General features: G+C 39.5%; 1 protein-coding gene and 1 long non-coding RNA gene across 5 annotated transcripts; one reads left to right on the plus strand and one right to left on the minus strand.

The window, feature by feature from the left end:
* Positions 1–3768: 3768 nt before the first annotated feature.
* MTX2 (metaxin 2) lies at positions 3769–45908 on the plus strand. 4 transcript variants are annotated; one of them, XM_062578949.1, is made up of 11 exons: positions 16923–17000; positions 17462–17619; positions 22140–22187; positions 23146–23192; positions 37040–37112; positions 40083–40159; positions 40916–41008; positions 41753–41791; positions 42210–42335; positions 42957–43033; positions 45405–45908. In XM_062578949.1, the coding sequence occupies exons 2-11, from the start codon at positions 17580–17582 to the stop codon at positions 45613–45615; spliced, it is 831 nt and encodes a 276-aa protein (XP_062434933.1). In that variant the 5' UTR covers positions 16923–17000; positions 17462–17579; the 3' UTR covers positions 45616–45908. The 4 variants fall into 4 exon arrangements, with proteins under 4 accessions (XP_062434935.1, XP_062434932.1, XP_062434934.1 ...); XM_062578951.1 differs by lacking the exons at positions 16923–17000; positions 17462–17619 and adding an exon at positions 3769–3948; XM_062578948.1 differs by lacking the exons at positions 16923–17000; positions 17462–17619 and adding an exon at positions 8390–8459.
* On the minus strand, positions 44395–108078 carry LOC134142162 (uncharacterized). Its single transcript, XR_009958792.1, has 5 exons — positions 108032–108078; positions 78669–78783; positions 46914–46983; positions 46317–46476; positions 44395–44546 (listed from the first exon to the last, which is right to left on the minus strand). It is a non-coding gene; the product is annotated as an uncharacterized LOC134142162 (long non-coding RNA).
* Between the last annotated feature and the right edge of the window lie 36101 nt (positions 108079–144179).

The raw sequence follows: 144179 nt of genomic DNA on the forward strand, positions 1-144179 counted from the left end.
TAGGACTGTCATACGCTCTCAGTGTCAGGTCTCCCTTGAGAAGCTGCCTACCTGGTTCTGGTGGCGGCTTTGTGAGTGTAGCACAGGGCCAAGCAGATTTGGCAATTGGATCGGAGACTTCACAGGTCTGAATCACTGTAGCAAGAGCCACAGGAAAAAGGACTATCACAACTCTGGGGCTACTCACAAATGAGCAAAGGAGGCCTGTCACCAGTGACAGAGGGTGTCACTGTCATCTCTGACGCTCTTGCGTTGCTGTGATCTGAGCCAGCAGCAGAGCTCACCCATGCTAGATGCTAACAGCCATGCTTTCTGCGGGCACCCACATATCAACATGTGAAAGAACATGGCTCTGGTCAGTTCTTCTGAATACTTTCCAAAATTTTAAAGTGTATTGCATTTAATAAAACAGTGATGCATCTCCAGATGTTGTCAGCAGCTGTACATTCAGACTGAGCAACTCAGACTGCAGTCACTACCAGCCTGCAATTTGTTTCCTCAGGGAGTAAAACCTTCACCAGCTGCAGGCTAGTGGTGCACAGTGCAGGCTGCTGAGCTGAGCCGGGGGCAGCTGAGCCCAAGTGGTTTGGCAGATGCAGCCCCATTGCTCCCCTTGGTTTGTGGCAGTGGATTTCAGATCATGTTGTGTGGAGGAGCACTGTGTGGGAGAGCTACGGGGCTGGTGCACAGGGGCCATGGCATGTGTTGTACAGCCTGGACAAAAACAAAGTGGATGCAGCCTCCCTGGTGATACTAACAAGGCTCTCAAAGGAGGATTGAGAAAATGCTCTAATCTTCTACAGTGCATAGCTCTGATCTAAAGAAAATCATAAGGCTCTACTTTGAGGTAGGCTCCGGATGCTTAAGACAGCAGCGGAGGTCCTGAGACAAGATAGTGATACATGTTTGTGTAACTGTGACTATGGACAGACTGCTTCTGCTGCTTAGAGGAGGAAACGGAGGTTACCCAAGTGTCATACTAGTCTTCTCTGCATGACATCATGGTGATGTAAACCGTGTATCCAAGCCTCTTAGAGGAAGACTGCATGGTCAGCGTCAAAACCGATATCCCACGTGGCAGAGAGATCATCATTCATGAATTATCATGCTTTTTTTTCCAGACTATATTAAACTATGTTGACAACTTTTGCCAACCTTTAGGGAACTAAAAGGAGATAATGGATTTGGGATGTGTCACAGTTACAGGTGGCTGTAGCTAGACTAGACTGGAATTTGGCAGGTCTGTGTTCTTTGCACATTCCTGGAAGTTGCATTTGGCTCATGTAGCTCAAAATATTTCTCAATCAGATATTCCTTTCTCATGTCCCAGTGCTCAAAGAGCTTCAAAGTACATATTCTTTGCAAAATGTTTTGAAATCATTGCTGCTGTACTCTCTAAGTGAGTGGTACTTCCTCACATGACATCTCAGCAGACATTTCTGTCTGCTTAATCTCAAAAAAGACCAAAGGAGACACCCGGTGCTTTTCTCAAATCCTTCTTCTGGTGCCAGTAAAAGGATGAATGTGATCTTCCAGATTTCTTTACAAATCCCTAGAGGTATCCACCCTCACCAACCCATACCCAGTGCTAAAAAGATCATATATTTTTAATAATATATACTCAAGTTATTTCAGTCACCATAATTTTTTTCTTTACCATGGTTGTACTCTGGGGAGAAGTAATGTCAAGTGTGAACTTCTACAACTATAATGAAGATAAGGCAAGCTTTTTTATTCCTTTTATAGTAGGAGAGTGATTTTAGATGGAGTAAGATTCAACTTCTGAAGCTTCTGCTACATCATAGCTAGTGAGTCAATACTGAGCCTCCCTCAGAAATACAGCAGGACACTCCTGTGCGGTCATTGTTACACACTTGCACTGGGAGTGTTGGAAAAAAAGAAAAAAAAAAAGGAAAAAAAAAAAGAGGAAAACTCCTTGTCTGGGAGACACATGGGCAAAATGACTCTGGAAACAAAAAATCGCTTCCCTGTAAGCTTTTTAAAATAAGGTTTCCCATCTGGAGGAGGAAAGCTTTATAAAACATCATTCAGCTCTGTAGCATTTTGCTGGAACAGAAAAGCCAGTATAAGCAATTTCTCTGAGGACAAAGTAATCCAGCAGACTCAATAACAAATCTTCTGTTGAAATGAAGTGGGCAGTGCTTCAGCACAAAAAATCAAGAGTTAAGCCCCATTCCATCCTAGCAGTGAGAGCACTCATGTGAGATGATTGAGGTTCATGTCTCTACTGCAGTGTGTTGGTCTGCACAGTTATCTTTCAACTAGGACAGACTGAGAAGTATCTAAGTATCCGTAACAACCCCAACCCTTCTTGCTAGAGCATCCTGTAGGGATGGTTTGGACCCCACGCAGTAAAGTTTTTTTAGGCGTTAAAAAATGTCTACTGTGCTTTCATCATGCAAAAGAGTTATATCCACAGAAGTATTCACGTTACTTTTGTAGGTGGGTCTTGCTCTCTCTCCACTATTTTTAATAAGATCTTTTAAAGGGATTTTGGTTTTATCCCAGTGTGGAATAGCAACACATTTTTAATCTCAAAAATCTTTTGGGACAAGGAAGCCATTTCCTGCCCAGCTCTACAATTAATCACAGCACATCCCTCTTACAGTGTGCTACAGATAAATAATTCATTGCAGCTGCCTCTTCCCTGCATGCAGTGTAGCAGTCGTGATCATTTCTACAGGAAGAAGGAGAAAGTTAATTCTTTCTATGTCGGCCTCCAGAGAAGGATTTAGACCCTTTCACAAGAAGCTTTGATGCATTAATAAACCTCTTCAGTATTTACCACACTTATCCAGAAACTGAGTTCAACTGCAGCTCCCTAATTTTCCAGATAACATCTTTAGAGTTTGAGACGACTTGCCTAACCAGTGCCTACAGTCAAACTGTGAACAATGACTCTTACTTTCATAAACAAGATGGTTCAGGATTTTGCTGCAATATGAGTTAAACAAATATCAGGATGGACCTTTATAGCTATTATTACTGCCTAAGTTAGAGTCATGGCTGCCACGAGTGGACGATGCTTTGACATTCCTGGAGTTGTGGCAATGTGGCCATGACCCATGCTTGAAAAAATAGATTTGTCTGTGTCTGGCCTATCAGGGATGTAAAAAAGGCGGATGAGAAAGGAAGCAATCTGTTATCAAAGGCTGGCCGCAAGTGAGCCAAGGACAGAGTCAGTACTTGGCAGGGTAGGGTTGGGGAAGACATTGCTGACCTGTGTGACAGCATGTGTAGGGAAACCAGGGCAAAGTCTCATTAAGGCTGTCATCTCCCCACTTGGGAGCTCCCGCTTACTACCACCTCTGATCTCAGCTTTCATTTAAAAGCCTCATCCCATGTAACATGAAGCTATGCAAAACCTATTGCTCTAAATCTACCACTTGCCCAGATGAGTGCACTCAGTGTGCAGCTGAAGAACTGCCAGGCCCTCCGGGCACTAATAGACCTTAACGGCCCTGAGTAGCCCCATCTGAGACCCCCCACCCACACCTGCCCTTAGCCCAGGGGCATTATTTAAGCTCAGCCTGGGGCCACCCCTTCCTTCCCTAGAGATACTGTAGCTGTGTTGGGCTCCAGCCTAGCTGGACCGTGTGACCTCTCAACTTACCGGCTGATGGCTTTGCTCTGCCACGTGAAAGCTCAGCTAATATTCAGGCAAAGCTGGGAAGGCTGAGCCCTGACCTCAGGATCCAGCTATTTATAGAGCCTGGGAAAAATATCCTCTGCAGTTACTTAAATGGCATAGATATGCAACAGTCCAGGGGCTGGTATGTCTCCAGCCAGTAAAACAGCAAAGTTAGGGTTTCTATGCAATTGCTTTGATGTTAGTTCAGTGCAGCTGTGAGGATGACAGATGTGCTGAAATAGATTTTGCACCCTTGAAGATCAGACCCTGCTGAATAAAAGAAGGCAAGAAAGGAGGTAAGTGAGAAAGGGAAAAGAAAATGATTCATCTAATGGCTTTTCTGCATACAGTCTGAGACCCCTGTTTGCTTTCAGAAATGCTATTTTTGTACCTCTTAAAACCTACATGAAAACTCTCTCTGCCCTCATGTGGGTTGTTGGAAATGCATCAGCATTAATTGATTTGTCAATTAAATATGTAGTATCTTCTGTAAGTGCAAAGTGGTTAGTGTTAATATTCCCTGACTACTGCATTTTTATAGAAGCATGTTCCTAGAAATCTTACTTTATGCTATGCATGCAAATTCCTTAGTCCAGAACTTGTACCTGCCTGATTATTAAAATGAAAAAAGAAGTTACCAAATTGCAATCACTATTGTTATATTGATCATTTGTGAAAATCTACTGTAAAGCATGTTGAATTTGCACAGGGATGTCTTCATTTCTGAATCTGTTCTGGCTGTTGCCACAAGGTGTGTTGACTTCCCAAAGAAGTGCATGGGGACTGCAGAGGTAAAAGCTGGGCCTCAGTTTCTTCAGGCTCTCACAGAACAGCACCTTCTTAGTAAACTCACAGGAGTGTACGTTGTGGCTGAGAAACTTAGCTCTCGTTTGGGTGCTTTGGGCACTATTCTTCATATTGAACAGTGGCTTACATGAAACAGCTGACAGGCAAACACTTTCACTAAATGCCCTGTGGAATCATTTGAACAAGTTAGCTCAGATTGTCCTGTCTGCTGCTCTGTGTTCTTTGCCAGAGCACTTAGGGTGCAGGCACGAAGTCCTTTTAAAAATACTTTGCTGCTGCCACTTAGCCCTGCTGTGTTGGCAGGGAAGAACAAGCTTGAGTTTGCTTCATTCTGGAGATTCCCAGCAGCAATAATAGTCCTTTAAGGACAGTGACAAGCAGCATAATTTAGAGCATCCCCCAGGATGCCTAAGCTGCACTAGAAGAGCAGTGTGACAGCAGGCCAGGCAGGGAGAAGGCATTTCAGTGCCAGCTCATTTGCCCTCTGAAGGAGAATAATCCCTTGCTGCCACTTGGCCTGCTCTCAAGCACCAGCAATGCTGCCTTTAAAATCTGTGAAAGCTGGGAAGCACTCCACGGCATGAAGCAAGAATTACCAGAAAAGTTCGTTAATAGTGTCACCAGCTGAAGAAAAGATTTGCGTGCAGGTCCTGCAGAAAGCTGGGCTCAGCAAGCCTGACTCATTTTCCTGAAGTGTGTGTGTGGGGGAGGCATATTAAATAGAAGTAAATATAGTGATGGAACCAAAATTTCATTTTTTTAATATCTAATATCACTAGATATCAAACCCACCAGGGAGATAAGATAATCCATTAAGGCAGCCCTTTAAGTGAGAGCAGGGAGGAGAGGGAATATGGGAGCAGAAAACACTACCTAGGTGCTCTGGTCCCCAGCAGGGAGCTGGAACCACTGCACCCTGCTGCACTTTGGAGGCAAACCCTGTTTGGGCCAACCGTTTGGATATCTGCTAGATTATTTCCTGAATTTAGTTCCCTTGTATAGTTTGTATGATGATACAAACTATTTCTAGAGATACTCTTTGCATTGAACAGTTCTATAGAGAAATCTTTGCTTTTAGTTAGGTGCTAATATATACTTTTGGCCTAGCTCATCTCTAATTCACACTCAGCCTTATCAGGGCAACCTTTGTGCAATATCTTGTGGGTTTTTTAGCCTTATCAGTATTGATGGTGGTGAAAGGATGAAACAATTAGGACACTATTTTAACTTAAAACTGTTATAATCTTCTAACACAAAGCTACTCAACTTCCCAAATCCATTCAGTTTCTGATCTGGGGGATATTCAAGTTACTACTGTAACTAGAAATGTAGCTTTCATCAGCATTTTAAAATAATCAGTCCTCTTCCAGGTCACTGATTTAGATCTTCAGCCTATTGTTCAAACACTTGCCAGTTCTTCTGCTTTTGTTATTTCTCTAATGGCATACTTCTGCTATCACATGAAGAACACATTCTTAATAACGTTTAGTGCTTCAGTAGTAATTGTCATCAGAGGACTTTCAAGTACTTTGCAAATATTAATACAGTTCAACATTAGTACAATTCATTCACATATATCCTCTAGTGCTTATCAGCATACAAAAATTAAGATCTTGCCCTGCAAGACTGAAATATATCATTCTGTTATCTAGCTTTGCCAGTAGTCTATTTGATCAAATGATATATTCTTAAAGTGTGGCAAAGTGAGTACCAAGAGGCATTCTAGAACAATGGAACAATCCTTTCACATCTCCATTATCTCATTTATCTACAAATTGATGCATAATTTAATATTATGGCATTTTTCCAAACTTTCTATAGTCTTTATAGTATAGAGTTAAGACTATGGAATGCATGGTTGTTTAAAGGGAAGATGTACATCTCAACACACAAAGCTTCTCTTCAACCCAAGTCAAGATTTCAGAAGACAGGAAGGCAATACACTTTGAGTCATTTTGATTATCTCATTGTGCATGAGATGCATGAAGAAGTATCTTTGGCCAGGATATAGAAAATAACATATCCAGTATGATCAGTAAAGCACTTAAAATTGTTGGAGTAGTCTCCTCTGGTTCACATCACAATATGCCTAGCTCACCTCTTCCTCTCCAAAAATCACTTTTTTCATTGTGCTTAAAAAAAGAAAGTCCAGCCAATGCTGTTCTGGACCAGTCAAGGGGAGCAATATAATCCAAAAGACCCTCAGCCGTATTTAACACTTCTGTTCTTACAACAGGGAAGGAGTCTGACTTTCAGTTACTGTGGCCCTCTGAGGCGATGTTTGGCCTTTCTGCTTTCAGCACACCTCTAAAACACATTCAGCAACTTATCTCCAGGCAACTAATGTGATCGTGTGGGGCTCCTACATCTCAAGCATGCTGCTTGAGTCTAGCCTAAGTGGAGCAAGAACTAAAGATGGCTTGAGACACTTTTCTTGTCAGATCCTAGAGCTGGTTATAGCATTCCCCAAAGTGCACTTTTTTTATTTAACACTGAATTGGGAAAAAAAATCCTTGTGGATCCCTTCATCAAAAAGAAGCAAAGTACTCTGAACCTGCACCATTCACCTCCTTAGATACCAGCTCTGCATGTCATGCAGAGCAAGTCAGTTGAGCAGACTTTCCATCAAGAGCAGGGATTCCTGGTGACCAGGCAGCTTGTATTGATCCATACACTTTTGAAGGTCCTTTGTCGTTCTGTGTGTCCACTGTGCTCTTGACTAATCTCTGCAGGATCATGATCCTAAGTTGCATGTATATATCATCAAGAAGAGCTGGAAAATGTCTTACCATACATACATACTTTTCTACTGGAGTAAAGCTGCAGTGTCTGCAGTATTTCAGAAGTCAGTCATGTTTACACTGCTGAAGGATTCTGCATCTGTCATGAGTCATATTACAAATGTCATCACTCCCTAAGCATACACTCTACTACTGCTTCCTGGATAGTGATGTGGCTAAGTCAGCCCAAGAATCCATCAAAATACAGAGAATTATGGTAAATATTCTCATCTATCATGACATTAGAGAGTGCTTTTTGCTACTATTTGACATATTGAAGTTTTGTTTCTACTCTCTCTTTATTTCCAAGTTAAGAGAATTAGTATACTGTGGGTAAAGTTGCAGTTATATCCCAGACAACTCTTCAATTAGATGTGAATTCAAGTCTTTTTTTTTTTTTTTCCTTCTACTGGATTAACTAAGGAGAACAGGGTATAACTCCCAAATTAGCTTGTTACAGTAATTTGTTCATGAATGTTTTTCAAAGTGTTCATCCACTACCAATTTAACCCTTAGTGAAAGCTCTATTTCAAGTGTATACAAGCAGAAGTGCTTAGAAATGGTGTCTAGTTTATCATAATGTAATTCTAGCGGAGCTTGTTAGAGAACCTAGTAGTGACTGATTATTAATAATATGTATAACTGAAAATGCAAGTCATAATGTGAAACTACTATATTCTATGTCTTAATCTTACAAAGTCTGAAATTCTTGTGGGTGTTATAGGGCTGCAAATAGGCTAGAGGCTTATACTACCATCACACACAACAGGAGAACACTTTTTGCACTTTCTGATGTGGCATAAGCACGAAACAGATCTGAAAACTGTTCCGCACCCCGAACTGGAAGTTTGGGTGATGAGACTAAGCCCGACAGAACAGTACATTTCTACACTTCGGAGCGTTTGCGCTCGACTGCTGGACTGCGTGGCTCGTTACAAGGCGCTCGGGAAGCGTCGGGCCGCGCAACAGGCGCCCGCGGGGGCGCAGCAAGCCCGGCCCCGGGCACCGCGCCGGGCCACCGGCCGCCGCCGCGCTCCTCGCTCGCCGCCCCCTCCCCCTCCGCTCCTCCCGGCCTAGGCAACATGGCGGCGGGGCGGGGCGGCGGCCCCGGATGCGGTCGCGGCGGCGGCGCGCACTTCCGGTGCCTGCGCGGGGCCTGGCGCGGCGCCGCGGCCCCACCATGGCGCTGGCGGCGGAGGCCTTCATGACTCAGCTGGCCGGTGAGGGGCGCGGGGGGCGGGCCGGGCCGGGCCGCGGGCGCTGGTTTCCTCCTCTTCCTCTCCTCGGAGAGGCTCCGCCGCACGTCGAGCGCGCGCGCGCCCGTGGCGGCCGGGGAGCCGTTAACGGCCGCCGCAGGCGGGGAGCCGTTGCCGGCCCGTGGCATCGCCGGCGGGGCCGTGCGGGTTTCCAGAGTATCGTGCAAAACTCAGCTCCTGGCAGATTTCCCCCAATAGAGCCCTGCTGACACCCAGTCATTAGCATCGTCTTCCCTGACCTACCGAGTTACACAGCTGCAGAGTCTCCTGAGGTTTATTCGTTTGCTGAGTGCATAACTCCTGCCTGTCTGCTTGGGTTGAGCAGCTTCTGTGTGCTCTGCAGCGTTCAAATTTGTGCGGATTGAGCAGGACAGCTGTTGGTTTGAGTCTGATTCCATGGGGGAGCTGGATACAAAACCTCCCTGTTCCCCCGTGGGGACAGGTTTGCCCTGTTTCTTGTGTTGCTGTTCTGAAGCTGGGAGATGTAACCGCAACTCCGGCAACTCGGTTGCTCGTTAGCGCTGTTGAGATTTGCTTTGGCTTGGCCATGTGCGCTGGATGCAAGCCTGGTCGTAAAAGCATGGTCATGTGCACCATTATAGAATTTATTAGTGAAAAGTGTTCTCAGTCTGCTTTCCAGGAAAAGCCTTCTCCTCTCAAATAATTCCTGGCCAAGAAGTTCAGAGTGTCCGTAGTATTTTGTACATTGAAAATGAGCACGTTAGATTTCCTCTTATTCGTTTATCTTGATTTCTGATTTCTTCTTGCTAAGTAAGTTTTCAAAGAATAAATGCCGTAAAGAACCAGCATTGCTACCAGCCTGTGGAGGAGAGGTCAGTGTTTTGTCCCATGAGTCAGGTCTTCTTCGACTTAGTAGAAGCTGTGATGTAGGAGGCTGAGTTGGATTTTCTAATATAAATTTACAGTTTCCAGAGCTGCCTTGCATCTAACTGGTGTTACCAGGCAGGGCAGAGGACCTTGAATCTGGATGTGCAGAGGTGCCCATAGAGATACTTGGAAACTTCCCTGGGAATTTTCAACTGGGATTCGTTAATGCCAGCCATAGGTACACTACAGTTACATGCCAAGAGCCTTGTCAGGATGTGAAGGTTATGGTCTCCATCACCATTGCTTCAAGCAATTTACTGGTATTTGTGATCTCTTTAGTGTATTTTATTGACATATATTGTTAAATGAGTATGATAAAATATGTGAGTAGATGTTGATGCTGTTGTGTGCTTCTGCTCTGTGGCCTTTATGATTGTTCTGGAGTCACAACGTGCTGATATTTACTTTTCTCTGAAATTAAAAATACAAACTCAAAACTCTAAAGAGAATGTAGGCAGCTAATTGCTTTCTTGTTGAAAATGTTGTTCTGGAACAAGATCTTTCTGCAAACCCAGAAGATCTTTGCACAGTACAGAAATGACAAATCCAAACTAAGACTAGTATAAGGAAGATGCTTGTGTCAGAAAATCTGGAAATGGTAAGACTAAGTTCTGCAACAACTGACTCTTTCCACTCCTTCCTAACTTAGTGATCTTTCCCTGCTCCTAGAGGGATTCTTGCCTCCTCTTCAGGGTAATTACATGCTGCTTGTATTAGTCTCACACTCTCATGATAACTTGTACTGTTAAAATGGTTCTCTGGGGACATCAGTGCTGCTTGTGAACTTCTGGACTCTTATCAAATTTAATACTTGAAACAGTAACCCATCATCTTTTAGCTGTCAGTCAGCCTATGTTAAATGATGCTCATTTCATAGTTACAGTAGTTTGTAGGTAGTTAATAAAAATACTGGCAGCGCTCCTCCCATTTTTAAGTGTATTTCTGCACAGCAGAACAATTGTGCTTATTGTACTAATCTTGTACTTCTGCTGGATACTGTGAGGCTACTTACTGTGATTCAAAGTACAGTACAAATCCTTGTTGCAGACCTGTCCAGTGAATCATTCTTTAGAACAATATTATTACATTGCCTTTGCTTTCCCAAAAGCAAATCAGTGTCAAAAGCAATTATCTGGCTTGAAAATAATAAATACTTTGCCAGTGAGTGTCTTGGCCTTCCTAGCTCATTTGTATTATGTACCAGTCACAGACTGAAACTAAATAAAGGCAAAATCACTCAATTTGTTCATATTGGAAGATTTTTCTAGAAAAATTAAGTTATCTGGAATCTTGGCCAATATCCACATCACTTCTAGATTTCCTGAGACATTGCACAGAGACACAGAGAATATTTCATTCTGGTGCCGCAAAGATATAAATGACCCACAAATGTAAGGATATTTTTGAGGAAGAAAAATGATGCATCAGAAGGAAAAAATACCACTTAACAATGATTGTTGTTTTAATATTGCCTTATCCCTATATCTTTTGATAGTGAATACTGTCTTCCTCTTATATATGCGTGGAAATGTAAGAATGATCAAGATTTTTTTTCACATCAGTAATAAAACTGAAACTTGATTGGTTTGTAATAGAGAGGTCTTTCAAGAAAACGATCACCTTGTTGTGGCAGTTCCAATTACCTCTAATTGCTATAGCTATATAGCAGCTATAAAGCATGATTCTTTGTACATACATTTGAATACAGTCATCCCAGCAGTTTGTTTTCTAGAAATGTTTTAAAATAGGGGAGGGTTTTACTAGAGGAGTGGATCAAAACTTTTTTTTGCACACGGTGACAGGTGTATTTTTTTTTTTTTGGTTAAGTACTACCTGTCTTCACATTTCTTGCAGTTACGCATTCATTTCAGACATACCACATTCACCGTCTTGGCTTAATCAGTTGTCAGCCTGCTTACATATGTGCAATAATTCAGCACCCACTCTGTGCAACTTGCATTCATTTGGGCATGCTGAGCATAGGCTGCTGCTGTAATGCATTAACGATTAAATGCAAAATGATGACCACATCACTTACGTGCAGTAAGATATTTTCTGTGCTAACGCTGATATAGCTACATCCAGCCATTCACTTTTTTATTCAGAAATACAAAGATGTTGATGCTGTGTTCCAGGGAATAATAAACAAATATTTCCATAACATCATAAATTGTAAATATGTCATGTCACATGTTCTAAATAATCTGTTTCTGAACTCTCGACTATATTAATTGCATAATATGGTAGACAATTTGTTCAGAGGAACTCAGCATCAATCACATATTAACAGGATAGGAAATGAGTGTTTATACTATAAGAAGAATTAGAATGTGAGCTTACAAGTGGTCCAGAAAATTAATCTCTAACACTCATAGTTTTGGGAGAAACTGACTCTTCAAACCATCTAGGAAAGATTGTTGAAAAATGTTTAATTGATCACTAAATTACCCAATATTTTCTACTTTTTTTTTAACCAAAACATTAGTTTTAGATGGATGATCAAAAAGCAGAGAAAATAATACCCTTATTTGTCCTTTGATCTCTGGAAAATTACTTTTGTTTATTGCAGTTGAGTTATGTCCAAGGATCTTAGACTACTTTTAGTACTAAGGAAAATGAATGCAGTTTGAAAAACAGATGCCCTTCTGCCTTTAGATATTTTATATTCTCAGTGAGTCTACCTCCAATGAGATATGTGAGAGCGAAAATAAATCTCTTATGTGCATGTTTATGTATTAAGACAAGCTGCAATTTTGGCTTAGAACAAATGTATAGGGAATGAAGACTGGCCACATAAATTGTTCCTGCAGTGAAGGCATACAATTTAAACAACCGAGTATGCATTTTGTGCGTCAAAATTTGCATATGTAAATAGTAACAGTTCTTGAGCTTGCATGGTGAAAAAATAGTCATGCTTGCTTAACAGTAGATTATCTACAGCGCAGATTATTTAAGCCTGCTGCAGAGATGCTTGCAGTCAAGAAAGGGCAATTTGGAAATACCAAATCTGTTAGATTACATGATGTTATCTGACAGTGTTCTTCGGGGTGGGGCATGTATGTGTGTTTTTTTCTCCCTAGAATCATGCTAAAAAGAACTCATTTAACTCTTGTTTAGTTTCAGTAAAAAAGTCTTTTTACTTAGGCTTCTATTGTCAATTTGTGCTCAAATGCATATGTTTTATGGCTTGACTTCAGCCAGTCCTTGGAGCAGATTGCCTATCTAAACTTTTCTTAGGTCAGAAGAAAAATTTCTTTCATAATTATGATATTACAGTATGCATTTTGTTTTGAAATAGTATTATTTCTTCTTTTTAAGAAGCAATATAATTACAGATCACAATAGAATATGCTTCTTCAGTTGTTTTTGCCTCCATTAAGCAGTCTTTCTCTAATCACTATTTTACTGTTACATATTTTCTGTTAAAGTAATATCTTGTTTTTCTCACGAGAGAAAACTGGATTGCTCTAGAAATATGATAACAAAATTAGTAAATGAAAAGGAACCCATATTTTGTTACTGTCCAATTTGATTTGGAAGTAAGCCTTCATTAGTTGTAATATGATTTGGGTAGGAATGCTGTTTAGGAGGCTAACTCTGTCTAGCTTGCAGGAGATTGTACAAGAATGACCTTGGAGAGGAACCAGATTTTTCTCCTTTTTCTTGCTACTTTTTTCATTCTGGTCCCGGACACGCTATTCTCTGACTGTCTCTGGGACCCTGTGAGCCTCCTCCTGTTCAAAACAAAAATGAGTGAAAGAACTTGCTTGTTGTCCTTCTTTGCTCTACCTGAACAGATGTCCCATGCGTTGCTGGGCATTTTCAGCTGTCTCTTTGAAAGTGTAGTGGGTGAGAAACTGCAGGTGCATTCCAGGAGTGTTTTTATTAATTTTAAGTTCTGATCTTCAGTTATTAGGAAGACCATAGTTGTCATATGAGTTGTATATAATAGTAAGACTATGAAATGCATCAGAAAGACTGCAGATATCAAAGGAAAAAAAATAATGATGTTTCAAAGAGCACAGGAAAAAGCTAAAAATAATACCAGTCCCATTTGGGGAAAGAAAGTGCACTGAAATGCCTGTATTGAATTGGAAGGTACAACCTCAAAAGTAGAAATACTGAAAGAGGTATGGGAATTCTTGACAGTTTTGCCTACCTAGTTGCTGTATAACAAAATTGAAGCCAGTGCAATGCTTGCATCCTCAGCAAGAACTTTCCAAGAGGTTTTGTCCTATTGCACTCATATTTTTTTGAATTTGAATGCTGTATTGGAGAAATTCTGGACCCATTGGAGAGTGTTCATCAAAGGTCTTAGAAAAAGAAATAGAGGAGAAAGTGAAGATTTGATTACAAGGAAGGGTTTAAAGGCTCTCAGATTTGAGCCAGGGAGTTTGCAATGTTTCCTAGAGGCAAGAAAGAACCTGGGAGATGCAGTTGCAAATAGCATTGTCTCTTTTCTGGGCTGACTTGAAGACTGCGAGCCCTAGAGCAGCGTAGGAGGCATTGGCATCTTTCCCCTTGCTAGGGGCAGAATGCTTTGCTGACTGCACCAGTGTTAACTCTGTTGGCATTTCTGTCCTGCAGAGCTTCCTGTCTAGAGACATCTGCTGTCCTCATCCCTTCACAAGACTCAGGCATGTGGGGTTTCTGCTGTCATTGCTTTGTGCCTCCTGGTGCTGCTGCACTCAGGGCCATGGGCAAGACAAGGAGGAGAAAATGAAAGGCCGGAGGGATTAAGGCTAGGTGGACAGGGATATCTGTCCATGGGGAGCAGCTTTTGGAGCAGGTAAGTCCTGTTTGGTGGGAGGATATAGAGGATTTCTGTCATGGATCAGAGTAGAATTGCTGTGGATGAAAAAGCAGGAAGCTGTTTGGGGCACGTTGGAGAAATGGTTTCCAGACTGCTGGCAAAACATGCTTGGGAGAGAAGAGTTCGGACTACTACAGAGAAGGAGAGGATCTCAATCTCAGAGAGCTTCCAAAGGACTGATTTAAAATACACAAATGTAAACAACTTGGCTAAGAAATGTCCCAGTCTTGTAAGGCATTTGAGGTACTCATGAGTATCATACCTCACTTTTAGCACCTACCTACTTTTTAGGACAGGTCCTAAGGTTGCTGTTTAACTTCCTGCTTTGGGCCAAGAGGACCAAGAGACTTAAGTCGCGTAAAGGAAAGTGATTGATTTAGAGAGCTATAAAAAGCTATAATTAAGAATTACAGAACTTCTTTGAGATGGAACATTTATGCTGAATGTCAGGAACAAGTAAAATAGATTCAGCTCTTCAGGACTATAAATAAATCTTGTTGAGAACATTTAGCTGGCACTTTCTCTGCTTTTCAAAAGAAATCCAGTTGTTGATTTAGGAGCAACTTTTGTTTATGAATTTGATTTGGATGGGGTTTTTCAGCCTTCTCTCCTCCCAAATGTGAGGTGTGATTCTGCAGGTGCTAAGTGAGCTCCCTGCTGTGGCCTCTTGCAGCTGTAAGTGTGCTGAGCGCCCTGGAGGACTGAACCACAGGTGTGTATGCTCTGGGCAGTCAGCTAAAAGATGGTGACAGAATTGGACAAATATATGTACAAATGTTTAAGTACATGCAATTCATAGCTTTCTTGGAGGGTGAAGAGGCAGATTCTGTCATTCTAAATGGCAGCTGCAATAGTGTGTCACAGGCAGACTCTCTTACTGTTCCAGCCACAGGAAACTCAAGTTTGAGCGTTGCTGCTGAGATTGAGTCTTTATGTTGAAAAGTCTGCTTGATCAATAATTACTGAACAGTCATGATTTATCTGAACTGCAGTCTCTCTAAGAAGAAGGACTGGGATGGGTTTAAACAAATGATGTAATTATTTGATACATGATTTAACGCATACTGTTTAACTTGTGTGAAAATTGGTTTTCATTTGGTGAGACAGTATGAAACACTTTTTGGCTCTGCTGACAAAGGACCAAAGAGTTGCTTATGCTTACTTTTTTTTTTTTTTTTTTTTTTTTTTTCCTCAGCCCTTGTAGTTTACAGAATCAGGCCAATTACACAAAATTGATCTGCACTCAGTGCGGGTATGTTCAAGTGGTTGGTCTTAAGGCAGCTAATTCACAACTTTCTCTTACTTCCTTTATTGATCACTGTTAATGTGTGAGATGTATATTTTTAATTGCTTTGGTTCCAAAGTGTGGCAGCTTCGCTGTATTAATCAAAATATATTCCTGCACTAATTTTCTGTAATAAGGATTTATGAATACATCAATTCATGGCATCTTCTTGTTAAGCAATATATTGCTATTTGCAAATGTGACCAAAACTTCTAGTAGGAAAAGGGAACGAAGTGATCATCTGATTCTGATGCATCTTGACATCAAATAATACATAATCCTCCCTCCTTCCTTCTGAAGAAGACTGTGGGAGAGCTTTCAGTGGGTTTTTCTTTGGGTTACTAAATGCAGAATACAGTGAGCAGCAGTTTCCCACTGTAGCATTGGTCTTGTGAAACCAAATAGGATAACTAACAATTTTCCTGCTGATTATTATGATATTTGTTATGTAGTGCTTGGAGACTTGTAAGTAATATTGCTGGATGTAGATGTTGTCCCCAAAACAAGACTCAATTTCTTTTTAGTATTTGCTCTTGTGAGAAAACAGTTTTGAAGTATCTCATTATAATTTAATCAAATTTGTACCTAGGGAGATGCTAAAGGAAATTGTGAGAATAATGTGTAAGTTAATTTATCCAGCTGAATATTGGAACACAGTGGTTCAGATGAATGGTTTGTTTTTGTTTTTCTTTCTTTTTTTTTTTTTCTTTTAGTGGACGATATCTTCTTACATCTTGGTGGTTTTAACAGGTCTTTAATGTCATATGAACCAAGCTGGTAAATAACGGGTGTTTTATCCTTCCTCTATTTTATTCAAGTTTAATATCAAATTTTAAGAAGTTTAAAGTCTAGAAAAATAGGAAAAAAAGAAATTGATCCATGCAAATGCCACAAGTTCAGAGAAGGTGCTTTTATTTGTTACAATCCATAAATTTCTACTCACTGTTTCAGAAAATTGCACTGGAAAGATTTGAAAAGATCAGATGATTCAGGGCCAGGCTGTGCTGGCCTCAGTTGCATAATACCAGGTAGTGAGCTGCTTGAAAGAGATTGCTAGTCCATTGAGTACTTTATTAACAGAAGTAGAAGATGCTGAGGAATAAATTTACTGAAAATTCAATACATGTTAGTTTGTAGGAGTTTGAAGTCAGAGATTGTCTTGGATTTCTTCTTGTTTGACTCACAGTATAGCTTCAATACTTGATGAATAATCAACAGTGTAGGAACATTCAGTGTTAGTTCTTTAGTCGTGATTCTTAGGCATGGGATAGTTTTATAACTGAAAATTATTTCCCATCTGCACTGCCTTACAGAAATGTTCTTGTATTGCCCACATTTTATGGTATTGATTGGAGCTGGAAGCAACTTATTTTCAAGTTGAATGTTTTCCTACATTTTTTTTTACCTGCTTATAACATCATTCCCATCATTTCCCTTGCAGGAGGGAACATCTTGATGCCTGGATCTACAAGTCTTTTTCTATGCATGATATTCAAGAATGCTGTAGCTTGACAAGAAGGTACTAAATGAGTGGCAGGCTAACAAGGCAATGCACTGTACTACTCGAGATGGGTTATTCACACTGAACTTCTGAAACTGCTAAATTGTTGTTTAGCATATTCCACAATTTAACATGCAAAGTATTTCTTGTCTTATCATTTTCACAATCTGAGTTTTATTCTTTTTTTTTTTAATGGAACAAGATTAAAGGCATAACTCTAAATCATTTATTTCATTATAGCTCTTCCATAAGCAGTTTCAGAATGATAAAAAGTGGATGAAAATGTCTGTTCCTCCATTCCCATCCAGGTTGCACTGACAGAGGATGAATCGTTCCCTGGCTATTCTGAGTGCAGGATTTGAAACCTTGTTGTGTACTCTAATAAAATGTACGAACAGCCTGAAGAAGGAATTGTTGGGGCTGAGACACTGACTGCACAGGGACTTGGGAATTTGATATAATGCCTTCCTCTTCCACAGATTTCTCTGTGGGACTTCTAGTGCAACCTCTCATTTTTGGAGCTGAAATTCACTTCTGTGCAAGGACTACTGAGAAGTATCATTATGTCCTGGTTTGAGAGCAGTAGTTGGAATTGAGATGTGCAAGGCCTCAGATGAGCTGCTCATCCCTGCTGGTGGTAAAGACAAGTGCTCTTAAGTATCTTTTCTTATGGCATATATGCATTCTTCTCTCTTGCTGTCCCAAAAGTATTCAAGTGCATAAACTCTGATGATTGAAATAACAGTCCAAAATGTCTGGAAATATTAAAGTCAAAACTCTAATTGAATATCTCTGGCCTTAATGTTTCTAGAGTAAAATATTTTCCTCCAAATTTGAAAAATACAGCTACTGTAATACACTTTTAGTGGCAAAGAATTTGACATTACTGTCGCGTGTCATTCTGGTTTTGGAAGCTTTATGTATAAGCAAAAATGATGTCTTTCATAAGTCATTCTCTGATGTGACAGATGAGAAGTCTAGGAATCTGTTTTAATAGATAGTTACAAACCAAAGTAATTAAAATGCTCTGGGAGCGTACAGCACACAATTCACAGAGTCTAAAAGTCTAATTTGACACCCGTGAAATCTGTTGACTCTTTGAAATCTGCATTCTCTGCTCTAAACTGCTAATAAGTAAAACACTTCGTGACTAACAAATACATTGAGCTTAGTGAATTTTTCATTTATTTGAAGTCATTTTCCAAAATCAAAGAAAATTTTTACGTAAGTGCGCTATTTGCCATTTAATGTCTCTGGTTGTGATGATGTTGCATCAGTTGAATTCTCAGCTTTTAGGACTGATGTCCTAGAAAAAGACAAGACTTATGCAGTGATACCCTGTGTCTGTTTGTGTCTCATTAATTCTTAATTTCCAGTAACTTCTGTCATTTCGGACGAATATAGCAGGAGGGACTGGTCTCCAAAACAGTTGTTTTCTATAACTGTCCAAAAAAAAAAAAAGGCAATGTATTACAGGAGAAATGATACTAGTGTCTCTGCTTGTGGAAAGACAGCGGTATGAGGTTTTTTGTCCTGAACACCGGAGAATCCACATGAAAGACTAAATGTTTGAATTTGTTAAGCATGGGAAAAGTTTCAGTAAGGTGGGAAGACAACCTTTACTGAAGATTCCAAGTGTGAGAGAGAGACCCACTGAAAACCACCCAGGATTAGCTCCTCTGATTGTGGAGGCAGAGGAGAGGAACCAAATAGTTCCTTATTCTTAAGCTATGTAGAGAAGCTATCCCCATAAGGCATACTTCCCTGCAGTTATTTCATCCTCTGAGCAGTTAATGACTGAAATGTCTGTGTCTGTTGTGTAGGATCTAACGCATAAATGTGATTGTGTTGAAAGCTTCTGAAACTGAGTCAACATCACATTTGTTAATTTTTTTCTTTATATACCTAATGCCTTGGTTAGCAGAAAACTAGCATCTACAGACCAGAATATAGTTGCCGAAGGATAAACTAGATTTGACTTTATTAGTGCACAAATGATAAGTTTGTGAGGAGTTATTATAGCATTAATCAACTTGATGGATTGGAAATATGACAGAACTGAAGCTGCATGTAATATTAGTGCCTATTATTCTACAAATTATGTCTTTACCTACATTCATAAGCCAAGAGTCATGCTGTACATTAAAGATGTTACACGGCTTCTCCTCTTATGGAAGCATATGGTATCCCTGTAGCAAGTCTTCCTCCTCCTCTGTCCCCCTGTATGGGACTCTGGTCTCCCTGAGCTGTGGGTTTTGGCCTTATGGCTGATTGAAGGCAGTTCTGGAAATGATATTTGAATTCAACCTATGCCTTTCAGAATTGAACATCTCATGAACAATGTGTATTTAAACTTCTTCCTCCATCAGAAGCAATTATTTTGTACTCTTAAGCAGGAAACAGAGTGAGTAGTAATTGGAAGATACAGGAAAGATAGTGGGTAGGTGTTTAATTACTGATTTCCAGAGAATTGTACAGGCTTTGTTCATTTACTTCTGGTTTTGTTACCACAATTACTGTTCCAGCACACCTTGGTCTGCTGCATCCAGTTCTGAAAGCATACTTCAAAATAAGTCATCTACAACTTGAGTAAAAGTATGTGAATCCTAAGTGAAATTGATTGTTTTAAAGTCCAGTCTGAGTAATACTAGCAAAGTCAATTATCTTTTGTCTGAGCTGTGTGAAAAAAAAAAAACTGAAGGTCTCAGTTCAGGGCTCATGAACATGTGTCTGCTTCATCCCAACACCATCAGAAATGTCATCTCCCTCTGGAGACTGTCAGGTGGTAAGTGCAGGGGGATATTATTCTTTCATTTTCTTTGAACTGCTGAAATTTGGAGGTTAAGGTGTACTGATAACCCAGCCTGAGATTTTTGTGTAGCTGTTTGTTTGTCCTGGTTTCTTTTACTTGTCATAACCCATACCTAGTACACAATTAGCCTGTGACTGAATGAATGCAAAAGTTTAAAACCACTCTTGTCCCTTCCTTCCCTTAAGTTTGGCATGTGCTCCTGCATATACTGAGATAAAAACTTCATATTGTGACTAACCAAATTAGAGTCAATTCCTGAGCGGATATGGTTCATGAATATCTGTATAGGATCAATGGGATGTGGAAGAAAGTTTTAAGCAGACAGGCTACAAAAAATATTATGCTTGTGTTTTGTTTTATAGGTTGGGTATGGCATGCCTTAGTAGTGGGGTTGTGTTGAATTCCATGAGCCAAGATGATGTTATTTATATCCAAGGTTGCATGTAGAGTAGTGCCAAGATCAGATGGATTAATATTTGAATTTGTTGAAATGTACTTAGCTCTTTTGCTGGAAAATGACAAGTTCATTTGATTTTTGTAGGGTTGAAATATTTCAACCACGTGTCTGTATAAAAACAGGCCACTCCCAGTTTAGGCCAGAATCCAAGAACTATGTAGAACCTGACGCCCTGGTCCGAAAAGGATCGGGCAAAAATTATCAGTAGAAATGGGCCTATTCGCTATGAAATTCTCTCTGTCATCCTGAGCTTGTGAAAAGGATATTTTTGCTGGATAGCTAAAGGATTGCCATGTAAAAGATCAATGTACCTTAGTTACTTAGGACTTAGTTACTTTTATAACTTTGTATCAGAGTTCAGCACTGGTCAGTTTGCTAAAGTACAGTAATAACATTTTTAATTTCCTCATTCCATTTACTCTTGCAAGACTTCAGTGGACTTGAAGAAATTTTAAATGGTGTTATCACAGATGCTATCTAGTCTCTTTTTATTTAAAGAAGTGAATATACTTCTACCGTAAGAATTTTTACTTCAGGGCAGAACTTTAATGGAGGGAGTGTAAAACGAGTAACTGCTACAATAAAACATAAAAACATTTTTTCCTGACACTTAAATGTGATTAGTTGCTTTCTCATGCACATACTAGTACAGCTTTGATAGGCTTTGTGCCTTAATGTTAAAGGCAGTGAGTGACCTTTGCAAAGTTGTGTGCAGTGTTATAAGCTTTATAATTCTGTGTAACTGCCATAAAAGCTGATACTTCTGGAGTATCAGAAAAGAATATTAGTTACAAAAGAGTGCGTTTTTTCTTGGAGTTCTGAAGGTAATGATACAATGAATGACCTTACCTAAGCCAGCTATTTAACTTTGATTAGGAGAAGAGTAATTGGCATATGTTTGATGTAAACATATTCATTTGTAGGCATAATTGCTGTAAAAACACCCAACACTTCATTTATGTAATTAGAGTATTAACTTTATTTACAATTAGCTCATCTGCATTGAATGCAAAGCTTGAATTGATATTTGAAAATAGATTTCTGAAATGAATTTAAGAAGGAGTGTAATAGAAACAAAATGATGCGAAAGACTTGTTGTTCTAACGTTACTGTTCACAGTGAATCAGTACTGATTAGTATTTGTATGTTCCCATAAATTCACAAGCTATCTGATTGATCAAATGCAAAGATTCTCAGCGGGAAAGTTACTTGTCTTTGCTATTTTTTGAACAACTGAGACTGCATTTTTTTTTTAAGAATATTGACATACCGATTTTAAATTTGACATCATTTAAGACAAAAAGTAGTCCCAGTCCTCCTGGTGGGTTGGTTTCTGACATGCCCAAGCACCTGGCTCTATTGGTGCTATTTATATACGACTGGTGAGGACATAACCTTAAAAGGCAAAAAGCTTTTCCTTTTCCCCAGAGCATTCTTTGCACTTGGTTTTGAGGTTTGTGCCTCTCTCCACTGTTTATTTGTTCCATTCTTTCCAGAGCCCTTTGTTTAGTACTCTGTAAATAATTGTTTTTGAGAATGGCTATAGTTGTGATGGGAATATGCACAATAATATCTTTATATTGGAGGGAGAATAAGCTGCTTTTGCTGTTTGAGAGCTGCGAGACCCATGACATAGCTTGAATTTTAGCTTATATTGTAGCATTTAGTTTTGAGATCTGTTTTTCTCCCTTGTGTTGGTCCTCTTTGCTTACTGGAAGGGAAAAGTTCAGGAGAAAAGAGTGACAGTGGGACATTTTTAGGGCAGGTCAAATCTTGCATTAGTATCTTTGCAATTCTGGTTTATGCTCTAGGTAATGTTCGTGTTCGGTTAGCATCTGCAAACACATTACTATTTGGCTTGCCTAATTAATTCCTCTTCTTTCCACAGCGGCAGAGCCTTGGCCTGAAAATGCTGCATTGTATCAGCAACTGAAGGGTGGGTACTCTGTTTTTTGCAATTAATAATTGCTTTATTTTTGAAAACACATTAAATATGCAGTAACGTAATTAACTGCAAGGAAGTGCAGAAACTGTTAAAAGATTCCTTTGTGTTGTTTGTCTGGTCAGAGGTTTTAGCTACGCTTGCATCTGCCAATATAAACCAGCTATTCATGGCCTATAAGGTCCTTGGTTTATTATTGACTCATTATATTGGCTGCTGTAGGCAGTGTAAAATGATGTGGTTGCAGGCACAGTTGGCAGATTTACTGCACCAATAGCTGAGGCAGCAGATTTTTGAAGTCTTGTGGTAAAGTGGGCTCTCAGTAAAAAGGAACTGTTAAAATGTATAGGCTAGGATGGTTCAGGCTCCCTTTAGCAGCTCTTCATATATCATCAGATCACATTATGGCCCCCATTTGGGGCTCAGCAGCCTGCTACAGTTGTCAGAAGACTGCAAAGTAATGAAGACTAATAGGTAGCAGCCCTAGTCTTCTAAGCATGGAATTTTTATTGCAGTGAACTTGTCATCTTTCTTTTGTGTGACAGACCTAGACACAGTGTGCAATATTAACTGCAAGCAGTTTTTATAGGTTTCTGAATGCTTTTACTTTGTAGCCAGAGGAGTTATGAAGATGCGGTTTTATTTAACTTTGATTAGGAGAGGAGTAATTGGCGTAAAGCTCAAGCATTTGTTTTGTAGTTTTGAGTGGTTTTTTATTGTATGTTGTCAGTAATGTATGATAAATATGATTGTGGGAGAAATATTGCTGATACTTTTTTTCCTTTTTAATATTCATATCACAGTTTTTCTAGTCCGGCTGAGTAATAATTACAGATGTACTCCCTGTTTTATGTGTAAGTGCTTACGTGTAGGAAATGCAGCTCTTTACAGACTTACAGGTCAGTAGCTGAATGTTTTTTGTAATTGTGTTTTTTGTTTCTTCTTTCAACAGAGGAACAAATTTTGCTTTCTGATAATGCATCCTCTCTTGCTGTTCAGGTAAAACATAATCTTTTCTAAACTAGAGATGTTAATTCCTTTATATTTTTTCAGTGATTATCGTCCAGCTAAAATAACTGTATTTACCTAAGTGAATTATTTAAAAACTCTCTCTGGCTTGTTTTCTTCCCTGCATCTGATGTTCTTTAAATTCACTGAAGTGCTAGAACCTAAAGTACACAGGATTTTTAGAGTGCTGCTACTTGTACTCATATTTATGTTGGTTTGTTTGTACAGTATCTGCTTTTCTAGCTGCTGTAGAAACTGTGCATGCTTCGCACCTTTTGTCAGTTGGTAGCAGTTTCATGTTGTAACGCCTTTCATGATGCTTGCTGCTTACTTCATTCTCAAAGCTAATACTGCCCCAGACTTAAGGAGTATTTGCTTCATATTGTGGGCGTTGAATCTCAGTATCACTCTGATGTTTTCTTTCAATTTCATCATGTACGCAGAGTTGAGATCCAATGTGGTTTTTAGAAATAGTCTATATAATTGGCAAGCTTGCATCTCTAATTGACTTCAAAGCACCTCTGTGGCTGTGAAGTCTGTGTAAACTCCATTAACCTGTTAGGTTCAGTAACCCCAGATCTCAGGGGGATGCTTTCCTCATTAGCAGGGAAGGCCTGGCTTGCAAAACTGGTGGTGAGCAGGATGTATATAAGGTTCCCACTCTTCGAAGCAATTTTGCTTCTAATCCCTGTAGTAGGGGGTTGCGCAGTTCCTCTGCTGCTTTTTTGTGTGAGGTCTAGCTCAGAGCAGCTAGACCAAGCAGTCTTGGGGCGCTCTCCAAAAAGGCCACATCATTTGGCTGAAGTGGGACACTTGGAGCCTGTAACTGACATTACCAGCAAAAAGGTTAGAATTATTTGATCATGCTGACTACTTCTAGGATCTCTAACTTCTTTTTTCTTTCCTGTCTGGCCATCTGGAAAGTACCTCTAAGTATAAGTTTTTTGGTAGCAAAAAGGTACCTTTATACTTTGCTAGAAAGATGAGTCATCTTTGATATACCCAAATAAATGGGTTAGTTCCTTTAGGCAGTGTATTTTATAACATGCCTCACAGTAAAGCAAATATGTGCCCTTGTGAATCACTTGGTATCAGTGTTCCCTTTCACTTCAGAAACATTACTTTTTGTGGTTGTCATGAATTTTCTTACCATCTAACAACACATATAGGTGTGGCTTGTATTTAAAACAAACAAATAAAAGAAACAACAACATAACTCCAAAATTTCCTTTTCTAATGCATCATTTTGCTTTGCTGTTTCCAGTCTGTTGTTATCCTGCAGATGTCACTTTGATGATGAATTAACTATAATATATTAAAAATGCTTGTTTTTCTTCAATATTCTCTGGCCTGATAGCTGATAGTAGCCATGACTATAAATATGGCTCTGGTAGATATCTGATTTTAAACTTTATAGAACAATTTTGTATTGAGGAATCATATCTGTTTAGAAAAATCTGTATGACATGGTTGTGACTGTGAAGGAGTACTATCCTGGGTATTTGATCTGTTTTAAAATACTGGGATCTATAATTATGTAATACTAGCTTAATGATCAGAAAGCTTTAAACATACCGGTTTATGTTCCATAAGGAAACTGCTGAGTTCCTCTGTTTTAGGATTCGCTTTTTATTTTGGTGAGAGCCTGTGGTTTATCTTTGTGCTGTGGGTTTGTTTGTTTGTTTGTTTTAGAAAGTGATGGGAGTTGGGGATGTAGGAGCTGTTACTTGCGACTTTCTTAGCATGACTGCCTTTCCTTTTCCCCCAGCACTGATTCTTGGTACATGTGTGTCACCTGAGCAAATGCATAGCTTGTTTAGGGCTTGTTGGGTTTCCATATGGTGAAAATGCATCAGTTTTCACTACCTCTGATCAAATACGGAGTCAGCCAGGAAACCTTTGAGGAATATGATTCACATCAAGACTGTAAATGTGCTGTAACTGGCCTTTCAGGTCTTTACTGAAATCTCCTTACAGCACTTCTTTATAATACTGCTCTTGGATACCTCTCAAAGAACAGGTATACAGATAACTGTACATAAAATAAAGTAAAATCCAATATCATAGCACATAAGTAGTCAGAATAAAAGTTGACCAATTGAAAATTGACAGCTCTGCGGTAAAGTTGGCATTTCATGTTCCTGTTGTCAACAGAACAGATGGAGCAGAAAGCAGAGCAAGAGCAAGTTACTCTTAGTGCAGGTGTAGCAACGGCACTGTTGCAGGTGTTTTGTTTGAATTAATGAGTAGTAAGGGCAGAAAGTGTGACATTGGAAATTGGTTGTAACTGTTTTTTTAGTAATGGAGTTATGACTTTGCACTGTGCAATGAAGTTTAGACTTCTGGCTCCATATAGCTCTCCATATAAAAGGAGAGAGTGAGTTTTTTTTAGGAACTGGTAAATAACCATATAAGTGATGTCTTTGGCAGTTTAAAACAAACAAACAAACACCTCCCCCCCAAAACTCACCATGTGAAACCTGTTTGCTGATTCCAGTAGGAATTTATTTATTTATATTTTAAACAGTCTTTCCACCCAATTTTGTTTCTGGAAACAGATTAAATTTGGATTTGTCTTCTACTGTGTTCAGATTCCTTATATTTGCTGAAAATGCAACATAACTTCAGATGAGCTAGTACATTATGTCTAATACATCTTAGTACTTGCATTCCTTTGTTAACTTAAAAGAGCGTATTATACAGCGTGGTTGAAAATGAAGCTCATTTGATCTTTGGCTGCAAAATCTTGATAGTGAGTGTAATTTTACCTTCACTGCAAAGGAGTTAAAATCAAGGGAAAATAGTAATTTCAGTAACGATTACCTTGCTAAAGGAAGGAGAATGTTATATGTAGAATGAAGGCTCTGTTCTTCCTCTGAGATGTTTAGCTTTGTTCCCATTAAAGTTAATGAAAATACATACACCTCCTCGTAACATGACTCATTCTTAAAATCATTCTCCCCTTATTTATTATACAGTACTACTCTTGCTTATCACTCTCATCGTACTAACCCTCCCCCCCAAAAAAGAATAAAATGCACAACTATGTTTCAATAACTAAACAACTCCATGTCTTCAAAGAGGAAGAAGTTGAGTTAATAATTAAAATCAGTAACACAATATTAAATGATGGCGTAAGAAAGTGAGATTTATTATGTTACACTCAGGTGATATAAAAACACTCCATACATGTAGATAATGCCATCAAACAAAGAGAGACTTTCTACTTTAAAAAACTGCTCGCTTTTTAATTTTTAGATCAGTATATCTTGGTCCTCCTTCGAAACAATACTAATATTTAATTCTGTGAATAATTACATAGGGTTTAGTTAACTGTTCTTGGAAATCTAGTAACACAGATGCAGAAGTTTGGGGAGTTTTATCCTTTGAATTATTTCTGAGGTTTTTAATTCAGACCTAAATGCTTTAAATTTCAGAATTTCTACCTGCTTTTTCTGTACTTGAACAGATTCTGATTTTGGAAGAGAACCTTATATATTTCGAAAAAGATGTTTTGTGGGAATTTTATGGGTTACTATTGTTAGACCATAGGTGGGGGAGAGGGGGTAATAGAAACTATTAATGCTTAATCTTGGTAATTTAAATGCAGTTTGTATTCATTGCCATTTATTTATTATTTATTTAATTTTGTCAGCAGTTCCTTCAAAGTACGGCTGTGTCTTTCTTTATGCTTGCATGGTGTGTAGGCCACCTCTTGCTGGTGTTTTCGGACACTGTTGCGATGTAGCACTAAACAAAGTTTTTGCATATACTTTCTTGCAAGACACTTTTTTATTGTGATGCTGTGTGCGAGGGTGTGTTTTAGAGAGAGAGAGAGGGACTTAAGTAATACTTGGTCTGATGGAAAAGAATTGTAAAATAAAAGAAAATGAATTAAAGTTGTTTCTGTAAAGATAGTCTTCAGACCCAATGAATTTTAGAAGCCAAATTATTCCTATCTTTATCTTGCAGACAGTAAGTTGGGTTGGGTTGCATATTAAAAACCTATTAAATTTTTTTTGAGATTTAGTTTCTTAAAGACATAGCCTTGTTCTTATGTAAATGGTTTATAATTTTTCATCTACTTTGAGCTGTGAAGTTGTATTAAAACAGGGTTACCATGACAGAGGACATTTCAGTCTGAAGCAGAGGACCTATCCAAGCCTTGTCTTGTTGTTTGATTCCTGGTGCAAGTAAAGCCTTTTTCTTCAATGGCTGGATGGGCTTTGGATTGCTGCAGAGGAGGCAGTGGGTTAATCCGTCTGCACTTTCCGCTGAGGCCTGTTGCCTCAAATGGCAGCAGGGAGCATCTCTGTGTGCTGCCCTGACTTGTCAGGAGGAGGAACGTGAGGCCTCTCAACAGTCTGTGTGGGAGATTAGTCTCCAAAATCCCCATATTTGGTTTTTGAAGCATATTAATTATTCAGGCGCTCTGCTGGAAGGAAATGTGAACTTGGGTCAATATAAACATTGAAGACTTACTTTTCGTAGCTAATCCTATGTTACAGAATCTTAAACAGTACTAAATAAAATGTAAACCTTCATACCTATGTTCTATAGCAATGATGCTATAGTTAGACTACTTTTGTTATTACAGATTCTTCTGAAATCCTTATGCAGGCAATACAGAGTCTTGCTTAAAAGGCTCTTTAAAATGCTCAGGACTATGGAAAATCTCACAACTATCATGAGGTCTTGAGCCTTGCATCTAATTACATTAAGATAAGTATTAATCGCTTGTGCAGTTAATGTCTTGTAAATGGTTTTCATATATTCCGGGAAAGTGCATTTAGAATTGTCTGTTCTTAGTCCTGAATGACAGAAGGATGTTTGGGCAATTTAAAATTGTGTTACACAGACTAACTGCTTATTTACTTCAACAAGTAATCAAATAGATGTATAAATCACCCATGATTAATAGTGCTCTACAGATTTGTGATTTTTTTATGTATGAATTGTGATTTGTTTTTTCTCTAGATGAAACATTAGGAGAAATTTGAACTTGCTGCTGAGCCTTAAACAAAGACTTAGTAGTGAAATGAAAATCTGACGTTTCTTATTTTTAAAGAGAATAAAAACTGGAATTCTTCATGATGAGAAATACAGTATCAGCATAATCAATCTAGCAGCATTATGTTGTAGCTGAAAACATGCTTAAATCTCAAGCCATTCTGGTACTGTTTGTGAGTGAAACATCTTTCATATAGTTCTAAGATGAAATTACCCCTGAATGAATAGCATCTTCATTTATCTTCAAAACCTCTGTGCTACCAGTGAATCTACACTTTCCACATTCTACAACAAGAATTACATTATACCATTAGAGCAGTGTTGTGCGGCGGTGTAAAATAGATCGTTTTGGGGAATGAACGTGGCTTTGCTATAAATTACGTTCACAGGTACAAAGGAATTTGTTATTTTCTTTAAAATAGTCACAAATGTAATTAAGCTCTTAATTTATGTTAAACTACAAATGTGGCCATTACCATAACTGGATTAGGAATTTAATCTGTCACTCAAAGAATGATACTGAACAGTTTTCATTTATAACCTTAGACACACTATTTCAGTTACAGGGTCTGCAACTGTTTGATATGAAAACTGAATTATTCTTTAGATGTATTCATGGGTTTTAATTTTAAAATGTGTTTCTTCAATAACATACTGAATAACTCCTTAGTTGTCATCACATATTGTCCTTTGTATGCTCGTGAAATCATGTAAGAATGAAAACATAAACCCCCTTACACTCTTTATTCACAACAGTATTGTGTGAGTGCTTCTAGAAGTGCTGTTGAGTGAGAGATGGCTTGGAATAGCTCGTTCCTTGTTAGAAAACTAATCATGTAGATCCCTTTGAAGGAAGCAGAGCATGCCATCTGCAAATAGTGGGGATGTAAGTTGTGAACTATTTGAGACTTGGCACAATTTCAGTCTTTCCTCTCATCTCAGATACTGCAATCTGGAAATGATTTACATCAAGTTGTAACTCATTTTTAATGAGTATATTTGTTTGCTTATATGTGTTATTCTCAGAGGGGGCTGGAGAGGAAGGGGAGAGTGTTATATGGAGCTTTGATGGGGTGGTTTGCTGCCTGATGTTTCCAATTGGCAGTGTCCAAACAGCTCCTTCTTAGTTGGGCAGGAGGAATAGGAGGGGAGGCCATCAGTAAAAATTACACCTAAAACAATTAACTGAAGGAATAAATACAAAATCACCCCTTCTCTCTTGCCCACTCCTATTTCTTAGTCCTTCCCACGGTATTTCACGCACAAATTGCTATCAAATGGATGCAGTCATTTTCCATTCTTCTTCTTGTAGTATGACACAAGGGCACCACTTTCTGGCATCATTTTGAGGGCAACAGAAATGAAAATATGGGTTGTGTGAGAAGGGGAGGAACAGAGAGGGCTGAGAAAAGCTGCATTGGGATTAGCTATGGTTTCTGGGCTCTGTGCTTTTGAACTCTGGTGAAGCAACAGGAAGGTGATTACTCTGATTACCTTTTCAGATTATTGAAATCTAACATACTGTCAACATCTTGGATTTGAAATTGGTCAAATGATAACAAAACAAAACTTAAGTTGATTCTGTCCTTTTAAGCCATAGGGTTGTAGTAAGTGTACGTACTCTGTAATTCTGGCAGGAGGTGTCACCTGTCATGATTGAAATGAATGATGGCCTTAAGATTGTTGATTAATTTTGTAACAAGTGTCATTTCAAAACTCCATATCAGCCCTTTTTGTGAACTGCTGATACTTCATTCTCTTACTGCAAAAATACAAGTCTGGTCTGCTCTGTGCTGACTTTCAAATCGGAGCAGTTTGCCTGGTCCTTGGGAAAAGGATGCAGTGCAGTGTGAATGACAGTCCTATGTGGGATCAGCAGGCAGGAGAGATCTGAGAGTCTAATCCTTGTTTTTTATTCAGTTTGCTCTCTCGCTTCCAGCCCTCCTTCTTCCCTCGTCTACAATGCTAAATATTGGGAGGGCAGGGAAGGACAGATGTAATTCATCTTGTGGCATTTTGTTTTCCTCCTCAATGATCCCCATGGATCTGCAGCAGATCTCTTTCCCCCCACCCTTCCCAGTCTGCATCAAAGCCTTCTGGTGAAAATAGAGGCGATAGCACCTTTGCTAGACTCAGTGCTTCCAGTCTGGAAGGAGAAAAGAAATGGCTTTTGCTAAAACAAATACTGTTCCACGTTTTTCTCTTCCCTAGCCAAGTACCAGAAGGGGAGGTGATGAGGGAGCTGATATGAGGCTGGAAGAACATGAGATGGGGAGTATTAGCCCACAAGGAAGAGGAAAGAGCAGGCATGGGAGAGAAGATGACAGACCCTATTAAGCTAAATCTGTACTTTATTTCTTCTTTAATACTTATTTCTCACATTAGCCTCATTCAAAGAAAGCAAATAACTTGCAGAAACATTTTTGCAGGTATTACATAGAGCATAAGTTATTAAACTGGGCTGTCATCTAGGCTTCTTGGTCTCCTTCAGCCATTGACCAATGCCAGTATTGAACAAGAAATCAGGTGCCCACTTTTGAAATTACAGAAATGCAGATAATTAGTGGTTCATATGGATAGAGGAGGGATTCCTGCTGATGCTAGGGGAAGTAACCTCAGTTCCTCACAACCTGAGGTTTCACTAGCCTTGTTTTATGATGCACGGATAAGTATGAGCCATAAAATTATTCATCCCTTCTAAAAGCCCGAACATTTTTGGCTTGATGCCCTTCACTAGCAGTGAATTCTGTATACTTATACTTGAATGAAGTTTCTTTTATCTGTGTAAAGTCTGTTGGACAGTCATCTCTGATCTTCTGTAAGGTGAGCAGGAGGAAGTAAGAATATTCATCCTTTCTCTCCTTTAACTGATCCTAACAGTTAGCTCTTTGGATAGATGTTAATCATTAAAAAAGACCCCCCAAACAAACAAACAAACAAAAAAATCCCTGACCTTTCCACAAGGGTCCTTTTTAATCTTCCTTTCCTTGTTTAGAGTTTCTTTGGAAGAGCTGCTTTTGCATTATCAATAAGCATTTTCAGTGAATGCTTTTATGGGTACTTCAGATAGGAAAACTTCAACTGAAGTATGTGAGCCAGTTTCACTATGAGACAGCTAAAATTTGTTCCTTATTCTGAAACCTGCCACTGCTGTACATTTCTTGCACGAGACTCCTAGATGTTGGAGGAGATCCAGCCTATGGCATACAACGTTCACCTGCTCATTCTACAGTAGTAGTATTTTCTTTTCAGAGGAGAAGACAACGGAGGGGAATTCAGTGCTTTTCTTTGAAATTACAAGTATGTTTGCAAGATAGGACAGTTAGGCTTGTGCTCAATTGTCTTGTTTCCACTTATATTGTTGTTACTGTTTTGCTTCCCATTTTATTTAGGTAAACTTTTAGAAGGGTTTAATAAGCTAGTTTGTGTCATTTGGTATTCTTTGGCTCCTTTCAGTTTCTTTTTAAGTTGCTCAGCCAAATTTATGACATTCACAGTGATCTCAGATGGACTAGGATAAGTCTGGACCCTTGATCTTTTAGATTGCTCAGCTTTTGATGTTGTGTCTTTGAAGGGGTGTTGGTAGTTGTGTAAATCCCAACAGAACTCTACTGGGGTGGTTTGAGCCTTCCCTCTCTTTCCCTTTGCTCCAAAAGGACGTGAGGTGCCGGGCTCACTCCCATTAATGGTTTCTCTCACAAGAGAAGCAAGGATCCACTTGCATGCTCCATGTATATAGGTGAGGTACCCAAGGGCAAATGAGGTGTTCTGAGCTGTAGGAATCAGTGTTCCACTACATCTTTTGTCAAAATTGGAAGCTGTAGCAGTGTGATGTCATCAGCACATAAGATGTGCTGTTGTTTAACATTCTACATGAATGGTCAAAAAAAGAATAAATCCTCCCTTGATAACCGAATTAAAATGTTAAGTAGAATAAAGCCTCACAAAAATTCCTACTTTGTCTTCTCTGTTCCATGTTCTTTCCAATGGACTTTAATCTGTGCTAATTTCAATCATTTTGTTAAAAATTTTTGCCCATTTATCAGTTACTGTCTAAAAGTGGTCTATCTAGTTGAATACATCAGAAAAAATGAGATTTTTCTAGCAACGGGTATTTATTAGAACACACAGATGACAATTCTAGTCCCTCTCATTTCTAAGAGAAATTATAATTTCCATAAACACGAAATGCATTCACTATGCTTAAAATGTAAAGAAATCTGTATTTTTCGTACTAATAATTTCCAAAGCTTGTCAGTCACATGAATGAATGCAAATACCATAGCAATGCAAATGGTAAGGTCACTTTCTTAGGCTGAGCCCTTGTGGCTGGGCATAGTACTGTTCCTTTTTGTCAGTTGACCTGTGGTTTTGATCAACATGCAGGTGTGTCCAGCAGACCAGCAGTTTAAGCTGAATCAAGGAGTGGGTGCTAGCACCCTTCTCTAGGCAGTGATTAACTTCAGCAGCGTAGGTTAGTAAGGATTAAATGTCTCTTATGATGCAGAGCCTTCTCTCTACCATTCATTTACCCACACAAGAATGTGTAAGGAGCAGTTAAAGTTGAATAGCTTGTACTCTGGGTTTATGTTACAGCTCAAGCATATTGGTCTGTTAATTTCCTGGCTTCTAACTTATTAATGACATAATAGCAGTTTTCCACTTTTGGATATTTAGGTATATTATAAAGCATTGAATGATTTTGATTTCAGCTTATTCACTGTTCTGTTTTCCCTGTTTTTGTATTTCATTACTATTTAACAACTCATATTAACACTGTTCTTAAATACAGACAAAGACGAGTTTGGGATAGGTGTTGGCATGCAGGTGCCTAAAGGGGTTGCTGGGGTGGCCTTGTAAGGCTTCTAGAGAGACAGCTCCAGAGTTCGGTGTTTCTGATCCTCATGCAAGGGCTGCTGGGGTGAGTGCAGAGCCAGATGGATTTGCCTCGTTTTAATCTTGACTCACTCTTCAGTTTCTCAGGCTCAGTTCTGGCCTCCCATCTAAAAAAGGCAAGTTAGAACTGGAGACAATTATCCTGAGAAAGTATTTTTAGGTTTTTGATTTAGTAGGGTTTTTGTTCATTTGTTTTTAGCCTCACTGAGGGTAGGCTGGCTTATTTCTAAGCTTACTAGAATCAGCTCTTTATTATACAGATTAGTAAAAATTTATATTTAGTTAAATCAAAATTTGTTCCCATATTAGGCCTCAATTCTAGTTCAGCGTCCTCCTCCACTCTTTTCTTTACCAAGTGCTAAAAAGGCACATGGATTCAGCATATTTGTATTTTTGGGGATACCCAAATGGCAACAGATTATCCATTCCGCTTTGAAGTAGGTTAGAGATGGTGGAAAAATTTCCCTGCCAAATGTAGTAATGGTCAATATTCCTTGGTCTGTGGGTGTTTATTGAGGAGAAGGAGAGAGAGAAAGGTCAGATTCAGATTTTTGATGGAAATTTGGCTGAACTTTTTACACGGAAAAGATTTTGTTTACAGTTTAGCCTTCGTATACAGAACTGCTTTTCACTGTCACAAACAATGTTTTTATATGAACCTTGAAATTTGTAGGAGTCAATGTACAATATGATGTACAATAGCCAATACACAGTTGATATTTGCTAAAGCAACTCATGTAATCTAAGTGTTTGTGCCAGAATATCTCATTTGTGACACACTGGTATGAAAGAATTGAAATAGTTCTTTGATTCTCCTTTTGCTTTAACGTGTCTCTGCACTTACAAGCTTGGCATTTATTCCTGTGTTGACTCTAACTCAAGTGTAATTTAGACATTTTTTTTTCTGAACTAGTGGTGAGAATAGTACATTGTAGTTAAAAAGAAAAAAAAATCACCTCTAGCTTTGCACAGAATTGCAAAGTTAATTTAGTGCCTTACTGCAAAGGAAATTCCTCTGGTAAGCCTAGACCAAATGCAACTTTGCATATTTTTTGAGGAGAAATTCAACAGCTAATAAGTATGGTTTAGAATTCAGTCCCCCTATACCATCTGTCTGTCCATCCCTCTCCCCCAATAAAATTCTTCTTGAAGCTGTGGTTTGATGTGCACTGTTTTCCTGCAGCACAGCACTGTAGCTGCTAGTAGAGTTTTTTAAAAAACAAATGAAATCCTTCTTCCAGTTTTGTTAGTGTATGTTTTTGGTGGGATTCCATGTCTAGTGGAGGCATATGAAGAAGTATTTAATCTAAACCAAAGTCAACAAATTCTTGTCTCTTAGCTGCTTCTGAAGAAGATGCATATCTTCTTCAGTTTGAGCAGAAAGACCCAGTTTGAGCAGAAAACACAATGCGTGTAGTGGTAGCTTCAACAGTGTGAATCACTGCTAGATCCTGAAGAGCCAGCAGGCATAGGAGGAAATCTGGGATTGATAAAACCTTTCACTCTTTCTTTCTGAGAATTACTCTTCTAGGTATTTTTATTATTCACATGGAGTTTGAGAAGCTAAGACTGCAAGAATCTAGAGATTTGGTGGAGTCTGGTGTGTTCGCAGACTTGTGAAGTGAGATGGTGTCAAATGAGGCCAGTGCCTTGTATTTCCTTTGGGTAATAGTTGGTCCCTTGGGCAATAATTGAGGTTCTGCTTGAGGTGAGGATTTGGAAATATGAACACCAGTTGCTGAGTAGCGCAAGACTTGCAATATTCGGCCGACGCTGACCATGACCAGTACCCTCTCTGTATACATCTGCATATGTATATGAAGTAGTTGGCTCCCAAGCAATGCTTTAAGTTAGGAGTAGGATTAGGAAATCAAAAGGTATAAAAGCCCAGACTATTGGTGGATTTTTGGAGAGCCCCAAAGCTTTGAAGAAGACTTTTGTCAGCCAGAATCAATGTCACATGTTGTAACTCATGACCGTACTTCCTAGTGTTGAATTGGAGTTTGGGTTTGAATTAGGTTATCTAAAGCTGCAAGATTAATAATGCAAATTTAATAATGGACTGTGCAGTTTCTGGACTGGTTGAAGGAGATACTGAGAGTGATCAAAGCCTTTTTTTCTCCCTTGCTGCCTCCCTCCCTCCCCTCCCTTTGATACAGTTAACATCAACTTAGGTTAGCATCTGGGAAACAGCAATGCGAGAGGGCAGAGGAGAAGAGAAGGGTTGGTTGGTAGGTAATGGTGGTTGTTTTGTTTGCTTCATGATTACTACAGAAGCTTCAAAGTTAGGAATGGGGTTGATGTCCATATTAATTAATGCCTTATGTTTTCATTTAGTGCAGATGACTGATCTCAGTGTAGTTAAGGTTTGGATTACTTCTATATCTAAGATTAGAGAGCACAGCTTACTGCTGGATACTGCAATTTGAAGAGCTAGGAGGAGGCTTGTGCAGAAAGTGGCCAGTGCTGCTTTTTGCTGTGGGGATTGATTTCTTGGATGTAATTATGGTTAGGTCAGGCTCTGGGAATCTGTGAGAGGGCTTTTGTTGGGTGCTATCTAGCTTATTTTTTTGCTTTTCTCTCTCCCCAGTGCCTTTATATTGTCTTCTTTAATTTCTGCCTCTCCTAATCTTACCAAGATCAGTGTTTCTCCCATTCTAAGTTCCTGGAGAAGACTGAATGAAATGGGAAAAAAAATCACTAGAATAGATGATTCCTGGGTCTGGCATCTGCTCACTGAGGCTAATTTGTAATCTGTCCTTCTCCTCATCCTCACTTAATGCCATAAAACATGGGAACAAAAGTTTCACAGAGTGGGATGAGGGTGGGAGACACCTTGAAAAAAAACAAAGAAAGAGTATGTATTCTTTCGTGTGTTTAGGAAAGTTATTTATTTTGTTTTTAATAAAAAAAAGTTTGTAATCAGGCTGGAGTGATGTCTTAAATCAGTTATTAAAATAATAACTATATTGCTTTATGTTTATACTTTCCACTTGAGTTTATCAGCCCCCAAGGGCCCCTGTGAGCAGGAAGGTGGGATCACCTCTGAATCTCTTATGTCCCAGTTTGGACCAAACCCAAGATTGAGTCTCATGTTGGTTTGCATTTTGGGAATTTAACGGACACACAGAGGTTCTGCAGAGTGAGAATCAAATGCAAACAGAGCACACATGGCTCAGGCTGAGATGGCAGTTTCCAAAATGTTTAAAAAGGATACTGTGCTGTTTGCCCTTCTCGAGAACCCAAAGCACTTAGTATTTTGGCTTTGATCTGCTCACTTGCAACAAATGCAGTGAACATGCCATCCCTCAAGTTAAACAGTATTTTTCATCCTGGCCCTCTTGGTCTTTTTAGCCTCAGACCACAGTAGATTAATAGTTGTAATTGTGAAATCTGGAATTCTGGCCTTTGTAATTGCAAAGACAAAATGGACAATAGGATTTTAGTTCAGCTATGAGAGGCTCTAGAGATTAAGAGGTTCCTTATTTGCCATGTTTTATCCAAATTGCAAGTACTTTTCTTGATATTTTACTATTTAAGCAGACACACGCTAAAGATTTCATGGTAATGACAGGTGATGACAAGAATCAGTATCCTGCTGAGAATGCTTTGAATCTAAGGTTATAGATAGGCAGTAACAGTAGATCGATCACTTAAACCCTCCATGATTCACATAATTTACAGATAATAAATACTTTCTCCCAAAGCAGACTTGTGTTCTGACTGTATCACACAACAAAACTTGTGGCAGTGTTTGCTAGGAAACCTGACAGCTATTGTAAATGTGAAGTGGGAAGGAATATGCAAGGAGCTATACTTCATAAGCGTGTGCTAAGTATTAGCTAACATTTAGCCAAATGTATCGAGAGCAATGCATTTGTTTGTCACAGGTGTATTAATATTTTTTTTTTAATGCTACTCTTTGTTTCCAGGCCTTTTTGCAAATGTGCAATCTGCCAGTCCGTGTGGTCTGTAGGGCAAACGCAGAGTATATGTCCCCATCTGGTAAGTGTGGCCTTCATTTACATTACTGTGTTGCACCTCCATTGCGATACCATGGCAACTGCGCCTTGTCTTGCTGATAACAGTCAGTCTGTGCTACCCTGTGTGTGTTGCCTTCCCCACCCCGCCACCCCTGTGCAATTTCTGTTCTGTAAACAATTAAAACAGTCAACTGCAAAGTAACATCAGTACAATATGTAGCCAAGCCTGTGAAGGCGGCAGCTATATACAGTGTTCATACAGTTCAGATGTCTGGTGGAAACCTTCTCTAAAATGCCTCAGAGTTGTGTCATAAAAGAGAAAGACATTTATTTCCAAAAATGTCTTTATTCTGCATCCATTCCTGTTGACCAGTGAATGCCATGTTTTCCCATTGCTGGAGTGAAACAAAACAGGACAAAGAGTGTCTTTTGTTACCTTGTCTGGGGATGGTTGTTGGTGTGTAGGTACTTGAGAAAATGAAGGGTACATTGTCAGTATTAAGGGTGACAGGCACATTTAAGTCCTTCTCTGATCCATGAGATTGTCCTCAAAAAATCCAAACAAACAACCCACCAACATCCATAAATTACATATTGGTAGTGTACAATGTTTGTAGTGTGCGGGGGGTGCTGGTTGCCTAAAAACTTACCCAAAGAAATTTTTTGAATGCAGGGCTCAAAATCCTTGCAATCCTTACCAAATTTTTGTGTTGGGACATATTTATTTGCCAGTTACCTGGCTCTGGCAATAGTATGTAACATGGAAATGCCTGTCTTTATATATTTGCAGACTATATGAATTGTACCGCTGCTACTTGCTATTTCAGTCAAAGCATCTAGGATTACTCTATTCAAAAAAAAAACCCCGTTGCTTGGCAGCAGTGAAAATCATAGCAAAATATGGAGATACATTCCTTAATGAATAAAGGTAGCTTTGGAATGCTGAATCCATGCACAGAGGAGTTTTTTACATGCTTAGGAACAAGACTTGTAATAGTTGCATTCTCTTTTTCCTCTGCAATCCACCTCCCATATTCATACTCAGTAGCATTTGATATTATAATATGGATCTGAACCCCTTTTATCTCTGCTGGCTGCAAAACACTGAGCAGAAGAGGGAAGCTTATACTGGTTCAGTTTTAAGTGTAGGTGAGAAAACAGATGTGAATCTCTCTGTCCTTATTTCTGGAATCCTCGTAAATTTTATTCATTTTCCCAATTTCCTTTCTTTGTAATGTTTTGGCTCTTTAATGATTCTTCACAGAAGGTTTATTTGCTCCCTTCTCCCTTCCCACCACTGCTGTCTCACAGCAGCGCTAGGCAGAGATCTGCATCTCAGTTGTCATAATGACAGAATCTTTTCCGAGGTAGTCAAAAGTGAAACACCAAAAGGTTGTCCTTCTGTGTGAAGTGCAGTCTGACTGAAACCATTGGATTCTGCAGCTCAGAAAGGCCTGCGTTTCCATCGTAATACACAGCGTACGGATTCAGATGAGGCTTTTGTTGGTATGGTGCACTTCATTTATTACCCTTATGCTGCGTAAGCCACTGAGAAGTGAATCTCAAGATAAAAACTGTGATTGAAACTGCTGTTAGAATGAACTCTGTTTGAACTAGACCTAACAGTAGGTTTTATGAGTTTTAGTGAAAAGAATGAATGTTTTTGCATTTGCTGAATGTAGTACTAATAACGCATTTGGAGTCAGGCAGGTATTGATCTTGCTCTTTGCATTCTCTATAGAGGGCAGAGTTTGCCCACAGAGGGATGGGAAAGTAAGTGCGTGCTGTCCCCCTTGCACCAGGCAGGCTCCTTCCCTCTCTGTGGTCATGAGGGCTTCTTCAGTAATATAAAGCCTCCAGCTTTTGTCTCCATTTTATGGGCAATTGCAATGATGCAAATAATCACAGAAGATTTACTCTTAAGCTGGCAGGGTGCTTGGGGGTGGTATTTGTCAGCTGCAGCAGGTGCGAGATGCAGCAGGTGAATGATGTGGACTGGGTGACTCCTGCGTGCAGGAGCCCTCGGCCTCACGAGTTCAGTACTGGGAGCGGGGAAAAAGGCAACTGCTGTCCTTCCTTGCAGCTCGCTGTGTGCAACAGGCCGCCGGCTGCTATCTCTGCCGGTCCTAAAGCTTCACCCCAATTCTGCATGAGAGAAAGAAGTTACCAAGCAGAAATACTTGGAAGCCTTCCTTTCCACAGCCCTGAGTTGTATCGGTGACACGCTCGTTTTCAATTTCCTTTTGAGGACTGGCCATTTCTAGCCATGCCCTGTGCTGGATGCTCAGGGCTCAGCTGCACAGACTGAACATTTGTCTTTGCTGATGTTAGGCTTTTAAGCCGGTTGCCTCCATGATGATGGAAATGCTTCCTTTCCTTGCCCTCTCTCCCTCCCTCCCACCCCAAGAGAGTGAAGGTATGGGTCTAACGTTGAAAATCTGTTCCTCACCACATCTTGAAAATGCCAGCTCACAGAGGATAAAGATGGAGGGCAACTACTAGGGGCCAGTTGGTCCATTGAGGGGGAATCTGAAGGAGAGAGAGTCAAGACTGGTCCTTGCTGCCCGTGCACTTGTGCTTCTCGCTGCTTGCTGTGCTGGGCACAGTGCCACGTCTGCTGTCATCCTTTCGGCAGCCCTCTCCTCAGCAGCGCATTAGGAGGAGGGTGGGAATGTGCTATGCCATAAAACTAGCCAAGGGCTCTGTTTGCTTTCCTAGCATTTCCCAGCTGTGCTTTGGAGAAATGCTGAATTAAGTCTTTCCAGCAAAGCAAGAGACATTATTAAAGTACAAATCGCTATAGTATTGTTATGATACTGTTTTTAAAAATGTAAGCTTGGTAAGCTAAGTATTGAAGAACTTTACCGATGCTTATTGAAGAAAAAAATGCTTGGGTATACCTGCAATATTTACTTGTTTCAAAAACTGGAAATTATATTTTTTTTTTGCATGTATAAAATGCTCTTACTAAAATACATTTCTCATGTTACAGGCAAAGTGCCCTTTATTCATGTGGGAAATCAAGTAGTATCTGAACTTGGGCCCATAGTCCAGTTTGTAAAAGCCAAGGTAACAATACATTTTCTTCATAAATTACTGAATGGCAAGTTAATCATGCTTGGCACCTGTGCTAATTTAGTGTGCTCTTCTGGAATGTTACCTTTTTTAAAAAAACACTGTGTAGAAATCTAGTGCCCTTTTAAAAGAAAGATATACTGGGAGTTGTTTTTGCTCAGATTCTGTCAATAAATTCTGTACAGGATTTCTGCCTACTAGTTTCAGTTCCTGAGCCCCCCCTTTTTTTGTTCTGCCCATGTGCCTTATCTTTGGGTCTCAGAAATAGAACTCTTAAATCCAGAGCTTACTGGTTTAAATCTTCAAGTGTCAGATGCTGTTTATGCTTGCTTGTGATTTTTTTTGTGTGTGTGCAGTTTTAAAAACAATGTCTGTTTACTGAGCAGTTGATAAAGCTTTATCACATGTAAACGTGTGTACTTTGTGACACAGAAATGCACTAACTGGAAAGCTGTGCATTAAACTGTGTTCATCTGTAACTGAAAATAGTTTACATTTCTTGCAATTAGCTAACTTATATTATGATGATTTGTGTTTAATACTAAAGGAAATTTTATATAAAAAAGTACTTATTTAATTTGCCGTTGTACTATATGAGAGCTCAAGATCTGAGCCAAAACTCATCGAAGCTCATTCAGCGGTCCCTGGGTTGGGCATTGCTGAATATTCCAATATCCTCTCTTGCACGTATGTATGGTTTGTTTTTTGGGTTTTTTTGAGTTTTGTCTGTTTTTTCTTTTTCCCCATTAGGGCCATTCTCTCAGTGATGGGTTGGATGAAGTCCAAAAAGCTGAGATGAAAGCCTACATGGAATTAGTCAATAATATGCTCTTGACAGCAGAGGTACGCAAAACAATAGTAGTTCCACACACTTTGCATATGCGATTTTAGACAAAAAAGCTTTAAGATTTTTTTTTCTCATAGTGGAAGTACTGCATATTTTATGATTAGGTCTTCAACTTTTGAGGTAAAAGCAGGCAGAAGTAAATTTTCTTGACCCAGTGGGCTGCTTGCTGAAATAGGTTAATAGACAGAAGGCACACACAAAATTCCCCTTAGCTCTTTGAAGTGTGTCATATAGCTATAAGAGTAGTCTGTTTCTGTGGATGGATGGATGGATGTGTCAGTGTTTCCTGGGATCCTACCCCATCCCATGGCTGTGCTGGGCAGCCCTGTTGTCAGCTTGCACAGTCCACGTGCTTGCGTGCCTAGTCCACGCTTAGCTTACTGTGCGCTCCGTATCTGTGGCCAGTTATGTAATGCGACCTCAACAGAGAAACTGTGTTGGAAACACTTGCAAGCAGATGTGGCTCAGGAGCCACAGGCTGGCCACCAGTGTGCAGATTCTGCATGGCATGTAGGCAACAAGAGAGTGTCTTCAGTCTCAGCTTGGTCCTGGTGCGGGTTAAGTAAGAGCTGGCAACTGGGCTTTTGCTTTCCAGTTTTAATTTCTTTTCTGCATTCAGAGGTCTAATAGAAGGAATTAAATGGAAACTTAATCTAATATAGAAAAGAAAATTCTAGTGAGAAATGATTGTCTATTTTCCTTTATTGGGAAGTTCTAGCAAGTGTTCTTTCTGTTCCTAGTTGTATCTCCAGTGGTGTGATGATGTTACAGTAGAGGAGGTGAGTGGTTCTGCAGCATTTATCTTAATTAAAATTTAATGAGAAAACACTTTTGCTCACAATTGCAAATCCCTACTCATAAATGAAACATTTAGGTTTATATGACTAATGATTCAGTCTTTTCACTTTAATTTTGCTTACATATACATTTTATGGAAGTTGTGTGTCATTACTGGAGGTAGCTGACTGCAAAATAGATGTTTTATATATATTTCTAAGGTAATAAACAGTCATGCTGCAAACTGCACATTCTGTGCAAATAATTACAGTATATCACACAACTCCCTTTCTCTTTTACAACTCCGTTTCTGACAAAGGTGTAACTTTGTCTGATACATGTTAACATTAGCTATTTTGTAAATAAATTACCTGGGTTTTTTGTTGTTATAAAAATGTAACTTTCTGTTTTTAAACAAAGATTACTCACCCGAGGTATGGCTCCCCTTACCCGTGGCCTCTTAACCGCATTTTGTCCTATCAGAAGCAATGGGAGATCAGGCGAAAGATGAAAGCCATTGGATGGGCTGGCAAGTCACTTGAACAGGTCAGTGTAAAAGGCAAAACTTACTTCTTTATGCTATTTTCTTCCTTTCTTTTTTTAAAACTTTAGAAAAGTAAAACTTTTATACAGCAGGGGTAGTAAAAAATATATTTTTAGTTATCTTAGTTATTTGCAGTCAGGTGTCCACCACCTTCAGCAACACGAAATTTTACATTTTATTCAGTCTGAGGGTGTGGGGAGAGAGATGTTTTCCCATACATTTCCCATGTATATCTCCTGTTAGTTTTAGTTTAGGCCATGGTCCTGAAAAAGGATTAGAAGTTATGGCCACCACTTCCTGCATGGTGTTAAGAGGTGCCCTTCGCAGAATTGTGGCTTCCCCTCTGAAGTCTAAGAAAAATACAAAGCAGTTTTGTGGTAGAAGTAGGTACCTTTAAGCTCCGTTATAAATATTAAGGAAAGCACTTCATCAGCATTGCTAAATGCCAAATGTATTAAGTACCTCTTAGCTATCTGCCTACTGTACAGGTCTGACTGTAACAGCTTTTGAGCTGTTCTGTATTCTGTGTTTCTGCTGTTGGCACAAGTACAATACGGAGGTTATTTCATAGTGTTGTTGTTTCCTGGCAATATAGATACTTTCTGTTTTGTGTGTTTTGATAGGTGCTTGAAGATGTAGATCAGTGTTGCCAGGCTCTCTCCCAGAGATTAGGAACACAACCATATTTCTTCAATAAGCAGTAAGTAACTCTTTATTGAAATGTTACATTCAAAAGTGTGATATATGTATACATGAAACACTCCTGTTTTACTGTAACACTACCTGATTATTTAAGGAGACTCAAATATGTGACTGGAATGTAAATACAAATGTAATATACTACATAATTTATAAATTACAAAATCATAATATTTACAAATTTATATAATTTGCAAATACAAAAAAAAGTGATCATCAGTTTTACAGAAACTTTCCTTATAAGATATGTGTATTTTTTTTTTCTCTTTTAGGTTTTGTTTTACTTCATTTTGTTTTTGTAGAATGCACCATAGCTTACACAAGCAGCAAACTTATACTTTTACACAGCTAATTTCTTATAAAAATGATACACCTAAAGCTTTGCTTGCATTTCTCAGGTAACATACCCCACTGGGTACAGGTCCGTAAACGCGCATCGTGCAGTTCTGACTAAGACAGCTTTTCTTGCCCTTGTTAACATCAGTGACAGCTCTGAATGAACTGAATTAGTGTGAGGACGTCTGCACACTGTATGAACTGTAGGAGAATAATAGCTTTTATTCAACAAAGGACCAATTACAGAGTGAAAGCTAAGGTTCGCATTATAAAGAAAAAAAATCTACCCTTCATGGGGTGTCCTTTGCTTTCATCAGTGTGTTCGAATTGCAAAATACTATTTTTCTTTTCCTACTTATAATTCAATATTAAAAAAAAATATCTGGGTTTGTATTACTTGCTGGGTTATATATAATGCTGGTAGGTGTGGTGCGCTAAACTTCTTCAGAAACCTTGGGGTTTCTTATGTCCTTGCTTTGGTATCCTCTGTAGCCAGTGCTAGAGGTTGTGTGTGTTGGTCGGTAATAGGGGAGATAATACTGAAAATGACAAAACAGCTCATGCCTTTGTGCACGAAAGAGGGCTGAGAGACAATTAACCAAGAGCAAACTCAAACTTCTGAGAAGAGTTAGTTCTCCTGGGATGGCTCACCTCTATATCCCGCTGGAAGTCTTTGTCCAGGTCACCCATGCCTCAGGGTCTTAAAAGGAGGCGGAACCAGGAAATTATCAAATTTGCTGACAGTGTAGCTCACATCAGTACCTCTCGTCTTCTGCATATAGATCAGACTGGGAATTGCTGAAGTCTGGACTTCAGATAACTACAGTTGGACAGAGGAATATCTTCAAAAGGCAGCATATGGACTTGGTTACTTTTCTCTGTGTCTTTACCCCTTATTTTTTTTCAAAGTTGAGGCTAGGTGGGTAGTATAAATTAAGTAGATATAGTATGCACTACAGAGTAACTTTGAATTGTACCTTATTAAATCATTATTAAGCACAATGAACTATGTTCTAAAATTTCTGTGTTTATTTCTAAAGAAAATAGGTTGAAGTTTTTGTTTTTAATTGTAAGCCAGGCTTCCTTGGTACATTTTCAGCCTTTGCCTTTGAACTGTCTGAAATATTACCAAAGTATGTTCTTAGTCCAGTGTTTTTCAGGCTGTGACCTCTGGGAGGCTGTAGGAGGTAAATAAGAAAAGTAGCCTGTTGCCAACAGATTTGAATTTGTTATACAAGGATACACATCTCCACTGGAGAATTCTTAGGGGCCCACAAATGGAAAGGCTAAAAACTTCTTAGAAAACCTTCCTGCTGTTTGCCTTTTGTACTAGTGAAGTTATTAATATATCTGAAAAAGTACTTATTGTTTGTCTACAGACTGCTTATATGCTAAGGTCTGACATTTCAGTACAGAAGGCTTATGCCTAAAATAAGGTAGGACTGAAAATATTCAATAAACTGTTCCTTTATGGAACAAAAATGAAATACCTGTTTTCTTCTGCTTAGTCCTTTTTCATAAAAGAGATGGTTCTAGCTGCTTTCATCATGGAGCTCATCTTCCCTATTGTGTAAATGATTCTTGAATGTTGATAAGCACAGGAAGGGACAGGAGGGTGCTTTATGCATTATTCTCCCCTCCTCTTTGGTTTTGCAAGATAAGGGTTGGGTTTACTGTTCACATCTGCAGGGGAACTGGGGGCAGGAGGACATAATCCAGACTTCTAAGCATTTTCCCTTGCTACAGAACTCAGAGGCTGGAACACAGCTGATACTGGATCAGTAACTGTGCCACTCCCTAAGTGCTGTTTCCACATTTCTAAGCTACCAGAAATGACTTTTAAATAGATACTGTACTGAGAGTTAGCAGTATAATAATATACTGAATACAAAGTTTAATGTGTTTCTGTAAGTTCAGAGTGTTGCTTGAGTACTTCCTATTTCTTAGATTATGTGGCTATCTAAAAGCTACTTAGAACAGCAGGGCTTTTCTTTATCAGGACTTGGCTTCCAAAATATATTTTTTTTTCTTTACAGACCAACTGAATTGGATGCTCTGGTATTTGGACATCTGTTCACAATCCTTACTACTCAGCTAACCACTGATGAACTCTCTGAAAAAGTGAAAAACTACAGTAATCTCATAGCCTTTTGTAGACGAATAGAGCAGCAGTACTTTGAGGGTCATGATAAAGACAGCTCTTCAAGTGCTACATCCAGGTCTGCTAAGAGGTCCTTACTAAGATAAGCATGTTGTTTGGTCGGGATGGATCTTGTCTGAGAAGTGACTATTGTTTTTGTTGTTCAATTAATTGGTTTTGAAAATTGAAAGATATGTTAGATTTTTGAAGCTGCCAATTCATTCTGGAGCAAGAAAAAGCTTTAAATGCAGTTGTTGTGTTGTAGAATATATTGTACACATCTAACCTGAAATGACTCTATGGGGCACTTCCATTTTAATAGCCTGTATGCCACTTTAAGATTAAGTGACCTTGGAAAAATCCTGTATCTATATTCAAAAATAAAATACTTTAAAAAGTTTTTCTTCCTAATTTTTATATTTATGTTATAAATAGATTCTGCTGATCCTCATAGCAAAAAGACAAAAGGAAAACAATTTGCATGAAATAGCAAAGAAGTCATTTGACTACATAGTAAGACTAATCGTAGGAAAATACTTCCTCTTCCTCGTGTCCCCCAGCTTTTCAAGTGCTTGCACTTCAAAACTTCATGTTTACAAAGGGACCAGTATTTATAAACTGGTGAGTGAAAAGTAAGGCTTTAAGTCTCTCTCTCTCTCTCTCTTGTTTCTTCCCCCTCCCACAATTCCTATGAGAGTAACACTTCAAGATTTTTTTTCATCTTTCCAGTGACTACTGCACTGGTGGAAGATGGGAAGTTGGCAGCTGAAAGTGAAGCCCTGTCACCACAAAGGCCAAGGTTACTTACGAGTTGAAGAACTGCAAGCTTCTCAACGGTGTCCCTGAAAGATGTTCTTTATGGTAGAGAAGGTGTTCTTGTCCTCTCCTTAGACTGCTAGCAGGTGCCTCAGAAGTGATGTCTGAGGTGACATGGTCACAGGCACGAGTTAGAAGAGACCAACAGGATTCTGGTGACAGGACATTTAGAGAACAGCTACTTGGTAAACTTGTGAGAATTACTAAGCTGGGAATGAAAGGACTCATTAGAAAAATCATGTTTTCCTGCCTGAGACAAAATACATTCAGGAATTTGGTGATACAGATGACCTGGAGCTGTGCAGCTCACAGCCAAGGCAGTTTTATTCAGACAGTTCTTGCTTTGTGTCAAACCAGCTGTTGGTTCTCATTATTTCTTAGTGTGTTCTGCCTCTCGTTTTATTTCTTGTTTTCCTTTAGTTTTTTAATTTACATGTTTTCTCCCAGCAACTTCCCAGTTTTCCTCCTCAGTTTGTCTTGCTCTTTGTCCAAGAGCTGGATTTGCTTTGTAAGCGTCTTTTCTACCTGTTCCCACCTACAGTACATTAACACTACTTCTGAACTTTGAAGTGCTTGCTGAGGTGCTTACCTTCGCAAAAGAGGTATTGAGGTATGAGTCTGTGGTTGGCATGCCTTGGTCCTTTTGCCTTCATCTTCTCCTGTGGTGCATATAGGCACAATAATACAGCAGTAAGCACAGAAATATCATTGTGGTACTCCACAAAATCCTGGCAATGCAGAACTTTGTAAGGGAGATTGCCTTTGTGTAGTGAAGGCCACTATCTGACTGGTATTTCTGTGAACCACGCTATAGCTCTGTGTTCCTCTCTATTCTGCTTTGTCGGTTGTATTTGATACTTTTCCAAAAGTGCTGAAAAAAACTTTTAGGAGAGGAGGCAATATGTTGATGGCAAAAACACTTTTCCCCAAGCACATCTGGGAACCAGGTAAAGCAGTTTGATTAATTGGAACCATTTCATTTTGTTAATATGAAATACGTTCTTTTGACTGTCCTTCTTAGTGTCAAAATGCTTAAAGGCTTAAACTGGTTATGCAGTGGTCGTGAGATTTTTCGCTGCCATTTCCTAATCTCTCCAAAACTCAGCAGAAAGCATCTGTGTACCTTGGATTGGCAGGGTACCTCTTGACTCCTTGTGGCTCACAAAGGATCACTTACTGCTACTACTTATTCATACTGTTGCCAGCTCAACTGGAAAATTAATCCTGCTCTCCAGGATTAATACTGGAGTCTTAAACTGGCCGTAGTACCAATGCTTAGATGGTTCTCTTGGCCTTCTATCAAATCACTCTTGCTAAGAGAGAAAAATTGCACTTTGTCCTCCATTTCAGTCTTAGAAAATTTCACAAGTGTGCATTTCATACCAATACCGTTTTCGAAATATAATTCCTATTTAGTGATAATTTCTGCCACCAAACAAGTGGTAGCTGAGAACCCAGACATCGCATATTCTGTTCAGTAACATCTAACAAGCTTTTAACTTCAGAGGGAAAGGGAAAGAAAAGCACTGAGGAAGCTATATGTCTCATCTAGAATATTTTGTAATGTTTGTGTAACTCTGTCTGAACTACTCAGCCTGCACTTACAGAGACAGGCAAATTACACAAAGTTTCCAATATTGAAGTGAGACGACATGCAGAGACTGAGATCTGAAAGCTAAATTAAATAGCTGAAAGTTTAACCATGCCTCTCCTTGCTCCTCGTGTGTGGCTTTACAATTTGCTTACTAATTAAGTTATCAAAAAGAAAAACATTCTTTACTTCCTTAACTAAAAAGCATACTTACATGTATGGCATGTTTGCCACAGAGCTGGCTATACCTGAGACTGCACGTCATTCTAGTCAATGAAGTATTACAGTATGTAGACTTAGAACTACAAGAAAAATCTCGGCTTTGTGACTAATGTCAAAAAATAGATATTAAAAATGTAGACAAAGGACATACTTTGTGCTTCATGAGTACAGGATACTTTCCGGACTTTTTCAAAGTTACATTGCTAACATGACCACAGAGCAGACTGATCTAAGCACTGAGGAACAAAGCTTCTAGACCACTCTGAAAAATTAGGAAGCCAGAATCTGGAGAAGGACGGACACCAATGCTAGAAGGTTGGACTGCTGCTACAATGCTGTGCATCAGTTTAAAGGAAAAAAAAAAAACAAAAAAACAGCAATAAAATGTTGATTAAAGGATGGAAGAAAAAAAGTACCCAACAACCTTTATAGCAAGGGAGTTGTGCAAGTCAGTCAACCTGCCTTATCCAAGGCAAAGTAAAGGGGGCTTTCTATTAGTCTGCATGTCCCGCTCATCTAGTAGACCAAGGCTGTGAAAGTCTATGAGTTACCTGGATATCTCTGCCTTTACACTTGGGTTTTCTGCTTCTCTAGAAGGTATGCCATGATCAAAGTATAATTGCTGGACTAGAGGCAGGAATCAGATCAGGAAGTCCTACAGACTGGCTCATGTAGGATGTCTGGGTGATAAGACTTATTTTCCTTTATAGCTTTTACAGCTTAAAAATCCCAAGTTCCCAGAGGCTATTTTGGGTGAAGCAAGCAGACAGCTGGAACTTCTTAAGTTTCCCAAATTAAGACAAAAACTAGATTTCTAACAGAAAGAATGCCAGTAACAGCTGCACTGTGGCTTAGCATATATCCTCCAAATATACCCCACCAGGAACTGCAGGAGTAACTCAAGTAACGTTGCACCCAAATCCATGAAAACATACATAACTGAGTAAACACTTACTGATTCTTAATAATGTATACAATATTACCCATGGTTATGTTTTCTCTTCCTTTTGGCTGCCTTTTTGTTTCATGAATTAATAGGTTCACATGGAGATGCACAAGTTTTGCTCAGTGCTAGTTAGAAAGTAGTGGATTCTCTTCTTGACTAATGGAGATAGAACAAACAGGAAAGTTTGCGAAAACAGAATGCTGCCTGCAGTGCTGAGGTGTGTGGGGGGGTGCGTGATTGTTTCAGACTGAAACAAAGTTCAGTTTTTAGTAGCTTTTTTTTTTTGTTCATATTATGCTACTTTGGGCATGAAAGGTGGCAGTGTTACTGGACGCTCAGAATTGTGTCCTGCGGGCAAAGGTTATTATTTAGTGCATTATAGCAAGAGAAGAGCTCACTACTGTCAGCTGTTCTGTTACTGCCTTAGATCTGCACAGCAAGGCCTTCTGCCTTGGCAGTATAGAAACCTTCATGAACTGTTCGAACAACACACAGCATGGGCTGAGTTTTTTGCGTGAAGTGAGCACAGGCCTATCTGAAAAACAAAAACTCAACTCTGAGCCTGAAATATCCTGTGTTTCTCCCAATATATTATTGCTTCAGCTATAGTTTTTTGAGGGTCTTGTTTTTTTTAAAAAAAGACCATTAAAGGGCACCAATTTTCCTTTATACCTTCTAACAAGCAAGAATAATTCTCCCAAGGAGGTAAACTAGCGTTCAACCTGCTTAATTTAGCAGTGTCTCTGGATGTGGGGGTACTGCATATCCCGGTTCACAGCACCCACAGCGGGGAAAATGGAGCAACAATTCTGCACCAGCAAGACAGCCATCAATTGCAAAGGGACCAGGATTTCAGCCACTGGCCCTACCGCATTGGATCTCTGTTTCCAGGTGAGAGCCTTTCCTGGGGCCCTAGTTTTACTGTCCCCCTATGAAGAGGGCTCTCCCTCCTGGGGAGCCTCCGAAGCCACATTTTGTGATGTGATGAAATTTTAAAAGGGACATTATGTACAGGAACTTTGGTGGTAGTAAGGCTTTTCCTAGGATCTAACAGTGTTCATTTATCAGATAGTAAAAATTACAGTATGGACTGGCATTAATGAGATATTCACCTGCTATTTTCTCTGCTCTTTTTTTAAAAAAATATTCCCCCCCACCCACCCCCGAGGAAAAAACCCAAACAACCTGGCAATCTCCTGCTCTCAACCATACTTAAAGCTCGGTGTTGTGGAAAAAAAGAGCCTAGCGCAGCCCTGTGCATGGAGAATGCTGCTGAGCCACACTTAATGATGCCTCTTAGGATCAGCTGTGCTGCTAGCAAACGCTTCATTTCCTGTGGCTTGCTTTCTTTACAAGCCCAGTGCAGCTCCAATGGCTCTCACAACAATTATCACCCACTTGTTCTGCAGGTTTGAAGTTTTTTGCATTAGTCAGGTTGAGAAATTCATGGTATTAATCATGACTGAAGTTGTTATTTATCACCTGCTGGGTGAGAAATAATAATTTTGGCACTACTGGGGCAGCAGGCCAGAAGTACCAAATTAAGTAAAACATCTAAACACTAGCAAGGATCATTTCTCTGATTAATGAATTGTTACAAAGAAAAAGTGCTACTCGTTATCTGATCTTAGGATAAAAGTGGGAGTTGGAAGTAAAAAGCATTAGCAGAGTCAGGCTATGCTGTGATGTAGTTTGAAACTTTCCTGGCCGATTTCTCTTCTGTCAGTCACTAACTGTTAACATGCAGTCATCTGCCTCAGAGGTTTGTAATGCTTGGCTCACGCCCCCATCATCATCATTTTTTAAAAGTAGCATTTGGCAGGGAACTCAACATCCATTGTGTAATTGCCTCAAAGAAACATTCAAACAACTTTAACCTTCAAGGGCTTGTTGAGGCTGGAAATTTTTGCCATAGGAACAGTTACCAGCCTGGCAAAACACCATTGTGTGAAGGCAATCGTAGGGCTTCAGGAAACAAAGCGAGCGACACCAACAGAAGTATGCTTATACCCAGGCAACTGTATCCATACGGGATAAAAATAAATAAGTAAATGGTAGCCACCTAACCAACATTCTTATGCATGTAAATATAGAAGGGATTGGCCCGCACAGAAGTGGTTACATTAAAAGGAGGGCTGTATATGCCATTATAGCTCTAAACCACCATGTCATGGTGACATACCACAGCTTCCCCCTGCAAGACCACTGCAGGGAGCCGAGGACCTGGCTCTGCAGCATTTCCCACAGGAACTGCATTTTCTGGGTTCATAAGCGAGATGTAAAAATTGACTCTCAGCGTTAAGTATGGTTGAGGAGATTGTCCCAGGAGAGAAGCACCACTACTGAAAGCAAACGTTAACTTTGTCTTCAATTTTGCTTATTGAGGCTTGCAAGAAAAAAAAAACGTGTGTGTGTGTGTGTACACACATACATACATATATACACAGAGAGAGAGAAAGAGCGAGTGTTTTAGCACCAAATTCGTTTGCTGAAAAGACAACACAGGCTTTTTGTATAGAGAACATCAAGGGTTCTCATCTATTGCTGCAGACTTTAAACTCAGTATTAGGTATGGTGAAGAACTTCCAGCTGTGCACACAGACTGGCTACCTCGCTAACCTCTGTGGTCAATGGTAGAGGCTGACTTGAAATCAGGAGCTGACATGAAATCATGCCTCTCTTATTTGGCTTAATGCTGCAAGTCTTCCAGTTTCTCAATAAAGATGTTTTTGTAAGTAAGTTTTACTTCACATAAATGCTCTCTAGTCCAGACTTTTTACCTAGAAGTCTAACTAAATTTAAAAGGAAACTGAAGGATCTCAAGAACATGGGATATGATAGTCATTCTCCCTGCAAGTACTGCTCAAACAATTAGTCTTCTGGGGTTTGAGACTTCAGTAGGATTTGAAACAAGAATGAAAAGGATAATCATTCACAGAAAATAAGAGTAACAGGTCTTGTTGCACGTGGAAGAGGATCTTCCTAAGCTAGCTCAGCAGCCAGGGTGTCTCTGCATTAGTCTTGTTGCCAGCATTACAGGGAGGAACAAGTGCAGGTTAGCCCTGAAAAATTCTGTGGAGCTGAAAAGACCACTAGCTAGCCCCCAGGTAGTTCAGTCAAATTCTGGCATAACCCAGTTTCTAGAGCATTCTCCTCTTCTGTGTTTGTCTTCCCTCAGCAGGTTCTTACACTTTTTACCACCCTTTCCTGCCAAAGACTGGCCACCAGCAAGTCTGTCTCCCTGGCAATACGTCTCAGGATGTCTCTGTCATCCTTGCATGGATGGCAACACCTCTTCTCTTGCCTTTACCTAAAAAAAATAAAATTTTGGCCAGATTTTCCAACCTTGAAACTATCTTTTGCTGGTCACACCATTCGGTCACTGTTGAGCTGGACAGTGTTGTCACCAATATACAGGATCATCGCCTGAAATTATTTTGTTTTCTTTCATGTCTCAAATGTTACCACTTGGACTTCTAGAAGATTAAGAGCTGTTCACTTTCCTTTTTCAAGTTTTCAAGTCAATAAAAATTTCCCTTTAGGTCCATTTCTGTTCCCACTTTAATGCCTGTAAATTCCTCTCTAAAATTGCTTTGCAGTTTCTGCTGGCTCCTTCCCTCACAAGTGTGTAGTATCTTGATCAGTGATGCCTTCTAGCCAAGAAGTATATAGGTAATATTACAGTCTCCAAGATCTCTTTCATTTGCAGCTTTAAGTCTGTGTTGTGGCATGTTTAAGGACTAGTTGATTAAGATCACTAGGTTGGGGATATGGGAAGGGTACATTGCTATCTACTTAAATAAACTTCTCTCCAACATATTTTGTCTTAGGTTATAGTGTTTTGGAAAAGGCAGGTAGGTCTATGCATGTGTGTAATGATCACCAGTGTTAGGCTAGTCCTGACTATTACTTCTATATTACATTTAAGCAGGAGTGCAAAGGTCTCTTTTCTATGCCAAAAGATACTTGCAGCAAAAGCCTAGAAACACTGCTTCGCTCTTTGTGACAATTGCTACCAGTCATCTGATGCTCCCTATGGCTGTAATGAGTCTAGTCAGCAACAAGATGTGTTTCTATAACCTACTACGATGCTCCAAATCTGCAATTAAGTGATTTAACTCATGAATCACAAACAATTGCAAAAATAATAATAAACCTCCCACACAAATTGCCCTATTAAATTTGACAAAATTCAACATTGGAAAGATTGGAAAGAGTAAAACTTACTTGGACAAAGCAGTTTTCTCAAAATTCTTTGGCATTCTTGTATTATAATAATAAAAGTGATCAATGTAGTCATAAACTGTGATTTACTGAGGAGCAGACTGAGAAAAGCTTGGAAGGGCAAGAAGCAGACTCCTCACTCCCAAGGGGGTTAAAAGTGCAAAATGCTTTCAGAAAGGAGGTTTTCAAAAGCAAGGAAAAACTGGTAGCACTAGGAAAGTGCTGTTCCCTTTCAATCCTTCAATCCAATCAGCGTGTTTCTCAGTATATAGCCCTCCTCACCGCAGCAAATTGGAGCCATCTCCTGCACTGAAGCCAGCAGAAGTTGTTTGATGCATCACTACACAACGCATTTGAAACGTCACTGATCCGCTATCAAAAGAGCGTTTTCCAGCCAAAGATTACGAAATGCTTGGCAAACTTACGCAAGAGGATGAGTCAGACAGAAAAACGTGTCTGATGGAAGAGTAAGTCAAGCCACAGCAGTTGCAAGTAATTTGTTCCAAATGTGAGCAGGGCAAAATCTAGGCCAGGAGGCTAGAGGCTGGTTTTCCAGCTCCATGCTCCATCCACTGCACAGCATTTTTTGCTTCTATTTTAACCACAACAACCTCTGAAAAGAATGCTTCAAAGGCATTTCGTGGTAGTTACAAATGAACCATCAAAAATAAACAAAGAACACAGTAACTGAGATGATGCAACCTAACAAATAGAAATAACTAAGATTGCCTTGTCATCTGCTTATTTCCAAAAGAATAAAGCCTAGGTCGTTTATAAAGGCTTCCCCCCTTCCTCACTCCTCTACAACCCCTAGGGAGTCACCCAGGAGACAGCACCACTTTCCTCTGCTTTCCCGTTTCTAAAATATATTCATTCCCATTTTCAAATTGCCATTTTGCAGTGCTAAAACTCTACCCCCACTAATTTCTCCAGGTCAGAATCTGACCCTGATTTGAACAAAATCTGGAGTCAAATATTCACACCAGAATGCCTTTGCCTTGCTGCATGTCAGATGCCATCTTCCAGCAAATGTTTCACACACCTTGGAGTGCAGCTTGTGGAACTGATGAGGTGAACAGCACTGCCGAGCAGCTCTGTGCTGGTAATCACAGGACTGAAGAAACACATACATCATCTGCCACATAGGTTGGCATTTCAAGTAAAAAACCTTCACAATGTGTAAGATGTTGGACAAATGATGGCCATATGCATGTTTGTCTCTGTGCAGATGTCTTTGCATTCTCAGCTTGGAAAAAGCTGAGGTAGGCTTTTTTGTCGACAGTTTAATATTAGTGACACAGTTTATGTCCTCTGCAAAAACAATAATGGAGGATAAGATGACATAAATTATTTGCAAATCGTTTGACATATGCAGGGCATTGTCCTTGCAATAATCACCATCAGTCTGTCAGTTTAAGATATGAACCGTGCCACTGCTATTTTATATCATTGTGTTAAGCCTTCACACGTCGTAATTTTACAGATTTGTTCTTTGGAGAACAGTGCAACACAAATCAAATTGTATTATGTTTAGTCATACGCTGTGTGGAGCACCTTGCAGCGACTGTGCGGCGGGGAGGGAGAGATGAGGAACAAACAAACAATTCTAGATAGGCGGCAGCTTCTCAGAAGTTCGGAAATTTGTTAGATACCATTACTCAACTTTTGTGGTCATTATTCAAGGGAAAAGGAATTATGTAAATTCATGCTAACCTCAGTTGCTGGCTGCATGAACAAAGTGAGCACTGGAAGGCACCATACTGACAGATCAATTTAAAACACCCTTGTCTTTTTTGTTTCTCCATAGCAGTCAAGCACAACATCTGATTCTGGCAAATACAGTTTGTTTTTTGTTTGTTTTTGTTCTGTTTAAGTAAATACACTGATTTCTTTCAACTCACAAAAGACCGCTTCAAGACCCTGTACGTGGGCAGTAGTATTAACTATGCCTTTCATAGACACACAGAATGTTTCTGGAAGAGCAATTAACTCAACATCATCTCTTTTAGTTAGTACAAATTAATTCCTATGGTATATTTTGCACCTTCCCCTACCCTATTTTTAAGTTTTCTTAAACTTTCTTAAAATTTTTTAAATTTGAATTATAGATTACCGTAATAGTCATTCAAAAGTGCTTTCTAAGTGTATTCAGTGCTGTATAGTTCATATAAACCATTTGAGAAACATATTAGTATTTAAATGCTTCTTAATTGGTAAAGGAGTCAGTAGAAAATACTGTAATATGCATTCTGGAGCACGACGTTTCAGTGAGTTTTTACTATATTTTGAATAGAGAAACGTGATTTGTTTTCCCTTGGGAAAGTTCCCTACATTCAGTTGTCAGCAGAACAGAATCCTTCTGCTTCCAGTGAGCCCTTAAACTAGAAAGATTTATTGCACTTACACCCTTGAAAGAACATATCTTTTTCTTTGAAGGCAGCCATTATCACCATCCCATTTTATATCTTTTCTGATAAGTGCAGGCAGTAAAGCAGATAAACTCCTTGCATACCAATTAAAGACACATACACACTAAGACACTGTATACTATCAGAGATGCTCAGAGTAATATTCTTCCTAACACAGTAGATATATCTAAGCAGTTTGACTTTTATTATTCTCAGCTTTACACCTCTGACATTTCTCAAAACATGGAGGAAATTAATGAATTCTCACCCAAGACTCTATTGTCTAATCTTGCCCCATTGCTCATGAATTATGGAAAATGACAGATCAGCTGATGACGTACAACAGGCTATGTAAAAATTACCCTTTTAGCAAAACCCTGGGCTATGAAAGGCTCGCCACTGAATTTTAGACAGTCACCTAACGAAATACTGGTCTCATGCTAATTGATACCTTAAACAACTGCCTCTTTCACTCACATCCAAGCTGCTGTGATCACTTTCATGCACAAAATGTATGAAAGTTAGACTGCTGAGCCTCAGGGAGCCTCCTTCTTTGTCTCCGATAAGATGCTGAAGAACAGCTCTCATTCTGAGCAACCTGCCTTGGATTTCTCCGTTACGAGATTTATACAGGCTAAACGTGGGCTGAGAAATGTTTTAAGGTTCATAAACACAACTTCCTCTGACTGCTCATGCAACTACTCCTTCTTCAAGTACCTTTTCCCAGATAGGAAGAAGGCCTTTGATCATACTAGACCATGAAACTGAAACCAAGAGGGTTTGTACCAAAAGGTTTTCCTGACTGAGATCGTTGTCCCAGGCTCCAACAACTGACAGTTGTATTAAGAGCTACAGCTCTTAACAGACAACAAGGACTGTTGTCTGACTGGACAAGGAGAGGCGATGCTGCCTCCGAAGCCTTCAACCCCAGCATCTCCCACATGCCTGCTACACGCCTGTCTAATGCTGGTGGGACTAACCCCACGCTCTGGGTTGCAGGCCCCTGCTCTACGTCACGAGCGCCTTCGCATCACCTCCTCGTGGATGATGTCAGCTGCATCCTCTATCAAGACTCAGAGATTCTCCACTTGCATACTAGTCCAAAGCAGAGAGTCCGTTAAATAACATCTCTCATGTTTCCTGGCATACTCCATGAGTAACACACATGTAACATACACATGCTTGGCAGAGCATCTTCAGAAGTACTTACATTTCAGTCCCACTTCCTGCCACTGAGAGTCCTATTTAGTGTGTAGATTCACTGGGGCAGAAGCTACTTTGCTGTATTCATTTCTAAACACGCAGCAGGCTTATATAAGCCCTTGAGCATTAGCGTATATAGACAGCGTCAATAATACTAACTGGCTTGGCTGAGCTGATCAGCGAAACCTCCTCCCCTTGTTAGCCAGCGGTCCAGCGAGGTGGTGTCCTGCCTCTCGTGGATACGACTGCTAGAAGTTCTGGACTGCTCCATAACAATCGCACATCCAAGGAAACATATCCAAGTGACTCCTTTTTCCGCTATCCTCTAATTTAAAATAAATTAATATATTTACTCATTATGTTATTTTTCACTGGACGATAATTATCTGCCTGCAGCATTAGCTGTGAACTTATTTTTATCTCCCCAGGAATCTCACTCCGGGTGTTCCCTGAACCACAGCGTTTGAACACATGAATGACTTCCTTGTGCACTGCGGTTGAGTTGCTCATTTTCTGCCAGGGTTCCCTTCAGATAAGAAACTAGAGAAAGCAATACATCTCATTCAAAACATCTGAGAGCGCTGAAGATATATAAAGAACTAATCAGTAATTAATACAAATAAAAGAAACAATCTTTCATGTAGGTGGTAATAATAATGCTCTGGAGTTTGCTCTAATCCATCTTTTTGTCAAATGAAGCACCAGGGAATTTGCCTGCAACAATCATTGTATTTTCAGAGTCTCTGATACGCAATATGGGTTTTAGAGCTGTTAACACAGGACTCAATATATAATCAAAGGCAATGATTTTAAAACTAATAAGCTAGGCTGTAATAAGCAGAGGAATTCTGTTAAGATCTTTATAATCAACTTACAAGCTTTCCCAAACCACTCTTTTTTACTTCATATAGGAATTCTAAGAGTATGACAATGTCCCATTGCACAAATCCTTACAGATCCACTTTCTTCTATATCAAACCACTGAAAGAAGCTGGAATACTGAGCTTCTACCCTTCAGCTCCAGAGAGATAATGTGTCCTTCATGCTACCAGACAATCCTGCAACACTTTAAATAGCACTGTATTCATTATATTTAGTGACAATTATGTGAGTGACTTCCTGACTGCTAATATGATTCATTGCTCTGCAGTAGAAGTAATACCTCTAATAGAGTATGCATTGAGTTGACCCAAAATAGCTACTGAAGAATAGTTACTCCTGAACAAGTCCATGGTAGACTTTTTGTAATGATTCTAACCACACATAAGAACAGAGCATCCTGCCATGTAATTACTTGGCACTACCCCGAGTTCTTTGTGTAAACTAAATTTCAAAGGTAGACAACAATAAGCAATGCTCTAGAAGTTCTTAGGTACTATTTGCCTGGACTTGCCAGGAGGTTATGAAGTCCTATTTTGAATTAAACAATTTGCATGCAATGTTTAGCTGCCCTTTAGCTCCACTGTTACCATCTGTTTTCAAGTCAGCCCTCCCCCAAACCAAAAATAATGCAAGAAAAAAGGGAGATACAAAAGTAATTCTTCCTTCTGGGCAGTGGGGGTAGAAAGCAAGATTTCCAGTGCTGCCAAACCTGAGGATAGAGCTCCAGCTCTCTCCACGCTCTGGAATAACACCGACTGCTAACCTGCTGAAGCCAGGGCTACACTGGCGCCTGAACGCTGCCTTTAAAGGGGTGCTGGTGCTTCCCTGCTATTGGTTTGGGAAGTCTACACATTGCTGAGGATCAGGGCCTCAGGGCTTATACAGATTAGGAGGACTGGAAATATCTTGAAAAATTACCCGCGCCCATTCCCCTGCTGGAGAGTCCTAAACCTCCAAGGAGACCTATTCTGCATTTGCACCGTCACGGGCTCTCTAGGAACAGATTACTCGCAGGCCCGTGCCGAGGGCCGCTCGGATCGCCCTCAGCGTTGACGACGGACGGCGGCACTTCCCCAGCGCCGTGCCAGCCCCGCCGCTCTCCCGCGCGGCGCCAAGCTGGTTTTTAACGCAGGCAGCCGGTATAGCCTTCTAGCCAACAACTGCTGCCAGAGGAGGAGGCTGAGAACTGAGCTGTATTTAATACTATATTATCCATGTGAAACTTGAAAGCTCAGTTCAGCTTTCAAATTTTTATTTTTTTTTTCACCTTCCTGTCCAAGTGTCCCTTGATCAGGGCAGCAGCAATTTAAACTAAATCTCACATCAAGCACTATCCGACGCTATCGCTGAAAAACCTCACTGGTGCAGTGATTTTAGTGTAATCCCAGTGCCCCAGCACATGTCTCTCTTTTCTGGCTTGTAAAATGGCATTCAAGAATGCTAGTATGAACTCTAAAAAATCATCATAAGTAATAATTAAATATTAACAGATTAATTCCAAGCTTGTTAATCCTTGATAATAATACTATTAATTCTACAGAGAGGAAAGTGAAACAACCACATGAAAACAAAGCACAGATAAAGTCCATAAAATGCATAGGGAATATTTCTAATATTAGTTTTGTAATACGGTAGTGAAATCAAATACGCAGCAGCAACAGAGGAAAGCTGATGGCCTGCCAAAGCTGTTTCTCCTCAACGTGGAGCAGCTAAGCTGAGGGAGCACTCAGTGCTGAGATAGGTCGGCCTACACAGGCATTTTCAAAGGGTTCTTCCAAGGCCCACAGCCGCTCTCAGATCTGACACAGGATCAAAATTCAAGCTGGGGATCATGTGAAAACCAGTCAGACAGTGTGGGACAGCCTCAGAGAGGAGGTAAAATTCATCTAAGGGCTTTATCTGTGGTCTCAAAGGGTGTTTCTATGCTCACTGTCTTCATATCAAAGACGCTCTGCTTATAGACAGTAATCTGTCGGTGCCAGGGAGCTACGGCTGTATGATATATGGCCTGGGCAAAATGATCCTGTCCATGGGTTATCACTGGTTCTAATTAAAGGAAGACGCAAGCTACTGAGTCGGGGCCCTTTCATTGGAGCTGAGGGGATGGCAATCTCCAGAAGAGCTGCAAAGGAGGACAGATTCATTTGACTGATTGCATGATGTCTGAATTAATGGTCAGGAAAAGAGCTATTATTATGCTCTTACTGGTAGGCTGCTTCAGAAAGCTTCTGCTGTGCTACCTACTTGAACGTGCAGGCAAAAGCAGTACGCTCCTCAATATGTGAGCATATTACAGATTCTGTTTTGTGTATGTGTGAATATTTCTGTGTTTGTACAAAAAAGGACTGCATTGCTTGCATGGAAAACTAAGTGTTATCTGTAACCCAGGTGAGCTATGCACCACTTCTTGCCTTGGTCAACACTGGTTAAGGACTACCAGGTTACTTCCAACCCTAAAAACAGAAATCTTTTAGGAAAGCTGGAAAAAAATCTTACCTCAGACTGACACACTCTGAGACAGGGTGAAGACGACCGCTGAGCTGCTGTGGAAGGCAAAGTAAGTCATTGCTCTCGGGGAGCACCCAGGCAAGACTGGCCCAACCTTGGCCCCCTGAACTCCCACTGCCACCAGCCCCAAAGGAAATGGGAGGAGAAAACAGGCTGTTGGTTCAGCCTCAGTGTTATCGCCTCGATTTCAACACCTGGGTAAAGCAGCTGCTCTGCTACTTTGCCCTGCTTCTGTGGCCGAAGCAAGGGGAGTTGGCTGGTGATCTCTGCCTTCAGAAATGACTGCCTGAGCTGCTGCATGCAGGCAAGGCAGGAGCCAGCGTGATACGGTGTTGCCTCTCCTGGATCAATTTCACAAGGCTGAGTGTCTAATACATAATGAATGTTCAATAAGCTGAAATACAAATGCTTTGCAGAGTGTAGGCTGTTAGCCAAACAAATGCTGCTCTAACTTTTAAAACAGTCTTACTGCTTTATTGACAATGCAGGTAGCAGAGGCAAGGCAAAGCATGGTGCGGTATAAAACACAGCAGCAAACAACTTCAGCTCCTGGACTTCTTGGTGCCTCCTTTTTCCTGGGGCTGGGAAAAGTTTGCTAATTAAATCCCTGTAGCCAAGCTGGAGCTGCTGGTAGGAAAGGGGTGGGGAGTAATTGTTATCAAATAGCAACAGCCAGGTGGCCCAGCATGTGTTTAACAGGTGGAAAAACCTGGTCCAGGTCCTTGCTGTTGGGGAGGGTATCTTTTTCTGGCTTAATTCTTAAGAAAACATTGTCACAATTACATGCATGTTCGTGCATGTAAGAAATCTGGCTTCTCTCAGGATTTCAGTAAACTTTTCAAAACTGGCCCAAGTTCCAGAGCTAAAATTAAATTCACAAGCTGTAGCAAGTTTACAGGCTGAAACAAACTTGCAAGCAACAACCTGCTTCCAACATATATTACATTTCTAAGCTCTTCAGGATCACAGCTGATTTCTAGCTAAACTGAATTAACTCCAAACTAGAATCAACACTACAGGGCTCACATAATCTCGTGCCAGGCACTGCTGGATCAAGCCTCAGAGGTTCTCCAGTGTGACCACATGTCATCAGTTCCACCTCATTTGAAGTGGAGTATCAAAGTTTGCTGCCGTGGCAAACTTTTCCAATTTTGGGAGACCTCCTCTAGTAAGTGAAAGCCTCAGGTAAGACAAACTGAGGGTAACAAAAGTGACAAGCCAGCCTCATGCCTGGTTTCTAATTTGCTACTTCTTTCTGGGAGTTGGTAGAAAATTCTAATATAAATAATAGTTTAACCATTTAATCACCTCACATTACCTCCTTGGGGCTTCCACTCTACCTGATAACATTACTGTAGAGTAATAGCAGCATTGCTGATACTTCCTTATGGCAATGCTTTGGGTGTGCCCCTTAAACTTCCGGCAAACTCTGCACTGGGCTACAAAAGGAGGAGAGGAGTCAGTAGTTGAGGAAAGTTTTTATCCTCCTCTACCTGGCAGCAGTGAGGCAGCATTTGGGCTGTTTTGGGCCTCAGAGTTCAAGAGATACTGAGAAACTAAAGAAGGTCCAGTGGAGAGCTACTGGACAGACAGGAGACTACAGTACAAGACCTTTAAGGAGAGGCTGAGGGAGCTGGGCTGTTTCATCTGACAAAGTGATCTGCAACTACTTGAAGGGGAGTTACAAGGATGGTGGAGTCAATCTGTTCTTGGTAGCCACAGACATTTTAAAAGAGGCAACAGCCGCAAAGGGCAGCTTGGGATATTCAGCCTAGATTTTAGAAAAAACCTTTTCTTCTGGAAGTGGTGCAGCACTGGAGCAGGTTACCCAGGAAAGCTGCTTAATCTCCATTCTTGGAGGCTTTCAAGACTTGGCTAGACCAAGCCACAGCTGACCTGTCCTGGAGGTGGCAACAGTCCAGCTCTGAATGAGAGCCTGGACTAGAGAAGCGCAATGGTCCCTTCCAGCCAGCAGGTCTGTGCAGCTGTGATTCTGTGTTGGTCCTTCTCTGCTTCAGCTACCTGGAAATTTAGATGGGAAACTTCTTTGTTATGCATCCCTTTAGAAATTCTCCCTCGGGCATACATGCACTTCCATACTTTCCCAAGAAGAAATATGGCTACTTATTCAACAAAAGAAACTCCTTATTGATATCCTGTTTTCAGGAGATGAAACTGCCCTTTTAGAGTTCAGATAATAGCCTTTGTAAGTGGATATATTAAAGCTGATACAGACAAGTACACTGAGGTACTTAATCATATCATATTTCTGTGTGATCAAGATAACCTATATTCAACTCTTAGCAGTCATTTAAACATTTAAACCAGTAGATCATACAAAGAAAAAGGAAAGATAAAGTTTAAACACGTAGCTCAGCTTTACTGAGTACATATCTAAAATGGTTATTTCTGGTTATTTGCGAGTAGAAGAGCATTTATTCACTAAACTGTTTCTCAGTTACAGTCATCATAAGATTAGGACTCAGCAACTTCTAAGGCCAAGAAATGTCATGATCATCTGATCTGATCATGTAACACATGCAGAGAATCTGAATCTCTAAACACTGTCTCAAGTCCATAGGGTATGTAAGGTTGGAAAGGACCTCTGGGGATCATCTAGTCCAATTCCCCTGCTCAAGCAGGGTCACCTAGAGCACATTGCACGGGATCCAGGCAGGTTTTGAGTATATCTCCAGAGAAGGAGACTCCACAACCTCTCTGGGTAGCCTTTTCCAGTGCTCTGTCACCCTCACAGTAAGAAGTTTTTCCTCATGTTCAGATGGACCTTCCTGTGTTTCAGTTTGTGTCTGTTGCTGGGCACTATTGAAAAGAATCCAGCCCCATCCTTTTGACACCTTCCCTTAAGATATTTATAGACATTGATAAGACCCCTGCTCAGTCTTCTCTTCTCCAGGCTAAACAGGCCCAGCTCTCGCAGCCTTTCCTCATAAGATAGATGCTCCAGTCCACTAACCATCTTTGTAGCCCTACGCTGGACTCTCTCCAGTAGCTCTACATCTCTTGTACTGGAGAGCCCAGATCTGGATGCAGTACTCCAGATGAGGCCTCACCAGGGCTGAGTAGAGGGGGGGATCCCCTCCCTTGACCTGCTGGCAACATTCCTCCTAATGCACCCCAGGACACCGTTGGCCTTCTTGGCCAATGGATCATTCATTGTAATGGATCATTACAGTTGCAGAAATGGTACTCCTATAAACAATTTTAAAGTAATTGCTTTGTTTACATTTAAGGTTTTGCAAGTAGACTTAACTGAAGGACTCTTTGTATGTCATTCATATTCGGCGAAACATTCAAAGTATGCTTTTTTAGTCCATTTAACTTCCATGGTATTTACTTAAACACTTAAAATTATGCACATACCACTGGGTTTTTTATTGTGCTTACATTGGGAGCCTCGCTGAGTGTGGTGGATTTTTCATCAGAATAGGGACAGACAGGCCAGAGTGGCACAACCAATATCCTGACGTTCCTGCGCCAGTGCAGGGAAAAGTTTCTCAACATCTATTTGTTTGTTTGTTTGTTTTAATAGGAACAAACCAATACATTTTTTTCTCAACTCATTATCAGAAATGATTAAACATTTTTAACTGATTAAAAAATCATTCTAAGTCACAGCAAATGATAGCTGTTCTGATTAAAGTTTCACAGAGTATTAAACAGTTCAAATCACAGTCTCACAGCAGCAAATGTGAGGTGATTTTAACCATGCCATCATTTATATGAGAAAAACAGAAATAAGATTATATATAATTTGTGTATTAGAAACACTACCAAAATACTACAATTTCACTACGTTCTTTTTTGAAATGTCCCCGCTTGTGAACTTCCTAAAAGAACGCAGAATTATTTAACACATAAGGAAACATTTAAGTAGATACTTCCTTTGTTTTCATAGCGTGCACTTCTGAGGAGTTCAGCCCTTCCAAGAAGAGATACTATTCGAGATCCCAAGTTATTCAAATAAGCTCAAGAATAGTATGTGTATGAGCATGCATATTTGTATATAAACTCCCTCAATCTATGAGGAGTTCATACTGTTGTGATAAACTGGAATGTCAAGGAGAAAATACAATGAGCAAAACTTCAAAACAAAGCGATAAATAGGGAGGAATTAGATACTGAAATACAGTTTAATGAATGTGCTACAAAAGGTATTTTCTCATTATTCAGCTAGTGCTAATACATTCTCATTAAATGATAAAATAAGCTTTGAAATCACTATTCAGCACCAATGTGTTACTACAGCTAAGTGCTACTTTACCAGTAACCTGTTATTATGGAATGAACTTAACTACTAGAATAGGTGCCTATTGATTTGAATTCTCCATGGACAAAAAACACCTTCCTAGCAAGCAGAGACACAATGTTACAGTGATGAAATCTTTAAAATGATCTATTTACAGCATTCATGTTAGTGGCTTCTGGAAAAAATATACATATTTAATCTGTCAGCATTAGGACACAAATTTAGTTTCCTTGCACCATTAAGAAGTCTTTTCTTTTTATGTCATGGCTCCAGGGCTCTTCACAGCAGGGCTCTGCAGTTTCAGAAGCAAATCATCATTTGCAGTCGGCGTATCCAGAGATCTTATCCCTGTCAATGCTGGCTGAAGAACAAGACCCAATTCTGGAGCTGTGTTTTGATCACCTTGTTCAGCTGGTGTTCCAAGACCATCTGAGACTCCCTATAATCGTCATATACTCCCCGATTCAGATTGTTTAGTTTTCATAATGATACCGAGCTGCTGCTGATCCTCCTTTCATTCCCAGACACCCTTACTACATGCTCCTGTGGCTACAAAAATTTTCATGCATACTTTCAAGCAGTCTGGGGCTGATTTATTCAGTGCACCTGCATGCAGCTGGAGGGAACGTGCTGCTCCTCCCATAGCCTTCCAGGCACACACATTCCCTCTCAGGCTTCGTGGTCATGACCCTGGCTCCTTCCCCCTCAGCCCTGCACCAGATACCTGAAACGTTCAGCCAAGAAACACGTCCAAAGGGTGTTGGTTAAACACTGGCGAGATGGGGCCAGGATGTGCTTCCCGAGGCTCGGGAAACCTGTGCTTTGCTGTGGCTGGGCACTGCACAGACAGGCCGAAAGTGCCTTATGACTTTTACAGCACATCCTGTCCCACTGATTTATGGCTGTCACTTTAGCAGGGAGTTGGTTGCCCATTCTTCTATCAGAAATAAAAAGCTTGCTTATGATGCACCTTCAAGGAGGAAGTATAGAAGGGGTAGCTTTGGGGAGAAGTAGGAATATAACAGTCATTAGTTCCCTGAAATGAAAGCTAGCTAGCTAGCGAGTTTCCTCCCTTCCTCCTTCTTTTCCTTCCTTTCCTTCCTTCCTTCCTTTCTCTTCCTCAGAAAAACTTTAAAAATACTTAAAAATAAAAGAAATGCCTGGGGAATTTTATAGGTCCAGCACCTGGCTCTTGGTGCACTCTGGGTGTGTTTGGATGAGTCAGAAAGGAAGTGCAAGTCTCCTTAAGCTACACAGCAAGACAGATAAAATGAGAAACAACATCCTGCCTGTACTGATAGCTCTTCAGCCAACCTCCACATGCAGAAGATCAGTGCTTTAACAAAAGGAGCCAGCAGCCTTGTCAAGCCTGCCTCAGACAACCTACTTGAGGAATTAATCATGCGAGTGTTTGCTCCATGAGAGCTGTGCGCATTTCAGGCACTGGACTTTCCTCCAACTCTTTAAACAAGGAAACACTTCTTTCTTAGGATTCTGTGGTCAAGTTTGGTCCCCTTTTGACACCTCAAATCCTTTCAATTTGCCTACTGCTGCTAGGCTAAATGGTGGCATGAGGTAATTTATTTGGGAACAGGGTTACAGTGTTAATGAGAACACTACGTTTTTCTTAAGGTCAGCAGACCTCAGAGCAGAATTCTCAGCTGAGAGAAAGAAAAAAAGAAGTCCTAAGTGTATACTGGAGCCAAGAAGCATATGGAGCCATTTTAGCTCACAGTCGCACAGCTTCTTCTCAAGTTTCAGTGAGTTAAATCTAAAGGGTAGTCTGAACCCTACTATACATGCAGGAAGTCCATGCATTCAGCATTACTATAAAAGTAGGCTAATTGGTGCCCTAGTCCGGCAAGGTGCTGAGAGCCTTCACCTCCACTCGAAGTTAAGAGGACCGGTATGTTTAGCACCTTGAAGGATTAAGCTTCTAAATGTTCCTACTGCCTATAGCACATTTGCTAAGAGGATTGATTTGACAAGGGTAGCGATGTATGGCCATTAAATTGTTTGCAGATTTGACCTATTTGTCCATAATAAGAAATAATACCTGAAGTGCTATAAGTCTGCCAAACATTTCAAAGGAGTACTTGTTTAAAGATGGAATGCATTATGTAATCTCATAATGTCAGATTAGGGCATAAAACTCTGGAACATGACACAGAGCAGCATTACAAGACATACTGTGTCGGAAATTTTATAAACAATTTCTTCTAGACCTCTCACATGTTATCAGTTTGAGTGGTGAGCAAGACGCATTTCAAATTTCTTTTGGCAGCTGGTGACAAAATGAAGTGGCAAAAATATGACTGGAAATATCATCCAGGGGATCTTGAAAAAGTATTATTCCATAACAAAACAAAATAGACCTGCAGATTCTGTCCTGGTGCGAGAAAACCTATGGAGGGAGTGGAAAGACAGAAAGGAGAGCAGAATGATCAAAATCAAGCAAAGTCACAGAGCCCAATTCCATGTGTCATTAAACTGAACCAGAGTTCTCAGTTAAAACTTCAAAAAGATACGGCTCCAGAATAATTCATAACAAAGTAAATGTAAAAATTTGTTACCTACAGCACAACAGTTTAGACTTATCTGATGATTATGCCTGTCATTTCATAAGCATCATTCCTCTCCACATGAATTTATTTTATTACATGTTATTTGCCTGCATCTAAAACTATCTAGGCAAGATAAATACCTTTTACCTTGCTAGGATCCACCTGTTTCCTGTATAAAGCACCTCAGGATTTGGGGAGGTAGAAAAGCAAAATAAATTCCCACAAACTAATCTAAATCTAAAATCAAGACTGGTATAAAGACCAGAGCTGATAGGAGAAAAGGAAATAAATCAGCAATGAAATAAACTGTGGTCATATTTTATGAGAATCATAACAAATAAAACTGATTTTAACTTTCCTTAAGTGACAACTAGTGGAAAAATAGGAAGCAGCTAAACATATTACATCAGGCATCCTAAGTTGATGAACATCAGCTTGAGTTGCCTTTGTGGTGATTTTCTTTTGTATTTAATCTTGGTTATCTTTTGGACCTTATTCAGCTCAAGCCAAAAGTATGTATAAGTGTATGTGTATGCATGAAAGTATGTATAAATGTTGTATGCAGCATTTTTGTGAATTGAAGCTTAATGGAGCAGAAGCATTTTGTGGGGCTCCTCAGCAGTATTAACGATGGCCAGTGCAGAATAACGGAGTTCACAGCTCAGTGCTCTGACTGGAGAGGTCGCGATTTCACTCCCATGTCCACTAACCTTCACCACTGCGACAGAACGAGGAAAATGAAGCTGCATTGAGGGGGCGCAGGCTGCAGCTCCCCTTCCTATCGTGTTCTCTCTGCACAGGTGAAAGACCTGCCACTCTGCAAAGGACCTCTGATCAAGTGAGAGAATAGTTCAGGCCTGTTAAATTAGCCTATAATTCTTTCTGGGACGTGCCATTCCTCCTTGGAGGAGCCTGCAGCACAGCAGCAAAGCGGCAGCCCCGGACACGGCCCCGCCGGCCTTTCCTTGACGCTGTGCCTCAGAGGAAGGGTGACGGAAGCAGGATGCCAAGAAACGATTCTGACAGGGACCCGTCAAGCACAGTCTCCGTGTTTGTCTTGCTTGTCTTGGCGCAGCTAGTGCCAAGCTGGTCCCGCACCCTAGGAGCTGCAGTTCTGGGGAGAAACGCGCAAGTGCTGCTCCACTTGGCACAGTGGATTTCGAATGAGTTTGTTTCCCTCTGTGAGCCATGTGGCCAAGCACAGCATGGGTGCACATAAAACCTATGTTGAGTAGAGAAGCCAGGAGCAGCTCTGTGCTGCTGTACTCACAGTGCAAGGCGAGTTTTCCCCCTTGGCTGCCCACTTCTCCAGGCTGCAGGTCCTGCACCCTTCCTCTTTGCACAGGAAGTGTCTTGTAGACTGAACTTTGCTTCTGTGCCAGGACAAACTACAGAGAGTTTTTCCCAGGCAGCTAAGCCGGCAATCTCTGCCTTTCTCAGTCCCCTTCTCTCCTTGCAGGAAGGGTGTGGAGCAGGGCTGTTGGGGAGCTGAGTCCGAGCAGCTGTTGAGCAGCGTTAGCCTTGGTAGCTACCCCTGCAAGACCGTCGTACACCAGAAACATCCACACTCAGCAACGATTCCCCATGGGTGGCTGCTCTCTGAAATCTGTCAGTTAGCCAGCACCTCTGCATTAGCGGACGCTAACTGGGTCAGTATTGCTTTGCATTAGGTATAATAATGCTTTGTTCCCTCCTCTCTCTCGTCAATAAGTGGCTGCTTCCTTACAGCCCTTCTGGTCAGCCCTGCCTGTCAAATGACATGTCTGTCAAAATATGCATTATTCAAGAATGGACCTGTTGCCAGCTATGCAAGGCTGGGGATGGGTTCATGTAGCATATCACTCTTCCCTTCCATACATCTCAATTTCCTCCTTCCTGCATGATTAATGTACATTTGCTTCCCTCTACATAACGTAGACAGCAAAGAATGAATTACGCTGCTTCATTACATTAACTGGTAACGTGTCTTTCCATGCCTATATTCTCTAATAGTTTAATGCAATAGAAATATAAGGAGGGACAGAAAACTGTTTCTCTTACTTCAGAGTGAGTTTTGTAGGTTTTCATAATTTTAACATCATCACTATCCTTATAATGCCTATATTTGATCTTTGAATATTAAATTTCTGTAATTTTTTACCAAATTCAAGGTATAGAAGATGTTTCTTTTGCGTTTGACAGAAAATGGATATAAGTAGTTAATGGAAAATAACTAACAGATATAGATATTAATAATGCAGACTAAAAAAATATTATTTATACTCTGAGTAGTTAGTCTTTGCCTAAACTTCATACTGAAAAAGCAAGCCAATATGGGCAATCTGAGATAAACCCCAGCACTGCATCTAACAATAACAATGTTATGCAGACTTAAAGATATTAGTAGCTTAAAAACAGAAAGCAATAGCAGGTTATATAAAACACACAGAATCAATCCTGCTTGGATAGACATTTATTGTATTAATACTATTTTCAATTTATTCAGCAACAAAGTGCTTTTACTACTGACTACTGACTATCTGGGTCAGTTTAATGACACACAATGTGAGCAGTGGTGCTGTACACACTAACAAGTGCATGTCAGCCACTCTGCCTGACGTAATCTCTAAGAGGACAGTGACATAATATTTTAACCGCGCACAGTAATCTCATACAAAAGAGACACAAAAGATTGTGTCAGAAAGTATTCTCCTGTTTGTGTCCAACTCCATGGATCCAGCTGGAGTTTAGGTACAGTGGATGAAGACATTATTAACCAAAGCTGAATGTGATTAGAAAATTAGCACTATGAGCTTATGCTTGAGAAATGCCATGGGATCTTTGAGAAGCAAGACAGGCAGCTGCTGGAAGTTGTTTTTCCTTTTTTTTTTCTTCCCCCTTTTACTTCCCAGAGCCTCCAGAAACTTATGTAAAAAGAAAATCAATTAAATAAAAATGGACAATGATGAAGAAGTCAAGAGAGCAATTTTAAAATCAATACATTGCTTCAGAAGAAGCTCACATTATGGTTGCAGAATATGGAACAGAAGTCTAACATATCAAGTAGAAATAATATTGAGCACTAAAGGAAGATCGTATGATACTTTCATATTTATCAGAAAGGATGGCATGAAGAGATTTGTAATAGTCCAAGGATGTGTTATGATGAAACCATCATACCAATCCTTTATTGCCTGCTCTGACTCCTGTGGGATATCTAGTGACACTAGTCTGTGTCCTCAAGGTACTAAACAGACAGTGTTTGGGTTTGAAGACTGTGGCACCTGGCCATAGTAAAGGAAAAGCTGAGCTATGTTCCTTCAAGAGTCAGCCAAGAATGAGCTCTTGCAATGATCAGCACAAACATCACCAACTTCTGTTCTATGTACTAGACATACTTCTTCAATTTGCCCCTTTCAAATAAACACACAGCACAGGCTTAAAAAATATAGCAACAATAAACAATAAAACTCTGCCAAAGCAAAATGTTCCATTATGCATGCAATTTTCTCCCCAAGGAGAGGAACAAACCACATGTGAAATGTTAGTCATGCTGTTTGACGCACTTCTCAGTGGTTCTCAGATAGCGTGGCAGTGACAGTACAAAAGTTTGTATAGACTAGTGGAGAAATCAAGGAAAAAAAAAAACTAAACAAATGAACTTCATCTTAATATTTTCTTACAAGCTGATGTGGGCAACTTAAAGAGTCATTCTGGAATTAAAGTCTCCTAAATCATAAGCAAGTATGGTAATTGCAAATAATCTCACAAGCAGTGTGACTGGCAGAAAAGGGTCTTCAAATAGTGAATAACGTGCTACAGTTAGCTATGTTATAATGTTACATTTAAAACTACAAACTGCAGAACTCAGCCCATCAAATTTCTTGACCTGCTTTTGTTGTGTCAAAATTAAGGCAGAATTACTATGACTCAAACGGTCAAGTACAGTATTGAGTCGAAAAAATCTTAGTCATATTCAGTTTTTGCTTCAAAATCATTTCTATTTTATTGCATGGCTGTGATTCTGAGAAGATAGTTTTAAAAAGGTCACTTTAAAGAAAACGTTTTTTGTGTGTGCAAAACATCTGTGTGATACACCACGATGAGCTTGAGGCGTGCAAATACAATTCACAGCAACTGGCATTTCTGTCAACACAGCACTGAAAACATTGATGTCATCTGGTATTTGTGGTAAGCCCCAAATATTCCTCTTGCAGCAGAATATTTGTTCTTTCCTTCCTATGGAATTTCTGGGCTGGAATTAGGACCAGCTATATCATGTTTTTTTCTTACACCAGCTTTTCATTTTTGAATTCTTTGGTATCAAATGCACAAAAGTTCACATGTGAACTTAAATATTTTGAAGTCCTATCTCTCGATGAAAACTGACTGGTTTTCCTTTCAGCTGTTATTATTTGCAGGTTATTTATCAATGCTCATGTTGATGAACCAGGACAGTGTTGTCATATCTTTCCTTCAATAAATACAGTATATGTCATTAGTTTTGGTCACAAAAACATTTAAAATGATATTTTAACTTAAATTCTTATTTTTCTTCAAGGTGTGCTTACAGAGCACCTGATACTGAATCTTTTATGCTATCACTATGCTTTTAAAAGTTGCCAACACCAACATCATTATTCTTTCCATAGGTATTATTTAGCCAAATGCTGTAGCTGTAGCCATGGCAGAGATAGCATCAGCAATACTGCAACACCAGCTCTTCCGTGGTTAATATCTTCAAGGACACTCATAATAGAAAACCAACAAACAAACAAAAAAAAACCCAAACAAACAGTGCCAGAAGGACAAATGTACTAACATGTGCTTTTCTCTGACTGCTACCCTGAGATTGAGAGACTGCTCAGGTCTATGCCAGCTGCCAGTAAAAGCTGAGTAAGAACATAAACTGGAAAACTGGAATGAAAAATTGTTGGAATGGTGCGTATGAAACGCCTTATGTTCAGAGGATGTATATGCTACTGCGTAGGCATTAATAGGTGTATTAAGCTGGCAGCACTAGGACTAGGAAAACTTCAGAGCATACCTGATGTTCTCTAGAGCAGCTTGCCAAGGCAGATGCGTCTCTTTAAGGAGACAATGTGCAGCCATTACAGGATAATCAAGTAAAAAATTTGTAATAATCTGCCTTTTTTGAAATAAATACTACTAGGATGGGGCAATACCATATAAAGCCTTAAGTCGTTACCTGCAAAGAGTGTGTTTCAGCTTTGAAGAGCCAACAATTTAAGAAAAAGAAGTCTGACGGCGCTGGAGAATGAACAAGGTTAAAACTTACAGAGCGCACTGGGTTACGATTCATCTCCACATGTGTCAGCTCACCTTCCCAACTCATTGTATCCCGACAACACTCCCAATTTCTAAGAAAGAACTCTGCCGCTGCGAACGAGGAGGCATACGCAGGATGAAGCTGGTGCAGTAGCAAAGTGCAGAATTTTGAAAAAGCAAAAAATCCCCAAAGATAAAATCTACATTTCAACTTGCACATTCTAGATATTTGAAAACAATATTCTCCGGCCCTTTGCATATGCACCTGTAACTCGCACACAGCGAATCTGGAAAATCAACAGAAGGAACCAGAACAAATTAATAATCCTCTCCTTCAGCAAATTAAACTTCACTCTGCTAAATTAGTTGACCTTCAAAGTTTGCCCCAGGGGAACGATGCAAGATTGGAGGGTTTATCTGAAGAAACAAAGATGAACATTAGGATGAAGAATGTGAGGTGGCTAGTGGAATGGATGGGCCCTGAAAGGTTTGTTTAGTTACCTTAATGAAAGTTCACTGGAAGTGGGAAACACAGCCACCCCTGCATAAAGGTAGATTTTGTCATGTCTTATTATTTACTGTAAGGGACTTAATTATCTCAGTAAGAAAGGGTATAGAGAGGAGCAAGAAATATTCCCCATAACTCAGCACATAGTATGCTACATCAGCTCTAAGAAGGAACTGAAAGGAGCTTTGCCTTAGAGAAGACAGTGCAGAAATCTGCTGTGTTTTTCTGAGAAGGTCCAAGTTCAGATAGAGGTGAGTGAGACTGTTACTAAGCTAACACAAGCTGTCTTTAGACGAGAACCACCCTAGACACATGAACTAAGAGGAAGTGAATGTCTAAGAACTGTAATTCAGCTACAGAGGATCTTCTCTTTGGCATTTCAAATATATTGAGTTTCTATCACATTGAGCTCTTAGAGATTTGTGTGTTTAATAAGAAAAGGCCTACAGCAATTAGAAAAGACAAATAATTATGTGGTTTTTTTTAATTCCTGTTAAACATAAAGTGCTAAGTTTAAATAAGAGGACAAATTGTCAAATGCTGGACTTTGCCTGCCCCAGCAGATTTACAGTCTTGCAGGTCTTAAAAGAAAGGATATAGTGCTACACTGCATGAACTCTGCTGTGAGAAACAACACATTTAATTTTGTTGGTTTTATTAATAGTTGTTATTATTAGCCAGTTTTCCAAAATATGTGATATGGGCTACATGTATGATGGTTGATGGTGACAACTGTATGTATGAGTAGACCAGCAGAGGTACATTAAAAAGACTCCTGCAATTCCTCAAATTTTGTAAGTGTATAGTTAGCCTCAAGTATTACGAAGACTTGAATATATCTTCTTAAAACAGCCATAACTTTGCTAACAGTTACAGGCAGATTCTCACTACATGGTTCTTGCAAAAAGGTGACCTGACTAATATCTGAAAACACTTACATGCCTGCTGCATTGATGGAGGGCAGGAAGCATAACCTTTGACCAGAAACATAGTAACAGTGTAAGCTTTTCTAAAAACAAAATTTAGAGGAATTAGTGTCCAGTATCAGTCACAAAGTGCATTTAGGGCTCTCTATATATCTCCCTGATGCATTTAGTGAAATGGTCATCTTCCTGTGTAATTTGAAACTGATTTAAGAGTTTTGCACTGAAAATGAGGCTGTTTAAACTACAGAACTAGGGCTAGAACCAAAGCAGCACATGGCACTGAGCAATGCAAGGTGGGCATAGGCTCTGATCCGGGACCTAGAACCAATATGCAGGACCATGATGTCTAGAGGTGCAAATGAGGGTTGGCCACTTCCACATCTCCGGCATCATAAAGGTGATGAGGGGCCATCTACTGCCTATTAGTTGGAAACACTGCAGAGGGCAGGCTTATGTAGTCTCTTTCAAAAATATACATATGTTGCTATTTTGTGTGTTTGTTTCTAACACTGGCCACTGGTCAAAAGATTTTTTCTGGGATGTGGAAAGTTTAGATTCACTTCCCTCTTCTCCTTCCCCATCTGAGTGATTCAAATCTATCTGCCCTGTTTCCAGCAGAATCTCTCCCAGGACCATCAGAGAAGGACTCCACACTAGCAACACTGTCCTCACTGGCCACTACATCAAATGGGAGTGGCTGGTCCTTTCTTTCACTCTATATACCAGTGCCAGGTCCCACATTACCTCATTAACAATCAACTCACAGGCTCTAGCCCATGAATATTAGCAAGTCCAGGATGGACCAACAAACACATTGTCAGTTGGCTTCCATTAACTAATTAAAGGTGATTTATTTTAATAAGGTATTTTATGTCTGCCAGGTTGTTTCTTTCAAATCTTCCTTACATCTGGGGAAAATTAATAGGCTTATTTTCTACTTATTTTTTTTCATTGTATTCAATTCTTATTGTGATTTTTTTTGGTCATGATTTTATCATGACTTTTTTTTTCCATGACATCTGAACATTCTTAATGTGAAGTTCTTTTTTATGACCTTGCTGAAGATTTCTTCCTCGTGTCAGAACTCCAGCATGAAAAGGTGCTGCATGTTTTGGCAGTGATAGAATTATTCTTCCATAGTCTAAAGAAGCTCTTAAGCTGCCTTCATCCCCACAACACCTAAACTCCGCTGAGTAGCACATTAACTGACAACACTAGCATCCATCATCTTTGCTTCATTCTCCTTTCTTGAGGAAGTGCATGCATGCGGGAACATTTAGTTTGGGTAGGGTTTTATTTTTAAATGTCCATGTTGCTAGGTGTCTCTCTTAGAAACACCTTCTGCACTCATTTGGTGCAGAAGCTGCAGAAATGTTTCTTGCTATTATTTACATGTGTCTCCAGACAGCCTCAATCTTGTACAGAAATGAGCTTTATCATGATGAATGCTCATTAAGTGTTAAAAAGAAGTATACTGCACAGATAGTAGAAAGAGCTCTTGAAAATGTTTAAGGATTATTATTACAGCTCCTGAGTAGACAGTAATACTTGTAGCTACAATTACTACAACCATGTGCGCGTATTTGCCAATAAAAAGACACTGAGTTGAAATTTTACTAGTAAGTAAAGGTAAATGACTGTGATTAAAAAACATCCTCAACTTTATGATTTACTTGTTGTTTTATCTGCCCAGTTTGATATTCTAGGAACATCTCCAGGATAGGGGGATCCTAATACTGCTGATAATGCAATATTCTAGTGCGAGGGTACTTAACCTTGGACAGCTGGACAGTTACTATGTTATTAAGAGATTGCATAAAATCAATATAGAACTGTAGAAGAACATCTTGGCAATGTTACTGTGTTGGCACCAAAACGCTGCCTTAGGTGCCACTGCCTTACCATGCTTCAAAGATGGATTATGAAAGCAGCATTACTATCCATCCAGGACATGATTATCCTGTGACTGTATCCCTTCACCTCGTTCCCCGTCTTTCTTCTGTGCCCTTCCTTCTCCATCTTGTCTTGCTGCCAGTTTTTCTCAGGGAGAGGAGCTGGTAAGTCCTCTGGTACTGTCAATTACCCTTGTAGCAAGATACAGCATCAGATTAAGTATGAAACAGGCCTGCTTCAGAGTGCCATCAAATATGTAGATGACAAAATGCTCCTGGCTTATAGGAGTTCCCACCTTATCTAATATGGTTATTATTAGTCATGGTCCAGTAAAGTATGTTGCAGTGCTACCAACTCATAGGATTTTGTTACCAGTTGTGACAAATTTATAAAGCCTCAGTTCTTGAACTCCTGTGATTTCTTGAAGATCGCAGATTATTTTTTAGCCCCACGAAAACAGGATTCAAGTATATAAGGCATCAAAAATACATGAAAGGAACCCAAAATATATTATTTTAAAGAAAATTTCATTATCTGGGGAGGTCTAGAGTTGTGATTTTTGAACTCTCAGGTTTGATAATGATGATGTCAAGTATGAAATAGTTATTGCTGACACATCTATTTGGAAAACTGGAACTTTGTGTGAAATTGCTGTACCTCCTGATTTTTCCCGCTTGTCTTGAGCAGGTCAGTTTTCCTCTCCAATTTCACGAGGAATTACCATTAATTATTCCTGTTACTCTTGCCACAAAGCCACTTATACAATTTCCTGTTGAATTTCACCCTCCATCTCCTGTGCAATTAGCAAAGGAGTTTTTATTCATGCACTGATTTCTTCCAACTAGTGCTTTTCTGTTCTAACAGCTCCTTCCCTTTCCAGGTAACCTTTCCTTTGCTGCCTGATTTTTCTTCATCCTTTCATTCTCAATAGGTTAGCCCTTCTCCTACAGCTTCTGATTTTTTCCTTTCTACCGTCATACCCCTCCATTTTGATTGCCTGTCAGACCAGCAGCAGAAATCATACTGACTAGCATCCCTGTCCCTTGCTGGTGCTTCAGAGCTCTGGAGCTAGATCAATTTTGCAGTGCTGCTAGCAGACCCAGAAGAGAAGTGGGACACAACTGCTGAAGGGAGTGGGAGCAGAGAAGCAGCACAAAAGGCATTGCAAGAAGGCAAGCAGAGGAAAGCTGCACAGTGAGTATGCAGGGACGCGGTTCCAAGCTCTGAAAGAAAGGAAGACACAATGGCTGCATCCTTCGCCCACCATGCTGCATCTTCCCCTACAAACGCTGCAAGCAAAAGGGAGAAATGGCTCCAGTGGTTGTGAGGGAATGCTTCCTCCGGCTGGAGCACTTACTGGACTGTGAGGGCTGCAGAGACAGATCTCCACAAATTCTCTTGAAGAGAGCAGAGAATAACCACAGGATCTTTCCCAGTAAGAACTTTCCTGGTTCTCAAAGGGATTAAAATTTGGGCCTGATCAATATTTCAGCTCCACAGGAGAGCTCACCTTCAGCTCCACCTGCTCTCTGGGCCCGGGGGATGCACAAGGAGCAATTCCTTTGTCTGTGAATGCACTATAGAGCTCACTACTTTGTATAAGATGTTGGGATAGCCAAAAGATTAAAGAAACAATATACAATACATTTCTACAGTCTTTTAATTACCATCTGGCACTAGAGAAACCATTAAAAAGCTATGACTTGACTGGGCAACAACTTACTAAAAGTACAAAGTAGCTTTTGTATATTATTGTCCCAATAAGAAAAACAAACCAAAAAAAAAAAAAAAAACAAAAAACAAAAAAAACAAAAAAAACCAAAAAACCCAATTGCTTTTAATTTCCCATTAGCTGCAACTGTGAAGTCACTGCTAACCTCTAGTGTGCGAGGAGTCTTTTAGTAGGGCCTATTTATCCTGGCCACAGGGATCAGTGCTATTGGTATTTCCTTATATTACGATATTTCCCCCTTTCTTTCTGTAAGGAGATCATATTATATTGAATAGCCTAGGTATGCAACAGCAAAAATACACATTCCTGAGAATGAATGTCTTATGTCCCACTATGGTGAATACTGGATACTTCACTGTCATGAAAACCCCATACTGTAGCTAACCATTCAACACACATCAAAGGACACAAATCCCCATGTCCCACCGTCTATAGTTATTTTGTACACTGACACATCTGCATCAATATCTCTGTTGTTTTTACACAATTCAGAATGATGATGAGCTGTTATTCCCAACCATGCACAGCCTTCCTAACACCCCATTCAGGTAACCCTGCCTACTGAATCACTATAGCAAAGGCACAGTAGGAAAAAGGCCTCGAAAAAGTATATGAGTAGGAAAAGTTAACCAAGTATTTCCATTTATATTTTTATTGCATTAGATGTATACAAAACTGAAACACAACAACCTCAATAAAAAAAATGCCTTTTGGCCAATACCAAATTAATCTGTAGCACTTGCTGTCACAAAGGCAATACAGTATATTCCACAATAATAGGATATTATGTGACCCTGGGAAAACTTGTATTCATTGAGTTAAGTTATAACATATTTTCTGTTTATATGTTATTTTCTGTAGAATACTCTGACTTCCTGTAGTCTGTAGGAAGCTTTTAGTAGCTATTCTAACCAGTTAAAAACATCAGTCTAAAGTCAGCTAACTAGGTCTAAAGATATACCTCTCAAACTGATTTTGAGCTACAAAATCGCTGGGCCAGACTTTCTGGAGACCAGCACAAAACCACCAGGGCCAAGATCAGTCCTATTTTACATAATCCCTCTGAACTGGTCCCTAGAATGAGCAAGGCAATCTGTCATGGAATTTCTGGACCATTTTTGTGCTCACAGTAGGCAAAGGAAGAACTACAGATTCCATTAGAAATTACCATATATTTCTACATAGGAAACAGTCCCTCCTACCTGGAAAGTTTGCCACAACCTGGAGGACTTAACGTGGCTCTCTCCTTCCTTCCATCCTGGCCACTGTCAGTATAAGCAGATCTTTCATCTGGCTCAGGGTTTTTGTAGGATCTTCCTATGTTTGGGAGGAAACAAAAGTCTTAATTGCATAGGAAAACTTGCAGAAATATTGTGCTCTGAATAGTTCTTTTTTAACATGTTACAAGAATCCAAATGACATAAGAAGGTCTTACCTTTCACTTCGTAAAAGAACTATAGAGTATTTATTTATTTTTAGCAAAAAATCCAGCAACTTTTAAGGGAAGTTATTTCAGAACAGCTACATTCCAGAAATGTTAAATTTATTCTGGTACCCCAGTGACCTTTTGATTTTATTGCTTATGCAGATGACAAATTTCACATTAAGAGGTTAAAAAAAAAAAAAAAAAGCCTCTCTAAGTATATAGAGAAATCTGGGGATATCAATGCATTTTCTGTCACAGTCATAGGGAAAGAAGGGTTTTTCTCTTTATCAAATCCTATTATGTCCCACTCTTAGGACATAATAAATTGTAGGGAGAATTTCCTGCTCAGCAGTCTGATACATATGGTCATCTATCTCTAATTCAAAGCAAGAGACAACAGCGTTTCTTCAGTATTATTGTATCGAAATTGATTCCTGATTCACTTCAGATGAAGCACGTTAACCCAAGAGGCAGAGGGGACCTATTAACTTGTATTTGTAATAGATTTGTTTCTACTTTCTAGTTGAAACCTTTAATCCTGGGGAAGTAAATCACCTTTTGCAGACAGAAATGCAGCACTGTGCTGTTTAGAAATAAACAAATACTAGTAAATAGGACCTTTTGCAATGTGCAAATGTCGTCACGTATCATCACTGTAACATCTCTACAGGGATATGGTACAAAGACATGAAGAAATGGGTGTCTGACACAATGCAAAGCTCACACAGAATATCACGCCGAGCTACAACACTCAGACTTCATCAAATAGATACTTCAAGGTCAGCTCTCAAATCATAATTGTGTTTTCAATTTGCAGGGTGGAAATCTCTATTCTGCTTCAATCAAAAAATCATTTCAGGTCCAGTTCATCAGGGAGACTCCAGAAAAATTAGCATGGTTACACTAGGGCTGCTCTTGGTCTGTATTTTCTTCTGTCCTCATTTTAATGAATATATTTTATTTTAGAAATAGTTACTTTCTCTTTAAAACATAGTTTGATAATGAAAACATCATTAATCTATAGCATGGAGACAGACAGATCTTTGACAAAACACCTTGTAATAGTTATAACAGAGTAATATTGACTGATCTTGTCAATACTTGGTAAGGAATTCGTTCTAATATCACCGAATCATAGAATAATTTAGGTTGGAAGGGACCTCTGGAGGTCATCTAGTCCAACCTTCTAATCAAAGCATGTCCAACTAGACTGGGCTGCTCAGGGCCTTGTACAGCTGAGTTTTGACTATTCCTCTGGGCCCCCTGTTTCAGTATTTAACCACTCTCATGGTGAATTTTTTTCTTATATCAAATTTTCCCATGCAGCAACTTGTGTCCCTTGGCTCTTGTTATATCTCTGTCTGCCTCCAAGAAGAATCTGCATTGTCCTCTTTGCAGCCTCTGAGCAGATAGTTACAGACAGTAATTAGATCTCCCCTTCACCACCTCTTCTTAAAGCCGAATAAATCCCGTTCCCTCAGCCTCTCCTCATACGTCAAATACTCCAGAGGCCATCTTGGTGGTCTCTGCTGGACTTGCTCCAGGATGTTGACATCCTTCTTGCACCAGCGAGCCCCAAACTAGACACAGTACTCTAGATGTGGTGGGAATAAGGACTGCCCTGACCTGCTGGCTACATTCTTGTTGTTATAGCTCAGTGTGTTGTTGGCCTTATTTACCACAAAAGCACATTGCTGACTCCTTTTCAACTTCTTGTCTACGAGGACCTTCAGGTCTTTTTCTTCAAAGCTACCTTCTATCCAGTCATTCCCCAGCCTGTACTGCTGCATGGGGTTATTTTGTCCCAGCTGCAGGACTTGGCACTTGCCTTCATTAAAATCCATGAAGTTCCTGTCAGTCTAATTCTCCAGTCTGTCAAGGTCCCTCAAAATAGTAGCCCTGCCCTCCAGTGTATCCAGCCCTCCACCTCCAGACTTACTACTCTTGACTATCGTACTTTTTGCATTTTGTATATTGTATTGTACTACTGACTTAAAATTTTGACTTGCAGAAGCTGCATTATGTTCTATTGTCCAAGCTTGTAATTTTTTACTGCTAATACGTTTATATAAATCTTTCCTGTTGCCCTTCACACTTCAACTTCAGCTGAGCTTTGGTTTCCCCAACTCTATCACTGCACACTCGAGTAATATTTCTCTATATTCCTTCTGATTAGCCCATAGCTGCTTCTACCCTCTGCGCATTACCATTTTGAGTTCAGTCAGGAGTACCTTGTTCATCTGAGCTGGCCTTCTGCCATGCCTGCTAGACTTTCTGCGCATCAGAATGACCATTCATGTGCTTTGAAGACGTTGTCCTTGACGATAAAATACTAATGTAAATTAAATATATGTGTATCCATGTATGTGTTTTGAACACTACTTGGAGTATACACTTTCATCTCTCATATTTAAAAAATTTGGAGTGAGGAAGCCTACCTTAAGGAAAGTTTGCTTGGTGCTGAGCATTTTATTGGTGTGGCTGGTGAGTTATAGATTGGTTTCTCACTCAGAAAACAGAGAAGTGGCCAAACAAAATTAATGCAAGCTTGTCACCAAAAATCTTCATACAGATTCATACTGTTTTAGCCAAAGGTAGTTTCTTTTGGAGACATTTCAGCAACATTACAGGCCATGACAGCCACTTGGAAAACAGAATGATTGTATAAGCTTTGAGCTGTATGAATTGCAACAAGAATGAACCGCAACAGGAATGAATTGGTAATCCTCAACTCTTGCCCACCAAAGGGGGACTACAAAGACAAGATTAGTCAAATGACAGGCACTGTAAACTACACCCAAATGCAGTTGGAGAGCACATTTCTTTTATCTCCTGCTCTTATGTAAATTACCTGCAAGGCCTTTCAGATGTCTGGCATCTTACTTGTGTCAAGATCTCATAATTTCAAAACATGTATTGGCGTGAATGTAAATTTTAGGGGAACCATTTTTATATAAGAAGTGTTTACATGGTATTATATAGAGAACTCCAAGGAAAAAAAAAAAGATGTTTTTAGGAAGTGAGATTCATGGTCAGTGCATAAATGCAGGTAAAGTATTTGGAATACCACATCCCACCTAGGGAGCAGCTCACTCTTTATCAGAATAGAGTGATGCTTTGGTACTTTTGTAGAGAATTCATTATTCCTGATTACAATAGAAAATTACAGAATGTTGCAGAAATGCCCACGTGAATTTGGGCTGTAAATGTGCTCTGAATCTTTCCCTTTTTGGCAGGACAGTGCCACTAATAAGACACTGACTCTCTAGGAGCTTCTGGCTGCCCGGGCAAAGCATGCAGAGTTAGGCCCTCGCAGCGCATGTGGTCTGACCTAGCTACTCATGTCTGTGACTAGCACGGAAGCCAGAGGCCCTATCTGAAAACTAGACTTCCAAATTCCTAACAAAGTACACTTGAGCATTTCACTTATGTACTGTACATATAAATAAAACATGAAGATGCTCCAACTAGGAGCAGCAGCACACTTGTGTAAAATAGAATCACATTACCATATGAATTTTCAGAAACATCCAAGAGAGAGTTTTCCAAATATTTGCAAAAAAACCCCAAAGAGACTAAACACAACATACTGTCAAAGAAGTAAAATGATATTCCTCCTCTTTTTTTCTAAGGGAAGAGAGGCTTGCAAAGAGATAGAGCTGTGATTACATGTAGAGGAAAATTCCAACAGTGGATGAATTATTAATTAATATTGATGCACTATCAATCAGCATAGTGCATTTATGGAACATTCAAAGTTAGAGAAAGACTAATTGGAAGTCTGGAGGGAAGACCATTTTAGAGAGCATGGGGAAACTTTGGCTGAGATTCACAGTGGTATTTATTATTAGATTTTATCAGCTGCATTGAATCTGTGCATTCAGTAGTTTCATAAAGTTAGCTACCAGATACTGAGTAGTGAAAAAGAAAACCTGGCTAAACATAACAATGAAAATGTATAGTTAGATTATTTAGCCAAGTAAATACTCAATTTTTATTAATCTCAGTAACATATACTCTGGGTACAATCTGAGTACTATAAAAGTACGCCTATTACAAAACTTTAGGATTGTACCAGTTTTGGATATTATGTGATCAAAGAGGCATGTGAATACCAAATTTCTCCTAAAATAACCATTATTGTACAGCAACACAGATTGATTAAAATAGCTTCAGGAGTTTTCCTACAGAATTTACAGTATTGGGATTAATCTTTATGCTTACTCAAAATTATTGTTTTTAGAATATTTAGAAAGGTAGTTCCCAACTTTCAAAACTGCATTTTTAGAGCTAGAAAACTCAGCCACAGAGGAAATTTTACTTATGATGCCATAATATCAAACAATATATCAATCATTTGTTTTTCTTGTTAGAACAATGCCAGATGACAGCCACAATCCTGCAATGTTTGATTCATATTGTTTTAAAACTCATTACGAAAACCAACTTCCCTCCTTTTCTTTAGCATTGCTAAGGGTCAATGCCTACATTATTCAGATTCATTCACATTTCTTCTTCAATCTCACTGAGAAGTAAAAAAAAAAGTAGATTTGAAATTGTAATTCAGGTTTCATTTTAAACTGCTTATCTCTGTTCGCCTTCTGATTAAACATAATTTTTTTGGACCCAAAATGTCACATTATCTTTATGACCATGCTTTCCATCAAAGCTGTAAAAGCTTGAAGGTTTACTGCAAAAAGGGTTCCCCTTACTGGTGACTCACTGTACTACAGCATTCAAATCTCCAATATGATTTTAAATCTCTCAAATGATTTAACCCAAAGCAGCTGCTGGTTGTATGTCTTGATTTGAGGACCCCTCATCCAGTCTTTCTTCAGGGCTAATGCGTATGTTTAGCAAACATATGACAAATCATCAGTAAACACTGGCGAGTGACTACTGGATTTGGAAGTGTCCTGACTATATTCAGATACTTTTCAATGGGATGGCTATATCTGTAAGTGTAAGCAAACACTATGTCATAGGATATTCATTTACAATATTTAGAGCTATAATGCATATATATTATATATGATGACTGGATGATTTTATTGGCATTTACTTGGAGTGACTACAGAAACAAGACAGTGATAATTGAGTTACATAAGTCATCCCAATAAGTACTGCTGAAACCATTATTCCCTGTCAGTATGTATGTATGTATGATGATACAGAAACCTCGTGGCTTCATATAGAGGGTGCTTAAAAGTGCAAAAGAGGTCAGTATTTTAGCAGTGCATTTTTACATTGCCACATGAAAAACCCCATAGTGCAGAGCTCAGGAAATAGAGATGTAAATCTGATCCTTCCAGATTAAGAGTGTCTTTACATGTTGCATAAAAAGTTCTACCAAAGATGAATGACAAATTATTTTAAGTCCTATATTTAAGTTGACATTTTCCATGGCTAGTCATACTCTACCTTGCCAGAATGAAAAATATCCCATTTCCAGTTTGCCAAAAGGCCAGGACAAACACTTCTACTTTTCAGTAATTAGGGATTTCAAATTAAAATTTCTTTTGCAAGGATGGCTGTATCTATAATACACAAACAACATAATATGGAAAGGTACAAACTGGCATTTTCTTATGTTGGAAGTAAAGAAGGAAACCTTCATCTAGAAGGCTGAATTAAATAAAAACAGCTGCTGCATCTGGTCAGTCGTTTAGGGAACATCTCAGGTGTTCAGGCTCGCCAGGCTCCAGTATTGTGTAGTTCTTACCACCACCACATTAGTCTTAGCGCTGACAGTGCCAAGGGCAGCCCTCCCATCATCTAACATGAAGTATGCCTACCACTAGTCAGTGTTGATGGACAGAACTACAGTTTTTCCCACATTTCCTTTAACAGTTATTGTTTGCATATGTCCTTACACTTATTCCGTGCTACACAGACACACTTCCAGTGGCTATCCGCAATCTGGTTTGGCAGAGAAGCTCTCTCCCAGAGGTGCTTTCCCGTGGCTGGGGTACAAAGAGCTTGTCTTAGGCACGCTCTCCTGTGTGACTGCTGGATTGTAAAAAGCAGTCCCAAAATCCCAGAACATACCTCTTCCCTGTCCCTCCCATACACTTCACACATGGGTATACACCCAAAGGCAGGCACAAGTCAACCTCCAGCATCATCCCAAGATAGAAAGCTCCCAGTATAATGCCTTAGCACAAGTCTTAGTCTTTCATGTTTCAGCTAGAAGGTCAAGGCTGTAAAAAGGCACGGCGGTGGTGAGCACCTACCGCCCAGGCCACTGGCATCGCAGCTAAGCTTCATTCCTGTCAAGCACTGAATGGTTGTTTGGATCTCATTTACTGCCCACGGCCACAGCCACAGAGGCCCCAAGACTTCCTGGGACTCTTTTTCAACTAACATATCAGGCAAAGCTAGGCAGATCCAGGCAACTCCTGCTCCTAGATCAGCCCCCGATAAACAAACACCAGTTCCGTGGCTTTGACTACAACTCTGCTCATTCTGTAATATCCCCTGCTGTGGTGGGATTCTCCCTTTTAAGTTTCACCTCCAGGCCTCTAAGATTCACAGCTGTGGTGGGTGGGTTCAGAGACTATTTCTTAACTCTTTCTTGTCAGAGTCAAGGAAAAACATTTAACAGAACATAAGTTTAGAGTATATTCTATTCTCATGCAGCAGAGGAAAATTTAATAAATACAGTCTGCCATTAGCTACCAAGCCAGGATCCAGAAACCACGTGAGCCGCTGAGCTCATGTGAGGTGGCTAAGGACTGCCCTGGAACTGCTCGGGTACACAACGTCCCAAAATCACATTCTTACGGGAAGTTACTGAAATGCAGGCTCTCCCCATCTTTGAGGATTTCTTCTGCATTGTATGAGGTATTGAAACCTAACAACAGCACTTGAAATTTATACTGGACTAATTCTGAGGCTAAAAGCTGTTAATGCAAATCAAAATATTGGAACACTTCTACAAAATAAAAGAAAGCACAACAGCCTGATATCTCCTCTTCAGTAGTCATTACTAGCATCACATTTGTGTTGTATTTCACTTTTTTCAGGCAAGAAGATTAAACTTCTAAAATTTCTTAAGTATCTCCTCTACTCCAAGCACTAATCTAAATGAGTGCTGAAAGCTGACATGAGAATCTCCACAAGAGAACCAAGCTCCATTAAAGTAATTTTTAATCTAAAGCTGCAAAATCTTAAATGATGGTTGGTAGTAAACCTTAAAGTGTTATTGCACTTCAGCTTGTTTTCAAAGGAAAGAAAATCTATCCTACAAATGGTCAAGCATCTGAAGCATCTGTCTGGCCAGGATGTATGTTGTAGCTAATTTAGGCATCTGCTTTTGATGATGTCTTTTTGGGCTGTTGTAAGGAAGCAGCTCACACTAATAGTCATGTATGCCATTTTTGGCAGTGGGCCTGTTTCCTTAATTAAAGTCATTTCATTCATACAATCAATAAACACACATTTCCTTCCAAAATATATCTTGAAAAAAATGTTAACTTAGATAAAGAATAATATAGTAGTTGGCCATGTTATAATAAAATTAAATTAATATTTGAAGGAGATTAGGGAACATCTTTGAGAATATCAATATCTTCACTAATGGATTAATAGTTTATCACATACTTACTAAACAATGCTTTAAAAATAGATATTTAAGTCACGTGAGAACAATTAACTAGAAAACTGCTAGTTTTCTAGCAGTTCTTCTGCTTCTTTTTGTTTCAAACTTAAAAAAAGCAAAATCCTGTAACAATAACAGAATTATATAAATTAAGATTATCTTGGTGCTTAGAATTTTTTAAGTCAACTTCCTAACACTGCTTAAAAGTGTATTTACACACTGAACAGCTTTTAAAAATAACTTACATTTGAAAAGTGTGCATTACTTAACTTTGTCACTTAACTAAGAAACTTAATTGCAGGTTGGACACCACAACACGTTCCTTTTGAGATGAGCTAAACTTCACAGTAAACTCCCATTCTGCTCCAAGGAGCACCTTTCTCTAGGCAGAGGCAATGAGGGTATTAGCTTGTTCCTAGTACCATGGAAGACTTCCTACCATTGCAATGCTGCAATGAAGGCCTGTGTGTTGGGAGGAGGGGAGGTTTACTACGGGTAACCAGTTTGCTACCTTTAGACACGCAGGTGGACAGAGCTGCCCTCTAAACCACTCTGCCTCCATTCTGCCAGCAGCACTATGAGAAAGTGATTTTCCCCTTCCCTGTGGGACAGTCATATATCTCGTCATCTCTAAGGTTTGAAGCCATAAAACCCAGACTGCTAATGTTGGGCTTTGCCAGCAGGTATGCCATTCACTCCTTCCTAGCAGATATACAGCTGTCAGCTTGGAGAAGCTTCTATTATTATTTCACACAAAGAAGGCACGGTGCTGGAGGAGAAGGGCCTGCCAGGACTGAGAGGTGAGAGAGGCTCTGCAAAGGAAAAAAAAGAAGCATCAGCCCCCAGTGGACTGGGGTGATGAGAAGTAAAGTCTCAAGCCCTGTGATGGTTGCCCTGAGACTGGAACTACTCAAAACTGAATAGAAATGATTACAAAATATCCATGATGATTTTTAAAATATCCAATCATGTTAGGTGATGCTTAAACAGACTCACCTTGAAGGTGGAGGTACAACTTATTATAGGGCTGAAAATACCTCAAAGAATTGTGCTAGAGCAGGTGATGACATAAGGCACGAAGGCAGCACAAGTAGAACAGATGCCCAAGGCATCTATTCTGTCAATGAGAGTGAAAGCTCAGTCATCATCTGTTCCTTAATTCTGTGAGAACTGAGAAGCTTAAATGGAGAGATCCGAACAATTAGTTTTGGTACGACTGTAGCATTAAAAGAGCAATGGGTTTCTAAAAACTATTGCTATATTAAGGAAGAGATGCAGCGTGTCGAGTGCTACACATACTGCAGGTATAAACCAAAGTAATAAAGCTTAGTAATCTCTAAATTCTTTATTTTTCCCTTTCATAGCAAAAATGTGCATTAAAGAACCACTACCTTTCCTTTAAATTCCTTCTTTTTTGAGTACATGGTTACAGTGCTCAATAATATGAAGGAAGCTAATAGAAATTTAGGTCAGCTAGTAGACATCTAACATCATAAGTTGTTTACATCTTTAAAACACATATATGCGCAAATCAAATCAGATGATTTCTAAGACCTTAGACACCTTATTCAATTGAAAATCAGGGAGGAAAAACAGAGTTAACATATCTACAGTGAGGAATGTGAAACCTGAAGTGCGGGATGAGGGGAGGGATATGGTTCCCTACATCTGGAATTCTTTCTTATCTTGCACACAACCAACTGCTTTTCTTTCCTCTCTTCATTAGCGATATGCTGCCTGCTCTTGGTCATTTTTCTATAGTTGCACTTTCTTCACACCATCATCTTTGGAAAGGGTGCAAACAGTTAGACTATGGTCTAATTATGGTCTAACCTAAGGCTGGAATATTGAAGTGTCTCACATAAAACAACAGAGTTGCAGGGAACAATATAATTTGACGTGAGGGAGGACAGTGCAAGAAGCCCCAGGAAAAATTACCACCCTTCGTCTTTCCCATCTCTTGCTCTCTTTTTCACAACGTGCTTCAAAGGGTCTTTCTTCTCACTGGCAGCAGCCACATAGACTGTAGAATTTGGGTTCAAAATGTGGAGCCCATTGGGACTGATGGAAAACGGTGAGTTCCAGCCACTAGGACAATGGACACTAATCATATAACAAGACATATTTTTTTTTTAAAAAAACCTCTAAAATAATACTTTTTTTCTAAGATCAATTTCCTAATTTCACCTATATCCTGGGATTTACTGGGAACTGACCGTTGCATGTGCATCCCAGGTGTTAGAATACTTTTGGCTTCATGGCTTAGAACACAGATAAAACAGAACTGTAAGTTTGAGGCCAGTGCTAAGTTCCTATTTAATTTTGAAATAAGGCATGGAGATAACACTGCTCCAAGCATCTTGATAACTTAGTTCTGTTTTGTATTATATGTTAGCCAGCTTTTAAGACCCTTCAGTAAAGCATTGTACTTTGAGAGCAGCCTCCCTCAAACCACCACATTTGTCTTGTAGGAGAAACTGCCCATCAGCAAGAAAAAGTCCAAAAAAAACCAGTTTTAGTGTGTAGAAAAAAAGCTCTTCGGCAAACAGTTTTAAACAAAAGGTCTCTCTCTGCCCTGACCTATCCTTTTTTCTTTTGCACTAGGTATTCATTTTCCTCTACTGTTTTCAAAAGTATTTTTGGATGTCCAGGTTTTTTTTTCAAATTGGTGTTGGAGGTGGGAAGGTGGTAACCTGGCTGGGCATCTGGGAGCCATTCTTTTCTTGCCTTGGCTGGAGGGGTGAATTTACAGAATGAGAATATAGATATGGGGACTTCACCACTGCGAGCAGTGGCCTTCCTTTCGAGATTCGCTCTGCTGTAGTATCGTAACTTGACAAAGAGTTAGTAAATGGCCAGGGACAAGCGGCAAAATTCTTGGAGCTGCGTTGTAGATTTATTGCATTTTTGGCTGACTGTAGAAAACACTCTATTTTAGAGTGTTTATAGGACGCTACCAGGATTTCTTGCTGTGTATATTTTACATTTATTTGAAAATTAATATAGTCCACAGTGTATATAAATTTCACAGACTTATAACTGGCAAATACATAGCCCATGCTGTTGAGAAATACTGTAGAAGTCTCCCAAGGTTTGTTTTTTCCTATCTAAAATCTGGACTGAATGAAGCATCTGGTTGCCATTCTTAATTCTCTGCACAATGGCTCAGAAATGACCCATTTCTCATTTCCAAAAGACCACTTAATTCTATCTGTGTGGTACTGCAAAGTGAGCATAAATTACTCTTTCTCTTCGTACTTATATTATTGCAAGTCAAGTGACTTCAGTGCAACTAATCCTGATTTACATCAGTGTAAGCCGGGAGAGACATAAGGGCTCTAAATTTCCCCAGTGTTTGTTTTCATACACTATTTTCTCCATCTGATGCTTATCCATTAGCATATAAATCTGAGTAGTCCTAAACTCATACAGCTCATTAATTTTTAAAGTAGTTTCATCTATTCTATGTGATATACTTGAGCTAACTATGGTAGTCATATCTGCTGATCCCATGAGAAGGGGATATTCCAAGGAATTTAGTCTTAGCTTTATAGCCATGTAAGAACATCAGTGTAATCTGTCCGGTCTCTGTGCATTTCTTAGGAGCTGCCATAGGAAGAGATACACCAAGTATGATATTTAAGTATTTGCATTCACCACTTCTGTCATTTACCAAAGGTACCAACTGAAAGTCTCCAGTCTTTAGCATCTGCAAACATAGTCACCAGTGACAGCATTGAGAGCTATAAATACTCCCAGGGGAAAGACGCGACCTCATATATTTCTGATGTATTTACAGCCTTCTTCACTGCTCTCTAGATAACATTTTGACACCTACTAAGTGGAATGTATATCAGATTGAATCTGGAGCAACAATATTTATCAGTGAAGAGGTTAGTTAGGACATTGTTAAATATACTAGAAAGAAAACAAGGAGTCTTGGCACTTTTCAACCAATCTGTCCATCAGGAAACCCAATGACATCCTCATGAAACAAAAGATTAGAAGCACAATATCATCAGAATGATCTTCCCTGTCTCATCAAGCCTTTAAGATATGACTTGTTTAAAAGGTTTCAGAAAGTGGTTAACCATCTCTTCAGTTCTTATAGAGCATCATCCTATAACTTCACTAAAGGCTGTTATCACTAGATGTGATGGTTTAAAAACATTTGTTACTCCTATCAGTAAATGAGCATAACAGCCCTCTTTGCTCTTCCCACACACGATTCTCCCTAAAGTGACAATTGCTGGAAATAAAACGCACAGGAAACAACCTATTGGATGGCAAAATATCAGGCTTGCAACCTCCTGCTTATAAGTTCTTAAATCATTTAATAATTTGTATTTACATAGGTTTTCCACTTGAATGACTTCAATTAATTTTACAAAGCATTTTTAGAGGTCTGTTACTTCAGTCTGCCCAAATGCTGAGATACAATTTCCATAAGCAGGAACAGCTTCACTACATCGGTTTTGGCTATCACCATAACACTGAAATTAGATAGCATTAATCCCTATCTGTAGTGAGGCATAAGAAATCAAGTGACTTGTCTCAGGGCATACAGCAAGGGGCAGTGCAGTTAGGGATGGAATGGATTCTAGAGTTCTTCATTCCCAGTTCTTCTAACACAAGCAACCTAACACGGTGAGGACACGTGCTTAAGCAGCTTACCTCTACCATGCCATTTCACTTGCAAAATTCTTCATTTTGCCTTTGTGCAGTGTTGGTATTGATGGAAGTCTGTTAGTTTTCTGCTCCAGAGACAGTTGTATACCAGCTGGTATGACACAAAGTTAAGACTGTACTTATAATTTGAAAATTGTTCTGTGGCTGCTGTGGATCAAGAGTACCATGGAAATGCAGAATACTTCATAATTCTAACTAAGCAGCTTAGCTTCGGAGTTGATTCTCTGTATGTAATAAATTAGCATTTCCTCTTCTAGTTGCTGTCTTTTGGTCTCTGCTATTTTTAATGTGAATGTGCAGCTGTCAAAATGAATAATATACAGCATCAATTTAAACCTGCTTTTCAATAAGTTCAGCTGTAATAATTTCACTTTGTCTTGATTCTGTTGATTGCTATTAAATTTGAGATTGTTTTAAATTTCTTGAGACTATCTTGGAAGTGTCAATTATAAACTGTAGGCATTTGTTAGAATTCAGCTTGAGACAGAGCACTCATTTGGCTGGAAAACATTTCTTTTCACTCTTCACACTTAAAACAGAAGAGGTCATGGAAATACAATTTGCCATTTGAGAAAGGGTGTTTAAGGAACAAATATTATTAATGATTGTAGAGATAAAAGAAAAAGAAAAGAACTTTCACGAAGTGCATGGATGGAGGCCAAGAACCACACACAACTTGCTTTTTATCCATCTACATGGTTCACGTTTTTAATGAGGCTCTGGTCAAAGTCATTGAAACAAAGCTGCCCTGAGAACATGAAGCTCAAAACTAATGATTCTCCCATTCTTGTAATATCATTCACAAAAAAACCCCTTTCCTCTAACTCCCAAATGCAATATGAAATCATCAATTTTTGCAGGTCAAAACATTTCTAGAGTAATATGGTTTACAACACACTCCCTAAGAAACCTGTTCCTGTATGACTATATGTTCTGGTGGATCAGAGCTATGTCCTTTGACAGTAAAGTGTTGCACTAATCTCACTTTTGGCTTTGTTTGTTTTTTTCACTAGTGTTTATTACTCCAAACATTTGCTGATACTCAGAACAGCAGCATCCACAGTTTTCCTCCACTGAACACAACTGACAAAGGCACTTCTGATAGCCTAGACTATTTGATAATATTGTATAAAAGATATCTTTGTCCCAAAGCTTTAAAGAAAAATAAAATATCCATATCACTGAGATTAGTATCAGAAATTGTCTGAGAATACAGTGCCTGAAAGCAAAATAGGGTGGGTTTAGAGCTTAAAATTGAAACTGGAGTTAAAATGAAGACAACGATACAGAAATCTTGTTGGCTGTTCTTTTGAATTTTTGTCCCAGAACATGGATGATTTCATAAGATCATCTCCAGGTTGTTTACAGCGTGCTTGACAAATATTCACAGTTCTTTACATCCTGTTACTTTACATATTCTGTATCTACAAATGATACAATATATGAATTTACAGCTGACCATTATATAAAGTGTTAGGCAATTATTATTTAGGCCAGACAAAGATACTTAGCCTTTTCTTTGTAATCTACACCCTGCTTTCAAACCCTTCTTTGACTTTTTACACTTAGCATAAACAACTTATTTTCTATTAATTATTCAGGCTGAAATCATCATTAACATCTATATACTGATTACTAAGCCTTCTTGATTAAAGTTTAGATTAGAACCAAATTGCTATCAAATGTGTACTGGTTTCTAGGTTTTGTTTTTTTTTTCTCTTTAAAAGATGCCGACAATTTAACTAGAAATATTTGCTAATAATGTGTTACTGCTGGTAGGAATTTTGGGTCTCTGGCTTCCCTGGAGCAATACTATTTATTTCCAATAGACCAATAAAATAGAAAGAGTACATCCTTGGCTCCTGGCCAGCTTCACCTTGGCCTTGGTTCTAGTTTTGCAGCTGAAACTTCATTATATGTGGACAGAGTTATTTGTGCTTGCAATTACATGTGTAAATTATTAGGTAGAATCACTGATTTAACCTTTGGCATGGGTACAATCCCAGCATGAATGTGAAAATTTACAGTCCTCCTTAATATGGTTATTAAAATACACATACCTGAACACTGAGAAGATTTTATTCTTAACATGTGGTATTGTTCCCAAATAACCAATGCATTTAGTAATGAGAGAAAAAACAAAATTTTCATGCCAATAAGCCAATTTAAGAAAATGAATAAACATACGAGGCTTTAAGCAGAAAACAAGTGGCAAGATTATTACCTTTCCACACCCTAAAAACCCATGAGATAAATGGCAAAAAATATATATATAAAATATTGAGAGAGAGAGATAGATAAAGATGGAAAGAGAGGGGGGGGATATGGAAAGTGATAGAGAAGAAATTAAAGGTACAAGATAGAATGTATTCTGTTGCACAAAGCAGATATAAGCATCTCTGCTCCATTTTTTTGTTTTTCCCTCTCTGTTATCTAAGGTCCCTTAGCTGCTTTTTCTACTGTTCATTATCTCTGTTTCCCCTTCTTTCTCTTTTCTAACATTTTTATCTTGTAGCCCTTGGCTACAGCATGTTAAGCCTAGTGTATCCCCTATCTTGTCTTTTCTGAGCCATTCCTGTCGAAAAAGATCTTTCGGAATACTGGCACTGGGAGTCTTCTCTTGGAACAATAAGTTGACTGAAAATAGGCTTCTAGAGAAGCTATTTTCTTATTAAACTGAGTCAACTACCTTAGATGGAAGTAGCTAAACAAAAAAGTATGATTCACAAATTGCTTTCCATACACTCAATTCAAATGTGGGGCATCCTGCAGTGATGGTATTTGTTGTTTTCAAATGTAGGCTTTCATGCAAATGGTGCAGAATCCAGGAAGTTGAATGAGCTTAAAAATCACTTTTTTAATTGTCCACCTTTTTGCCAAACAAAAAGCTGGAATTCTGTTTGGAAGCCTCTGTGCTTGGTGGTAAAAGGCAACAGCCTTCCTATTTGCTTTTCATCCCTCCAACCCCACCCTAAAGTAGCAAGTAATGTTAAGATATTGTATCTGTATGAATTCAGATCTAGACAAGTTATTGGAGAGAAAGTGGAATGGATAGAGTATGAGAATTTCCTGCATGGGCTGGGAAAAGACAGAACTTGTGGATTCTATTTTCCTTCCTTTTAAACTATACTCCAAAACCAGCACCAAATCTCAGCTCTTTGGGAAACCAATCTACGCTCTGCCCACAGCTGGTCCTCACCCTGAACCCAACCTCACCAACTTCAAGATACAGCCTACTCCTGTACTCGAGCTCATCCAGGACTGGCAACCTCCTTTTACCAGGAAGGGGACTGTGCCCATGCCTGGTTGCAATAAACATCAGAATATTCAAGATACTTCTGTTCTCCACACCGCTGAGAGGAAGATGGAAATATTGCATGTCCTCAGGACCATTCAGACATAGAAGAAATATCCTTTCTTATTCAGTGCCCAGAAATCCAGACTTATACTGATGTCAGAAGTGTAGCAAATCCCAGTATGCTACTGGAAGCTGCAAGGGCTTATAAAGCATCCCAAGACACACAGGAGCCAGGGCACAGACACAACTGGGGAAGCAGAGCAGAAGTCTCCTTACAGGGCTCCTGGCATGTGCATTCCCTCCCAGGTCTGATAAAGCTTTTATGCCACTGGGAATGCTTTGTGAGTAAAAGTTGGGATTACTGGGTTGACATGACACTGGCAGCTCCATTTTCTATAGAAAAGACTGGAAAATGAGGAGAGTATTACACAGAGTTGTAATGACTATGTACATGCACAACATTCATCATTGCTATTGAAGACTGACTGGGACCATAATAAATACATGACTATTTGATATATGTCCTCAAAAAGGTCACCCAGAAGCATATCCTGGGAAGCCCCTCCTGGCATGAAGTGCAAGTCCAGCCAAATTGCCTTAACTCACCAGTATATTTTTAGAGTTCACTTAAAACATTTTGTCATGTATATTCTCCTTTAAAGAATGATACATCACCACTGACAGTCAGCGCATTCTGTTTTTGTAGCCTAGCTTTCATAAGTATTATGAATAAATATCACAGTGGTATTGTTACAACGAATTACAGTGATGTGTTTCTTGAGAGAGTGCCAATGACTGGTTTATATCCTCTGTGATGTTAGTGTCATAAGAAACGTGGCACAAATCTTTTCCCAAGGTTTAGCAGTATCTTTAGGCCAATAATGCTACATTTTTTTTTTTTTTTTTTTTTTAACAGCTTCCTCTGATGTATAGCCTTTTAAAATTTTATTTTAATATGGTCAATGATCTAACAACACTTATTAAGTTTGAAGTTCCTTTATTGTAATCTGGAAATAATTTTCATCTGACTCTCACCAACAGCCAAACATAATAAAATATGTTTAAGCCAAATAACGTTACACAGAGGCTCTCAGGGCTACATGAGGTTCTCATACAGTTACAGAGTACTGCAATATCAGGGTTGGAGAGTACAGCAGCACAGAGAAAAGGTAATACTGAGCTCTTCCATCTCCTGGCAACTTATGCAAAAGGAAAAGAATATTTAGCACTGCTGTGGAGAACCCCTACCAGGTTCTCCTTTGCATACCTTCTTTGGTTAGAAGCTGGGGACAGGCTTTTAGTTTTCCCTAGGGCTGTATTGCTCCCAGTCACTGAATGTTGTCTCTGCATTGGGACTGGTGACTTGCCAGCACTAACAACCTTCCCACACGGACTGTTTCATTCAGGAATGATGTGCCAGCAAGCACCCTTACAAAGACATGGGTGGATGAATATGAAATCCATTTTTACAAGATCTGTGGGGAAAAGAAGTGTCATATGTTTGCCAGCTGCTTGTCTTGAGATAGGCTTGTAGTTGGAACCATTAAAAAACACAGGATGGTTAACTTTTTCATGGTTTTTACTCTAGCCTGCCCTGTGAGAACAATAGTTCATTTAACTCCAGCTGTGTTCATTCCAACTCCAACTGAATGTGTACATTCAGTTCAGTAACATTTCGTCTACTGAACATGCTGCTACTTGAATTAAGTACCTGTGTATTCTCAGGTGGCACAGATAGTGTGTTAGGTTCTTAGAAACAAAATAAAAAAACATCTTCTGCACAATAATATACTTAGGCAAAATTATACGTGGAAGTATAGCTAGTGGTCATAGCTGAAATACCAACATTTGCTAACAGATTACAGACAGGAAAAAAAAAATAGTAATTACCTTAGCAACTTTGCTACTCTGCCTAACATGTTAAATATTGACTTCACACTACACCTCCATAGAAAGTACTTCATATCTATAAGAACTTCTAAATTCCCTGACTCTTTCAGTATCACAAGGAATTTTTGGATTTCACAAGGCTCCTTCAGCTTTCCACATAAACAAAGGTATTTCCCTCATTAAAAAAAAAAGAAAAAAAAAAAAAAAAAAAGAAAAAAGCAATATCATTTCCAGAATAAGGAATACAAAAGTAGTACAGTGGGGTGGGGAGGAGGGAAGTCTTTGCCTAAAAGAAGGAAAAATCCTTGGGGGCCCAGGACTGCAGTTTTTTCAATGTGACAGGCATTTAGAATGGTAATTGATGGGGCAGTTAGCATTGCTCTTGACCAAAGCAGTTCATATGCAATAGCAATGTCACATTTATAACACACCAAAAATCATGTGAATATATATTCCATGAAAACACTACTACCTCATAAGATAGGAGGAAAAAAAGATCCCATACATGAATAAATAAATCTAATAAATGTAATCAAGGTTCACATTTTGCAGACATTAAAGATACATATAGACATATACTGACTACAGTTCATTTCTGCAGATAAACACACAATGAAGGTATTTTTAAAAGCTCCCTCCTGCTCTTGTATTAGGCTATGAAAGCTACCTTTGCTTACAAATACAAGAAAGCAAGTTTTCTGCAATCCAGGTTTACAGTGGAAACCAATTGCCTCCCACATTGAGGATAGGGAAGACCAGGTCATTTATCAAAAATCACTAATGCCTAAAGCCATGGGTCACTTTTCAACCCAAAGGATAATAGTTTTTCCTTTCAGCTACAAATTTGAGTCTAGACATGCTTTATGATACCTTTTGAAATGCCTTTTTGCCTAAAGTGTGCTCCAGTGTCAGTTACCATCAGCTGAGGCTTCTTTATATTAATCCAGAGCCACCTGCCTTCCACAAGCAGAGGCAAAACCTTAACTGTATTGGCAGAAGAGATGGGGAATGTGTGTGTTTTTTTTTTTTTTTTTTTTTTTTTTTTTACAGACTGTTTATTCACTACATTTCTGACACCTCCAGGGCTTATGAGTAAAATTTACACAGGTGTGTAATTTGACATTATTTTACTTTGTTTTTTCCTCTGTAAATATTGTTTACCGTAGGAAGCCTGATGTATAATGAAGCAGAGGAAGTCACATGCTCCTACTGAAAGCATGCCTCTGTAGGTTTCTCACTGTGCACTCATCGCATGTGGCAAGCTCTAGACAAGTGTATGGAAAGATGGTTGCTGTCACTAGGAACTTACAGTCTAAATCTGTGATCCAGTCAGACATGCTGTAACTTGATAGTCCCTCCTGACAACTAGAACTGGTTGCCTTATATTATACAAGGACTTGGGGCACACTAGAATGGAAATTAATCTTAGTATATCTGTAGCCCTCTGAGACAGCTTGCTACTAATTACAATACTTGCATTTATTACAGGTGCCTGGGGTCACTGTTGATGTTTCAACTCTTAATGGACTTCCTTCAAATACACACCAAAGCACAGCATGTCTCTTGTTTAGCACCACGCAGGTCCCAAACCAACAGTGGAGATAGCAATCAGCCTATCAAGTGACAAATATACTAAATGACAAGAACTTCTGAAATCTCTTCTGGAATTCTGGTTCATCAGTAGAACTAGAGTGCCCCTTAAACACCCTAGAAAGTGATTTTCCAGTGTTAACCCAGAAAAAAAAAACACGCTTAGGCAAATAGTTACATTTAAAGTTCCTAAATGGATCATAACAACTGTTAGAGAGAAAAAAGCCAGAAGTGAATACTCAGCATTATCCTTTACCAAATAACTTCAGAAAAGTTAGAAAGTCCCCATAGTTAAGCAGGGACTAGATGCTCTGTGGGAATAATAAAGCAATACAAAACCTTTGGGAAGTCAGTGCCTTATATTTACCACAGATCAGTCATAAAAAACCCAAAAACCTGCACCAATAGATTTGTTGCTCTCACTCTAGTTGCTTTGGGAAGATGAGTCAACCACAAAAAGCAGCACCACATTTCAGGCTACTTTAGTCACCTCAGACAGCTGCTATGTAGCTGGAGGAACACTGGCAACACACAGTGAAAGCTTCCTCTCCCTTGCTTTTCCACCTCTCTCCTATAGATAAAAAGCACTACCATCTCCAGGAGCTGTCAATTCTGCAATTTGCATGAAAAAATAATTTCAGAGAGACACAGCAATTGTAGCTTAGAGTGGGTAGTCTCTCCAAGCTACACAACAGTTAAACGAAACATCTATTACAAGCTGTTAGGGTTTTTTTTTTTTTTTTTTTTTTTTTTTTTTTGGGGGGGGGGGCGGCGGGGGAAGTTCCCAAATACCAGCATATAGTAACAGTAAATATTAATTTATGAATTGTGACTAACTTGGAAAACATGAATAAAGACGAAAGTAGTGAAAACAGTGACTGAAAATTTTATGACTTAACATGCTGAATTTGATTAGTTATGATTAATGGGTCAGGTTTTGTTCCTTGTAAATAGTTGAGTAATCACTGTAAATCCATAAAAATATTCACGAAAAGTGAAAGGTTTTAACAAAAACATCTAGCCATACAGGAAATGTGTAACAACTTACTATTGAGCTGCTCAAATCTCAAATTCTCTACAAGTTGTGATATTATAATTCACCTTCTCTTCAGGTTCTGGCAATGTCCACTCCTTCACTCAAACATAATCAAAAAACACTGCTGTGGCAACCAGATCAGCTACATAAAAACTATTATTGAAAAATACGCACATGTTATTAGCTAGTTTATATTTTTACTTAGAAAAACAAAATGTAATCACTATGTTCACAGACCTCACATCACTAACACATCAGCCAAAAATGGCTGGGGCCAAAAATAAGGACACATCTACAGGTAAATCTCAAAAATGGTCTTTAATGCATTAACAGTGATAAAACTGTACTGTCCCTAGTTTGGTTGGAGAAAGTAGGAGACAATATAGACACCTAAAGCACTTTTGTCACAGAAATATGGGCAGGGTTTGCCACTCGAAACGTGATCAGTCAGTAGAGTGAAGAAATGCAAGCTCCTGACCAGTCTGTGCCTAGGGCGCTCCTGCTCTGGAGACTGTTACTCTGCCTCTGCCACCCATCAAGCTGTCCAATGGTCCTTCCTGTCTTTAGTCAGGAAAACGCCTTGTGTTGTTTGTGGTAGATCCGGTGCCATGAAATCTATTCCTGTTAAGGCAGGAAAATTTGTTTCCTTTTCCAAAGCAGGAAATTTTCCGAATTCTAATCTCCTGCCACCTTAACTGTTGAAGACTCTTCATAAGCACTTCAGCCAGACTTTACACAGGTGAACTACAGTGGTGATTTAACACCTGCCCAGAAGTCCACACTTGAGTTCTTCAAACTTGAAACGTAACATTACTGCTGCTAAAAACTAAAGATGCAGCAAGGTGTATTTATCAAAGTCATTTCCGTATTTGATAAATATTGCCAAGCTGTGCAAGCAACATTATCGAACTCTACCTGCCTTAAGTTAAAAATACCAACCAGCAAATGCCAGACATAGGGTATAAGAATGTTCCTTGTTGCTGTACAATTTACTCAATCGGTTCTGCAGACAAGAGCATAAAGGACCCACAGGGAATGTCTTTCAGCTGTCAGGCAAAACTCAGTTTCATTTACTGTAGCACTTAAGGTGTTTAGGTTCTGAAAATCCTTTTGTCTATGGAGATTTTCTTCTCCAATGAAAATCTTTAACATTTTCATTGCTTTTAATCCTCCTTAGAGCTAGTTTTTTGTGTTTTTTGCTTCCAGTACTGCTAATGACATAAGTGCATGTATTTCCATTGCTAACACTGAAGTTTTTTATTTGGAAACTTATTTTCACTCCTAGTGAATTTTCATCTTTTTCCACTCAGCATCCAGTTTTATACCCTATGGCTTTTGTTTTTTTCATCTACTAGGAACAGACTTCCCAACATCTTATCAGTAATTCCCTTTTCCATACTGAAAAACAGGACAATCTCCCTTTCCTCTTACTCTTTCAAAGTTTAACCACTTTCTTTCCTCCTCAGTACTGAGTAATCTTAGACAGTGGTGAACCTCTGCATTTCTGTCCTTCCTTCAAAAGCCTGATATTATTGCTATTTTTATCAGCCAGGACAGGCTGGCTAGTAAGTAACTTAATACACTGTCTTCTCCCTGGGTCTGAGCGATTCCTTTGCAATGCTGTCAGTGAGGAGTCTGGTTTAATTGGAAAACACTGCCCAGGGCTAATGCCTGGCAACCTGGGCATTAGCCTCTCTAGAAAGTACAAACATAAACTACTCTTATTACTTACCAGTGTTGCAGTATCAGCTGAACTGAGAAGCTTACACAGGAGGTTTATCCAATTAATGCCTGCAAAATTAACTGTCCTTTCAGTCATGAAACTGATAGGAGGATTAGGTGTTATCTTTTGTAATCCACACTAAGTCTTTTCATTACACCTCTCACAGTCAGGATGCTCCTGCAGCAAGAGGCAATTGTCAAGGGTAAGAAGAGTTAGGTGGCAGTGGGAGATTATTTTATTAGACACAGATATCTGGCTTTTGATATCCAAGACGACTCTAGGCTAACCTGTCTGCCAGATACAAAAAAAGCCCTCACAAAATGTCAAGAATGTAGTGTAAAAGCCAGCAGTCACAATCCATTTTGGTATCATGATATAAGAAAGTTTTGGAGGATAAATTGAGGCTGCCACACAAAAGCTGTGTAGGATCTCCATGGTAATATCCTCTGAAGAGTCATGTGTAAGGCTTAAAAGACAAGAGAAGTGAGTGCATAGAGGAGATGATTATGTAGAAAGCAGGAATTTAGCTATGCTAGGAACCAGAGATCTTTCTGGGACAAAAGAAATTTATGCAAGAGGGATGGGCTGCCTGTTAATCATAAAAGCAGGCCTACTGGTATGGAAAACTAAGTCATTGAGAAGTATTGAATCTAGAAGCTGGGAAAAAGCTAACAGGTGCAGAAGAGTACTTATTTCAGACTGAAGCAACTTATTAAGTGATCATAACTAACATTCAATGCATTTCTGAAAAAGCCTGGAGAAGAATAAGCAGCACAATCTTGATAAATAAGGATGGGCAAAGTAGACTGCCTACTGTGCCAGCTTAATTGCACAGGCAATAGTAAGCAAGGCCAAGACTTACAAGTACTTCTTGTAGTGATGCTGCAAGCCTGAAAAATTTGAGGGGGAACTAAAATGCTTGGCACCAAATGATAACCCTGATATAACATGCTTCTCAGAGCAGAGGAATGAGGATAACTGATAAGATACAGTATCACTAGCTTTATAGGAATGATGGAACAGGACATGCTGGTCAAGGAGAGGCACTATGTATGAAGGATATTATACAGCATATATGTTGTGGGTGTTTTGTTTTGGTGGGGGCTTCCTTTTATGGGAAAAAAAAACATAGTAGAATCCCTGTGGGTGAAAAGCATGGACTCTAATAGCATAACAGTTTTACCACTGACCCCCTGACCAATACAATGCCAGTGAACAGGAAAAGTTTTATGGAATTCAAGCTGCTGCAAATTTAGGTCAGGTAAAAAATGGAAGAGATTACAACAACATATAGACTGAGTTAATGCTTCATTAAGACACAGAGATCTAACTTTCAGGTATGACAAATTCATTCTTAAAACAACAAGTCTTTAAACTCACAAGAAAAGATGTTGTTCTGGATTTGGTCTCAACTGCAGCACAGAACCTAGTTCAAGGCCTATTAATGGGAAAGGTACTCTTAATCAGTTACCACCATATGCTTAGGTTTAAAACTGTAGAGAAAGACAGCAGGCCAGATAAAGTTTATTAATATTCAATTTCAATAAAGAGTTATGTAAAAATGAAAGACTTAATAGGAAAAAAGAGCCCAACAAAAAACATTCCCCTGCCCAACTGTAACTCCAAAAAGTAAGATATCTACAGAAAGCCTGTTGACAATTAGAAACATTATATTAGAAGCTCACATAATATGTGCCACAGACCTCAAAGAAAATGAAGCAGACCAAAACCCCCTTTGCATGGATGGTTCAGTAGGAAAGCAAAGGAAGTTTGCAAAGGGAAAAGGTCAGCATAAAAAACAAAAACAACCCCAAGCCCCCACCAAAACAAAACACCCAAAACTCCAAACAAGCACAGCAAAGCCCATAAAATAAAGCAATTGAAACGTAAACAGGAAAGAGAGGCTAAAAAAGAATTTTTAGAGTGCCTTGCAAAGGATGCCCAAACTGGTAGTAAAATATTCTTTAAACACTTTCTTTAAACACATCAAAAGCAGGAAGCTATCTCATGATCAGTGGGATCACTTGATGACGAAGGTGTAAAAAGGACACTCATGAGCGATAAGGCCATAGCACAGATGCTCAGTGAACTCTCCGTCTTCACTGCCGAGATTCTCATGCTTGACGCACACTTCGTAGTGCATAGGTGAGAGAAGGTAACATCACTTTGAAGTACATATATACAGAAAATAGCAGTTCTGCTCCTATCATGTCGTGAATTTTGTAATGAATTACAGAACATTCAGAGAATACCAACTAAAATGGTCAAGGGGATAAAACAGCTATCTTATAAGGAGAGACTGAATAGTTGAGGACTCTTCAGTGTTGAGTAGAAAGCTAAAGAGGTGACCAGATCACAGAAAGAAAGTGGATGGCTGAATCTAAGCCAGATCATATAGGATAAAATCCTGCAATGCTAAAAGTATGGGACAATCTATGAAACTAGTAGGAGACTGATTTAAATCAGATGAAAGTACATTCCACAGTGAGTAGTGAACCTCTGGAACTTGTTGCCACAGGAGGCTGCTGAGGCAGACAATGTCAATAGGTTCAAATAGGAATGAGGTAAATTTATGGGAAATGGGCCCTCAAACTTTTAAAACACTACACAGGGATTATAGCCTCTTAATGCCCCTAACACAGCAATAGTGATGTCAAGAGAGTAGGAGGAGAACAGACCACAGAAGTGGGCAAGCTTGCACCCTCTCTCGAAATAGTCTCTCCTACTGCCTCTGCTGGAGATGGAATACAAAATTAGACAGATCATTTTTCTCACTGAGTCAGGGATTTTTTTTAAATGAACTTTTGCCCAACTGCTGCCTCTAGGCTTGTGTTGCTTTTTTTATTCTTCAGCTAAAAAGCCCATCCCATAATTGTATCATTCTTACCATTGCCAATAGCTTAGCTTTTACTCCTAGAACTCAAGCACGGAAGCTCTTCTGTGGCAGATATAGAAGAGAGGTTTAAGTGATTCATGAGTGAATATCCCAAATGAAAACAGATATATATCATTCAACAGCAGCAGCTATAGAGAAAAGTATGCCTTAGCACTTTGCAGATTTAATCGCTGATATCAAATACTTCTGTTTTTAATATAGGTGCTAGAAACTTACCTGGGAAACATGTTGAGAAAACTACATTAGTATTGATCAACTAGGATGTTGCAGAAGTAAGTATCCTAGTAAGATCTATCCTAAGAGGAATAAATAAAAACCATAAAGGAAACTCTTCCGCAGAGTTTTTTTTTTTTGCAACTTCTAACCTGCAGTGTTGCAGAACAGGTAACACCAGTAAGAACTATTGAAAAGATCAGCAGTCTACTCAAGAAGTAATGTCAATTGTAGTACATTAGCAGAAGTCATTTGGATATGGTCATTAAAAAAAGAAGAAAAAAAAAAAAGCAATAGCACTCCCACTGTCCTTCACTAACAATGAGAAGAAATACACACAGATCCATCAGTGCACATGTACCAGACTCCCATCTGGAATACCCTGTAATTCCTTTCTCCTCCGAGTTTGAGAGAAGGTGAGAACAGATGCTACAAATCACCAGCACAAAACCATTTATTGGCTCAACGGAAATTCTGAGCAAAAAGATGTTGACAACAGTATCCCAACCATCTCTTCTTCTGATTTGTTGGTGCAGTAGAACATACAATCATCAGAGAGAGAGTTTTACAACCACTGCAATAGTGTTTTCTATTTATAACTATTGGAATGTGAATTTATGGTCTGTGAAAGGCTTTAGAGTTCTGACTGACAGCCTGGGAGTCTTATTTTATAAACATTATATCACTTAATAAGCAAGAAATCAGGAAACTGATTCTAAGGAATGAACCTACAGAAAATATTTTTCAATCTGAAGACAACCTTATTAATAATGTGTGAGGTTATTTTCTGCATGCTGTTACACATAGATGCACATGTGTTACTGTACACAAACATAGTAAGCTGCAGGGTTTATACAAACTCCTAAAAGGGGGAAAATGTTAAAACAGTATGTTGGGGAGACAGTTGAATCAGAAACCTACATAGGAAAGAAATGACTTTTCAAAGGAAACATAATACATACTTTTATTAAGGACCACTTATGAGACACCAGCACATCATTTATTTTGAGAGCAGCTTTGGGGTGCGTGTGTGGGGGAAGACTTGCAGAGCTTTTATGGTTAAGACTGTGGATTAAATTACTAGTCTGGAATTTTTAAAACACTCTGTGCTAGTTTAACCTTGTTCCCCTTGAAGTCAAGAACAGATTTTTCCAATGACTTTAATGGGAGAAGAAACGAACCAAGCTCTAGCAATTTCAAAAGTACTGCTATATAGATAATTCAGCTTCCTTCTTTGCAGCAGTGTTAGCTATGTTTTTATGTGGTATCTGGGCTGAAAGAGCCAGCTGAAGAGAGTTCTTATTAACCCAACAGATCTAAGAGCTCAGGCCAAACTTAAATACTTTGCTGACTTAATTTCATACAAGAATTTAGTGAAACGTCATGTCTTTCTAAATGCAGAAGTTGTTGACAGAATTATATTGTTAACTTCAGAAATTCTTAATGGAACATTACAATAATGTCAAAGTTTATACTCACAGGCTAAGTGCCTTACAAACATTAACAATTTTAGTCTAAAAACAGCCATAATTCCCCCTTTACCAGAGAGGGAAGTGGGATAGAGCAAAGAACCACCTATATAGCTGACATAGTTACATAGCATGGAAGTCTGTTGCCTAAACAAGGTCTAGTGCCATTTTAGATGCCCCAAAGTATTCAGGAGATGCACACAGGACCGGCCACTATGATGTAGGACCTGAAGGAGGCTCCTGTCCTCCAGAGTGGTATCTCTGGGCCAAAAATGATTCCTTAGCCATTTAAAGTAGCAGCTGAATCCCAACAAGGCATTTTTTTTTAATCCGTCAGACATACATATAAAGAATCAACAGGGAAAGAACCTGCTTAACATACACATATGTGTGCATGTATATATGCAAACATACACACACATTTGCTACTGATCACTTACACATGAACACTCTAAACAATAAACATGGTATAAAGCAATCAAAGTATAGCTAAAATCCATCTTTTGTAAAAATAGAAGCTTCAGGCCATTCTCCTGAAGACAAAAAAAAATGAGGTGAGAAATTGCTGGTGAAGAAAATCTTGCGCAGTGCAGTCCCCAGCAGAAGATATACTCATGCCTGTAAACCCACTGGTTCCAGAAGGTTGGAAACTGAGCAGCAAGCCAGTCAAGTAACCATTAAAGTATTATGTGGGAAATGGAAAGCAATCAATCCTTGAAGGTAGAAAACGTCTGAAAGAAGTTGGAAACTCAGGAGGGAAAAAAAAAAAAAAAAAAAAAAAACACAGCACAAAGTAGTAAACTCCTGTTACCAAAATAGGGTAAGGTTCACCTAACTTCAGCTGTCTAAAAGGCACTGGTGCTGGCTGTCCATTCTCCCTTTAGCATTAACAGAGAGTGCGAGGCACCGTCAGGGCCTCCCACTTCATCCCTCCATTTCTGAACACATTCCCAAATCATTAACTGCAGGCAGCTGAAGTTGAGAACATGAATTCTACTTTGGAGTATCAGCTAGTAATTGTTTCAAGATGGGGCAAATTTTCAACAAACATTAGCTCTTCAGCTATCTCTACCTAGAAGTACCTGTGCTCCCAGACAGCAGAGAGCTGTACAGCCCCCACCCCCATTGCACCTGCACGCAGCCCTGACTATGAGTGTAACTTCTGCTTTTTGCCCCCTCTGCACAGGAACTAACATACTGACATCCCAATCTGTGATTTGGGCTCACAAACCATGGTAATACAGGAAATAATGAGGTTTTATGAAGTGCATACAAATCCAGGGTCAGAAATTGCAAAAGCATATTAGAATGCATTATTATAAATGGATTTAGTTCCTTAAGTGAATCACTTGAAAAGTTCACTATTTAGTGTTGCCAGATGTAAACTGTCCCTGAATTTGCATATACAATCCTTTTCTCTTTTCAAGTTTCTTCTTGTGTATGTCCTTAGAATATGAATATCCACCACTATTCATAATCAAATGAACACGTTGTTGCTTCCTTACCTTTAACTTTGCAGCTTTACTTGCAGGAGGCAGTTAAAGTTTGTTAAAGCAGACAGCTTTAACAAAAAAAAAAAAAAAAAAAGTTTTATTTGTTCTTCCAGAGGACAGTGCTACAATTTGCAATGGAAAAATAACTTCGAACATTTTCCAAAATAGCAAACAAGAATTACATCTGTCAGCAGTGAGAATAAGTCTTACTTCTTAGGCACTGCTTCCTTTTGATATCAGTGAGATGGAAGGGCTTGTTTTCTCAGTAGCAATTTAGAAATGTTATCTAGAAGTTGCAGAAAGATAACCCCTAAAGGTACTACATCCCACACCTCAAAAAGAAATCTATTTTAAATATCATCCCTAACCTACACTTCTCCCTCTGGGCACAGTATGCACCAGACTAACATCTGCACATCTGTTCTTCATACCTGAGAGACTCTCAAATGATGAAATACAGAAAATAAACTACTGTCTAAATCAAAAAGATATTGTATTACACTTTGTAGTTCCATAAACTTCTTAAAGCAATCAACCTCTTAGAAATGAAACCTTATCATTAATCATAAATATTTAACCTTCTCTATGTAAAATTACTGTCAAGAGCCACCTAAATGCAACTGATACATACCAAAAATCTGGAAATTTATTCAGATTGCTAATTCTGCAAACCTGGCTCAGAAAAACGTGCAAATATTCAAAATGGCTGCTACTGTATGTGCATTATGATTCTTGCACAGTTTTCTTACAAATCAGCTCCAAGTAACCCATTCTGCCTCCTTCTGAACTCCTCTTTATTCTACAAAATTCCCCTGTCTGTGGTTCTTTTGATCCCCTGGATGCTCAGCTTTCTTTCTAAATTAAGATTTTGAAAGTCATTCAATCACTTGCTATGTTTGGCTGCACACGAGTGTCACTACTGTTGCTTGGTTTTTTTTGATACAAAATAATATGCTATCTGTAACTGTGCCACAAAAGCTTCTCCAAAGACTAGCTAGTGATACGCATTAGGACAGATTTCACAAAAGCATAACTGACAGAACCAATATGCAACATGCGTGTTCCACAGGCTGTCACTAGACATGACCTCCACTAAGCTATGAAAGAAAACAGTAGAGGCAGAAAAATTCTAAGAAACAATGCAGAATAAATAATATTTCATTGAGTAACTAAATGCATAATAAGCACTGGACTATTCCATGCTGAATCAACTCCCATTTAGTGGGGGGTCATTGTTCCTACCTCTCAATGGTGTCAATACATTCTTCGCTTGTCATGCAAGCATCACTTCAAGTTGAGAGACAGTGATCTTTCAAACTCGTATCTTAAAACAGAAGCTTGACGAAATTCTCTGGTGCTAGCTCCCTAGGAAAAGAGAGGAAAAGATAATACACTATCTAAGGAAAACAATTCCATAAAATATTATCACACACCAGAATCAAGCATCTCCTCCAAATCCTTAACACAGACTAAGGCAAACAAAGGCATCCAAGAGTGTTTGCCTCTCTCTCTGCACCGTGCTGCCTGTAAGCAAACTGTTTTTTACGGAGTGATATTACTACCTGGATGGCATAAGCAATGTGGGCTTGAGGACTGTTTCAACAGAAATAAATAGTAAAAATAAAAAAGAACTATTAGAATTTATTTTGATAATTCAGTCAAGGAATCAAAGGACAGAAAGAAGAGCTATCACCATCACAATATAAATTATCCACATAATATCTTTAGAAAATTGTTGCTGAAATATTTCAGTTTGAAGACCTGATTTCAAAGCATACATTTAAATATTTTAATGAATTGGATTCTCAGCAAGATAAGTGGTAATGTTTAGCTATTACTAAGAATAGAAGTTTGTCAAAAATGTTTGGAATCTGTCATCCCAGTTCCCCAAACTTTCCATTTACAATATATAACCCACAATAGTCCTGTGTTAAGAAGTTACGTGAGATAGTAATGGAGTAGATATGGGTCTTAATTCAAATTTCTCCAGAAAAATACCTCATGAAACATGTCTAGAGCTGATTCTGCCTTTCTCACTCTGAGACCTTAATTCAGACTAAGATACACCATTTAAGTCAACTTTCACAGCCAAATTCCTACCATTTCTTAAACTGTCCACCATAAAAACCATCATGTGAGGTATTTTTTTTTGAAGTACTTCTAGAAATGGCTCTTACACAACCAAACTCTAACACATTACACACAATGTAAGATGATTTTTTTCAGCACTCACTGAAACACAGCCACTATCACTTGTTCATATTGACTAAAAATGCAGAGTTTTTGGCATGACATTCTCTTCACTGACACATCAGACAAGATGGCATTACTGCTCTGCACGTGCTAGGCATGGTCCTAGCAGGTAAAGGCACAGCGAAAGACAAGCACTCCAGACACCATTACACACTTCACAGAATGCCATTCAACACTCCTACATCTCTTCTTAGTTTCCCTGGGCAGTTTGAACATTGTTTCAAACCACCAAACACCTGCACATAGATGAATAGTGGGACGCTACAAAATACCAACACAACAGCTGACAAAAGGGAGAGGAAGTATCCTCTCCAGTCAAACCAATTGCATAAGTTCACCAGTCAACACTACATAAAGTATTTAAAAAAAATATTACTTGAATTCCAACTTCCTTTCAACATATTTAATGATGCTGTTTACAGTATTCTAGCATGTTACCAGGTTTTAGGGCGATAAATGTGCTCAGCTACTGCTGTAGCTGCTACCCTCGGAGTTTAACCCTAAAATACCCCCAGCCCAGCACACATAACTGATGCCAACAGATTGCATGCTCAGGGAGTTTAAATCACAACAATGAACACATCTGAACATTTCCTTTCTCAGTACTGCAAACACTTGCAATAAATTACTTACAAAATATGGGTCTACTTACAAAATATAGGCCTGATTCACAACTGCATTACACCATTTGTACACAGCTGACTTCAGAGGAGTTACACTAGTGTAAAGAAGAGTAGGGGAGGGATGAAGCAAGCCCTGCATACAGATAATTAACCATCTTTTTCATTGAATCGTAATATACTTTCTCCATAAATTGGCAACAGAACCAATCAGTGTACACATTTCATTTCAAATACAAAGTAATTTTAGGAACTAGCGTTATTGTACCATTTGAAATATTCTCTGTTCTCATCAAATGATTCTCCCTGTAATTGATGTCATAAAGAATATCTGTGTTAAGCTGTCTTCATTTCCACAGTTTTCAATCCTTATGATGATCAATTATTTATATACAGACTAGACAAAAGGCAAGATTGTAATGACTCCAAGAGATTTAAGAGTGATATAATAAATCTTGAAAGCGGAACTCAAGTGGGTGATGGTAACAAAAGCCAGTACTGGACGATCATATTTTACTATTTTTAGAAGTTAAAAAAAAATCACCAAGGCAGCATCACTTTCTGCAGTCTTTCTCCTTTTGTTCTAACAACAGAGCTTCTACTTCCTCTGCAAGTTCCCTGCCACTCATCCCTCGCATCCTTTTTCCTTAAAAAAGGAAAAATGTGTTTTTATGGCTGTCCTTATTAGGCCCATCACTCTGGCTCTGGGGTGACCTCGCTGCCTGGCAGGACAAATTCCTTAATTTTTTTAAGAAGTCCTCCTTGTAATGAAGTAGGTTAACTCACCTTTGTGAGGCTTCAAAGTTTAAAACTGTATCTGACCTTTCCAAAAGCATCTGTTTGGGTTTGGTTTGAGGCCCCAATATTCTCACAAGCATGGTTACTAGTCATTATCCACGTCGTATATAATTTAAAAAGAACATACATTTCTTCACATAAACCCCATCAGACTTTAAAAAGAAATGTGACAAAAATGACAAATCTAAGATTTGAACTCTTGCTTCCATCTGCCTCCTTCCCCCCCCTCCAATTTTCTATAGAGAAGAATTAACAGCTAAGAAGGGAAAACATGCTATTTTCTGTGATCATATTGAGCCATCAGATATGTCTAAGCATGTGGATTATGGCTGGTTTCCAAGTGTAGCTTCCAGCCACATTTAGAGCCATATATCCCTATTAATCATCCAAACAACAAACCTACACGAAATGATGGCATTCAGATACCTCTCAAAATGTAATAGAGGCACAGTCCTTGTCCTATGCATCTCCTTTATGCTTGCAGTATGAAAATCAACTGCCAGACACAAATTCATGATTAATTTTTTTCGTAGTAAGTTGGATACATGCTTTTTATTTATTTATATATTCTAAATATTTGTCACAATATTGAGTAAGAATTTGGGGAATCATTTTTGGACAACTGTAGAGAGCTTCATTTTCAGATCATATTTGCTTTTGTTGCATGAACTCCAAGCTCATGTGAAAGGTCATTACTGGCACAACAAGCACAATGCTTCTCCAAATCACTTAATCATTTTTCAGAATTAAGGTCAAAATTTCTGGTTAAATATAGGACAAATTCTGAAGGCCTTTAAGCAATACAAAAATTCTTACCAGAGTTTTATTTCAACAAGCACTTTAGAATTTTACCATTTATATTAAAAAGATGTATGGTTCACATGTCTTCCAACATAGTCTTAACTTTCTTAGAGCATACTAAAGAAAATGTTTCCTCTATCAATAGACAAATGATATGATTAAGAGATTACATACTTCAGGATCAAATTTTGCACTAAAAATAATGGGAATCTTCCTCAATTAAGATTCACAAAATATGGTCCTAATTGATTTGTATAACAATAAATGTGGCCAAAGCCTTTTGCCAATTTACTTCTCTTTCTCTCCTCTGGGAATTCTCCTTTTCATAATACACTTGCAAGAAACAATAACTCTTGCAAACGTCTGCAAGAATTTAATTCTAAATGATAAAGCAATCCAGTCCAGAAAACAGCTAAGATTGAGCTTATGTCAACAGGTAGAATTTACAGTCTCACCAAAAGAAATGTTTAACATTGAACTATTTAGCTGCAATAAATTAGACTTTCACTGAGTTCTTCTTATCACTGAGTTCTATAGATGAAAAGCAGTATATAGTAGCTAATTATCAATTTTATTTATTACCAGAAGCACAATTTTCTAGCAGTATTCTGTTTCTTAATGGGAAACTAGGGAGCAGAACTTTATGATGACCTGAAGCTGATTTCTTAACAGTTTCGATTTCCTACTCTTCATAGCCACCATAAATCTTTTTTTCCTCCTCAGAACTTCAGATGTTTCCAACCTCTTATCTATCAGCCTCTAAAGTGCTTCCAGACTTCCACAAACATTTTAGCAGCCTCTGCAGGCTTGCCTGCCACTCTTCTAAGTGTCAGCCCATATATCTGTTTTGGGGGAGTTCCTCACTGAAGAAAGCATACCATGTGAAAAACATGCAAGTAGGGAGGACCCAGAGGCACCTCAACCTAGGCTATATTTAAAGTCTGAGCCCATCCTGTCATCCTAACTTGCATAGTCCAGCCAGTTTTCACACAAGCCGGTGCTTAAGCTCACCAAGTTTAAGCTACAGAGAAAATTCAGTCCTTTGCCTCCTGCAGCCCCAAGGTTCAGTAAGATGAGGCAGGGCTATGGCCCAAGTCCTCCAGCAACTATTCCATAATGCTTTGCAGCAGCATTACAGGACTGATCTCAACGTGGATGCATGGAATCCGGATCGTGGACTACACCATGCTTTATTCAACATTTCCTTTAATAGTAAGGATGCTATCACAGAAACATTGGTAAGTTTCCAGCCTTAAAACAGATCTTCTCAAAAGAGGAGGAGGGTGGGAGCTAGGGGAAGACAGCACAGACAGTGGAAAGGAAGGCAAGAAGGAAGAAAAGGAAACTTGCAAAGACATACCTTATCACTGATTAAATGTCATCATTTTAGGATTAGACTCATAATGAAATATTTTGCGTTTGCCTTTTACTAGAACAGGTCAATAGAACAGACGCTTTTCTTCTCACTCTTTTTAACCTTTGTTTGAATCCCTTGGAAGCATTCTCAAAGAGCAAAAAAGAGGCCTTTTTCCCATCTCCAGTATGACCTTGTCAGGAATTGTCATGTTTCTGGGGAAGGCATGAGGCAAAGAGAGAAGGAAAGGAAAGCAATACACAATGCTTGCATAGCTGTGAGAGCCACTTCTGTAGTGAGATATGCTCACAGCAGCGCAGCTCAGGAAAACCATTCTTTTGCCCCAAAATAATCTTAAAAGAATGCCATGTAATAAAGCTGCTGAAAAACAAGCAGCTTAACACAAAAGGACAGTGTGGTATGGAGTAAGAAATTCTGTATGACATACTGGATCCTCATGTGAAAAATGGTTGGAGATGCCATTCATTACAGTGGTCTGCAGGTCTTAAAGAATACAAAGCGAATATACAAAAGGCTTCTCCTTAGATAGCATTATCCTTTCAAGTGTGGAGATATGTTTGATTAATGTCTAGCAATCTAAGGCATAAGATGTCACATTTGTGTTGCCTGAAATGTGAAATGACAAGAGACTCATGTTTCTTGATGGTGCTTTTATGTTATGTTGGTTTTCAAGCCGTTTGTTTTGCTTCTGCTATTTGTATGGGCTCATTTGAATAGTTTAGTATTTAGGTCATGTGGCTTTGGTCACATGTGGTAGAGCTCATACATTTCATATACACTTTCATAAACAGGTGCTGAGAATATCCTGCTCTATATCTGTATTTGACTCCTAGATGCAGCTTTTAAAGATGAAATTCCTTTGCACAAGTTTTGTATTAGGCAGAGCTGAATGTTTACAGCTGTGTTTGCCAGAACCAATTTCTGTGCTGAAAGTTCTTTCCGATTTTTCTCCTCTCTAAACTAAAATGAGGGAGAGTTCTTAAAATGGGAGTCCATGTTTTACAGTGAGCATGTTGCAGAGGAATACATTTTATATAAGAGAAATGTGTGCGTGTGTAAAGAACTGTTCAGTGGTATCACTGGAGACTGCTTTTCTGTAATTTTGTAGAGGTAAAAAGGTCACAAGTCAGCTGCAGCCCTGTTTATTTTCCCCGCATCTAGCGTATCCCAGCTCAGTGGGATGCTTCACTAAGCGCAGAAACAAGTAACTGACTATTGTCCGCACAGAAAACTGGATGCTCCTGTATTGGCTTTTTAAAGTCACTATTCAGCTTTACCTTATCACACCGCCTGAAGTCACAAGTGCTTCCTTCTAGTCTTCTCTATGCTTCATTTCCAACCCCAGCCAATGGGAGTCTACTGGGACACACAGGAATGAAACAGCGTTCTCTGGATTCCTTTTCTCTCCCCAAGCACCCTAATGAGCTCTTCACTGCTGATGGAGTGGGTTGTACTGACAGCTGTAAAATTACCCTTCTGATTCTGACTGTTTTTCCAGACAGCTGCTGCTAGGTTGTCTTGTTATAGTTGGATATATTCTTTTTCTTCTTTTATTAATTCACATTTTTCAAGAGCAGGGCCTGCCTAGAATCAAAGGGCAGGCAATTTTGTATCTGCTTTCAAGACTCTCCCCATTGCTCCTTCCTTCTTTCCTTTCCTCCACCGAGCACAGAGTCAATTCTCACTGCACATTGCTCTCTCCTTCCCTCACTCTCTACCCTTTTGTGCCCCAACTTTTTTGTCCACTTTTCCAAGTCCCTCAAGCATCTGCTTCTTCCACTCCTTCCCTTGTGCTCCAGAATGTCTCTGGCAAAGGCCCATGACCAGAATCGGTTTCTTCATCAGAAATCCATTCTCTACTCTTTCAGACCTGTTCAGCTGAACAACTCCTAAGTATAAATAAGCCTCTGGACTGCAGTTCCTAATGACTTTGACCCAAACTTTCCTTGCATCCTTGCATTTATCTACTTCATTTTGCACTGTGCAAGACTCTGCCAGTCTGTCAAGAGAAGCTCAACAGAGCACAGCATGCTGTTTTTCCTATCAGTTTACCTTAGCCTTCATTGATTGCCCTGCAAGTCTCTTCTATTCAGCCTCTGTCACTGATGCAGAAGTTTCTCATCTACTCTTTTCTAGTCTGCCTGTGACCTCCTCCTCTCATTCCATTCTCCTGAACTATCCCCCTCAGGCCCCTCCTGTACTCTTCTCTTACACTCTTTTCTCTTATAATGGAAATACATAGCAATCATCTCCTCTTAAAAAAAAAAAAAAAACCACACACACACAACCCACACACCTCTTCCTTTCATCTCTAAGTTCATTCTGTGCTTTCAACACTATTATACAGAGTTTTTTGACAACACTTCCATCAAAGATCCTCTCCAGTCTGACTTTCTTCCTCATATTCCAATAAAAATGCTGTCATTGGAGTTTCTAATGATTATTTCCCAGATAAATCTCCCACTTACTTCATTTTCATCCCCTTTACGTATAGCTATTTTCAACACTTTCACATGCATAAGCTCAGTCAAATATTTGCCTCCTGACTACCTTAACCTCATTGACATTGTCTTCTCCTAACTGCCTTATTTCTCCGATTCTTTGAAAATGACTCAGATTCCTTTCTCCAGTTTGCAGTAGGATTTCTCTGCACGACAACTCTAAGTAAGCTTATTCATTAAGATATTTCTGCTGCTTTTCAAGGCAACCTAAAGCCTTACTTCTTGACTGCTCTTATTCATGATGAAAGTCTTTATTAGTATTACTGAAGTCTAATGGATATGTGGCCACCAGCTAAAGCCCAGTGCAGCTTTAATAATACCCTTCCATCTTCCTCTATTTTAAACACTTTCCACCATCTCCTACTTTCAATCACAGTGAAATAACCTACAAGATTACTAGCCTCTTTGTGACTTAAGTTGAGGATTGTCTTGGGCCTGACCTCTCCAGCCTTTACATTCAGCTCACTTTTAATTTTCACAGCTTATTTTTTAAAAGCTGAGTGTTTTCTTTTTTTCACACAGCTGTAACTCCCATAGCTGTCATTACAGCTCAGTTGACCATTCTTTTTTCTCCATCTCAACTAAAAGTTTTGCCTTGTTCTAAAGCAAAGTCACATAGAACATTTTTCTAGCGATGACTCTGCTGCTGCTCTCTGCACACTGCTCTACTTGCTTCCCCTTTCCTTACCATATCTTTTCTCTAGCTTCTGTGGTAGAACAAATACAACACCCACTTAGCTTCCAAGAAGGCTTACAGATACTAGAATTACTAAAAGCCATGAGAAATTGTACCAAAAAATACTCACCTCCTTCCCTTTCTCCCTAAATTTAGCAGAAGAGCTCACAGAGCTGGCAGGAAGGGCAAAAATAGTCTGGGAGACCAAAGCAGCTGGTCTCATCACACAACCGCACCCAGCTGTTTTATATATGGGACAGGAAGAGGAAATTAGAAGCTAGAGTAGGAGGATAATTCCCTGTTCAGAAGTTTAATGTGAAAAGACTGTTGTATTAAAGGCTGTATTTGTTTGCACTACGTGAAAATTTGAACAAATAGGAAGTATTGCCACTATTGCAGGGAAGGAAGGGGAAAACATTTTTTTATTCCTTTATTTCATGAGGCATGTGTCTTTTTTCCCTTTCCTGTGTCACTCTTTCTTGAAATATATTGTACTACTATACCAAAACTTAAAAATAATTTCCTCAGATGTACTTTTGTAATTTTTTAAATTAGTTCTTACTTGGTCTCCTTTAAAAATGTTATCATAAAACACACAAAAAAATCTCCTCTTAATCCTGCACAAGTTTTACTCTTGACTCAGGGCTAATTTAAATAATTCTTCTAACCTGAACTTTGCCCAAAGGACCATGTAGCTTGCTTTGTCTCCAAAATACTTGTATTGAAGTTCTATGGCCTATCAAACAAACCTATCGAATATCTTGTATGGACTAGATCATTGGAGCAGCAGTGATTTCTCTCTCTGTTGGTTTGTGAAGCATTTTGAAAAAAGGAAAAGATTATAACCAGACTGAACAGTTTAGCTTGGTTTATACCAAAAGAAGCAACAAGAAGCAAATACCCATTCTTCTGCTCTTAATATGTGAATGGTGTATATATATATATGTTTCTCTGCTATTGAGGTAATTTCTTTCAGGTAATAACTGACTGAATTTACTAGTTTATACCCAGTGGTCCTGCTTAAAAGGAAGATGAGGAATGCTAAGTCTTATGTCTTCATGTTCCAGATTTTGATTACATAATTTTTGTGTTACGCATGGTTTGTATTACAAGCAACATACAGCTCAGAATTGCTAATCTTGTCATAATTTTCAGCAGAACAGCTATCACATGAAGCAAACTCATTTCTACAACTTAGTACATTCTGTAACTTCATTCTTATTTTTACTCTTCACTAATAAAAAGATACAGTCCATATTACATTTTTCTATGAACCAATGAAGACTAATGAAATCATACTTCACAAACTTGAAATGAATACTAAGTCCAAGATAAATATGGAAATTAGTAGAACATATTCAAAAATTTACCATTGCTACACTAAAAGGTTAGTGCAACTGAATAAAAAGGCCCCAAACAACTGAAGATCCCTTTCATCAATTCAGTTTCACTTTTTATCACAGCATATTAGCATATAGCTTCTAAAGATGTGTTTGAAAACTGTAATTTCTTACATTTAGATACTAAACTCCTGGCAAATGTGTCTATACCATAACGAGAAAGCTTTAATGAAAAGACCATCTGGCATCTTTGAGAGATGGACGTCAATATTTTTACCTATGTTTTATAATGATTGCCGATACAACTTGCTCTGTTTTTTTCTCTGAATTTTGTCATCTTTAAAATCCAGAAGTGGGAGAGAAATTTTTCAATTTTGTATTGCTCTTGGGGCATCTCAGGATTTATGGTAGGGGATGTTGTCAACTCCTGTGTCTTCATAGAATCAAACTTTTTTCAGATCCATATGCCATCTGTAATGATGCCGCTTCTTTCACATTTGGGAATAGCTAGTACAAATAGAAAAATAAGTTGCTGTGATCCAACTGTCTAGAGAAGTCACTTTTTGCAGACATCTCACAGATGCTTACTACTAGATAAATTTTGATGGAGCTCAATCTTCTACAGAAAGACTTCAGCAAATGGTAGATTCCCACATTCAGTCTCAAGCTGCTCTGTTTTTGCTGCCCTTTTCCTCAGAGTAAAGTGAGCCTCATGCTTGAAATGTAAATATTTTCTTATCTCTGCTAAATATCATTGTTTACAAATGCTATTTTTGACTATGACTTTTTTTTTCTTTTTGACTATACAATTTCAATGTCAGTGAAACTGATTTTTTCCAAGGCTTTATCTTCCCTGGAGTATGAATGGTGCATGAGAGCAGCAAATCAGGTTTTACTCACATGCCATTTGCTTATGTGAGTAATCCTGTTGAAATTACTTGAATCATCTGTTGTTTAAGAAGTTCTAGGGCTCATTTGCATGGTAGGGTCTTGTATGAAATAATCTTCAGATTATTTGACTGTGATGAATACATATTACATATGGGCTCAGGGAACAAAATGTTTACAATTATTTTAGCCACAACTATTAATTATGATATTAAATTAACCTTTTTGTATTTATGTTCTTAATATGAACACTTAAGCCTGAACCCATCTTAAATACGTCTTTAAGAACCACCTAGTGGTCAAACTTCATACCGCAGTTATACGTATACTGCCGTCTGCATTACACACTCCTCTCTTCTGGAAAAGACATGTATGTAGGTATACGGGGGTTGTAAAGTAGAGGGGAAGAAATGCACTCAATTACAGCCTTGTTACAAACTTTCAGATAATGTTTATCTTGTTTGGATAAATGTCAGTGTAGAAAGAAAATCTCCTTGCCCAAAAGGATGTAACTAAAAATGTAGTTTGTTGACTTGTGTTGCTTTTTTTGGGACAGAGGGTTTTTTTTCATGAAAAATGTAGAAAACTGTTGCTACTATATATATATGTAAAATTCAGTAAATACCTCCTTATTTCTAACAGAACCTGCATTCTACACAACCACACGTTGTAGCTTCAGTCTCCAAACTAGAATGAATTGTAAATCAGAAGCGAACAGCATCTGTATTAAAAACTAATGATGTAAAAAATGTCTTCAGTAATAATAATCTAAAATGTGAGTAACCTCAGACATGCTGCCTTCCTCCATTATGGAAATTTTAAAAAATATTTTTTCAATTCAACCATATTCCACACAGTTAGCAATATATATTCACCCTATTACATAAAGCATAGCTTGTCATGTGCAATGTGGAGCTGTTGCCTATGTTATAAAGAATAAAGATGTATTTGTTTGTCTTTATAAAAGGATCTCCTCAATTTATCTTCATTCAGATTTGTTAAATATTCATTTATTCATTGCAGAATGTGACATATTTCCTTATTCTGTACTCAGACAAAGTGTTAATAAGGGATCTTAACTATGTACCATATTTTTCTGTCATTTGGTTGTTTCTAAATATATCAGGAAGCACTTGAATACAGCTTGATGGAGTATTTTTTTCCTCGTTCTTTCTGTCACAAAATAGGCTATTCTGTAAAATCATAAAAAAAAGGGCTTAATGCCTTCTGCTACTTATTCTGCTGTCTTACAGATTCTGGAAATAAGGACATCGCTGTCAAGCAGGAATGAAAATGAACTTTCACTTAGCATTCTCTATGGCACTTAAATGGTTAACTTTCCCATTATTTCTTTTAAAAGCAAGAAAAGCTCCTTTTCCATCACAGGGACCTTCTCCATACCATTTATACAGACCAGGGCCAACTAGCTCAGGGAAGGTGTTCATGCTCGGGAGGAGGAATATGTTGTCACAGAAATTCATGTGCACTTTCTCAGAACATTTAACTGTTGGGAGGGCAGAGGAGAGAAAAGTGCCCATCATCTTTGTAGCTGGAGTCTTTTTGTGAGTGGGAAATAAATGCTTTAACAGTTACCTTTTTGTAGAAGCTGAAGTGGGCAGGTTCTCACTGCTCCCATAGATATTTTGCTCTGTTATCACTAAATGAGAATGCATTTTTTTTTCTTAATAGTGAGTCTGGCAGGCACTTTAGAATCTGAATGTAAGTCTGCTAATGAAAACAAAAGCTTTCCAAAAATTAATTTGAATGGGTAGGGTCAGAACAGAGCCACAAATACACATCTCCAGATTTCAGACATGGTAATTACTCATATTCAAATCCCAGTGCTCCTCTACTGTTTAGTCAGAGACAGACTCTAACAGTGGACCTTACTCTTTGAGTTAGATATAGCTACAATCCCCTACAGAGGTCTGCCTCTCTTGGCCTGAATGTTGTTTTCATGTTAGGGTTATGCCACACAACCAGAAGTGCTGCTGTTCTACAGAAAGAGCTCCTGACTAATCTGAACCTCTGATAAAGGGAGGGAGTCAACAAGGCACCCTGTCTCCAACATTTCTGGCTTAGCCTGGGATTTGGCTTCCTTGCTGGCTCAGCCCAACCTAGCCCTACCATGCAGTGGACTGGTAGGATCCCTGGGAATTGCTGTCAGCTGCGACATGTGAACCTCTCAAGGAGTTCATCTTCCATTTGCCCATGTGGTCTTGGCTCAATGCAGATTTGAGTAGGTGCTTCAGAGGATAAGGGAGGTTGGGCAGCTGCCTTCTTACAGATATTAAATGTTGTATTTTACCTGTGGGATTAGGAAAGGATATTTCACATTCTAAACTTTGGACACAAGCTTTTCTTCAAAACAAATACACTCACAAAATATATTCCCGATCTCTGGAAACACTAGTCTTACAAATGAGAACCAGGAATGAAAACAACTATAAATAGCCCAATATAGTTGCACTGGATACAAAACAAATAAAGTGGAAAAATAAGCAAGGAGCATAACTGATTTGAAGTCTTTGAAGTCTATTTGATATTGAAAGAGTTAATCTGTGAATGAATTGCAATTGTTTCAGAAACATGGGTGCTGCCAACATCTTTGTCATCTTTTAATATTATATCTTAATTTATCGGTCGGAGCCTGGGAAGTTGGCTGTAAGATGGCTTAAAAAATGTCCATGGTGTCCAGAGCTTGTCTTGCTTTGAAGCCTCTGCTAAGTCTGCTAAGTTACCTTAGTTATGCAAAGAGGCCTGTCTAAATTACACAGCTCTCCCCATAGCCATTCAATGGGCCACAATGCTGCTTGGGCTCTGCAGAACCCTCCAACTCAAACACGTTTCTTCTGACATATATCTTGCTCTGGGGCTTATATGATCCCTACAAGGCTTATTCCACACCGTTTACATCAAAGGAATCCTTTTACTGCAAAACTGGGACTTTTATGACTCCTTTCTGCTACATTAAAGGGACTGGATTGAGGATCTTTACCATTTGTGCGAAAGACTTCCTTCTTCTGTGCTTACTTGGGGTTAAACAAACTAACTGATTTTTATATTGCCCTCAAAACTAGCTTGAAAGCACCAGAAATTCAGCTGCTGAAAGCCGCTGTGATCTGCTACTAGCAGCAAAGCAGAGGAAGACTTCAACATCTGTGATTTTATTTAGAACAACTGTGCTTAGGACAATTGCTACAACTGCTGGTTGACAGGCAAAGAAATCTCAGTTGCCTGTTCAAATTCAGCTGAGCAGTCTGAAAGGCCTGGAAAGCATTATCATGTGATAGTCACCCCTATAGAAGAAGCCTGCAAGTCTAGTATCGATTCTCTTGCATGAAGACTGCTGCCACCATTAGCACCTTACTGGATGAGTTGGTAGAAGTGTAAGATAGCCATCCCTGCTACTGTTTTTTTTTTTTTTTTTTTGATTCAGCTGGACACACCATGAAAAAATATTCATATTGTTGCTGCCCATGTTTTATTTATTCTATGGATAAATTCACAAACCAAGATAGAATTAACATTCTTAAGAAGGAGAACAACTCTCTTCTGAACTCAAATCTAATCTGCCAAGATAGAGAAATCATTACAGATTCTTGGGGGCAGAGATTGGTTTCAACATATCCAATTTTGCAGCAGTTGCGAAATGCTCTTTTGTTCTTTATGTCTTTATTGATGTCAGGCCATGACACAAACTACACACAGCAGGCTTTGGGACCTGACACCTTTTCCATAGTAGAGTTTAGAAGGTCCATAAAACATTGGATTGCTCATACTTAAAAACAAGGAAATTAGTAAAGCTGTTAAATGTGGTGAATTACCCAAGGACATACAAATGAAAAAAAATTCCCTGGTATTCCTGAATTCCTTCTGGTACTTGTTTGATCTTTTCCCTAAGACCTGTTATAGCTATCTGCACTTTATGATTTGTGTTAAGCAGCAGAGACACTCAGTCTAGCTGCCAATAACTTTTACTGAAGGTTACCAGCTAGTGGTCACCAACTCCAGCTTAACTCTCTTTTTAAGACATTTTCAGCTATTGGGTGTTCTAGCTGAATTGTACCTGAAAGTGGCAAATTTAATACTTTTGCTGATCATAAATGCATGGGTAGAAACCATGAGGGATGATTTAAGCCTCTCTAGAAATGCTTCTTGTTATACACTTGTCAGCGATCTGCTGTCCGAGTAGACCACTATGGAGCGTGTGCACGTGCACGTGTTTGTATGTGGGGAGGAAAATGGAAAACACAACTAGCTCCCAATCTGTCCCTGCTGCTACTGCAAGATGTCTTCTCATAGATTGCCAATGCTTCTTGCATCATCTTAATGCATCTGCATGAATCTTTGTCATTTGAACTGCAAAATTTTAAAGCTTAATTTACACAGCGGTTTACTGTCAGGATAAGCATTCCAGAGTTCCCTTCGCTTCGAAGGGGATTCACAGCTTTCTTTAAATGTCCTATTCTGTTATGGAAATACAAGACATTTCTACCTGTAAACTCAGATGAAGTGCCTTGGTCAACTGTTTTGGAAAATTAATGAACCAAGTAGGAAAGAAGATGGAGAGTAGAGGAGAGCATTATTGTTTACATCACAGTAGCAAACTGCCACTTGTTCCTTGCACAACATAAAGCATCACTAGACTGGTCCTGCAGTATCTGTTTGTTGAGAGCTGTGCTTTGTAAAGACATGCCAGGGCATTACCAAGGGACTGTGTGCTGCTCCCTTGAATTTCAGTTTGTAAAAGGAGAAAGGGCATAAATCCAGCATCATGGCCTATTCCTGCACTCTCTAATGGTGGCAGCATCCTGAGAGAGATAGCATAGATGAAAGCCTGCCTCTAAAATGCTACTTGAGCTAAACTATCCATTTTTGCTCTACCAGGACTAATCATGATAATACCTGTTCACTATATTGTGTGAAATATAGAATTATGCTATGTCAAAAACAATCAGTTTAGTTAAGGCATTTTAAAGCTGATTACTTTTTAACTGCAATTTTAATTTGCAAAACTCAGCTTCAAAATGTGATAAATTCCTAAAATAAATATTCATTTTTGACTAGCCCTGTCATTTTGAACAATTCAGGAAAAGAGGTAACAGCTAATTTTTTGACAGACCCTCATTGAGTAATTTTCTCCCGAGCATTAAAAAAGATAGATTCTGTACTGATTTGCATCAGCCTATGTTTTTAAATCAAAAAGTTTAGGTCAGAGTTAATGTCAGAGCAGAATTTTGCCCTCTATTTGCCTAAGGTGTTGAACATTATTTTCATTTTGCTTGTCTACACAGTTGTTTTGATTAATCATTCCTACTACAAGCTTCTCACCTCCTAATTTCCGTTTTCATTCTTGCCTTTTTTTAAGCATTCAGAATACTATTGCACATGCAAGCACTAGCAAACAGCAGTGCCATGGGAATTCATCTAAATGCGGTCTGTCATTGAACAGCAGCCCTACCCAGAAATATCCTTTGCTATAATCCTGAAATATTCCTGAAAGGGGGTTGCTGAGTGTGACACCCACCACTGTAACAAGCACACGGTGTCTTGCTGTATCGCATCGCGCTGGGGCGCACCCCCCCATCAGCTGTGCTTCACTGGCAGTTGAATGTCACAGCGTCGTGCTGGGCATGGCCCCCAGAACGGGAAATGATCCTCCTCCGCTCCAGACCAGGACAACAACCACCAGGCAGGCGTTCAGGGACTGCACGTCCCAAGCTTATCTCCAGGGGCCACACGCTGAGATAATACGTAGGAAGGTTCAAGCTACATGATGAAAAGTGGCTTCGAAAGGGAGTCCGTGCTACGGCCTTCCTACGAAGGGACCAGAAAGTGCAAATAACCCCTGCTTAGGCTCCCTTCTAAGTCTGGCTCCAGGCTTTCAAGAAAGGAAAAAAACCCAATCTGCTGGGCATTCATGCCTCAGAATACCTCAGCTTCTCCTGAGTTTCATTTTTAGTCAGCTCAGCGAGCTCTGCCATTTCAGTAGCAGTGAAATCAGTCTTCATCTGTGATTTCTAGGACAAGCCCTTGTTCAGCATTCTTATCACTTTTCTGTCCCTGATTTGATTTTCTGTTTGCCCCCAAATTCAATTTTCTAGCAAATTATATCAGCCGCTCGCGAAGCCTCCCTTTGAGCACATACAGCGTGCAGCATTCCTTTGTGGTATAAATTACTCATCAAGTTTGCTTGGCCCCAAATCGCAATTGTCATTGTTGTCTGCTTCCTCCCTGAACGCAAAGTAACGTGCCGCATTTTCTGTTCGCTGCCTGCTCCGCAGCTCGGGGAGTCATTAAGCTGGACTCACGCTCTGCTCTCCACAGGAGAGCATCTGGGACTTGGCAACGGACACAACGCAGCTTCGCGTAAAGGGAGGCTCCGGTCTCGCCAAACCCCAGCCCCTCCAGAGGCCTAAATCACAATTTATTACTGCGCTGCCTTCCACTTCCACTCCCACCTTCTCTTCCTTCCCCACCCCCCCGCCCCACACCGAGCAGCACAGCCAGCCAAAATGGCGGCACCTACAACAATAACGTGTTTCCCTTTGTATTGTTTCAGCGCCGCCCCGCCCCCCGCCAACGGCCCCAACGGCCCCAACAACAGCGACACCTCGCGGGCTCGCGCCGCGCCTGCGTTGCCCGCGCCGCGCTGCTCCGCGCTTGCGCCTGCGCACCGGCGCGCGCCGCCTCACCTGGCTGGGGCGCCGCGCCTGCGCCGCCGGGCGCGGCTGGGGGTGGCACCGGGGGCAGGGGCAGGCACTGGGGATGGGGGGTGGCATTGGGGATGGGGGGGTGGCACTGAGGATGGGGACGGGCATTGGGGATGGGGGCAGGTATTAGGGATGGGGGTTGGCACTGGGGATGGGGGCCGTACTGGGGATGGGGGCAGGCATTGGGGATGGGGGCCGGCACTAGGGATGAGGGCAGGCACTGGGGATGGGGCCCGGCACTAGGGAAGGGGGGTGACGCTGGGGATGGGGGGTGGCACTGAGCATGGGGACGGGCATTGGGGATGGGGGCCGGCACTAGAGATGAGGGCAGGCACTGGGGATGGGGCCCGGCACTAGGGAAGGGGGGGTTGCACTGGGGATGGGGGTGGCCCTGGGAATGGGGAATGGCACTAGGGATGAGGCTGGCACTGGGGATGGGAACAGGCACTGGGGATGGGGGCAGCACTGGTGGTGAGGGTAGGCACGGGGGGTTAGGGTAGGCACTGGGGATGGGGGCAGGCATTGGGGATAAGGGCAGGCACTGGGGACGGTGACAGTGGGGGCAGTACTGGGGATGGGTCTCTGGGGACTGCCTTATGGTACCAAGTGTCTGGGCCCAGGAGTGCTGAGGGGCCCTGCGCTCTGAATTGTGGTCAAGGGACGAGGTGTGTTTGAGAAACCTCTTGTGGCCCCTTCTTAAAGGCAGTCAGGAGGTGCTTGAGCTCTATTTGTGGCTCCCCCCTTCATTTGAAGTGCTCTGCAAAAGCTTTTGAAAGCAGGTTTTTGATCATAGGTACTGCTTTTAAAATTGGGTGTGTTACATGGCAAGACTGAAATGGGAAATTCCAGGGAAAAGATGCCTGACTCTTCTGACATGCTGGAAAATGAAGACAAAAAATTTCCTGTGAGTCTTGTTTTGAAGTGGAATAGGGAGCTTTGGCACTGATCAGAGGACACCACACTTTTTTAGCTGGATCAGTTAATTTTAGCGCATGCGAGCTGAACTTGAAAAGAATCCTGAGCCACATAAGGGGAACATCTGAGTGCGTAAGGAGCGGGAGAAACAGCTTGTTTCCATTGCCGGGAAATTAATGCATATCGTGGTCTTCTGTGGGCCAGATTTTTTTCTTAAGTGTTTGCCCCATCATTACTATTTATACTGTCAACCTCTGTGGAAATGCCCTATGTACACCACATGTATTTTGTAACATCAGCTGTGGTTTACGCTTGACTGTGCTGTGGTAAAAGTTGCTGATCTCCAGCTGGCCCTCTGCAATTTCTCAGACAGAGGGATAATGTGTGTGGGATGGGAGCCCAAAGAGCAGCAGGTGAGCAATGGTGGGATTTTTGTAAGGTTTCATCAAAATTTGGCCTAGGAGTAAATCTGAAACACAGATATACCTGGTCTCTGATGGGACAACCGTGTTCTGCCATCAGCTCTCCTTTTCTGTGATGAGCCATCAATGTTTACAGCTTGTCATCCATTTCTGCCTACTTGCTGGGGTGGATGAGACCAGAAACACTTTGTAGCCTCATTCTCTGGTTTCCAGTATGTCCCTATTAAGGCTCAAGGGAGCAGAAGAGGAACAGCACTGAAGAGGAGTTTGAGGAAAATGGCCAATGCTGAAGTGCAGTAGAGCCTCTGGGGATTTCCCCAGGGTGCAGTGGAAAGATGGGGTCCACCAGAGGGAAAACCAGCCAATGCCTTACTGCCTCTGCATCCAGGGAAGATACAAAGTCATAGAGTGAAAAACTGTCAGTCACTAAACTGCCATCCTATTATGGTGAATTTAGTTTTTATTTCCTAGTGAAGGAGTATGACTTACTCTCTTCCTCACACTAAGAAAATGTGGTTGTGACACTCAAAGATTTACGGTTGCAGTTGCAAAATTTGAAGATTTATTTCTATTCACTTAGATTCAGTTTTTCAAAGATGGATACCTAACGTTGCCTGCCCCCTAGAGCAGGTCACATTCAAGCAGTTAGACTGAAACCCAGTAATCTATGAGTACCGCAACTCCTATCAAGGATGAACAGCAAATTGGTTCCTGAGTCATTTAGCACGTAGGTTTCATTCCCTGCAAGGGCAAAGATTTGGTTTCTTTAAACTGCAGTAGACAACCAAGAGAGTGTGAGACTCGAACAATACTTTTCTGGAGTTTTTGAAATTCTTTACATTCAGTTCAAAATTTCAATATTCTCTGGTAGCAGTTGCAAGACCCTAATGCCTTTAATACTTAGGTTATCTTTCCTTATCTGTGTAGTTTAAGTATTTGTCTATTTCATCCAACAAAAATATTTTTATGGTTTGACATTTCTAAAAATAAAAATACTTAGGAGCTAGACAAAATCACATTATTTGCTTAACCTTCTGATTAGCTGTTTATTTATATAGCAGTTAAAAAAACCCTCTGAAATCATACTTGCAAAAATAAGACCTGCTGTCACTGAATACATAAGTTTTCTATTCCAAGTACAAGGTTTTGCATAAATGCAGTGCCTGAAGTGACCCTGAAGCAGTGTACACTACAAGTCTGCATTAAATATATGATGACTGATCCTATTCGTGTAATCCAAAAGAAAATCACTGTCTTTCATGCATGCTAGAAAGTAATGCTATAATACAAATCAACGGAATGGATCAAGTCAGGGATTACAGCCAGGGCATGCTGATGATCTGCAGAGAGTTCGAAGAGGATGTTGTAGAAAACCTGAAAGGATTGTTTGTACAGTAAATACTTTAAAAACACGTATCTGTAATTGCCAGGAAGCTCAAAATCCTCATGAAGTTTTGTATGAGCTCTCACCCTTGTTCTAGGTGGGATGGACAGGAGATGGATATGAGAACCCCCAGTTTAACTGAGGAGTTTGCTTTGCTATCTCACTCTCTATTTCTACAAGTCTCCAGTATCTAATATTGTAGATAGTCCTGATTTCATTTTTCTGCTGGAAAAAAGTGTCCTCAGGTGACAGCTCCATGCATCATTGATGCTACTCTGGAACTCAGTTGTTCTAAATATGGATCAGGCTCTAATTCTGGATTCTTTTCCAATAAATTCTTTATTAATCTGGCATCATTCTCTACCAAAGTATTGGGGTGAGAACTGTTCTATTGGCAAATTTAACTCTTAAATCTGTAGTTAACTACAAACTATTTGAAACTAAATAATGGCGTTGTCAGTAATCATTATGTCAGCTGCATCACATCTAATTCAATGCTTTTGACACATACGCCCATCTGTAGAATCTTCTATTTGGACTAGCTCAGAGAATAAAGAAAAAGAGCATAGGATATATAGCTTTTTTCCCAGCTATGTAAGCTAGTGCATACTTTGTTTTTGAGGAATATTTCTTTCTTACTGCTATTTGGTTTAGTTTGGTTTTGGCATATGTGACAAGCCTGAAGATTTTCTCTAGTGTCACTTTTCACTGTCAGGCAGCGTAGGACATCTTTACTCCTTCTCACAGGTTCGTGCATGCATAGTTAATCTTCCCATGTTCTTTTTAGTATTCTTCTTCAATACAGTAGAAATCACCTTTCTGGTACCTTTAAACCAAAATCTTATATAAATTTCTCCTTTACATGAGACCATATTCTGGGAATATGCTGCACCAACCATCTTGCGCTGAAAGCCATACGTACATTTCCATAGATTTAATCCTAGGATAAATGGAGAAAGATAAATGTGTACCACTGATCCTTCCCCTGCTAAGCTGTTATATGTAACTAACAAACTGGAGAAGGTTGTTTTGTCACTGTGCTACGGAAAATATCCTGAGATTTTTCTTGGATCGTTTTTGCCCTTTTTTTCTCCAGCAAAGAGAACTTCTGAGGGAACCATAGAATTGACATACTTTGATCCAGTAATGGACTTTTGCCTGCTACCTTTAGCATTTCTGTTACTGTGAATATCTTCTAGTTAGATTCTAGTGCCATATTGGTTTATGCATTACTGTCCAACTTAAAATAACACATACTGCTTTTCTGCCAGGTGAACAATTCCATCACCATTGGTTGCAGTACTGGCTACTGTTGCACTGAAGAATTCATCTACATTTTTAGCTTTTTTGTCTTCCTGTGTATCCCCTGCAGATGGCTGCATGCACATTCCCCCCCATGCTGGTCCTTCCTGTGCTGCCTGCTGAGACGCACATACCTCCACATGCTGCTTATATATGTTAGAGTAATAGCTCCGAAAAAATTGCCTTTGGACTAGGTAGGTTTTTTTTGCATGGCAAATTATAATTACTCTTCAGAAAGATTAATTCGTGTACTTTTTCACTGAAGTTTTTATTGCAATTCAGAATCTCAGAGTGACCCACTCAAAATGACTCTGTAACAAATCTTCACAAAGTTTTGCAACAAACTCTTTTGTCATTCCACTCAGAAGGGTACACAATCCGAATGGAACAAGTTTCCTCTCCCAGCCTGTGCTAGGTCACATATTACAGGCAGCTCTGTAGCTTATGTCTGCTCTTCACAACATTTAATTTCACCTCTGGCTCTCCCCAGCCAGCACCCTGAGTTGAGGAGCTATGGAGAACCCACGACATTGCTCTAGGAATGAACTCCCAGAATGGCAGTCTGGGAATGCAGGATAGAGGTTAAGGTGGGGAGGTGATAGATCCCCTTAACAGTTGCATGGTGAATCTATGACTGATTTTTGTAACACTTTATATTGCCTATTTGAAAAACTATAGCCCATATCTTGGTTATTCTGTGGGATGCACATTTTTCATGTTCTGTCTTTGTGGTTCGTAATTGGCCTTCTTTACCTAGAGTTCAAGTAAAGGTGTTAAGAATATAAACAACTCCAGAGCCATAGACAAACCAGCTTGTCTTTCTTTTACTTGCAGATAGAAAAGAGAGAATTCCAACCTCTTTGAGGTGATTTCCATTTTGGTTGACCTACTAATTGCTCCACTCTTCCAAGGGAAAAACCCTTGCTTAATTCCCTTTTGCGCTTGGAACTGTAGCTATTGAAGCCCAGATCACACACCCCACGATTTCAGTGGGAGCAAGGTGCCTGTCTCCATCAGACCCGTGATGCAATGCTTACCGGCGCTTGTGGCAGCCCTACTTTGCGCTGCAGCAGCGCTGGACGCTCAGAGCGTTGCAGGGGCCTGCCAACACTCTGCTGGCAAGCTTAGTTCCCCGCACCCTGGCTGTGATGCTCGCACACGCTGTACGTCAGCGCTAACCCGCCAGCTGCTGACACCTCTTACAAGCACTCTTTCAGCCAGGAGCCTGCCTTAGCCTCGAATGTCTACACTAGCAGTTAAAGTGTGATGGTGCCTAGTTTGCAAATGAAGTAACTGGCATCAGCTTTTTAAAAACTATTTTGGTACTATGGGATTTCAGTCTTTGGATGCTACCGTAACTCAGTAATAATAGAAAACAATAATACATGTGTGTTAGAATTACAGGAATTATTTCAGAGTAGTAGGAGAGAAATGGTCGTCTTCTCAGCCCTGCCAGCTTATTGAAATTGGTCTTCTTTTCTTGCTTTTCTTGTTACGCAATAACTGCTATTTACATCTGATTTATTATAAGCACATGTTGAGTAATAGACCATAAAGCTTTTGCAGCTTCTATTTTCAGTTACATTGTACCACTGCTGAATAAGAAATGCAATTGCTGAAATTTGTTTTCAATCGTATGTTGATTAAAAGCTGCTTGAGTTTAAAATTTCCGACCATCTAAAATGAAAAGTCTTCACATGCTTCATATCCCTGGCCAGCTAGAGAGTTTATTTTCCTACAGTGTATAAATAATGGATTTTGCTGTTTATAAGAATCTATCATCAAACTAGGTTGAATTCTCAATTGGCAGAGTGAATTGTTTTGCAGTGAACCTAACTAGCTGGAACTAATTTTAAAATGGGTATAGCACGTAATTATGGTAACCTAGTGTACAGAGACCGATTCACCTGGATCAGTCATATCTGACATAGAACAGTATGAATAAAAATGACATTGAAGAAAGCTGCTTAGTTATAAACTAAATCCATTTTTGTTTAGTGGTTTAAATCCCCTTATTTAGCAAAAAAGAAGTGGCAAAGTTGAACGTATTTCACACTAGCTTTTTCTCTGAGTGCTTTAAGCATAACTATGGGCAACAGTTTACAGTTAATCTTACCTTTGGATAGGGGGAGTACTTCCACAGAAAAGGTAAAGCCATTCAAACAGACTTTGTGGTTCTTAACTTTACCGTGTCTTCATACCTTTTAGGCTTTCAGTAATAGCATGGTTCAGAAACAGCCTGGTTAAATCCATTACAGTCACCTTGGTAGTTTCTGAGAATTCCAGAAAATACACATTCCAAGTTGAGTAGCACACAGGTGGGTGGCCAGCAAGGTCAAAAGACATAGCAGGGAAAAAAGAAAGTAGCGATGCTGATGCCTATGGTGGGAAAGTTTGTGGTAGCAATGAAGTTGCCAACAGAAGGGTTACCAAGGATGAAGTTAGTGGGTGATGTGCTGGAAGGAAGACACTGGTGGAAGACACAGAGGAGGCATGAAAAGAGAATCCAAGAGGATAAAATGCAGAGAGGCTTCGCTGTAGTGCTGGAGTTAGAGAATATCGGAATTAGAGAGGCATTGGGGGAAGGGATGGAGCCTTTGAACACAAAGAAATTTATGGACCTCTGAAAGCAGAGATAAAGATAAGGCCTTTCAGAGATGGCTGAAGATGAAGGACAATTAATCTAACTTTGGGAGATATATCTAGTTCAGGGAGCTGCACGATTTAAACTTCTAGCTGTATGGCATGTTGTGACATGTCTCCCTGGATAACCCCCTGTGACTGGGCCTGGGAGGATTTCAGTTACATACTCCAGGGTTATCAGCCAGGCTCAGACCATAGCCATACTGTAGCCAGGCTCTAGTGTTATTAGCCAACTGTGAACTTCTCAAAATAACTAGAGTGGTCAGGCATTGCTATACAGTTATTTTTCACCTTAAAAACAAGCTAGGAGATGCATCCCATGGTCCTGCACTTGGGTCCAATATTAACTTTGAACATAGCTCAAATTATTTTGTTATCCAGTAGCATCTTGAAAGCACTCTATGGATATCAGACTGCTGATTTGTTATCTGCACACAGTGGTAAGACAGGTGCTGAGGATTTTACCACAACTATCAAGTAAAAAAAATACTTCCGTAACAGCAGCTATTGTTTATTCCAGTTTGATGAATGCCAAGGTAGCAGGCAGTATAGGAAGAACACAAATAAGAATGTAGCATCTTTACAAATATAGTCATTTTTCCTAAGCCCAATTCATTGCTTCAAGAAAATAGAGATGTAGCGTGGTTCCAGCTCAGCTAAGCTGGAATGGATCAGCTGGGTCACTGAGTCCAGACCTTTACAATTACGGGCACTCATACAGTGGCACATATGTTTCCTGTGGGATTTTTCAGGTATGTTTAAAAGCCACAACTAAAAGCTCCCTCTGCCTTCCACCGGGAAATTATTCCACAGATTATCATAATTCGCGTTCAGGAAGCATTTCTTGATACACAGTGCGTGCTTTTGCTTCTCAGTCACATCTCCTGGCTCCTAGCTGTTCCCTGTGAATCGTGCTGAATAATGCCTTCACTGGTGGTCTTCAAATATTTGTAGGCTGTTATCATGTCCCCCATTTGTCATTTCTTAGCCAAGCAATTTATATATTTAACTCTTTAAATCTCTCCTCATAAATCAGTCCTCCCAGTCTTTGGATCATGTTTGGTGCTCTTCTCTGAACTCTCTAATTTGTCAATATCCAGAAATGTGTATAATGTTCCAGAGGGAGCTGTAGCAGCACCATATACAGGGTGACTATTTCTTCCTTTTTTAGCAACGTGATACCGTTTACTCAGTCCAATATTGTACTGGCCTTTTCATGCCACATCACATTGCCAGTTTATGTCATTTAGCATGTGCTGTCTCACTTAGATCTCTTTCATCATTATTGCCTCCTAGATTTCTCCTTCCTGTTATTCCTCCTCAGATGCCCTTCCTAACCTGCATTTTTCAAAGCTGACCCTCCTTTAGTTATTTTATTTCCATGTTTCTATCTTCTTTAGGAAACTCTTTTATTTTCTTTGTACAGTGATCTTTCTGCCTTTCATACTTATATCTGTGAGTTTCATCAAAGTGCTGCACACTCCCTTTTCCAGATCATTAATAAAGAAATCAGACAAAGACTGTTCCTAGCAGTCATCCACATGGTAGCCAGGAGATACTTCCCACTAGCTCACTACATCGCAGTTTATTTCCTGTAATTCCATTACTTCAACAATTTGAAAGCCATATGGAAATGGCCAAGCCAATTAGAATTACTTTTCAGTTAAAATACTATGAGATGTAATATCATATCTTTATTAAAGCTCATATACAATGTGTGCTATGGTTCCTGGTCCTTGATAAAGGCTCTATAGCCAAGGCTCACTGAAGTCAGAAGTGACTATTAGGAACAAAAATTGGATTTACAAGAGAGTGCCTGGCTGCAGTACTCTTGCTGTTAAAGTTGGTAATGTTAATGTTTTCCTCTGCTCTGTAACTTTTTCAATTGTCTTTGATTTATGTACAGTGAACATAAGTGATCTCAGCTAATTCTTTTAAGTCAACTAGCATGCAGGTTGTCCAGACTTTTTTTAATTGTTCACATTTCCCACATGTGTTCCCTTATCTGTCCTTTATCAGTTGTTGCAGTTTCTTTCACAGTATCCTTCTCCCATCCTCCCTCTGACCTCCAAGCATTTCTTCTGTTTTTCCTATTGGGGAAATCCTTGAAAAGGAACTTGGTATCAGAGCTGTTTCTGAGTCTTTCATTTAGTCATCTCATGTGTGAAAGGATCTGTTTTCTCACTAGTACTTCTTTTCTTCACAGTGTATTTAAAAAAGCCTTAAAAAGAGTTAAGGCCAGTCATTCTCCTTGAATTCTTTGTCTAGCATAAACTTTGACATTACGTTTGTTTACTTGGGTTTTGGATACTGGAGCCTTTTGGGAGGGTTGTCTTTTAGGGGGTTGTTCTTTGGTGTGCTCATATCTAACTTGCGAGTCTCTGTTGACCCAATAGTCAGAACAGAATCATTTAATATAGTTCCACTACATCTTTAGGAAAAATGAAATATTTTTTGTTAACACACTTCTGCACTATAACTTGGGGCCAGTGCTATTGTCTTGAAACATTGGTGAATTTACGCTGTTTGAAATAAAAATAACTGACCTGGATTTCTTATACTAGACCTTGAAAGTGGATTAGAATGTATCTAGCTTTTATTCATTTCATGATTTCCATGTATAATTACAGTTAGTGATCTCCAGAATAAGATGAAATTGAGTGATTTTACACTCTTAAAATTACTCAACTAAAATAATCATTAAAAACTTAACCTTGGATGGCAGTAGTGTCTTCAAGTAACTGATGAGAGAAGGAGCAGAACATGATAGCTATCAGAAATGAGTCTTGGCTCTCAACACAAAACGGAAGTAAGCAACACAGTGAAAGACCAAATTATGTCTCATAGTACCTCTGTGACACTTATTTCAGTCTGAAGTCTTTTTGTAAGTAAGTAATCAGCATAACTGTCTTGGGGAACAGGCAGATATTACCATCTTCTCTTTTTAGAGATGGGGGAAATAAAGGATGGAAGTAAGGCAAATTGATTAACTGTGGCATGAACCAGACTTAAAGAGAAGTATCATTAAAAAGATCTCTGCCTCCTGTTTACCCAAGTTACCTTATCACTGAAGTTAGGCATATTTCACAACCAAAGTACACAGAAGAACTAGGAAGTAATTTTGCATTGGCAGGAGAAAGGCATGAGATCTGATCTAACAATTCTTTTACGTTTCTAATACTTACCACTGTACACTATATTCTTGGACAGATCAAATTTTGAGATGCCAGCAGGTTCTGTCTTGGTTACTATGAATATATTTACAATGATCAATTTGACTACAAATAGAGATCACTCTCAGAAAAGAAATTCCTAAGAAATTCCTAATGATTGTCTGCAGTGCTCTCAGATAGGCTAGTTATGCACTGTAGAGCAGTTAATTGACAGAACAATCATTTCATGCCACTGTATATTGTCCTTTTTCATACTGTGGTAGGCAGCTGAAGTTCAATACAGTCTATGCAAAGTCTTCTATTGATTTCAGCATGCTGTGAACCTGTGTGCATATGCTGAATGGACTCAAAGCATATTTATTTTGAATGAGTCAATTGATGTTCTGCAACAATCTTGTGTCTTGGATACAAATCTTACACAAGAAATGGCTAAAATTGCCAAAAATACTGTATTAAGAATGCCACCTCTCTAACTTTCATTTGATTCTATCTTTTTAAACAGAGGAATTATATGGAGAACAGTAAATATCAATGTTGAGTTAGAAACAGGATCAGAAAAAATACATATTCTTGGCTGAAAGTAGTGGAGAACTCTGCCTCAGAGATGAGGAGGAAAGTGATGTCAATTAATAGTATTGGCAGCTGAGTGCCTAAATATAATGAATTGCAAGTTTCCATCAAGTTTTTAGAAAATAGATGACTTCCTTATAAAACTACCATCATAGCTGGCACTCTGTCTCTTATTGACAAAGAAACAAAGACTGATCTGGCATGAAGCCTGTACTACATTTTGTCTTTAATGGAGACCTCTTCAGACCTATGGTTTAGGCAGGCTCATGGGCTATACTGCAGTAAACGTCCATCTTTATTGCTTGTTATGAATGTGAGTTTTACGGAAAGCAGGGCTGTCAAGCTAACAGCTTTCCAAGATTATTAAAATCTAAAGCCTTTTTAAAAAAACCTGTGACTGGCTCAGTATTGTCTCTGCACAGTGTGCAATCTCAAGAAATGAGAGTACCTGAAAAATAGTGTGCATTTAGGTGACAAATAGCAAATGTGGGTGGTCTGAAGATGGAGCAGTCAACACGTAAGTGTTGGCTGTTTTGCCTGCTGTCTTCAGTCCAAAGAGGTGTCACATGGGGCTCCCTCTTCCCATGCGCAGCTGGCCAGGAGATGCCGTTGGTCTAAGCAGAGGCGTATCGTTTTAATTCCTCCCAGCCGTGGATTGTGTGAACCTTGTCGCTGTTGCGTGCCAGCAGTCGTATTTCAGTGTGACTCTTGCTCTCTGAGCCGCTGGTGGGTCAGTGGTGGCCACACACTTTGGAGAAGCAGAGTGCACAGGGACAAGGGCAGAGACAGGCTGGCCGGCCTGTGTCCAGCAGCGCGCTCTTCTCCTGCAACGGTATCAGCAGGCTACGACAAGGCAGGGCATTTCTGTAGGTCTGCTGTGGCTCTCCTGATGGCTTTTGTACAGTTAAACCTGAGTTACTGGAATTTGTCATTGGAAAATCTCTGTTACTAGAAACATTTTCTTCATGTTTTCTGGTGTTTATGCTTTACACTGGAAAGGAATTTGGTTATATTAATGTTTGATTATCTCTTTTATTTAGCCTGCGCTGTTGCATTTATATAACTGATGTTTTCCTTTTTTGGGCTGAAATGCTTATCCCGATGCTGTGCTGGGCCCCGGTCCCTTGCTGTGCTCCGTAACCCGTGGCAACGGCAGAGCTGCTGAGCGCAAACACGCTCGCTCGCCACTTTCTGACGGAGCTGCAATTCAGAGGCCCGTGGGCAGCCGCAAGTCTTCGGTGCCGGGGTGGCCCGTCAGTGCTGCGGGAGCACTGGTGCTGCCCCTGCTCCGTGCATCCGCCCCGTCCTGCTGCGTGCCTCCAGCCAGCTAGGCTGAAGTGCAGGAGTCCAGCCTGGACTTAACCCCAGACCAGGCTTTGTTTGCCCCTAGCAATGTAGCAATGAAATTACTGTGAGCTTCTTCATGGTTTATAAAATGTTAATGTGAGATTTTTCAGAAGCATTCATTTATTTTGTTTCAGTGGATTTTGTTGACATCAGTGGAGACAGAATGAGGTCAACGCTGAGTTCTTCTGAAAATCTGTCTTCTAAGGAATTTGTTTTTCCCCCAGTAAACCAGTAAATAAATAAATCCGATGTTTTTTAGTGATTTAGCTTCTTGAGAAACTTCAGCAGTAGTCTGTGACTTGCAGAGAGGACCCGGTTTTGCCCAGTTGTATAGTGGCTTGGCAGAGAAGCAGCGAGGTTAGGTCAGCTGTCCTGGGGCTTTATCGCGAGAAAGATGGACTCTGGGTTAGACCCAGCAATGTCCTGAATCCAAGAATTCAGTTCAGCTTGAAGCATTGTTTTATGTTTCCTCCCATTGTGTTTCTATATCCAAAATGCACTTATAGCAATGTTAGTTTTAAATAATTTTTCTGATAAAGTGAAGTATTTTGAAGAAAAAAGTTGTGATCTTCTGGAAAGATGGCCAGCTATTTCTGTTCTTGTGTATGTCTATGTAGAGACAAATCAAATTAATGGAAACCCAGGGGAGTGTTAGAACACAAAAGCCGACTCACTGAGTATTTTGCCATCTGCTTTCTTTTCAAACAACTATTCCAGAGAAAGTTGGGAAAAAGTCATGAGTACTTTAAAGCTTGCATTGTGATATTATTTCCTGGAGATTTATTGCCTTTTGATGGCAGTCTTTCAGCAGAAACTCATGAGTAGTTATGTTGTGAAGGAATTAGGAACTTTTGTGGTTTGTCTTTAATTTACAAATCAGCAAGAGTATATCTCTCTGAGGTGACATGTGATCTAGAGTAATTTATGCTATATGACATGGCAACTTTCTCCTACATGCAAATTACCCCCAAGGTATGTGACAAAATGTTAGTCACTCACATTTAAGTGTTAGCTTACACCACAAGATTGAGCTCCAACTCAAAAGTTTTTTAGAGTTTTGAATGGTCCCACTAGAAAAGAAGAGATCCGAAAGCTGAATTCAAATTAAATTTGTACATCCTTGTAATTTTATTTGGATCTAGGTTTTCACTTGGCTCATTCTCTCTTTTAATATAATGTCAATTTTGATAGGACCTTTTTATGTTCATTATTTCTGTTTCTGGAAACATCCATTTGTTTTTGTAAAACCTTCCATATGCCTGTGTATTTTTTATTTTGTTACATTTTTATCATATTTTATTTTGCTTTGGGAGCTGGATAGTATATTAAATATACATATTTGTGTTGATTCTCTTCACCCTTACTGCCTACAAAATTCTTAACTAGGAGAATATTTTCCCATTCATGCCTGGGAGTAGGAGATTTCTAAAACAATTCCACAGAATTAGACTTACTGTGAGGTTTTATTTTGGATGAGGTTATTCTCCTGATGAAAATACAACCATCACACCAATTTAATATTCAGTCTAACTCCCTGAATCCTATGTTTATGGCAAAGGATCAAGTCAATAAGGCTTTATGACTTTGTCATAGTAGAGTCCTTTCCTCATTCAAGGAATAAATCCCAGGCCACACAGAAACCCATTATGTATTCTTGATATGTAAACCATTCCAGAATAAAATTTAATAACAGTAATGAAACTAAATCAACATGACAAATTTCAAATAATCCACTGGAACATTTTTTTTTATCTTCCAGCTGTTAAGGCTAACTGAAATGGCAGAATCATGATGTGTAAAGTCCTATAGAATAATACAATGGATTTTGCTGCTGCTGCTGCAGCAACAAGAAACAACCTTTATCAAAAAAACATCTGCCGAGTTCCCTTTGCAATCACTGGCAGCTGAGACCAGAGCACAGTAAATTACTCTTCTCATTCTATCAGCCCTCTCCTTTATTCCTGATACAGCATACCAATTTGTACTCCTGTGCACTGGTAGTTGTTAGAATACTTGTACTGCATATATGTTTGTTCTTATAAATAAACAGGCAAAAACCAACAGGGAAAAGTCCAGATACCTAAGATCTCCATCCATGGCTTCTGTACCTTACATACTTTTAAGAAGGGATGAAAACTGGATTTGAGGGGCCACAGTCTCACTTTGATCCAAAAAAGGTAAACTGCCCCAGAATGCTGATTCTACGGCAGGGAACATCATCTGGATTATAAATGTGATTGTCCAGATTTTTGATTGGTTCAAATCAGTGAATGTATTGGACCTGGCCTCGTTTTCATGAAGCCTTTTCTTATTTATTGCTGCAAATTTTCTGAAAGTTGTAGAGCTCTATCGGTTTGCGCTACTGGAGAGCTAGCTAACAAAGGCTATGTTAACTAACAAATCGTGTCCCCAGAGCTGTGCTGGTTGCTGACATGATGGATGGTGCTGCAGCATCAGGTAGGGCCCTGCTTAGAAGAAAATATATACAGCCTTCAGGGGCTCATGAGACATCAGAAGGCCTCGCACATTGGTTGCTTGTCAGGACTTCCTATGGAGAAGGAAAAGCCAATCCCAGTTTGCAAGGCCCACATACAAGAGCAAAATAAAATCCCAGCTTTCCACTGTGGAGTCAGAGAGTTGCTTACCATGGAGTCTGTATACATGAATTCATTTTCTGTCTCATGAATCTCAGTCCTGCATCTGCTAATCTTTGCTCAGTAGAGCAACTGCAGTTATGGTAGTCCTAAATAATGGAAGAGGGACAGGTCTGTGATATGATCTGGGGGAAATAGTCAAGTCTAGGTTTTTAATGTCCTGGCAAAATCAGCAGTTATTATCTTCATCCAAGAAGAAGGTTGCCTAGTAAGAATTTAGTTGTGCTACAGGTGAAAACCTGGAGGAAGCATCATAGGACGGTTGCACAGGACTAGCACACATGGTGGGTTTGCACCACCAGTGGCTATTTCAGGGAGTGTGGAGAAATCAGACCCTCTGAAAGCCAATCCAGCCATGTGTCTAGCCCATGTCCGTCACTCTTTCACCCCTGACAGCTCTAAGTCTGCTGGAGACTACAAAAGACCAGAGCAGTGCTGAGTGGGCCTGTCAAGCTGGATGCTGCAGGCAGATCTGCAGTGGCAGGAAGGGCACCCACCTTGTGTGTTCCTCAGATTTTTTCTGTGTGCAGAACAGACCGTTCCCTCTTGCACCTTGACTCTTCCTGTTTATGCTTTAGTCTTGTCAGTATGATAGTTAAAAGCAACTCAGATCCTGATAATATTTTTAAACATATGGTTTGCAACTGTAAAGGGCTATTCCCTATTTATATCATTCAGTATTTTTTAATTACTTGATGTACTTTTGCCCCTGTGGAGCCTTCAGCTTGCTGTGCTTGCAGTGCTATTTATATTCTGCCTTGCCCTGGGACTACTTTCAGAACTGTTGGTATTCAACCTTTTCTAAGAAAGTCTTTAAGCTCTGGAAGTAGGCAATAAAACCAGAACGCACACAACACAACAAATAATACTAGTTGCACCAAATCCTATTAATTATTTTAAAATGTCCTTCAGCTCAATTAGAGAGGAAACTATGGGCCTCTTGGCTTAGAATAAAAGCACAGAGGCTACATGATTGGCCGTAGTTGTACGCGTTCCCTTGAGCTCTGATGGGAGCAGAGGAACCGGCTTGCGAATTCGGACCTCGCTAGATACATAAGGTCAATCTATCAGAAAATGGTCAGTCTAGCAGGTAGTTTCAAGTGTTTTCATGCACTAATTATGAATCTTATTTTATTGTATTTTCCTTTCAGGCTTGACATTAATCTCCTCATTGCATTATGCACACAATGCAGTGAATTAGTTATTTTGTGATGGATAAAGGAAGATTAAAAATCCTCCAAAACTCTTTATCCACTTCATGCAAATATTAAGCAATGGATCCAGTGTGTGGCAAGATTGGAATCCTCTCTTTTGGATTTCTCAAGGGAATAGGGAGTCACATCTAGACTGGTCAGCAGCTTTGCATGAGAAAACAATGGTATGCTTTCATGTATAAACAGTGAGTCACTGGAACCAAAATGGTTTCAAGAAAGGGTCAAAATTACTTGATTCAAGAAATACTGGGAAAAAAGGCCTAATTTTTAGAGCATCTATGTCAGCACTTTTAATTGCTCAAAATAATCTTTTTCTTTTTAAACTCAGGCTAGTTCAATACAACTTTAAATAGTCAAATGGGAATTATTTTCAAGTTAATATTTTAAACCTAATAAGGACATCTTTGATTTACCTTCATCTATTTTATTTTCAATTACTGAGAGTTTTATGAGTTTTGACCTCTTGCAGAAGTTTAGGATGGGAATCCTAATTGCAGTCTCTCATACTTTTCTAACATATCGAAAGCTTTTCTCAACTTAGTTGCTCATGGCTATATAAAATATAGGACAAATTTATTTGGAATAAATATACAAAATCATTTTAAGTGGACTGTAGTTTGAATCAGGTCTGCTGTGACTGACTAGAAAATAATGGTCAGGCAATAGTTACACCGTCAGCTCTTCAGGGCTGTTTCCTGTATGCATGTTGCCCAACCTATAATAGCTAATCTTTTGGACAAAATCACAGTACAGCTTGCAATCCCTTTTATTGCCCATCACTTTATTTTTACTACTCTTATTATGGCTTCTACGCCACACAGAGAGAGGAAAGCAGGATTTTGTTTTGAAGAGGCCATCAGGGAGCTTTCCCATCCCATGAAAGCCAGCAGTCCCCTGACCCAGTTATGACACAGTTGCAGCAGGATTATCTGTAACTGGGTTTTGTGGCCAGGACAAGCATTTTCCAAAGCCCCTCAGATAGCCCAAACCACAGAGTGTTTCATTCAAAATTGGCCAATCTTCATTTGAATGTGGACTCCCCAAGAGTGAGGAAAGCAAAGGTGGGGTGAAGGGAGAGGGTATGTCTCATGAGTGGGATGTCCTTGGCCATGGGGTTACTCCGTCCACGAAGGACTGTGTCCAAAAATAAATGTTCTCAAGCATTCCTCCCTCTATGGAGCGTGGGGCCAGTTCAGCCAGGCATTTAAATCCGTATTCATCTCTCCCTACTCAGCAGAATGACCAGATCTGACTTAAAATTGACTTTGTCTCTCTGGGCGCTCTGCTGAGTTTGGGCCTCTCAATTACTGAATAGTGAGAGATGTTTTATAATTTGCAGTAAAAGTTGTGACAGTTAGAGCCTTCATTTATTTCCTTTTTACATAAAATGAGGCCCTGTGCATAATAAAGGTTAAAAAATCTTCATTGCCCTGAGTTATTTGAACACTCCAATTCTATCAGTTTCGTTACAGATGAGTCTGGTGAAGAGTCACCCTCTTGTGACAGCTATGACTAAGAGGACTGGGTCGTTGCAGTGCGTGAGCTTTGTTGCAGGTATCTAACAAAACAAAATAATTGAGCAGACTCTTGTGCTATTTAACCATTCATTCACTGACCTCCTCTGGAGGAAATCAAGATTTCTAACTAAATGTTCTCATGTTTGAGAAACTCAGACTAATAGAGTTGTTTCTAGTTACAAAATTCCCCAGATGTTGTTACTCTTGTTAAAATATTCATTAAAGAATGGCTTTAGTTTTTTCTTAATTATTCTGTTATTAATCTTTGAACTCTTATTAATGGCTGTGCCTTTATTGCTCTCTAACCAACCAAGCTTATAATTCCATTGCTATATTTGTGGTTGGCCAGCATAATACATTGCACCACACGTTGCACCACCCCTCCATTTCTTTAGTAACAGTCTAATGACATTTTTGGAAGTAAATAAGATCTCTGTAAAATGTGTCTTGAAGAACTACGGAAAATTAGCAGGCAGCAGTAATGATCTAATCTCTTGCAAAAACGGGAATATGCGAAGCAGAATCTCAGGTTTGTTACTAAGTATTTTGCTTAAGAAAAAAAATGACAGTTTTCCAAAGCAAGAATTTAAATAATCATGTAAATCTAAAGTGGAGTGGAGGGGACAATTTTGTGGTTGTTTTTTGAATACAGTAGCCTAAAAAATAACATATGCCATCCAACTTAACTGTGTTAATTATGGCTAAGCTCTTTGCTTTTGTGGCCAGCCCGCGTTTTGGAAGCGAGGTTGGGGTTCCGAAGGGCTCGGGTTTGCAGTGCCCGCTGCAGCGAAGGCCGCCGCCGCCGGGCGCGGGGCGCTTGGAGCCGAGCCGAGCCGAGCCGAGCCGAGCCGAGCCGGGCCGCGGGGCGCTTGGGGCCGGGCCGCTCGCGCCGCCGCCGCTTCTGCAGTCGCACAGACCCCCCTAGAGGCAGCTCCGCAAATCATCACCGGGGGTGATTGCTGCTCAGAAAATGCCAGTTGCTTCCAATTGCAGCAACAATTTAACATCCTGTTTTTGTCTTTCTACAACATCGGCGCTCTCAGTAGTTCTAAAGCTGCATTCCTGCGTGTTTTTGACAGGATGCAACAGCCATTTCCTTATTTTGTACGGCTATTTTCATTAGATTACAATTACTTTACATTATGATTGATTGAGGGCTAGGACTCAGCTATTCATTTGATGTTCATATAGCCAAAAAATATTTCTTTGAAGTTAGTGTTCTTTCTTTGAAAAAAAAAATCCCTCAAATTTTTACAGTTTGCTGGGTTAATGGACAAACACCATAGCACGGAAGATTATGTATCGTCTGTTTTCTATATACTCACAACTTTACTGCTCCTCATGAACGGAGCTTGTGTTAGAAAGGGGTGGAATCATTTGAAACTGTTTAAAATTTTTTGTTTTATTAAAAGGAGATGCTCACTTTAAAGACTACATAATGCGTTGTATGCACACCTCATTTATTGCTCCGTGCTTTCCTGCTGCTGTAAAACTGCTGTCAAAGTAGATCATGCCAGCAAAAATATTCTCAGTTTCCCAGTAAAGCTAAATGAAATCAAATATAAAGTTTGCGATACATTAAATCACAAATATAAATATATTCTTTACAGCCAGCTGTTATCTCTAAATGTGCACATTTTAAAATGGAAACATTTATCCAACATGCTGATTAGCAATTTCAGTTCTGAAAAGCCTGATTACATTTAAGATGCAAAAGATTAAAATGACTAGACAGATAATGTTAATAGTTCATCTTCCTTGATGTTTTTATATGTTTAAAATCTTAAAGTTACACCAGAACTTCTTGCATAGTAAACTCGCTAGAAATAGTGTGGTTGTAATGTTTAAACCTATCTCTTACAGCCAGTGTTTGAAAGAAACATTCTTGCTGAGAATGCATGTCTGTGCTTCTTTTATGGTATTTACACACACATGTCCAATTTAAGCTGCAGAACTACGTAATAGATGGATGTACTAAAAATGCCTGAACAGAAAAATGGGTAGGATCTTAATTACTAATAGAATTCTCTAACTTCTGTGAAAGTTCATATTTGTTGTAAATAATTAATTTTTCAAACAGTCTTCTGTTCCGCCAATAGAAGCAACTACAAAAATGTCTAGGTTTACGTTTTTATCTAAAATGCAGTTCTGTGTTTGGACTTAACTCTCCCTTTTTTCCACATGCAAATAAATAGAGAAGTGAAAGTATTATTAATCTTTTTTTATACATTGGTCATCAGTGGTTCAAAAGTTCACACAATACCATATGTCCTAATAATAT

The sequence above is a fragment of the Rhea pennata genome, chromosome 6, assembly GCF_028389875.1.
Source record: "Rhea pennata isolate bPtePen1 chromosome 6, bPtePen1.pri, whole genome shotgun sequence".
NCBI lineage: Eukaryota > Metazoa > Chordata > Aves > Rheiformes > Rheidae > Rhea > Rhea pennata.

Excerpts from the sequence above, each read along its gene's own strand:
- MTX2 (XM_062578948.1), top strand. The coding sequence starts at position 8,420 with ATGGCGCTGGCGGCGGAGGCCTTCATGACTCAGCTGGCCG. Across the intron at positions 41,009-41,752 it reads ATATGCTCTTGACAGCAGAG|TTGTATCTCCAGTGGTGTGA; the intron begins GTACGCAAAACA and ends TTCTGTTCCTAG. Across the intron at positions 41,792-42,209 it reads ATGATGTTACAGTAGAGGAG|ATTACTCACCCGAGGTATGG; the intron begins GTGAGTGGTTCT and ends TTTTAAACAAAG.